The sequence below is a fragment of the Cheilinus undulatus genome, linkage group 9 (assembly GCF_018320785.1).
Source record: "Cheilinus undulatus linkage group 9, ASM1832078v1, whole genome shotgun sequence".
NCBI classification, from domain to species: domain Eukaryota; kingdom Metazoa; phylum Chordata; class Actinopteri; order Labriformes; family Labridae; genus Cheilinus; species Cheilinus undulatus.
In genome coordinates this window covers 35834875-35979053 of record NC_054873.1, presented here as the reverse complement: position 1 = coordinate 35979053, position 144179 = coordinate 35834875, and the positions used below count along the sequence as shown (strand labels likewise).

The following is a 144179-nucleotide window of genomic DNA, read 5'->3' as shown; positions in this document are numbered from 1 at the left end:
TATAATCTAACATCTTTAAAGAAGTCCCACAATTCACCTGCTTACCCAGTATCATTTTAGGCAATTTGTCCCTCATTTCCCAGAATGCCTCAGAAAAATAAGCCCCTAAATCAGTGGCTCTCAAATGGTGGATTGGGACCTAAAGGTGGGTGATGGAGCTGGTATAAGCTGGTATATGCTTTGAGTGCTCAGACAACTAGAAAAGCTCTACATAAGCTCAAGTCCTTATGCTAGATTAATCAAACTGTATCATTTTTAATAAATAAATCAAAGTGGTTGTAAATGTGTGAGGCTAGACCAGTAAAGAACCGCTGTCCAGAAACATAATCCCCGCAATACCACTAAAATGCTTGTTTTAGCTACTGACAAGCTTTAAATTATTCATCTTAGGTGTCCTACAACCTTAGAGAAAGAACTGACATCATTTGTTAATGACATACAACTACAGTACTCTTTAGACACTTGATGACACTGACAAACAGAGTAATTGTCATTTACAAGACACTAGAAATCTAGTCTACCTCAGCCTACTTTAGCTTGCTTATATTATTGTGTTACCTTGATGTTTTTTGGTGTTAGCTCCAATCAAAACAACACAATAACTCCATAAGTGATAGAGACAGTGGTTAATGATCAATTCCTCTATTCTGCAAGTTTTTATCAGTGGTATATTTCACAAAAGTTTTTTTTTTTTTTTTTTTTTTTTTAGTGGTCATACTTGCTGTACTGTTTTCAGACTCTTTTGAAGAAAAAAACCCTAATCTGTCAGCGACAAAAACAAGGACTTTTTTTTTTTTGAAAGATAAATCTTTGATAAGTCACTTTTTAAAATACATGCCTTTGTTTGAACAGAACAGTGGAAACCTGTAAGAGAGAGCAGGATTACATGCAGGAATGAAGCTACAGGCATGACTCAAGCCCAAGTTGCCAGCTTAGACTAGCTATACACTAGATCAGAGGTCACATTTTTTTCTCACATACATAAATAAATAAGGATGCTGGGCCACTTTCACAAACCTCACCTTGAGGATATTTAAGTTAGTAAAAACCAATCTTTTGTAGGTTAGGATATCCTTAATGATTGAGCATGCTAAGATGGCTATGTAATGGCTAACAAGGCAAATAGCCAATTATTTTAAGGATTTTGAGGAGATCAATCAGATTTAGGGGTCCTGGGTACCAATGGCTCCACCCCTGGAATGCTGTTGTTACTGCTATTAACTTAATCAATCATAGCATTATAAATCAAAATATCATTATTATTTTGGTTGCGAGTGTGTTAACCATTGGCAATGTTGCCTCAATTGTCACAAAAAAATCAATAAATTCTTCTTGTCAAAATATTTGTTTACAGAATTAGCACAATTGCATAGCCTTGTGTTAAAACTAAGAAGTCCAATACAGTCAAGCATAAGCTTCATGTTCTAATGTTGGTTAAATTTTGTTTTACTTTCAGAATTTGCTGAGGGCCAATCAAAATTGGACTGCAGGCCATGTTTGGGCACTTGGCCACAGTTTGGACACCCCTGCACTAGATTATTTTAAACCAGATTTTGGGCCTGATTTGCTCCCTTCTATGGTCTGAGGGGGATGGCCAGATTCAAGGTACATGGATTGTGACCTAACAACTAGGCCACCTGCATCCTGGTAGTCACATAAAAACTTAAGATGCCAACACTAGAGTGTCACAGCTGTCAACACTAGAGTGTCACAGCTGTCAACACTAGAGTGTCACAGCTGTCAACACTAGAGTGTCACAGCTGTCAATGCTAGAGTGTCACAGCTGTCAACACTAGAGTGTCACAGCTGTCAACACGATTGTCACAGCTGTCAGCACTAGAGTGTCACAGCTGTGAACGCTAGAGTGTCACAGCTGTCAACACTAGAGTGTCACAGCTGTCACAACTAGAGTGTCACAGCTGTCAACACTATTGTCACAGCTGTCAACACTAGAGTGTCACAGCTGTGAACGCTAGAGTGTCACAGCTGTCAACACTAGAGTGTCACAGCTGTCAACACTAGAGTGTCACAGCTGTCAACACTAGAGTGTCACAGTTGTCACAACTAGAGTGTCACAGCTGTCAACACTATTGTCACAGATGTCAACACTAGAGTGTCACAGCTGTGAACGCTAGAGTGTCACAGCTGTCAACAATGGAGTGTCACAGCTGTCACAACTAGAATGTCACAGCTGTCAACACTATTGTCACAGCTGTCAACACTTGAGTGTCACAGCTGTCAACACCAGAGTGTCACAGCTGTCAACACTAGAGTGTCACAGCTGTCACAACTAGAGTGTCACAGCTGTCAACACTATTGTCACAGCTGTCAACACCAGAGTGTCACAGCTGTCACAACTAGAGTGTCACAGCTGTACAAGTTACTTGTATAAAATTACTAGAAAGCCATGAGGATTTTTGGTGAATCATGTCATGATAGTAAACTCCATCCAAAGCAGATCCTTGTATAATAAATAGTGCTGTGTCATCATAAGATCTGATGTTCTCATTTCTCCTCTTCACAGGCAGGTACCAACATAGACAGGTATGGTTCTTCTTAGCTGTTATGAGTAGAACTTGCTGTTGTTTATTTTCTTCTCTTTTGTCCTGGGGCACATAGAAAAGACAACAGTGATAAATGAGGACTTGTACATTTAACTGTTACACTATCATGTCCCCTCTACGCTATGCTGAATTGAGGCTCACCTGTGTCTCTCGCTGGTGCTGCACTCCCTGCTGAGGTTTTGTCGGGGAAGGGTTGAGCGCTGAATGTTGGAGTGAGTATCGTACAGAAAAGGTTCACTACCGAAATCAGCTTGCTTTTTCTTCAGCTGGCTGGAAGACGAGTACAACTCCTCCTCTGATTTCTGAAGGACAAAAAAGCCCTCTGGTTAACCTACTGTACTTAGAGTGTTAGGAAATCAACTTTGATGTGTGTTGCATGCAGGGTTTAACCCCTTAACGCCTGTTGTCGCATATTTGATACATACTTTTATGATACCTCTATCTAATCAATATGCTCAATAAATTACTCAAAAAAACTTCTGAATACAATCAGATAAATAATAAAAATGCCCTCAAGTGGATAATCAGTTACCAGAAACACCTAAGAAATGAAATGAGATACTAAAAATATTTTGTTAAATTTTATGGAAATTTTGATTTTTTTTTTTTATTTTAGTAGAAAGATGAATGAACATTTCAGTTCCAAAAAAATAGAATTTTCTGGCTATTATTTTTGATTTCAGGCTTTAAGGGGTTATCATTATTTTTTTGCTCACAGCCACTGGGCCACTCAGCACCAGTTACCAGTTGCCAAGCATCGGATGGAGTGGTGTAAAGCCCACCAACACTGGACTGTGGAGCAGTGGAAATGTGTTCTGTGCATGCCTGACTGCATTGTGCTTACTGTGAAGTTTGGTGGAGAAGGAATAATGGTATGTGGCTGTTTTTCATGGTTTGGGCTAGGTCCCTTACCTCCAGTGAAGGGCAACCTTGATGCTTCAGTCCACCCAGACATTTTGGACAATGCTATGCTTCCAACTTTATGGAAAGAGTTTTAGTAAGACCTTTATCTATTCCAACATGACTGTACCCCAGTACACAAAGCAAGGACTATAAAGAGATGGCTTGATGAGTCCTGTGTTGAAGAACTTGACTGGCCCACACAAAGCCCTGACCTCAAACCCTCAAAAATGCTCCACAGAATGAATGGGCACAAATTCCCTCAGAGACTCTCCAGAATCTAGTGAAAAGCCTTCCAAGTAGAGTTGAGACTGTCCCTGCTGGGACTGTAATGACATTGTATTCAATGGTCAAGGGGTAAATATTTTTGTCCATATAATGCATGTTGGGTGAAGTAATTATGACCTCAGCACGCAGAGCTTGAAACTCAGTACCTTTTTGAACATGAATGGTTGCTTTGTGTCTCCAGAGTTCAAAACTGAATTGTTCAATTCACAGAGAAATATGAGCATGTTCAATCAACATGTTCATTAAGCATGTTCATACTCAACACTAGTGCTTATAGGAGTTATGTTGTTTTACTGTCAAACTGCAAGAAGCTCAGGTTCAGTGTATTTATTTGTACCTATGAGTAGCTTTTGCAACCACCGAGATAATGAGATCAAAAATAACAAAATAAAGGGACACATATGACAACAGGAAAATTATTAAAAAACATACTAAACCTCGATGAAAATTTTACTAAATGATAAAGGTAAGAAAAAAATGCTAAAAATGATAGAAACTGTAAAAACAACCCAAGAGTTCAATCAGGACATAAAGAGAAATGTCAACCTACAAAAATGACATGAAATCACTTAAATAAATAACTTTGAAGTGAAAATAGATTTCTTACTTAAGTAAACGAAATATAAAGCTTGGTATTGAGGTCGCCTCCTGCGATGTCTTCAGTTGAAAATCATAAATTTAATTCAACCTGCCAAAGTGGCAGGTGAGAGTCTTTGTGTTACATACAACAGCTGAAATCCAGCCGTACTTGGCAGGGTAAGTGTTATAATGTCAACCCCTGATTGTGTGCATTCTCTTACCCCGGCTTGCTGTACACTGATGTAGACAAGGAGAGATGCTAGCTCTAAGTCTTCACTGTAGCCATTTCTTAAAGGCACGGAGCGGTAACCTGAGGAAACAAAGAATATCATCATATGGTCTTTCAGTAAACTTTAAATCTGTTTATAATGGTACCATATTCAATTAGTAAATCAAACTTTACAACTAATAGAACAGAAAAGACTTTTTTCAGCTCTCAGATGGTGAGAAAGAAATTTTTAAACGGAGGGTGTTTGTAACCAAAAATGGCAGCACACATAAAATATATAATAAATGCATGGCAGTATATATAAATACATAAATGCCACTAAAAAATGATCCGCATGAAGATCACAAACATCAAACATTTATTAATTTTGGGGAAATTAACCTTTAAATGCCAGTTTAAGTGCAAAACCTTGATGTTTGTCACATAAAAACACAAAAATGAAATATTTTGTATGCTACTTGCAAATTGGATTTCTTTAAAGGTGAGTGTCACCTTGAATATGTTAATAATGAGCAACAAATTTAATTTTTACCTACTGTCATATTATAAATTTTAAGATTTTAATAAATTGTTACACTCTGGGTGTTTGTGGCCACAAATGGATGCCATACATCAATAGCAATAGAGATATTTTACATTTTTATAATGAACAGTTATTTCTCTACCACTATCAGACCTAATCATAAATACCAATATTGATTATTCTTTAGGAATTTAACACTTTAATGCAATTTAAAAACCCCTGAATTTATAATATTACAAACACAAAAAATGAATTATTTAATGTACAAATTTGCTTTCCTTGAAAAGGATTATCACAGCCTTAAATATGTTAATGAGCAACAACTTTGATTTTTCAGCATTTTTTTTGAAATTTAAGATAAAATAAAACCAGGAAAAAACATGAAACTTCTCCTCATGCCAGATATAGGAAAATGGCTGACATTTAATGATGAACAGGAAAAACTACAAATTTGATGTTGTGATTTAAGAATCATAAAATGCATCTTTTAACTGCGTTGGCTGGGGGTCAAAAATTGTGGTTTTAATAAGTTTCAATGGGGCATTTTTGGTTGCAAACACCCTAAGTGTATACAAGAAGTGTACAGAGCTTATTATTGACCCATAACAGGTTCTAATATCAAAATTTCAAAATTCTATTGAAAAAACTTACCTTCGAAAAGGAATGTTGTTATAATTAACTAATAATCAAAGAAAGAAAACCAATAAAATGACTAAAAACTTCACAAAATGATCTGGACACCCTCTAATTGTTGTGGAAGTTATATTTGTATTATTCATTTTGTTTTTAATTTTTTGAAATACTGAAGAGAGATTTTGAAGACTTTTTCCACAACACTGAAAAAGGTTTTATGTCCATTGTGATTGGTTAGATCCTGTGTAATGCAGGTTGTTTTTAATACTGTATTAAAACCAGGAACATGATTTACTAGATTTATTTCTCTACAGAGGTTTCTCAGTGCTGTCTGTGTGTGTGTGCTAGTTTCCACCTGAACGAAGGCCTTTAACAGGAAATGTGGCCTGAGCCAGGAAGTTAGGTTCTGAGAACATATCCTCCTCGTTCACCACGAAGCGTAGGAAGGTAAGTTCAGGCTCATACACAGAGAAGACAACTGGCTCTGCTGGGGCTTTCCACACTGGGTTCAGACCGTTATCATCTGCAGCCAATCAAACAACAGCACTCTTTAATGATCACAAACACTGTCTCCGTCTCCTCTGTCCCATAAATTCAGTTTTCACCACCTGCATTTCCTTCTCAGTTTACTTACGATAGACAACCGTCTTGAACTTAACCTCTGAGTGTCCACACAGCTCAATCTCCACGAATGGACTGGCGATGCTGCGGCCAGGTTTAGGGAGATGTCTGGCAGCAATCACCTACAGAAGACAAGTACATCATGAGGCGTCTACATGCTGCTCCTCATCCTACACCTATTGTTTTTACGGATAAGCTCAGCCAGTCAGCATTGTGCACACAGACATAATGATAAAGTCTGTTACCATATGACATTTGGCTCTGAACCTAAAAATACCCCACAGAAATCTCCTTTTCTACTGTTACATTCATCATAAATTCTCCCACTTTTTGGGGTTAAAGACAAATTACCAATTAAAGCAAGCTATAACAGCTATAGTTGGTCACAAAAGATTTAATGTCAATATGTAATCAGAAATTAAGAACAATACTTGAGGTTTTCTGTCGTGAAAACCTTTAACCAACTACAATTTAAATTGGTCATCTCTGGTCAAAGCAGCCAACTGGACCAGTTCCAAAACTGGTACATGTTGGTTAGTAGGACTTCTACATATTTAAAATGAGAGCTTATGTTTAAAAAAGACAGCATCCCCTCATGTAAAGTGTGCGTGTAAGAGCAAACTTACCCTAACCACAATGTTGTATTTGACCTTCTTGTTCTCCTGCTGAGGATCGTAGCTGTCGTTGCGCATCAGCTCAGGCTGCAGCACATAACCAGTCTGTCCATTCAGGCTGAAGAGGGCGCTGTTCAGCTGGGTGTATTTGTCTAGGAAGACATATTAACACTACATTCTTCTCAGCTCTACATGTCATAATATTCAGCTGAAAACACTTTTTTTTCCTCCAATGTAGACCAAAAGCTTGAACTGGCCTCCAAAAAAGAAACAAAAGATAAGGGAAATCTGATTTTGCAGACTGGCATTGTTGTTCTGCTGCTGATCTCACTGATGATGCATTGACATTAGAGTTAGCATGTGAGCAACATACAAACACATTGTGCACACTATCAAACCACGACTGCTCACTCAGACAGTTTCCTTATGAACCATGTTTACTTTTGAAGTTGCACATCAGCATGGACTTAGTTTAGTGCAGTAAAGTGTAAAGCATCTGCTGACTCAATCAAAGTGTAGTCTTACACGCATGATTTAGTGTGCAGGGAAATAGAGAACACTGATTTGGGTTTGTGGTTGTGTTTCTAAGAAGATGACCACTGCTTGTGGTAATTTCGCACATAAGTCTGGATTCTGCCACATGCAAAGAACTTCTCAAACTTTGTCAAACAGTCAACACCTAAAAAGAAAAAGAAAAAACACTACCATCAACCTTGAAAAGCTAAATCTTGCAATCTAGTCCTTCATTGCTGCATTTTCAAATAAAATCAACAAAATTGTCCATCTACAGAACAGAATGTCATCATAATAATATCATCAAAATATTCAGAGAATCTGGAGAAATCTCTGTATGTGAAGGACAAGGTCAAAGGTCGATATTGGATGCTTGTGAGTCTTAGGCCCTCAAGCAGCACTGCATTTAAAACAGGAATAATTCTCTGCATGGGCTCAGGAGCACTTCCAGAAATCAATGTCTGTCAACACAGATGCAAATTAAAGCTGTATCATACAAAGAAGAAGCCATATGTGAACACTATCCAGAAATGCTGCTGTCTTCTCTGGCCACATTCATTTAAAATGAAGTGACAAAATGGAAAACTGTTCTGTGGTTAGATGAACCAAAGTTTGAAATTATTTTTGGAAACCATGGACACCATGTCCTCTGGAGTAAAGTGGAGTGGGACCATTCAACTTGTTAACAGCAGATCGCTCAAAAGCCTGCATTTCTGGTGGCATGGGGTTGCATTAGTGTCTATGGCATGGGAAGCTTACACATCTAGAAAAGTACTATCAATGCTAAAACATACATAGAGGTTTAAAGCAGCATACATTCCCATCCAGACAACGTCTCTTTCAGAGAAGGCCTTGCATATTTCAGAAAAACAATGCTAAACCACATACCACATCCATCACAACAGCATAGCTTCACAGTGGAAGCCAGCTGATCCTCAGCTCACCTTATAGTACCAGGCCTCAGGACAGCCCAACCAATCAGATTACAGAGAGAGAAAAAGAAAATTGCATTAACTATTGGACATGCACAATAAGAACTCAAAGTAAACTCCAGTGATATTTGGCTCTAAACAGACAGTAAACTGTCGCAGATTATTTAAGCACAGTGACTGATAAGAAACTGAGGAAGACATTGACCATTGACATGTACGGACTCAGGGATCACCATCTGAAAATACAGACAAGTACACACACACACACACACACACACACACACACCTGGATACCTAGAGAGGACAGACTGTGTCAGCTTTGTACAAAGAACCAGGTAGAAACTGAAACACACTTCCTGCTGCACTGCAGTAAAAATGAACACATCAGAAAAGAGTTCAGTAAACAAATCAAACGAAGCGTTCCTCACTTTGATTCACAACAAATGACATACATATTGGGAGAACAAAGACTCATCTGCATAGATGCTGCTAAATACTTCAGATCCTGTCATAGCCTGAGGGAAAACCATTCAGTCTCCTTCCAACCAACACACTGAATTATTTGAATCTTTGACATTTTGAATTGCTTTGGCGATGAAAGTGATCGATTTCCACGCCAATAAAACCAATTGAATTGAATTGGAAGAGTCCAGGTGCTAAACTGGCCTGTCTGTTTAGACCTTTCATCAATAGAAAACATTTGGCGCATCGCAAAACACGAAATCCAGCAAGACAACCCAAGACTGCTAAGCAGAAAAAAATCCTACATCAGACAAGAATGAACATCCCTTTCCACAAACTCCAGCAACTGGTCTCCTGATTCCAGACGTTTACAGACTGTTGTTTAAAGAAGAGGGTGTGCTACACAATGGTAAACATGGGCCTGCCCCTACTTTTTTGAGATGTGATGCTGCCATCAAATTCAAAATGAGCTAATATGGGGCGCAGGTGGCATGTACGTGGTCGGCCCGGGTTGGAACCCGGGCACTTTCTCGCATGTCTCTCCTAGGATTGCCACCTTTTCAGCATAAAAATTAAAGGACGCCCCACAATCCTCAGGGCCACAGCCATCATTGGCTGGAGGAATGGGGTGCCTGTACCATGACTACTATTACCACTCTTTGAGTTTTGTTGTGGAGGCCATTGTTTCCTTTTTGGACTATTTTTAATAGGGCTGAATGATTTGAGAAAATAATCTAATTGCAATTTTTTTCATCCAATATTGTGATTCCGGTTTAACATGCGATTATTCTCTATATTAAAACACACAAAGCTATTTCCCCCAGAAATTTATATCCACAACCCAAAATCTACAAATAAATGTTCCAAATTTCTAAGAAAATAACTAAGATTTATAAAAGTACCCCCTTCCCAAAAAACTCAAATCAACATCCCAAAAATGTACAAGTAAATTTCTGAAATTTTAATAAGAATTCTAATAAAAATCAAAGGAACTTCTTAAAAATTTACAAGACATTTCCCAATTTTTCATAAAATTACCTAAAGTTTCAAACCTAATTCTCCCCAAAATTTAGAAATAAATGTAAAACATTTCCCTAAAATACCTACAATTTTCTAAAAAAAAAAATTTCAAAGAAATTCAAATTCAAATTCCTAAAAATTTCAAAATACATTTCTCAAATTTCCGCAAAAATATCAACAAATTTCTTCGCTAATTTTAATCAATAATTTCAAATGGATCTAACAAAAATGTCTCCTTGCAAATATTTTGTCCTATATTGCAAATTTGATATGAGTTGTAATGAAGGGAGTGATGATTTTATGGATTTATTTTGAAGACAAAAATATACAAAAATAAAGAAAGTAGGAACTTTTGTCAATTATTCTATAAAATATTGGCACTTGAATGTTTGCAATATGTGTAGAGCAAAACACCTCTGCCTCAAAAAATCTATAAATGCAACAAGTATCAACAAATCAGTGGCAAAGAAGTACGTGAGGAACGAAAAATACAGAACAAATGGCATCCTGTATTGACTCAAAACAGGATGCTGCATTTAACTGTCAAATACAGGACAATAATGTATTTTAAAGGACGGGTGGCAACCCTAGTCTCTCCCAAGCTCTCTCATCCCTGTTTCTATTCACTGTGCTCCACTATCAATAAAGGCGTAACAAAATATTTTCATGAAATGATCAAATGTTTCAGCTTCAACATCTGATATGTTTGTTTATGTTTATGTCATTTTCTGAATAAAATATGGGCTAATGAGATTTGCCAATCATTACATTCTGTTTTTATTTACATTTTACATAGTGCCCCAATTATTTGCAGCTAGGGTTGTAGTTTCAATAAGTATCACACAAATCTCGCGAGATCAAAATGTTACAAGATGTCTCGTCAAGGTGAAAATCATCTTGCAGGATCAATATTGCCCAGACACCAGAAGTAGCAGTTGTCCTGACAGAAAACAATACCTAACTGGAAGTTACAAAAGATCACAAAGATGCCCTGGAGACTTTAATTTTTTTGGTTTGCCAGCTAATGAAGTAATGGAGCTGATCCGTTCCCATTCAGAGCACTGCTCCATCCCCCACCCCCTCCTCTGCGTGCACTACTCAGGGCCGTACATGATCCGCAAATGCATAATAAGTTCATCATAACGGTGTGAAATGATTAAATGCTGCTGCTGGAAACCTGTGCAGTCTCCGTGAGTTCGTTCATGCGTGCAGACTCAATCTTAGTGCCAGATTCGTGACTTTATAATTTTGATTCAGTCGCTGCTTTGTCATGTCTACTTCTCCTCTGACCGTCTGTCAGTCACACATCCATCAGCTGTTGGCTGTGCGTATCATCAGTTAGAAGCTTAACATGTGTAGCAAAACGGGAATACTGCAGCGGTAAACATAGCAACGGAAACTCTGTTTGGGCGCCATGGAGTCCACTATTAGCTCCAAAAAGCGAAGTTCTCGCTCCAGTTAAACGCCGCCTGTTTGTTATTGTACAGCAGAGCAGAGACACACACTCGCTCACCAACGCACACACATTAACACACACCCTTATCTGTGCATTGTGTCCAACACTGTCAAAGCTCATATGAGAAAAAAAGACAACAAAACAATAAAATAATCTATTTCTCTAAATTAGTGTAAAAAACAAACAAACAAATGTGTTATTGAAAGAAATATTTCTTTTGAGTGTTTTAAATATGGATGTACTTAAAGAGGATGAGAAATAGTTTGATTTTACTGATGCAGCTCTTTATATTTCAGACTGTTGTAAATAGTTTTTAAATTACTTTCAAAATAATCTGCTTTTATTATTATTTTATTTGCAGCAATGAGTGCATAGTGTAGGAAAATAAAGATGTGGTAGACTATTAAAATGAAAGGTTTGATTTAAAAAGCATTAAAATGTACAGCCTGAGTCAGAGTTAGACAAGATAAACTGTGTGTAAGCATTGATATTCTATTCAGTACAAGAGGAGATTAAACATTTCTGAATAGACCTTAATGCTTGGCATTTATGACTTTCAGCCATATAAAGGACATATTTTCCACTCATATTTTTTTCTAAAATTAAAAAAAAGTGTAAAATCTCATCTCGTCTCATCTCATGAGATAAGGGTCTCGTCACACCCCTACATACAAATATCTATGTATAATTGCATATAATAAATGTGCCCTAAAGATAAAAAGGGATAAAAAGATCAAATTTGATAATAATCACATGAATTCAAGGTAGCACAAGAGTACAAGCAAGCAATATCATATTATCAGCATTTTTACTCCAGTTGACCTTGATGTAAGGTCAGCCCAGCAGATAACCTCCAATACCTGCAGTCTGATAGTTCAGAGCCACCATGTGACAGCCCACAGCCCACAGTGGATAAGGGTCATAGTTGGAGGACTCCACACGCTGGCCTTTTGGATAAATTCGACTGAGAGCCTTGCGGTTGTACTGCAGGAAGTCCTTGGTGCGGCTCTTTCCTGGAATCTTATTCTCCACAAAGGAACGGATCTCTTTGTAGGTGTAGCTGTCTGCAAACAGAGAAGAGACAAGTATTTGAAGAGTGGAGGATTGGCTGATAACAGACAACCTTCGACACAAAAAGATCAACACCAGACCAAAACTGTGTTTAGCTTGTGTTAAAAATATATTATTTTTTAGTTTAGAATGTTGTAGATGGTTGTTACTTTCTAACACTGTAACTCTGACTGGTTGTTTTGTTTGTGACTTCTTGTAGGTAATTGTTAGTTACATTAAGACTAGTTCTTATTTATTTTGGATATCTGATTACTGTTTATTAAAGTTGCTGTAGTTTGGGGTGTTTCTTGTTCCTCTTTGATATCATGTTAACTGGTTGAGTCATGTTGAAAGATATCTATTGTTGAAGACAGTAATTGCCAATTATCTTAACCCTTTGATAGCTGGATTTTAATATTGTTTCCTAGTGGTTCTCTGTCTGTTGATGTTGTAGACGTCACTGCAGAGACTGTTTGGGTCGTGTTTGTTAGTAAACTAGGCTGCAAATAAGTACAGTATCCTAGCCAGGTCGCTTCATAATGTTAGCAGGTTGTTGTAAATAAAATTGTACTACAAAGTAAAAAAAATATTTTGCCTGTCTTGTACTGCAGTATAAATGCGATAGTTACGCAATTTGGCTCCCTAGCTACTGTGGATCAAACTAAACAAACTAGGTTAAGGTATTAGGTAAGGTTTGGGAAATTCCCTATCTTGCCAGATACAGTGCTGCAACTCCTGACAGGTTTTCTTCAGTTCCCTAGAAGCTTTAAATTAAGGATCTGACTCATGTACATAGCCCCAGCGTAAAACAGCTACCTGATTTAAAAAGTGGTGTGGATGTGGGGTTATGTGTAATTCAGTGCATTTCCAAATTTAGATCTGTTTTACACAGGAAACCTTCTACTCTAGATCATTTTTCTCTTTCCACTTCCTGTTTGTTGAAGAACTGAGTTGTGGTGAGAGAACAGTGAAGGTAGATCCTCACTGACTGAGGTGTCTCATGTAAAAACATTCACTGTTTCCCCCACAAACAGAGGCTAAAGCTGTGCAATGCATGATGAAAGCAATGAGTTTACCATACTGCATATACACTAAGCTTCCACTTCCTCTGAACACAATTTTCCAGTACAGTGAAAAATAAAGTTTATTCAAACATTCAAAATTCGTTTTAGAGATCAAACACGATGCTAAACTCAAATTACAAGCATTAAAAGGGATAACCTAACTCCAAGCTATGACACTCATATTTGTTTGAATCTATTAGGACAGACATAGATTCATGGACGTTGTAGGAAAGTGTAGTATAAAGACTGGAAGCAGGGGAAACAGGTAAACTGGTAAGCTTAGCTGTGCTCGAAATCACTCACTCATTTGTCTACGCCTCAGTTCCTATATGGTTCGCCATGGTCTTACCAGCATAATGAAAAATGTTTTCATGATAAAGGAAAACAAAAGAATTATTCAGCTTTTGGTAAAATAATGACAATAATTTATTTGTGAGACAATGGGTCTTCACCATCATAAGGAAAGTATTTGCCTGCCTGACCATTACACCAACAGGGACTGTTATGACAATGTATTTAAATACATTTACTTTAATATGGAGTTGACCCCCTTCTGCAGCTATAACAGCCTCCACTCTTCTTGGAAAGCTTTCCACAAGATTTTGGAGTGTCTCTGTGGGAATTTGTGCCCATTCATTCTAAAGAGCATTTATGAGGTCAGGCAGTGATGTTAGATGAGAAGGCCTGGCTCACAATCTCAGTTCCAGTTCATACCAAAGGTGCAGGTGGGGTTGCGCTAAGGGCTCTGTGCTGGCCAAGTTCCTCTACAAGGAATACATCAAACCATGTCTTTATAGTCCTTGCCTTGTGCACTGAGTCACAGTCATGTTGGAAAACAAAGGGCTTTCCCCAAACTGTTGCCACAAAGTTGGAAGCATAGCATCGTCCAAAATGTCTTGTTATGCTGAAGCATTAAGATCACTCTTCACTGGAGATAAGGGGTCTAGCCCAAACCCTGAAAAATAGACACTCCTCCACCAAACTTCACAGTCGGCACAATACGGTCAGACAGGTAACATTGTCCCAGCATCCACCAAACCCAGGCTCGCCCATCTGACTGCCAAACAGAGAACCGGGATTCAACCCTCCACAGAACACGTTTCCACTGCTCCACAGTCCAGCGTTGGTGTGCTTTACACTACTCCAACCAACACTTGGCATTGGGGTTGATGCTGTGAGGCTTGCATGCAGTTTCCATGGAAATCAATTTTATGAAGCTCCCACCAAACAGTTTTTGTGCTTACATTAATACCAGTGGAAGTTCTGAACTCTTCAGCTATGGAATCAGCAGAGCGTTGGAGACTTTTACGCACCATGAGCTTTAGCAGTCTTGGTCTTCTGCTTTGTGGAATTTCACAAACCGTCTTGTTGCAAAGGTGGCATCCATCACAGTACCACGCTTGAAGTGATCATTCTTTAGAATGGCCCATTTTGTGTAACAAATGTTTGCAAATAGAGAACGCACAGCAAGGTGCTTGCTTTTGTGCACCTGTGGCAACGGGTCTGATTGAAACCCTTGAAGTCATATATTAACAGGTGTGGCCAAATAATTTTGCTTATCATCCACAAGTAAAGTCAAAAATTGTTTTCTTGTTGTGCAGATGAGTCTACTATATAGTCGACCACTAAAGACAGCTCACTATAAAGGAAATAGGAGTAAGAAACGAGTGAGGGATTTCTGACACAACGAATAACATCTTATCCAGAGTTTGGACACCACTGCAAAATGGTATATTCACTGTGCCAGTTTTCAAGATGAGAAAGCTTTTTGACAGCTTTCAAGGAAACTGTGAAGTTATGTCACATTTACATTTTTGTATTAATCCTTCTTCCACCACCAGCTCTACTTAAGGTAAAGAACGTGTTTTTTGTTTTTTATCCTGAGCTACATCAAATGAAACATGAAGTGCTTAATGTAAGTAGTCTCTTCTGCTGTAGAACAAAAAGGTACACAACTGTAGTACTTTTCCGCTCAGTGCCTCGATAATATAAATAAGTGTTTAAGTGTTACCATGAGGATATTTCACCTTTTTAAGTAAAATATTTAACCAGATTATCAGAAGATGCTATTTTTGTTGACTACATCTTATCAAGTTAATGTGTTTATGCATTAATCCATGCACGTTTAATAATTGCAAACCTTGTGAGTGGATGAGCTGACTATCTCAAATTTTTCAAATTAATTACTCTATAATAAAGAAAATGTCATAAACTTTTAAATTCATACTGAAACAAGCCAACTTTATCAGCTTTTAAAATTATTAGTACAGACTGTCTTTGTTGGAGCATGTTTCCGTTCTGCAGCTGTGGTAAAGTGGTGAGGCTGTTATCAAACCATCATGCTGCTTTTGTTCACGCATCTTTGTGGTCAGTGTAAGCATGTGCAGTCTTTACCAAAGCGATCTTTCTCCTTGCTGCGTGGCTGACAATAGACCACCAAGTCCGACATCTCCATGGCAACCTCTGCCTTCTTCTCCACTTCCTCCTGTTGTTTGATCTGAATACGGACAGAAAAACAGCTACTTCCTGTTTGCAATGTAAAGTTGACAGACTACCAGTAACTAACCCCACTGTTTGATTTCACAGTTACCCGTCTGGTTCAGTGACACTCAGTACTCTGCATCTGTGTGTATATTTATGTTGCAACTTATTTTAGATGGTCCCTCCAGGTTTGAACCTTAAATTTCTTCTTTCTCCTGCTTCTTACACTAGATATTTACAACCCCAGTTCCAAAACAGAATTCAATGATTTTTACATCTCAAAAACACATATTTTATTCATATAAGAACAAAAACACAAATCAGATGTTTAAACTGAGACTTTTTTTTATTTTATGGAAAATTTTAGCTCATTTTGAATTTAATGGTAGCAACACATTTAAAAAAGCAAGCTATGTTTACTCATGTGTAGCACCCCTTCTTCTTCTAACAACAGTCTGTAAATAAATGGGGTGTGAGGAGACGAGCTGCTGGAGTTTTGGGAGAGAAATGTTGTCTCATTCTTGTCTGATGTAGCATTCTAGCTGCTCAACAGTCCTGGGTCTTCTTTGTCAGATTGTTTCCTTTATGATGTGCCAAAGTGTTGTGTTTGTGAAATGTCTGGACTGCAGGTAGGTCAGTTTAGCACCTGGACTTTTCCACTGTGAAGCCTTGCTGTTGTGATGGATGCAGTAAGTGGTTTAGCATCTTACTGCAATATGCAAGACCCTCCCTGAAAGAGATGCAGTCTGGATGGGAGCATATGTTGCTCTAAAACCTCTAATTTTCTGAAATTGTTCTTTTTTTTCTTTTTTCTTTTTTTTTTTGCAGATTGGTGAACCTCTACCAGCCTTTACTTCTGAGACACTCTGTCTCTCCAAATGCTCACTTTAAACTCATTCATGTTACTGACCTGTTGTCAATTAACCTTGTAAGTTGCAAAATGCTCCTTCAGCTGTTTTTCACAAGTTTCACGTATTTTTCCAGCCTTTTGTTGCCCCGTCTCAAATTTTTTGAGATAAGTTGCTGCCATCAAGTTAAATATGAGTTAGTTTCATGAAATAGTAAAATGTTTCACTTTCAACAACTGATGGGTTGTTTATTTTTTATTGTGAATTAAAAATGGGTTTATGAGATTTGCAACTCATTGCACTCTATTTTTATTTACATATTGTGCAGCGCCCCAACTGTTTTGGAACTGGGGTTGTTCGTACAGAGTGGATTTTCTTACCTCTTGTTCCCTGTTGTACTTCTTACTCATCTCTCTCTGCGTAATGTCCCAGGCCACCTGGTACCATGCATACAGCTCCTCTACAGAGCTAGCTGCCAGGTCAAACTGCATACTGCCCTGCTCTTCGTCCAGCAGGTTCAACACATATGGCTTCCCGTTTTTACCGTTCTTCACTAGAAACAAGGAGGCATAAAAAAGCATAGTGAGGAAACAAGAGACAAGTTAAGCTTTCATATCACTGGTGGATATTTGTGACACTGGATTTAAACTAAGCTTGTTCTTTTCATTTGTTCGGCAGCAGCAGGCACAAGCTGATATGTATTTTTAATGTTTCTAGGATTATGAATTAAAACATTTTGAGTGCCTGGACCTGGATTATTTATACCATTTTTGTCTCAAGTTTTCCCCTATTCTGAAGCAGTCCTTTCCACGAACTTTGGGAGTTTGAGTGACACCAGAAATGTGCCTACTGCCTCTTTATTTACATTTTAATGATGTAAATGTTATGAAGACATTGACATAACTCACAGTTTTGGATGTTGCACTTGGAGATGTCCACAACACCCTTACATAGTTCCCCCAGTGGGTTGTCTTCCTTGTCCTGCACAACATAAACACAATGACATTAGTGTTGGTTAGTCTCCATGTGTTAACATTCATGAAAACGTGAACCAGATGTTTACCTGGTCCTTTGTCTCAGGTTTGGCATTGTTGGACACCTCCTCCACATAATTAGATGGGAAGAACAGCTGCACTTTTCCACCATGGTCACCTTTCCACCTGAGGTGAAGAGAGAAAACGACAATATATACAAAATGATCAGCTCTGTGCATGTCTTTTCATTTGGCCATGCTAGTTAGGGGGTTTATTGTTGTAAACTCACCATCCATCATTTTCCTTTGATACATTGTGGATCAGAGCTCCTATGCTGAAGCTCAGCTCATCCGGCCGTTTAGCCTGATAACTGTAGATTGCCCTGACTGTATTTTGAGGCTTAAAGGAAGACAAACAGACACAATCATTAAAGATAACTTTAAGTTCACAGACTGCCTATGTAGGTTGATTATATAGAGTATCATGTACAAACCAGTGCTGGCTCAATCTCATTGGGCTCCACATATGTCTTCACCTCATACAGAGAGGCACAGTCTTTCTCCTGTTGGCACAGAGGGCATGTTTAGTTTATAAGTAGAACAAGCTAATGTTGACCTCACTAAGGGTCCATTTACAGTATTTCTGATCCTGGGCCTCATGTTTTTGACATTGTTGGGAGTTTGGATACAGGTTTAACATGGAAGCATTTGAACAGAGAACATTTTTGCCTTCTTTGAATAATTATCTCTTTGAATGGCTATTTGTATGAATGTTGCTCTAAAACTAAAGTTATCTTGCCTTGCCTCCTTATACAGTAATTTGCACTGGTTGAAAATACCAGAAGGGTGGGGTCACAATGTCTCATTAAGGAGAAGGTGGTGGGACCTGAGGCTATATCACTTGAGAACCACTGATCTAGAGTAACTCACTGTGCTGAAGCGGTCCACCAGCTCAGGGGTGACTGGGTAACGTAGCTTGATCTTGCGATATAGTGGCTTCTTCCTGAAGTAATTAACCAGCTCCACCAGGCTCTCAAACTCTGTCGTGGTGCCCAGCAGGTACATGTTCCCCTCCTTCTGGATACGGCAGTGTTTCACTTTACCATCACCTCTAAAAGCAAGACAACTTATTTATTCATATTTATTTATTTCATTATTAATTTAAACTTTTATTTAAACAGGAAAGCTTTGTTGAGATTAAGAATCTCTTTTCAAGGGTGTCCTAGCAAATTAAAGCATGCTAGGCATGCAGAGAAAAATAAAGTGTAGCATCACCTGAATGTGATGGCATAGGAGTCTGATTCTCCCTCTCTGGAGCGGATGAGGAAAGCTCCATCCCTGGGAATCCTCAGCAGGTAATCCTCGGCCTGACCTCTGCTCAGGTTAGAGTAGAACCACCTGTACAACACACATACAAAAGGACTGTTACATTATGAGGTAGATCCACTAAAAGTGCAGACTTAAGGATGAGAATTGCATCCGCAAATAGCTCCTTTTCTTGCAACTGATCCACAAAAGAATATTTGTGATGATGTGCAGACAGAAAACTGCCAACAATTTTGCCAGTCCAGTGCATTTAGCGCTTGTTTTAACACAGGAAAAGGAAGGAAAAAGGAAAAATCACACACCTGTCAGCGCATTAGATGATTATCAGATATGTGTGATTTAGAGACACCCACCCACACACATATCAACACATAAAAACATGTAAAACTACGACTGTCAGTCACAGTATTTGCAAACAAATTTCAATGTTTTCAGAATTTACTACCACATTAAACCTCCTTAACATTTTGTAGCGACAACAATCGCTATGACAATGACAACAATCATGCCCTTAAACAGAGTTTTAAAGATCTGACTTCCTGAAGACGGACAACATCTTCAAGATTTATACCCCCAATCCTAAACAATTCATGTGACTATCATGGGCTTATTAGGCGCTACAGATATCTTGAGTCTCAGTTAAATTTTCAGTGCCTAGCTTTGATATTTTTTGGTCTTGACTGAAGCAACAGCAGAAAAACAAGAAAACCAAAATCTCACACAGGTAGGATGTCGCTAAAGGTAATACTGTTGTCAGGGTTCTGCTGCCTAGCAGCGGGTACTCCTTTTCCCCTCCAACCCAAAATGTAGACAACACCTTGGACTTAAACTGCTACTGTGTTGTGCATTGCCAATTTTCAAGTATTGTTGCTTAGCCTTGCCATGCCCCAACTGACATTACGCAGCAATTTTACAAATTGCAGCAGAGCATGCAATGACACATTTTAATGCCTAAACAATACACACTGCATATATAGGAAAAAATTATCTTAATTCAAGCTAGAATTGTCTTTGTACTTTTGTATGCTCTAGCAATTTCTTCCTTAACATAACTGCTCTTCTCTGAAGAGTCATGGGATTGTAGGTAGTGTCACACAAAACAAACAGACACATGATGGGGAAAGCATCTGGAAAATGTCCCTTAATTTAAGCTGAGACTTTTAAACAATGGCAGAAAACTAAATTCCCCATTCTGAGGAATTGCGTCCTCTATAACAGGACAGAATATTGGCCTTTGAACCCTTGAACCAGGAATAATTAATCAGTTTTCCCTTTAGAGCAAGACAGTATTTGGGAAAAATTCAAAGATATTTCCTCCTAACATTCCTGAGATAATAGATTAGAAATAAAGTTAAAATCATGTCATTCTTTCTTCTTCCTTATACAGTGAAAAAAAGTAATGTTCATAAGAAATTGTGACTGCTGATAGTATGAGGCTGTTGTCACAGTATTACTTTCCTCAGGCAGTTTATTTATTAAGGGTGTAATAAATTATAGTTTCATTTATGTGAACTGACTGGTGTTTTATGCTGATGTTTTGGCATGTGTATCATTCCTATCAGATACTAATGACTCATTATTGATAACCTAAGACACACCGTTCATGAAGATGTGGGTCGGGTCGTGGCACAGAGTCAGTGAGGCGCAGTTCAAAGTCATGGCAGCGCAGCGGGTTGTCTCTGTAGTGCTGGATCAAGGAGTACACGGTGGAAAAGTGCAGGTTTGGAGTCAGGTAAAAGAAGGTGAAGCCCCCTTCTGTACCAGAGCGAATACGACAGTGCTGAACTCTCCCACCCCGCCTAGAACAAATGAAAAAAAATTCATTCATATATATATATATATATATATATATATATAAAAATATCATGTGATTTGTCTACAATGAAAAGAATTAAAAGAAATACTACATTTTGACATTTAAACTTTCTACATCTCAGCTTTTGAACCACAGCCTTTGTTTCTCTTTACTGGCTTGGTGAGATGTTACTATGTTGAGTATGGTAAAATATTGCTGAATATTTGCTGTTAAATGTTTGTTTTTGAAGGGGCAGATTAGTAGACGTGACTGAAAATGATGCAACTTTCTGTGATCAAAAACAGCTGCAGCCCAAAAGCTGGTAAACCTAAACTTAAACATTCAGATAAATATAAAAAGGTCTATTCACAATGAAGGTCAACAAAAATCCAAAATGTCACTTCAACATGGCTGTCACATTTAAAAGTTATCCCAAAATATTGCAGACAGTGACCTAGATGGCCTAGTGATTAGATATTTCCTATGCTATCCACCATTTTTTTTTTCAAATGTTGTACCAGAAAGAGAGGGTGAGAGGGTGGTCTGTGGCAAAGTTGTCACTTTCTCGGACCAAGAAGGTGCCATCTTTTCCTCCGGTCTCTGCACAATAATCACTGATCAGCCGCTCCGCCTTCTGCCGGCCCTCGCTCATGCGGCCGTGGAACCAAGGCTCTGAACTGTGCAGGTCATGGTACTGAGGATGACAAAAAGACTCCTGTTATCTCACACTAGCACTGGTTTGATTAAGAAAATCTTACTGCATATTTCTGAACCTTTCATGTACATGAGTAATTTGAGCATTTATTTGTAGAAATACATGATGCAGCATAAGCCATGTGTAGCAAAATGACTAATATATCAGTAATGAAGTTATTTTTACCACATATAACTGCATGAACATCTATCATGAAAATAAATGGGTCATATCCTCATTTTAAAGGCATGGATAAAAATATGAAAAAACAAGAACAAATTCTAATTAAAAAATGCAGTGAAACCTTAACACCTAAACTTCACTTTTCCTCTCTATTTTTACCTTTCTGGGATCTTCCTCCTCCTCCTCGTATTCCTCGGCATAGTACAGTTTGTCATCAGAGATCACACAGTAGTGAGTGTTCCACCGCTGAGAAAAGAACAAGAACATTTTCTTAAAGAATACGCTGACTTTTCAAAACCAACTAATCATATTTAGTCTGATGTTACCAGTTTTTGAAAAATCCTTGGAAGGTGATTGGACGAATGTTCTGTTTGTCACATCATGGCGGGCCAATCAGAGTAAGCAAGAAAAAAAAGGAGCACCCTCCAAACAGTAAAATCTTCAAGGTGCATGACAAAGAGACTCACTAGAAAAGGAGGTGTCAGCACTCAAAAAATGTCCTTTTAGGTAGTTTTATTTAGGCAAGGCATGCGTTTCGACTCGTGGTCTTCTACAGCGCTGAGGAAGACCACAAGCCAAAATGCGTCTGTTGTGCCTTGCCTAAATAAAACTACCTAAAAGGACATTTTTTGAGTGCTGACGCCTCCTTTTCTAGTGGGCCGATCAGAGTGACAAGACAAAATGAGGCAGTACTTGTGCACAGCTCCTGTGCTAACCTGAGCTTTACAGGCTATACAGGTACTGCTGCAGTACTTGAACAATGGCGCTTGTCGTGGGCTAATGTTTACACCGAAGTTTATTGGGAGATGTGCAAAAATATCTTCTCTGCTAAGATAAGCTTTCAGTGTGGGTCTATGCTTTTGTTTTATTGAAGAAATGTTGTCCGGGTCTGATCAAACAGCTGCTTTTCTTCAGTTACATCCGTGCTAATTGCACCACTAGCAGCCATTGCAGACACTGACTTTTAGCACAACCTAACTCCACTCATAATGATTGGAGAAGAGCAGGAACATCTTTTTCACTATGAAAAGCTTAAATTGCGGCCCTTTGCTCTTGTTTAAGTAGAGAAATGTGGGGCATTTCCTGTGATGTGCACAAACCTTTGCAAGGTTAGTGCACATCACAGGATTTGTTGCTCTGCTTGGCCAAATATAAATGTGATGGACAGAGTTTTGGTCCAACACTCTGAATTTGAGTTTTGAACGATTCTACCCTTGCCAAAAACTGTCCAGAGGTGCTGCCCAACGGATGGGAAATATCCCATAGCAGGGATATGTGAAACAGCCTACCAGGCGCATCAGGTTAGACGTAAAACATATCTGACCAGTCAGCCTCATGATCTGAGTCTTAAAGGAATGTTAGTTACATTAACATGACCCTTTAGCATCTCTCACTTTACCTGATCAACAGGGTCCCAGATCTCCAGGTCCCCCTGTTTCTGCCCCTTCCTGAAGTCTTTCGCGACTCCTCCTCCCTCCATGCTGAGCTTCTTGTGCTGCACATTGAAGAGGAGAAAAAAAACGACTGTAAATGATGAAAACACACAAGGAAACAACACTGTCTCTCTTTGATGAAAAACAAAATACCATTGATTCATATACTGTTCACAGCACCTTAAGTATGATCTTTCCCTTCAGCTGACTCGGTGAAGGGAGCTGCTCTGCCATCTGCTCCACAGGTTCAGTCAGCAGTTTGTCTCCAAACACATCTTTGAAGATACGAGCCATCTGACGCTGCTGCTCTATGGGACAGTGCTCCTCGATGGACAGGATCAATGGGAAGCTGAGGGGGGGGGGTGACATGTGCTGTTAAATGTGACAGGTAATATTAATTTTGATGCAATTTCTTTAGAATATCCTCTTAAGCACACTTTCATTGTCAGGCATTTTCTAATCAGTTTATGTCATTTTGCTAACCTTGGTTGTTTTAAATGTGCAACGTAAATAAATAAAAGGATACGTGATAAATGTGCAAAAAATTATTTCAGTTAATCTTACTAAATTTCAATTATTGTAATTCATTTGAGTTTTAAGTCTCGAGCCCTTGCCTTTGCCCATGATTTGGACTTTTCTCCTGTGTTCTGTCTTTAATACAGTGGTCCTGTGGGGCAACCACATTATTACCCAATAACTTACATGAACACCTGTCAAAAGTCAAAACTCAATGGATTTACTATTAAAAGACAAAGAACTAAATCATAACAAAGGCCAGCAAAAAGGACTACATTAGCAAATCATGATGAGACACAAATCCCTGCCGGAGAGTCACCATGCAGCAGTCCCTTGGGTTTTTAAAGACCCAGTAAAGTGAAATCCAAAATGTGCTTCTTAACACACTAGATATGTTAAAAACAGTTGGATTTAGATCCTTAGAAAGTTTTTCACCTCTTTCCTGGATGGGTTTAATTTGGGCGGGGCAAATATGTGGGCTGATGACGTTACCACTTACCAGCCCACAGTGGGGATTGGCCCTGTCCCTTTAACACTGCAATATAAAACCACAGAGCAGTTCATCTCACCACAGTCTGTTGTTAGCTGATGTCGCTGCCTTTATTGAACGTTAACAGTCAGTTACATGCTGGTTTTAGTTCATTGTGAGGTTAATAGGCTAAATCTATCAGCCACAGTGGCCTTTGGATCATTTAAACATCATAACAGAGATCTGAGTCAGAAAACAGACTTCATCTCTTCTCTAGCACATAGCCAGGCAGCTTCTCTGATCAATGTCAAGGTCAAGGGGCAGGCTAAATGTCATGAGTACTCTTCTCTATTCAGATTGTAGCATTTTTTACGAGAGGATCGTATTTCTCCTGAGTGGGCCTGGCTTACATCTCTTAATTTCAACTTTCTCAACAAGTAAACCTACAATTCAATGAATCATTTTTTTCATAATATTTTTTGTGTATTTAAATGTGTTTGACAATGACATTTGACACTGAAATTCCTGTAATTACAGTTTGCTCACTTTTGTTATAAATATCCCAAAACAGTGACTCAAAAGCAGTTTCAGTTGTTCAGAGTTGGGTATGAAAAAAAAAGAATAAAACTTATTCATGCTCACCTCCTCTCCTTTCATGTTAATTCAAATGAATTAATGCTTGTATGAAAAGTTTTCCTTTAATTCAGTGAAAATGACATTATAACAGTAACATTGGTTTCTTGTTTGATCTAAGGTTGAACAATTGAGAAGGGCTTCACTTTAAATGAATTTGACACAAAGAATTGTGGGTCATCTTTTCTCCTATCGTAAAGGATGGTCCAGTGTAGCCTGTACTTTATAATAAAGGAAGCAGTGAAGCTCCTCTCTTTATCATTTAGAGAATTCTAACAGCCCTTACCATGGCTGACCTAATGCTTCTGGGTCCTTCAGTTTGAAACCCTCCAAACCAAAAAAGACTATTTAAAAGGACCCCTGCTTTTATAGGTAGCTTGAAGATTTTTAACATGGACATAACCACAGAAAAAGGAACTTGTAATGGATAGATAAGGGAGTAAAGGATCAGTACAAAGGTAAATGTTAAAAAACACAGGGTGCAGATAACTTTTGACTCATCCACTGAGCTGTCTGTGAGATTTTTAAGTGAAATGAGACATTAAGGAGCAGTGGTTGACTTATTTTATATCACTTTGGATGTAGAGAGAGACACAGCAGTGGCTTAACTAAAGTGTGCTGATAGGGACAATAAAGCATGCAATTAATTGTGATTCTAAAAAAATAATGTGCTAATCATGGATCTAAATTAAGTGTGATCAATGTGATTAATCTTGACCATGACCTCTAACAGCTTGATTTCTGGCAGTTATTAATGAGGTCAGTGTAAATTCTGGCCATTAACTGAATGTTTATTGCAACTCTGCACACAAGAGATCATATTTTTCAACTGTGTTCACATAAAGATCATAACAGCAGGTTTCTAATTAAACATGTGCAACACATTTTGCTTTAAATTACAAGTTACAGAAATCTCATTAAATGTTTTGGAATAAACGTTTATCTCAATCAGTGTTGCTTTATCGATTTTTGCTTTTAAAGTGAGTTGTGTGTGCTTTAGTGTTAGAGAAGTGTAAAACCACAGACAAATTGTGGATTTTTTGTGTGTGAGTCTTACTCTGATGCGACAAAAGCGTGGTTGTTGATGGCCTTGACCACATCCTCAAACTTGATCTTGGTGGTCCTGGTCCAACCATGGTAGATGATTGGCTCCCCGGGACCCTCCCAGCAGTCCACTAGAAAAATTTAGCACACACGAAAGAAAAATTTACAAAAACAGCAACTCGTTTTGATTGATGCTGTTAATGTAGATAAGGTAGGTGAAATCAAAAAGATGTATCACCTGTGTGAAGCACGTTGAACTGATATAAACTTACATTCAACACAGCGACATCCCAGACGCAGACAGCGAACGTAAGCCTCTGTGGAGGATTCACTACGAAGCTGATCACCTGTCAGGTAGCTGATAAAACAAATAAAACATGGAACATGTTAACTTAAAGGCCCTACACAAAATAAACAATGTTTCTATGAGATAAATAAGGACCAAGATAGAGATGGAGATTCATTCTAGTTTATTTGTGCACAGTTCCGTTAATATAACACACATTTCATTATAAACTCATTGCACTTATTAGACAATTTTTATCTTGGGTAATAATGACATTTCTTGTGGTGCACTGGGGTCATTTTTTCACTCACTTGTGGTGTGTTTTAACTGAGACTTTATTATTGACTAATTGTGTACTGACGTGTTGTGTGAGGAGCTGATCCAGTAATGGGACAAAGGATTGTTCATGTCCAGGTTGTTGACTTCTGAGAACTTGGTGTCCCACACAGAGTTCTCCTTTGAAAACAGGAAGCTGAGGAACTAGAAGAGCAAACACAGAAAGTTAGCATAGGTCTCTTTATGACTTGTGTGCACCATTCAAAGCCACTTCTTGCTTTACTACCTGACAGTCTGTTCAGTGTCACATTGAGGCTAAACATGGAGATGAAACACTTTCTACATACAGCGGCTTTTATCACGGTCTGTCTTTTTAGATTCTTTCTCTGTCAACCACATGAAGGTAGAGCAGAATACCTCGCTGACAGTGAACTCGGGGTCGTTTGTTTTCCTCATGGTATCATCAATAAACATGGTCATCAGTTCTCTGACCTGGTTAAGATCATTGGCCCAGGGTTCCTGATGGGTTATGGGACAAAGAAAAGGGAAAATACATTAAACATCAATTCAATGTGAACATTAAGACATATTTCTAGTATCTATTCTTGTCAGCTTGAATTTTTAGCTTAAAATTTAGCATTACACTTCATAGTTTTATATATTTAGTTTAGTGTTTTTTTCAATTCAAATTGGTGAAACAAATGTTAAACATATGTCATGCACACTTTTTTCTGGTGTAAAGCCCACTGTCTAAAGCATGTGGCAAAATTGAGTTGGGGTGTATCCTTTCAACATATTGCTATCTAAACATTTTACATTAATGGTGAAAAGAGCAAAAAGAGGCTGGCTTATGTTGCCTGATTAAAAATGGATATGTTTAGTTGGAACAACATGAATCATATTAATCAGAGTACTCTCATTGTCTTTAAGAGCAGGGTGCACCTGCAGGCTGGCAAGTTGGTATTTACACAGTAGATTTTTGTTTTTATTCTAAAATAGACCAAACTCTGGCCGGCTTCTTAAACTTCCTTTCAGTGTGTCTGAAAAGACAAACAACACTCACCAGAAACTGTATCAAATATGCTTTTGGAGGGTTTAAGCTGTATATCATAGAGGCTTTCAAAATGTTAGTGCTGGGCACAAAAGTGACGGTTACACTGGGAGGAAAATGGGAAAGACACCTGTGCTGCTGCCAAGATGTTTTGCCAAGTGAATGATAGGGCCCTTTATTTTAGCACAATATTTAAACAATGTAGTTTCATCCTAGCAAGTATTTAGTTCTATAGTTCCAGTAATTCATACTGTTGTGCCCTGAGGCAAGTCTCAACTACATTATATGTTATTACTACAACTATCCAGCAACTAAAGATACCCTATCATGTTAAAGTGGCTATTTTGCATGGGTATGAATAAGGTGTGCCTTGAGATTTGGCTTGATCTTAGGTTTGAAAAAAAGTTTGAAACCACTGTCTTAGTATAAAGGTTTTGTCTGAAGTACATTACTTAATGGAAAACCAAATAAAACATGTTAAAACACATTTTAATACAAAAAAAGTTAAAGAATGAATAATAAAAAGCATGATAACAATGACTTATTTCAAATAAAACAAGGCAAACTAATGATTTTTTTAAAACTTTATGAGTAATAAAGAGACTGATGTACTTATCGTTAACTGGAGCTTCTTTTACCTGTTGCTGGTAGATGAGGAATCTCTGGAAGTCATGAAGTAAGACTGCAGAAGCATCTGGTTTATCTGTGTTACTGTGTAACAACAGGACAAAGAAGACCAAATTAACATTAAACTATCTAGAGAAGCTTTCTTTTTTATTTTATCAGGGTAATGTTGTGTTTAGCAAAAAGGAAGAGGAAAAACAGGAGCTTACCCCATTATAAAAGCACATGATTCCTTTTTGAACTCCTCTAGGATCTGCGTTTCAAAATATCATAAATTTGAATGACAGAAAACGATGAAGTGTAACAACACATGAAAGATCTGTGTATTTTATTATGATAACTTAAGACTTACTTCATTCTGTTCGAACATTATGTGGTTGTATAATTTATGAAACTGCTCAAAGTCCAGCTTGTCTTTCTTTGCTCCAATTTCCTGTGAAGAGTAACAAAAATACTGATTCAACAACACACAGCATTCATCTAAACAAAAAGTTTGACGCTAAAAATGTTTAGATGTTTTGCTTATTTCGATGAATTTCTTGAAGTTTCACTTTTCATATCAGAAGAGTCTGCACAAATAAGGCTTATAAGTTTGTCAGTCAGTAAGCTAGAGGACTTCCTCGAAATATTTATACTTTTTATTAATAATATTATACCATATTTACCATTTATATTAATTAATATTGTTCCACAAAATCTGCATTGCATCTTTTAGCAAAATCTGCCAGATAACACAAAGCATATGGATGCAAAAAAATGTATATAGAGACATGCTTTTTTTACAATCCAGAAGTTAACCAATATCTATATCTTTTAAGTTTCTAGATTTTTATGGGTGAAATGCTCAGTCTTTTATGATGGTTCCAACTTCAATAAAAATAAAGGGCCTAAATTGGTTTTTTTGCCTAAAAATGGATGCCCTTTTCTTTAAATACCTAAATCTGCAGGATTAGCCCTAGTACACTGGTTCCCGACCTTGGGTAGAAGTATAATGTATGACAGCATATAAAGGCCACACAAAAGAAAAATCAACAGGGGATGTTAATTTTTGAGAAAAAAAGTTAACATTTTTGAGGGGGAAAAAATTGACATTTTTTGAGAGTATAAAGTCAGATATTTACAACAAACCAAACACAGAATTTCTGAGTTTAAGAAACTGTATTTTTAAGAGGAAAAACTGAAACTTCCAAGTTTAAAAATGCTTGAATCTAGACATTAGAAGAACTCTAACATTTAAAGTTTTTAAAATAATAAATTAATTACCTTGTTAAGTAAAAAGATGTGAGAAATAAACTAAAAAAAGTGGTTTGATAGCCCCAGTTTAAAGAAACGTGTCTTCTTAGTCCAGATTACACTGATAATGTGATGGTTTTTTAGCCTCAACTGTTAATTTGTGCAAGGAAAAACAGTTCAGTCTGGTATGATTTTCTTTTGCAAAAAATGTATATTTTATAACTTTATAATCCAAAAAATTCTAAGTTCACATAGATTCATGACTTTTAAAGGAAAATCTTTTAGTTTTTTTCTCATGAATTTATAACTTTTCAAATTTAAAAAATCAATTTATTTTTAGAAAATTAACAGATTCCCTTTTCTTCCTATCTTTTTAGTGGCTCTAATATGTTGTAACAACAATTAATAGTCCATATATAGATCTTTTGGAAAGAACAAGAGTATGTAGGCCTATTATGTTGGGATTTTGTCAATGAAAAAGTTAAAATTGTAGGTCTTAGGGGGGCTTAGCCTTTTATAAATACAAGTAGGGGGTGCTTAGAATAAAAGGTTGGGAACAACCATTGAGTTACATCAATTTTATTTTAGTCAAATTCTTACTTCAGCCAAAATGTTTGAAATACTGTTAGCATATTTTTACCTCACTCTGCATAAACTATGTCTTTTTTTCACCATTTTAAAGAGTATAACAATGCCATAAAATGATACACAGCATGATGAAATAGTAGAAATGTGAGGCTCCTTCAGTAGAAGTTTTTTATGATGAACAAATTTAACCAGAATAGTGCAAATGACAACGCTCTCAGGTGTTGATAGAAAGAGGTATCCCAATACAAAAATAAATTTCTTTTAAGTAATATGCATTGATTTATTCCACATTAATGATGACAGTGGACAATGAGAGGAAGACTACCTGAAATTTGTCTTTGAGGGCTCGAGTGCTTGGTACTTTGTAGTTGAGCAGAGGAAGAAGAGACTTTAACTCTTTCATGGAGATGCTGGTGGTGAAAATCACAAGATAAAATAAATTATCTATAGAAAACTTTTGTTATTTGAAATAAAATTAATCTTTCATGCCACTATGAACTATATAATTTTCAAAAGAATCCAGTTTTGCTACTTTTGACAACAGTTTGAATTTTAGCTATTATCATTAATGCAGGACAACAGACGGGCTAAAGAACACCCTTTACATTAATCATTTACTGTATGTCTAGAGCTAGTGTAACTGGATGAGCAGTTGTTACCTGTTTGTTTTTGAATGATTGACAGAATACATCTGCTTCCTCAGCCAGCTGGAGAAGAAACAGACATTTAACTGACAAAGTCTCGACCAATAAGAACCGGGCAAATGTGCTGACATGAGTGTTTTTATGTACATGTATGTACCTTTCTATAAGAACTGGAGTGGGAGCCTCCAGTGTCTCTTCCCTCAGCAGCTCTAGTCCTATCAGCCATTTTTGAGCCTCCTCCACAGAATCAGCTGGAAAATAAACACTGAGCTTTGAGGGATGGTAAGCAGCTTTAAAACATTTAGGATCAGATATTTTGTTCTGGAAAAACTAAAAGCCTTGACATATCTTTTGAGTGAAATGTCAGTGTATTTTCAGGAGCAAAGGTTGTACCTAGGGAAATGTTATTAGTATATTTATTCTCTTATTTCAATCTATATGTTCTGCAAAGTTGAAAATAACTATTTGAGAGTCTGGTTGTTTTGAGCATTAAAAAAAGGCCGTTTTAAACAATATTCATTTTCCTTTACAAAATTTCTTATTTGACATAATCCTATCTGTGATCATCAGATCAGAAGAAAAAGAAGATTGTATGTGAGAACATGAAGACATTTATAAAAATCTCACCTCCCAGACTGAGCGTGCTGAGGACAAACTGGGAGCCGTAGAAGATTGTGAAGCAGGTGTTTTCATCGTGTTTGTCCTTCCCATCCTTTAAACGCTCAAAGTCCTTGGAGTTCCTCCCTGGACGGATCTCTCTGATTTCAAACAGATCCACTGAAACACAGAACAAATATTTTCACTGGTTTGTTTTGAAGACAGTGATTGAATGGTTATATGTCTTTATATTTAATACAGGTTATCATACTTCAACAAGACAGTGCCCCAGGTGGGCCACTCTAGTCCAAAACATCTGGATCTGCTCCAGATAGGAGCAGATGGGAAGCTTACCATTACCTCCTTTGATAAAAGAAGTATCATTACAATTATTAAATGTCATACTGTTAAACATTTAGATGAAATAGTTTTATGATTATGAATGTTTTACAAAATCAGAGGTATGGAATTATTATTCTAGGGTGCATTTTAAAGTTTTGAGAGCATGACTTATTGATTGAGCAGAAATATGTTTGAAGAGCATGCATAGAGAAAATATGAAAGCGTTTGGTTCAGAAGTGAGAAGTGTTTGAGAAAGCAAACTCCACCAAATTGTTTGTGTGGACATCAATAAAGATTCTGATTCTGATTCTGAATGAGGGCAGACAATTTTTAACAAGCATTGTAAGATTTGAGAGAAAGCAGATATTTTCAGTACAAACAGAGAAAATCTGAGCACCAGCAGACAGGTTTGAAAGCAAACGCAGATTTAAAGGAAAAGTGAAAAAACCTGAAACCTATATTTATGGACTTTGAAAAACAAAAAGTGAGGTATTTTGAAGGGGCCAGTCATCCTTATGTTTTTCTGTATGTGGCCCTCAGTGAAAAAAATTGAAAACCTTTCATTTTGGCAGTTGCCATCTAAATTTCTTGTAAGCCAGCAGTGGCCATATTTGGACAGCGGGATAAAGCTGCTAATGAAAGGTACTAAATTATCTAAGGGTATGATAATGATGACGGTAATGCTTTTATATCAGCAGGAATTTACTCACAGACACCATCGGTCTTGTCTGCAGTGCGGGTCCATGCCACCTGTCGAGTCTCCATGATAACCTGCACCGTTAGCCGCTCTGCCTTCTGCCGGAACACCGTCATGACCACGCCCATCTCCAAGTCCCGTTTGATCAGAATCTTCTTGTACTCTGTCATCTCGCCCTGCTGCCCCCAAGAAGCCATATCTGCAGCTAAGACAGGACAAAGAGGCACAAACTTGTTCATTCAGAGACATTTTTGGAATGTTAAAGGCTGTAAGTGTTCTTGAAACACCTTGTGGAGAAAAATACGAAAACATATCCACAATATGTAATAACTTTCTACAGCTTTGAAGGTATACTCCTGGTTAGTGTAAACACATGTCCTGTTGTACTAGCAGGGTCTGATAAATAGGTTAGAGCCGCTCCCATAGTCAGTTGAATCCCATTTGAACTATGAGATCAGCCTATTAGTCTTTCCTTTGAGCTACTGTATGTTTCATGTTACTTAATAGTTGTTAATAACTGAAAGGGTTTAGAAACAGACTTAAGGGAACCAGAGTAAGCAACCTACAAGATTTGGCTCCAGGTAAAAAACCATAGGTTAAGACTCAGGTCTTAAGGTCTGTCTGCCATGCTGATTCTTCTGCATTTCTCTGTGCACAATGACATAGCAAAGAATGACAGAAAAACTTCCTTCCACTGTGATGTAACAAATGAAATTGCATTCTTACATTTATTGGTGCTTCCACAGAATACCACTGTAATGCTAGCCAAAAGGGATAAACACTCAATTTATTAGATACACCTGTTCAATTGCTTATTAACAAAAACAGCTAACCAGCTAATCACACGGCAGCAACTCAGTTCATTTAGACATGTAGACGTGGTCAAGATGACTTGCTGAAGTTCAAAATCAGAATGGGGATTTAAGTGATTTTGAACATGCCATGGTTAATGGTGCCAGATGGGCTGGTCTCAGTATTTCAGAAACTGCTCATCTATTGGGATTTTCACCCACCATTTCTAGGGTTTACAGAGAATGGTCAGAAAAAGGGAACATATCCAGTGAGCAGCAGTTGTGTGGAGGAATATTTCTTGTTGATGTCAGAGATCAGAGGAGAATGGGCAGCCTGGTCTGACATGATAGAAAGGCAACAGTAATACAAATAACTACTTGTTACAACCAAGGTACACAGAATACATCTCTGAACACGCATAACGTCAAACCTTGAAGCAGATAGGCTACGGCAGCAGAAGCCCACACCTAAGGAAACAGAGGCTACAATTCACACTGGCTCACCAAAATCAGACAACAGAAGATTGGAAAACGTTGCCCAGTCAGATGAGTTAGATTTCAGTGGCGACATTTAGATGTTAGGGTCAGAATTTGGCATAAACAACATGGGAGCATGGATCCATCCTGCCTTGTATTGATGGCTCAAACTGGTGGTGGTGGTGTCATGGTGTGGGGGATATTTTTTGTGGCTTACTTAGTACCAATTGAGCATCGTTTAAACACCACAGCCTACCTAAGTACTGTTGCTAACCATCGCTATCCCTTTACAACACAGCGTACCTATCTTCTGATGGTTACTTCCTGCAGGATAATGTACCATGTCACAAAGCTCAAATAATCTCAAACTGGTTTCTTGAACATGACGATGAGTTTGCTGTACTTCAATGGCCCCCACATTCACCAGATCTCAATCTAATAGAGCACCTTTAGGATGTGGTGGAACGTTAGATTTACATCATGTCGCATCTGCTATCATGTCAATATGGACCAAAATTTCTGAGGAATGTTTCCAACACCTTGTTGAAACAATGCCACGAGGAATTAAGGCCATTCTGAAGTCAAAAGGGGGTCCAACCTGGTACTAGCTCAGTGTACCTATTAAAGTGGCCAGTGAGTGTATGTCTATTATTAGCTTCTTAAAGATCTGTCTTAAATAAAAAGAACAGCACAAATATGCAACGTTCAAACTGACAAGGTTACACAACAAAGATGTAAAAGAGGTACATAATACTTTCCCTTGATCGTTATGTTTAAGCCTGAGATTGTTTTTAGTTCCTCCCTGGATAAAACATAGAATTTGTGCATAAAGGCAGATTATTCACTAACTGTTACATTGAGGAAAGGAGAAAAAGCATAGTTAGTGGCATCAGGCTGCATTGCACTCATGGTATTGTACACTGAAAAAGACAATAGTTGGATGAACTTCAAAAATTACTTCAAGTGGTAACATAAATGAATTAGGTTTCCCCAACTCAAATTGACAAGTTGTATTAACAAAGTTCCTATGAGTCAGATGCACTTACTTTTTAGTTTCATCAACTAAATTTTACTTGTAACTTTTTTAAGTCAAACTACACCATGGAAACTTTCCTACACTTGAAAATGTTGTTTAAATGCATTTCAAACAACATGTTTGAGTACTTTTCATAACACTACATGTTCTTCACCCACTGCAATTTTCTCTTATTTCTATCACATGCTTTAATCTTGAACATTTATGCCATTCAAGCTACCTTGGCCAACTTAAGTGACTTCAAGTCAAAATATCTTAAAGATGCACATTGCACCAGTAAGTAATTTTCCATCACACTTTATATTTGTTGTGTTGATAAATGTTGTGTGTTGACAAGCGCTCATTTTTGGGAAATCAAAAAGGTAAGGCCATACAGGTCAGAACCTGATATTATTACCCACTTTTTCATGCATTTTTTTGCAGTTATCTACTTCAAGGATATTGAAAAACTATACTATTGTTCCTTATTAGGACACAATTTAATGACAAACTCCTCCTTTTATTTCAGTTTTAGGTTTTTTGCATTAAATTTTTTTGTGGAAACAAGCTGCTGCACACACAACCCTCCTCTCTAGAACACTTTCTTTTTGTTGTATTGATAAATGCTGCGTGTTGCTGAGTGCTTATTTTTGGGAAACTATACAAGTGTTCTTTACATATAAACGTACAAAACCATGTGACTGTTGTCCTTCAAAGCCATATGGTGCTCATGTGTTGTGACTCTGAATGTTTTAAACTTTTTTCTGTCATTTGCATTTACTTAAGACTTTATCTTGGTGGCCAAGTATTAATTCCAGGTGAACTTTTCTGTGAAAATATCTTGTACATTTCATAATACTTTCTTGTGATGTTCATGTCTGGTCTGTGGTCTTCTTTTATGGTCTATTTTTTGGTGATCCATGTTAGTGATATTTGATCAATTTTATTGTGAAAAACTTTCATGTTTATTAAGCAAGGCCCTTTGGTTCTTTCAAAGTCTACAATGCCGAAGATGATTGTGAGAGTCAAAATGTGTTTGTTGTGGTCTCTATGCTGCCATCGCTCCAAACAAAGACCCTAAAAGGACATCTTATAGTGATGACTGTTCAGTTGTCTTTATTTTTGACCAATTGTTGCATAAAAATAAATCAGCAGGATGCAATAAAATCCCCTCCTGATGTCTCTTAGATAGCAACTCTAAAAAGATAAGGTGGAAACTGGGCTCTTGAGTTGATGTTTCTGATCATAGACTGTTAGATAGGAAGTCCAAGAATAGACGGTGTTTTCACTGCTGATGTCGTTATCAAGAGTTTTTGGAAAGTGATTCATAGTGATGACTAAAATTCAGGATGTATCAGTTACTTTATTGTTCTTTCTCTTTTTATGATGTCACTTTTAAGTCTACAAATTTTAAAAAAGAATTCCATTTAAATCAACTGTTTGATGGGTAGATGTGGTCCGGTGGTATACTCAGTTGTGATCGGTGATCCAGATCACTCCTAAAATCTAATCAGTTCTTCCTTATGCCATTTTTGACATTTCCTGAAAATTTCATCAAAATCCATCCATAACTTTTTGAGTTATGTTGCTAACAAACTAACTAACAAACCCTGCTGGTCACATAACCTCCTTGGCGGAGATAATAAGATTGTTGAATACCCTAACATAGCAGCCTCCGCCATCAGTGTGTGACTGCAGCGTGAATGGGTAAGTGTGACCTGCAGTGTAGAAAGTGCTTAGACAGACTGGGGAGGTGTTAAACAGGTTCAAGTCAGCATCTTTGGCCTCTGTATGTGTCCACTCTGCCTGGGTGGGTAGGTGTTATATCATACTTAGATGATGTAGGCTTTTTTATTTCATCATCAGTTTAACATATTTTCTGTATAGTACTGTTGCAGGGTTGCTGCATATCAACACACGCACAGAGAAACTTGCATATTGTTAAGCCGAGGCAATGTTATTGTTGCATAACACTGATCAGCTCATCAGCTCTATGACAAACTTATTCTTAACATTAAATGATGGTTTAAATAAAAAGTTGGGATAACTGCAAAAAAATTCAGGTGGGGCAGGAGGCTTTGTCTGCTCTGAGGTTGTAAAAACTAGGTTTGAATATATTTACTTAAATCAATTTAACACACCTTCTGGATGGTTCATTCGAGTTACCCAGTCTTTTTATGCCCCTTATAAAGGAAAACACACACATAAGTGTAATAATGCATAACCAGCAGGAACAATAATCTAATATTTAAACACTCTGATTTACTGAAGTCTCAAAGATCTCTGAGGAATATCAATATATTTCCAGCAAATGATAAGTATTCCTTTTGGTCCACACCCACATAATATTTTGGCTACTATCAAGTGACCAAGGACAGTGGTAAATAACTAAATATATTAATTATCTCATCATACATTTTTCCTTTAATCAATCCATAATTTGATTCTTTATAACACATTTTGGTTTAGGCATGTGAGAAACTTAAACACAGCCCAATCTCTGCAATCAAAATCTTCTTCACAGTTTCCAATCAAATTTGATCTTAAATCCTCCAACCTCCTCATACCGCCACACTGATGGGCTCTTTAACGCTCTCAGAGGAAGCAGACATCCCCCACAAGTGTTCCACTAAGTGAGGGGGAATCTTTGCACCAAATCCACAGAATATTTCTGTTTTTCCATCACAGCCATTCATGAATAACGATAACTGATTAAAACTAAGCTTAACAAATGTCAACAAAGGGAAACTCTTGCAGTTTTGAAGATAATACCCATCTGACATTTCTTGTTACTGGCATGTGCAGAGCACTTGACCACATGTCTGCACTACAATGAAAGACTCTGAGTGATAGAGGGATTTCTTAGACTGATTCTTTCACTGATATGGAGTAATTTGTAGACTACAGACATGGCAGGTGATAGGAACTGAATTGAACTGGATCTTTTCTATAGATCAGGGTCTTAAATTCACTAACCACAGTTGTTCGTAAATGATATACCTATGGTACTTGATGTGCACTGATTGTAAAAATCTGTTTTGATACTGAAACTGATGTTTGAAATTACAATTAAGCCAATTGCTGATACAGATGTTTCAACTTACTGACTGTACGCCTGTGTATGTCATGGTTATCTGAAACTTAGTCCAAAAGCGGCAACTGGACTTGATTGAGATTCTTGAAGTTGTTTCGCCTCAACTCCAAAAGGCTTCTTTAGTTCTAGAAATGTCTGAGTTCCAAGGCCAGAAATATAGCCTCTGCTTATTATTCTTATGTTAATGATCTGGGTGGTCACCTGATCGTTGCAGAGTCCTTGGCATAGTTTACCTGAGGGTGTGTCTTTGTGGGCTTTTTCAGGTTTGCCAGAGCTGCATGATGTCATGTGATCCAGTGTGAAAGCATTCTTTGGATTGCTGCTGAAAGGAATCCAAGGCTGCATTGTACGTAGGGAGAAGCAGTGTCTATATCCACCATCTCCATTTAAAGATGGTTCTTGCAGCTTGACACCTCTCTCAAACCAACGATCTTCTCTGGTCAGTATCCGAGCATTGCAGCTTTTAAAGTAATGTTCTGTAGAGCACCGAAATATTGTGTTTTCAAACCCACCCACACACTAAAGGTCTTTACATATTAAGTCTGTCTGTGAGTACAGACTTTGGCACTCTATCGATTATGTTCCACTGTTGATATCCATATAATACATGGGCAAATCAAGGTGTTGAAGGGGAGTTTTCAGTCAGAGGGAGAGAGAGAGGAAGGAGGGGGCAAATGAGAGGCAAGAAGGGAGCAGAAGACGCTGTTTTAAACCGTCGATCATCCTTTCATACGGCTAGGAGTGATGCAAAAAAACATGAAAAACTGAACCTGTTCTGAGAAAAACATTAAGTTTCAGCATCAGTTTGTAAACATGTTCGGAACAACATGAGATCATCCTTCTTTTTCTTTTTTCAAAATATATTTTTGGGCTTTTTATGCCTTTATTCAGAGAGGAGGACAGTGGATAGTCAGAAACAGGGGCCAGAAAGTGGAGATGAAACATGCGGGCAAAGAGCCACATGCCAGACTTGGCTACCTGTGTACAAGGTGTGTGACCTAACCGCTAGGACTTCTGCGCCTCCATCATTTATCTTTTTTAACATTCTACCCTGGCATGCCAGATGAATGTGTTTACACATCCATCTGGAAAACCTTCCATACACACTGTTTGGGAAAGGGCAGAGCCTCAGATACTGACCAGGGAACATCGCTGGTTTGAGAGAGATGTCGAGGAGGCCATCTAGTCAGTGGAAACACCTTTGAGAACCTCATTCAGGTCCAGTTGCCCCCTTTGGAACAAATGTTGTTGATTATAGGCAGTTTTTCACCAGCATCAGCTGACTGGGAGTGAAGTCAGAATATTTAGAGCTCCCCCTGCTGACTGACTGCAGAATAGGCCTTGACGTCTGCCTCCTCCTTGATTTTCAATGGGACATTGGCCAAACTAAAGTTAAAAAGATACTCCAATAACATTTTTTGGGGATGTATCAGTTTAGCATCAGTATCAGCAGATGTAAGTTCTGTTTGCAAACATCAATCATCAGCAAATGATGTGGCATGAGCAGATATCAGCCAGTGTCTATCTTTCGTGTCCAACCAATCTAATGCCACCATCTTGTTCACCTAACTTCTGCATTCAATAGGAGTTTTTTGCTAAACAGAAGAAGTCAACTTGGGACAAACTCTGATCTGTTTTAATGGGCAAACCTGACAGAATATGTTACAAAAGAAGGAGTCTTACACCCAAAGAAGTGATGGAAGAAACTCACTATTTTTTATCAGCAATCAACCAAATTATCTCAAACATCGGCATTGATGCAACTTTCAGACCTCAATTAGGTCACGATGGTTAGTTATCAATGTTTCCCACACATGGAGGCAGACATATCGGCTAGGAGAGGAAGAAAGTGTGAGAGTCATCAGCTCAAACTTCCCTCCTATTAATGCATTGATTAAGGCATAACTTTCATGAGAAATAGAAACTTTCTCATGATGCTGTTTCAATGATTTTGTGCAGTTCCTGGCTGCAAATGCTATTCTGCTCTCGCTGTTTTGGATCATTATCATGCACTACAGAATTTAAAAGCCTTGTATTCATGTGCATCATCTGGTGTGATACTAGGATACTGACAGAAAATATTATAAACACTAGTTGTTATCAGGGACACTGCACTTAGCTGGTTTTATTCCTAACTTTTAGAGTGAACGTTTGTGGCCACCGTAGGTAACCACTCCTCCTCTACCTCTACATTTACCTGTGGTGTACCGCAAGGTTCGGTTTTAGGTCCAATTTTGTTCTCTATTCATATGCTGCCCTTTGGCCAAATCATTCAGAATCATAAGGTCTACTTTCACTGCTACGCAGACAACACACAGGGGCAGGTATATCTTTTATTGTGTCCCCCTCTTTTTTGCAGCTATATTGGTTTTACCAGACTATTATCATTATTTGTGATTATGATTAATATCTTTAACTGTCTCAAATTTTAATTTTCGTATGCTGACTTATTAAACACTACACATTTTAATCGTTTTTATTCTCCCTCTTAACATTTAGATTTTTATTCCTTTCTGTCTCTTCCTAATATTCTTACTGCTTTTTCTGGTCCTTAGGTCTCTTTTATGTAGCTGGGTTCCTGTGTTGCCTGGATTGGTCTAGGTTATTCTGGGTGTTTATCCTTGGTCTTCTTTTTTATTACAGAATCTTACATATCTGGGTTTTTTATGATGTCTTTCTAATTTGACATCATTTTCGTGTTTAGAATGTCCTGCTAGTTTTTATGATGTTGGAGTTTCTTTGCTGGCTGAGTTTTTCATGGGTTCTTCTGTTGTTGGGGTTTTGACGAGCTTGTGATGTTTTGCTGTTTGCGTTTGATGCTTTGTAACTGTGATTCTGTTTACTGTAAAAGCACTTGATAAACCTCTGTTTTTAAAGATGCTATACAAATAAAGTTTATTATTATTATGTTATTAAGGTGCTGATAAAAGTCCTACTGATATTTAATGTCAAAAGATCAGACACGTGAAAGACTCAGAGAACTAGTTTGAGGTTGGGCGGACTGTGTGTGTTTGTTTAACACAATTTAACTGTAGAGTTAGGGAACAAATTAATCTATGAACAGACTTAATCTAAGATAATCTTACATAATATATTTGGTAGTGCAGGCCTGTTTCAATTGTTTAAATAGCCAATGAGCCAGGTTAAATGAACCAGTTTAGTTCTTTTCAAAAGTTTATGGCTTCCTCAGATTTGTTTTAGCTGGTTCATGACTATGACTGTGCATGTCACTGAGACTGGGAATATGTCTTGCATTAGCAGTGAGAGATTAAAAGCTGAGCTGAAATAGTTTATAGTTCTGCATGCATACAGGGATGTGAGCAGTGTTATACTGGCACATCAGGTTACCCAATATTTAACTTGCAAATGACCACAGAGATATCAAAACAAAACAGTCCCACAGGAAGAGTTCTGTTGAAGTAATGTGTAATTAAAGACACGACTAAAGACATAGGAAGGCCAAAGGTCCATGCAAAACAGAACTCAGCCCTCAGGGACCAAATTCTTCCCGAATACACGTCATGATTGTCAAAGTGTATTTGTTTATGAGGTCAAGAAAGAACTGAGAAAATGCTGTCCTATCACACTTGCTTATTAAATATCCTGTAATCTACATGTATGTCAAAACTTAATAGCATTCTTTTTAAATTAAAGATTAGCAGATTATATCGTACTTTTCCCCTGTTTTGCCTGCTGAAACACAGCTCATGTTGTGTGAAGGGACCGTCCCTCCATCCTTATTTTGATGAACAAATTCTTTCACACTGCTGCAGTGAACTGTAACACAAATACTGTGATAATACAGCCAAATGCACGAACAAACACACCCACTACAGGGTAAAACAAAGTTAAACATTCAACACTCACCAGAGACTGTAACTGTGACACAAAGTTCACAAACTGTCCGGTTAAGCTACATAAGATTCAACAGGAATTGCATTTTAAAATTACTCAATCGCCAGGTTACTGCCGCAAAAATGGCAAAATCAACAAAGGCAGAAGAGTCCTGACATACATGAAACCAGAGAGTTAAGATCACTCAAATTTAAGGTTTACTATTTAAAATGGTTGAAGAGTGGTTGAGCAATGACATCTTAAATGTTTGTGAGGGTTAAATCAGAGCTAGCTTTAACTAATTTAATATATTTATGTCATTTAAGAGTTAGCTGCATGTTTGTATTGTGTTTGAGCTACTATGTTAGCAGTATGAACACATTAAAACTGCTTTCTTCACCAGCAATAATGTATGTCTTGTAAGGCTAACATCTAACAAGCTAAATTTTGTGAAGCAAAATTATGATCTAATTTTAACCTGCTTGTGTTTACAGCAAAGTTCAAGGTCTGAGGCAGTTTTGTTAGCTTTCCACATTAATGTTAGCTATAAAACTAGCAAGCAAACCTGTGACTGCTCCACTACAATTTTCTGAAGTTAAATTTTAACAATGAAGACTACAAAGAAAAATCTTGTTCTCCATTTTACTTAACAAGAGAGTTAGTATTTGGGTTTTTATGTTATAATGGAGTTTAATGGTTTGAGTTAGCTTTGATGCTTCTTGAGGATGATCAGTGTTCAGTTAGATAATCTGTTAGCTCAGACCATCACCTGTTTGCTTGAATTTGGACACAGAATCTAAAATTGGGGATGCATAATATTGTTTTTTTCCCGACATGCGATACGCCAAATTTTCAAATTCCTTTTAGCTAATACCAATATCAATACCAATACCAATACATAAATGTATAAATGTTGTTCATACCTAAAACTTCATTCTTAAAAACACACTTTGAAGTTTTAGGCTGCATTTCCAAAATGTCAGCGGCCCAGTTTAAGAGCTGAAAATCTTCCCGGGCTCATCAAAAAACCCTTGTAAGATAAGATATTCCTTTTATTCATCCCACAAGGGGAAATTCCAACCATAATATGAGACTTTACCTTTTTATCGTAATTTTTTTCATAAAATTTCAATGCAAAGGCTTTGCTTTTAGAGACATTTGCATTACTCAGCAAGTATTTGTAGAGTCAATTAATGAGTCATTACTATTTATTTTGTTGATCAGGCATCTGCAAAGACACTTACATTTTTTTAAATTCATCACTGTGAATGTACTTCATTGGCCACTAAGCTCTTCCCAGGTAGCATTCATGTCTTCAAAGACACTGATAAACTCTTAGAATCGGGAAGCAAACCAAATAGTAGAATGTTTAAGAGTGTGTCACTAGTTAATCCAACACCACTTAAACCATGACACTGATAAAAAAAAAAATGATGAGAAAGGGATGTGAGTTAAAATTTAGGGCAGTGTTTTGTTTCTTCTGAAACTTAAACTAATAACATGTAATAAGTATTTTATGATCATTTAAAGTATGATTTTATGTCTTAAAATGTTAACTTTTTTTGATTATTGTAAAATGATCTCTCACAGCCCACCTGCAGCCCACACTTTGGGAAGCACTGGTTTAAGGAATGAGGATGAAAAATGTGAGAAAAAAAATCAGCTAACAAAGATCTGGTGTTATTGCCTAAACTTTCTGAAACGTATTGATGTGTAAAGATATTTACAGCCTCTATATCAGTTGTAAATATCAGCAGAAATTGACATCTTCCTATATCTATACTTAATTTTTAAAACCAATACATGCTGTTACTGGTATAATGCCAATAATATTGTACATCCTTACCTACAATTACAGATGGACTATACATTGTTTTACTGGCTTTAATTGATTTAAGTCCACAAACATGAAACATTAAATGGTTTGTAATACAGGGACTTCAAGAACAACTAAATGCTGAAAGTCTTTTGTGACAGATTGCTGCTTTTATTTGTTGCTAAAACTAAACCTTTTGTCCCTCTGGTGGTAAATAACTTCATATTTGGTCTGAACACACTCAGAAAAAGAGACAAAACAATAAGACATCATTCTAGATAAACATTGCTCCATTTGGTCCCTTACATGGTTTCACTATCTCGAAAGCTTCATCAAACATGCCATAGCTCAGGAGATTCAACTTATACGTTGTGCACACCATTAGAGGAGGCTTTTATATTGTCTCTTGACTTGAAAACGGCAAGCACCACCCCATAGGACAGTGTCACTGATTAGTGGCAATGTTTCCCCATCAAGTGCAGGTCCACAGTGCGTGGTGTGCCTGTGGCTCCATCCGTTTACATAGGCTACAAGAGCCAGCTCTTAATATTCATACTTAACCTTGCAAAGCAGATGGATATGCCCATTTCCTTGTTTTTCACTTGCAAATCCATCTTGCAAAGCTCCCATCTGAACCATTTGGGCCCGGTTAGAAAGTGACAGGCCCAATCGGTGAGGAGGGGCAGTACTTTCAGGCACGGCAGAGTCGTGACGTAAACAAGCAGGAGCAAGAGGGGGTACAATTATGGCGGAAGAGCTTAGCATGGATGCTGCTAAAGCGTAAGTTTTATCAGAACTTAAAAACAATTCTTCGTTAAAAGAAGAACAAAGAACAGTAGTGAGTTGTTTTCTTTTCAAAAACGACAAAAGTCGAGTACTTACATGTCTATAGTCGCCATGTTTCATGTTATTCCCCGTAGCTGTGCACGCGCAGCTTGATAGCTGCTATGTCGTGTTTTGTTGCTCTTTTTGGCCCAGAGAGATGTGACAGACATGTGACAGTTCATCCAATCACACTCTGAGTTTTTTCAAATCCTCTGCCTTTTCACAAACGTTTCCTATTGAAGCTTTGATGTGTGAAACAAATCCATCTGGTGTGTCGGGTTAATTCATACTAGCTTCTGTTGGAATTTAAAAGGGATGTTGATCCCCTTCATTTTGCTGTTGCATTGGATACTACTCCATTGAGTTGCTTTCTGTCTAAGGCTAAAGAAATGTTGTCAGGGAAGCAAGCCTGTCTCCTTTAAGAACGGTTTTAACTGATCTAATCCATGGCCTTATTTACTTATATCATAGTCTGAATATAAAGGCAGTTGCCTACATATTACATAGCTTACAGAACTGTGAACTTTTTAAGAAGTTTTAAATAGTTGGCTGAAACTGTCACCAACAAAGACACTTTTATACCAGACTGCAGTTTCGGCATATTGCTGAAAGTGCACACTTGTATGATTAAATGATTAAACTTTTGAATTTCTGAAGTTAATCATGATTGAACAATTGTTGTTACACTGTGAAATTCCGCTTTTTGCTTTTAAAACTTTTTTGATACACATTAGACTTTGGTACTGTCTTAAACTAAGGATAAATGACTTTCTGTTTGATACAGACCTGCTTTTATTATGAAGATTACAGCATTAACTTAACTAGAGAAAAAGGAGCTTGTTATGGATTGAAAAGTAAATATGCGTAACAGTGAAAAGGTATATTTTTGATAACACAAGGAAGAGATGGCTTCTGACTTGTCCACTGAGTTGTCTGTGAGTTTTTTCTTAAGTGAAATAAAACATTAAGGAGCAGTGGTGGACTTATTTTACTTTGCTGCAGCTACAGGTAGACGCTGCGATTAATTATGGTTCAAACATTGTTAATGCTCTAATGATGGACCTTAGTAATCACCATTAATGCTTTAATAATGAGAGCCCTAATTTAAACACAAGAAATAATGTAATATTAGCAAATAAATCACAGAAAACTGAAGATCAACTGATCTTTGGCTGTTCATGCTGCTGTTGCATTGAAACAGTGTTTCAGTACTGATATTATTTGAACGCTTCAGCCATTCCTCTATTTAACTTCATAACTTTAACAATTCTGTTTAAAGTCTGCACGTTTCATCAGACCAGCAAGGCGTTTTAGGGAGATTGGATATTTTGGAGAATATTTATATATGGAGTTTATATATTAAATTAATAAAGCACAATTTAAGTCAAATACATGCACATATAACACCACTACAGTTGGATAATTTGATGAAAGCCACAATGGTACAAAAGGAGTGGCTGTTTAGGGGCCAAAAGAGTCGTCTGTTATTACTGAGAAAAACCAAATGATCCAGATCACTTCAGAGCCTCAATCTTCAGACCCGGTTGAATCTACTTTATAACAAGACCCCTTGCTAACGCTGGACTCATGTAAATTGTATTCCTACTTCTATAGCCTACTGCATGTTGACCCAGAGATGCACTTGCCCATCTTTGTGGCACCATGTTGAACTTCTACAGACTATGTTTTGACCAGAGATCCACCATAAGAGCCTTTGCTGTCATAACCAGAACAGATAAGTGTAACTGGTGTCAGTAGGCCTGCATTATTAATAGCGGTATCAGCCGGTATGACAGGGAGGACTGGCTGCACGTTATGAGCTGCACTGAGCCGCCTAGTTACAAAGTTCATCTGCAGCCCAGCAGATATGCCGCCTCTGAAAAAGCGGATTTCCCCTCTTTTTATTCAGCTCAGTCAAAAAAGACACAGTTTAACACGTAGAAATTAAGATTTTTTTAAGAAGGTTTAAAACTTACCTTACAAGTGAAACCGATCTGTTCAGCTCTGCAGACTTGTTCTTTATCTGTTCATGGTTTGAAAATAATAAAATAAACTGGAGAGGATGTGGAGTGTTGACAAAAAGGCCAGCCGCAAAACGGTCAGTTCCTCTATCTCTGTGTACAAGGAAGTAAAAGTTAACTTGCATTATATGCATGGTCTACAAGCTATAAAAAAAGTCCGGAAGCAGGGACGGTATCTATGCAAACTAGCCTGAGCAACAGTAGGCGTGTGACAGACGAGGGGACGTTTGAACCGACACCAGGCTGGATGGATGCTTGAAATGAAGCGACTTTTGCCAACACAAACCGAGAGCAGCCTGAGGATGCGTCAGTAGGCTTCGACACTATGGGGTTTCCTTCTTTTATATTAAGATGCACCAGAATATCCTTCTGCATTTTCTATTTATGGGAAGATCCCCCAGTTTAAAGTTAAGAAATGGGAAGGAAAGACATTTTTAATTAATTACCTTATCTTAAAAAAAAAAATATTCAAATAGCCTTAGAATAATACATCATCTGTTACCCCAGTAACACTAAAACACCTGCCTTCAAACCCTTATTCTACTAAATTGCACATGGTTGTACATTATTAGAATAATTATTACGCCGTAGAATAGTCATTATTACTTATGTTGTTGCCTCACTCAGTGTTTTTCAAACTGGGGCCCTGTCCTCCTGGGGATGGCCAGGGGAGGGAAGAAGGTTAAGACAGAACAAAAAATAAATTCAAGGAGTAATATTTTTTCAATGAAATTTAAAATAGAAGTTGTAAAAAGGTCATTGCATAATGGAATCTCTCCGCCCTTTCAATGTGACATTATTTTAATTTTAAAAAATAACACATAGAATTTTAGTCAATAGGAAATGTGCAGCCAGTGACACAGATACACCAGAAAGTTGTGACTCTGAAAATCACATTTTGTTAGACTGTTGTTTAAGACTGCTCACAAAAAAACAACCAGTTAAATCAACATCATTTTTAATATCAAGAAGTTATATATTTAGTTGCCATGGGGGCATTTAAGAAATGCTGTTGCAAGAGGGGGGGTCCCCACTATAGACTAATCAGGGTCCTTTCTTTGGTAAAGTTTGGAAACCTATAGGCCACAGCCTATATAGGTTATTAGACTCTGGTGGCGACCCCCATCTTACAACTTCATTTCTAATCACTTAAATATTTTTTCTTTAAAATTGGTTCCATCCAAATATTATAATCAGTATACTTTTGATGCTATAAACTATCGTTGTTAGAGTCCCTTAAACTAAAACTACTGGGGGGACTTCAAGTATCACAACATTTCCACAGGAGTTGCGACTCATCTTAACTGTTTTTTCAATTGTATATATAAACCTATCACAAAAAGTAAGGAAATTTGTGTTTGGTAGATTATTTCTTTGCTGTAACAATGTTTCTTGCCAATAAATATTATACTGTTTTTCTGTTTGTAAGGAACATGCCTTTATGGGATGAGCAGCAGAGCTGAGTATGTGGGCTGCACCCATGAAAAAGTTGCTAAATCTTCTCTGCCAATGGCAAACAGCTTATTCTGCGATTGACTCTTTCAAGACATTTTGCAGTCTGTTCTGTATTGTCTAGGCAGAGAGCCGTCGGCCATATCGTCCTGTAAACCTTAAATGCAAATCTCTAGAAGACAACCTACTGTTCCTAGGTGCTGACGGGGTAGGAAATGGCCTTGTTGGGGTGGCGTCTTCTTAGGATGCCCACCTCTTTGCGGCCTAACTCTGACATCCCCCATTAAATGGAACTTCAGAGATGATACTAAATAATGCCACAACTGGGTTTTGTAGAACACCAGCTTAAATTTACCCTCGGGCCCTATCCAGAGCAGTCAAATGTGGCATACCGATTCATGGAGCAGACACCTAACAATCAAGTGCCAATCGGGTACCTGATTGTTAGCACCTGGGGGTACCAGAGGCATACACAGAATAAGCTGTTTGTCATGGGTGCAACCCACATACTCAGCTCTGCTGCTCATCACACAAATGCATGTTCCTTACAAATGTGGCACCATTTATAATTAACAGGATTCCCAACAGTATAAGAATTAGAAGCATTGTTACATCAAAGAACTATGCTACCACACACACGTCTTTACTTTTCGTGCTTAGTTTTTCTTCTCATCAAAATTCTACTTACCGTGTTTCTTTTGAGCTTACTTATTCTGAGCCAAAAGAAAGTCTTAAAAACAGCTGGAACTTTTTTGCAGATCCTGTAGACAAAGTTGACCCTATTTTTCTTACCTTATCCTTGATTTTTACTTGGTTAAAATTATGTTTCAGATGATAAATGTTTCTGTCTTTCTCAATTTCTCACTCCGGGTCTTTGCTGAAACGTAAAAAAGGCTACTTTCTCTAACTTTTCTCTTCTAACACTGACCCAGTGGCACAGTAACAAGCAGAATCAGGAAAAATGGTTGGCAACGCCTGATATTTCATCTTATAATACATATGACAAACTGACATATGAAAATGTGATGATATAAATAGGTAACATTACTAAAAGTACAGCAAACTATATCAAAGTTGTAATGACATGATATCATTGGAATTATTGGACCCAAAAAAAAAAAATCTGTCTTTAGAATTACTTGACCATGTGAATAAATGGCAACATGTTTGCAGATCTGACCTATAATGAAACTTTAAATTAATGCACAAAGAAAAACTGTGAAAATACAGTATACCTGAATATCACATTAAATTTCATGACATAATGATATAAAAATAAAATATATTCAGAATTCAAACATTATGTACATTTAATACAGTAAAAATATCAAAAATATCTAATAATGTTAAATGAGCGTCTTAATCAATTTGTCAGAAGAGATGACTTCTTAAAAAATGAATGAAAAACACATTGATTGATTTGCAATAAAAGTTAAGCATCACTGCATTTTATATACACTGCTGTTATACAGAAGGTTTGTTGATCTGGTTTTACAAATGTCATGAGTGTTCTTAAGTAAGTCAAATATATTTTTGTATTTGATCATTTGATAATGATAATATATAGACAAGTTCAAGTACGCTATGAAGCGGTGTCCTTCACACTGCTGTGTCTAACATCATGACACATTTGCATGTGTAACTTGGCTCAGATATTTGCATGATAGCAGAACAGGAGGTGAATACAGCCTTTCAGTCTGTGAGCAGTTTTTTTACTATTAAAACAGTTCCAGAGCTCAAAGTGCAGACCTTGATGTTATATTTATGACATTTATCAGCTGCAAATAACCAGATGAAGGCATGGTGACTAAACTAATGAGCAATGGTCACTCAAAGAAATAAAGTAGGACAGAAATTCTCACAATACTTCATTATTTATTCATTACACCCACATGTACACTCAAAGTCCTCAGTCAACGTCAAACACTGTGTTGAAGACAAGCGAAATTCAAACAGGTAGTTCACATATTTAAAAAAAACAACCACACAAACTGATCACATACTGTGTCAGTCTAAACATGAATGTAAAGACCCAGAATCATTACCCAGAAGGTCCTGGGTTCACATTTGTGATTGCATTTCATTCTGGGGTGGAAACATTTAATATCAGTAAGAGTTTTAATGTTTTAATATGTTTTAATATCTTCCTGGCTGTTACGAATAAGGAGCTTGAAAGTAAGGAGAGGAAATGTGTTTTAAAACTGTATTTGTTTTTTAAAAGCTCTTAACATCCTAAATATAATCAATGCTCTGCCAGAAAGGTAAAAAATAAATAAATAAAATGTTGGGATGGCTTTCCTGCCAGTCTGGATAACTTGCTACTCAATGCTTAAGACTAACCGCCTATTAATTAAAGATGACTTATCATACCCCTTAATCACCTTTTGACACAGTCCCCTGAGGTCAAAATGAGCTTCAAAGTGAGAATCCTAGGTTTGAGTTCAACCTGCAGCTCCTTTCCTGCACTTCATTCCCCACTGTCTCTGTCCCTGATTTCAGGCTCTATCAACTGTCCTGTCCAAAAAGGGCATGGAAGTACAATAATAAATCTAAATCAAAGTTGCAAACTCTGGATGATGCAAAGCTAGCATACACTGGGCTTTCTTAGTGCCACGGTTCTTACAAAAACAGCAAGTAATTAACATTTGTGACAGTAGAACAAAATAAAATAAACACCTGAGACATCAATAAACTCATTAAACTTAACTGTAATCCTGGTATGTCAGGTCTTTAAATAGACCTGAGCCACAGGTCTTTCTCTTTAGTATTAGTGAGTTGTGTCTCTTGTATCAACAAAGCTCCTCAAACTTTCCAGTTTGAATTAGGGTGAAATCTCTACTGTGGAGGAATGCTGTAAAACTTACACTTCTCAGTCAACCCACACATGAGGATATCTCAGTAAATACTCATAAATTAGTATCAATGGCTCAGATAAGAACTAGAAACATAATTTTTCAGTGGTGTAGCAAAAAAAAAACTAACAGTACTTTTGATTCTAAAATAACCAGTCACATAGAGCTTTTTAAATATTATCTTTCTAAAATGAGTCAAAGAGAAGTCTTTTCTCCTTTGTATATTTATACCTCTGTTTTTATCAGTAATGTAGTTGTACTGAATCTTTGAGATGAGGAGGAAGCTAGCTGAAAGTAAAACTCCCACTGTACCAGGTGACTTATGTACAAACCCTCACCTGTAGTCAAGGGCTGTAACTAGTGACCACGACAATAACAGATGATATCCAAGTATTGCATTCAGGTCAGCTGAAGCTGCTGCTGGAGGACTAGTGGGTCTGCTTCTTCTTGGAGATATATTTCTGTGATATTTCCAAAATATTACTTCAAAACCGTTTTCTTCAATCAAACACAAACAGCTTAGCTAAAGTGTGTATACACTTATAAAACAATTTCTGTTCCAGCCGTACATGACAAATTAAGAAATGTTTTAACAGAGAGTTTGCTACTGAATTATGATGATGCCTTCTATAGCTAGCTGTCTCACTGATAGGGGGAAAATTTAAGAGTCCACACAGAACAAGAAGGAATCTGATATCACTGTGTGTATTGATGACTACTTTAGTCTTATAGACAAATATAAAGGTTAAAAACGACCCTACTCATGTCCGTACCAGTCTCAGAATATCAGGATTGTATCCCTCCATGTCTGTGTTTCAGTCACTGGTCCTGGTCTTCCTCTGGCTCCCTCAGTCCTTGACTGTGCAGAGTCTTCCCTGTCATTTCCATCATGGCCTGGACCTCTGGATCCACATCTAGGATGCTCCTCTTTCCCCCCTCCTCCTCACCCTGAAACAGAGAACATAAAGAGATGCAATAGGGGTTGATTTTTAATAAGCACCAAGGAACACCTGTATACCGCTTATTAATACTACTACTTTGTGGTTGTAAGCCCTTATAAACTATTTAGGGTGTAGCATAAACTGGAGCTGTGCAACTAACTGTAGAGATTTTACCTCCAAGCAAACATTTGATATCTTCTTAAAAAGTGAAAGTTTCCGGGACATGATGATGCGGCTGGGCAGTTTACTTCAAATGTACTTCATATCTTTGTTTTAGTTGATAAAAGGTAGATAAGAGATAGATAAAATAAGTGAAAACTTCATACGACTCCTTTGTGATACAAAGCAAATTTCTTTAAGATATTTCATTCACAAGCACAGGTGAGCCACAAAAGACTTTTGCAAATGGAAAGTCTTCAAAAAGCCTTGAATCTATGAGATTCACACTTGTAAGAAGTAAATACGTGTCTAATATGTCTTTTTTTTCATTAAACGGGTGGATGGTTTTGTTTTACTTCAGGTGAATTTTGACTTCAGAGAGAGATCATTGTATGAACTGACACGCTAAATAAAGAACTGGTTGAAATACTAATTTCAGAAATGTGCTTAAACAGTATTAGCTCTGATTTGACCATGACCATTTGAATGTACATTTCATACCCCACCCAGCCTTTGTACCCATTTTTCTTGTCTTTCCTGCCTCCTCTGAGTCTGCCTTAGAACAAAAAGCTATAAACTTGATAACTTTAAAAACAACCAAGTGTTCATCTGACCTCCTCTGGTTCTGGAGGTTTTCCCACAGCCCACACTTCCATCGAGTCCACTTTGAAGTCTTCCTCGCCAGAGAGCTGAGGGCTACCGTAGGTGGTGCACTTAGGCCGCGCTCTGCTGTGACCTCGACCAAAATCACTGTCCAACCACAGGCCAAAGTAGTCATGCTGGCCACCCATGCCCTGTAAAACACAGGAGAACCAGAACAAAAACGAAAATGAATGTAATAAAAATAATTTGTAATCCTTTATATTTCTGTCTTAAGTGACAGAATTACTGCTACAATTCAGACGCCAGATAAATCTTGATTAAAGGTCACATATTATGCAAAATACACTTTTTCAGGCTTTTCTAACAAAAACATTTGCCCCTTGCCTGTCCACAATCCCCCCAAGAATCAGAAAAATCCATTCCCTCCTCTTTCTTTTTACACTTTTCATAGTTTGTGTGCTGAAACAAGCTGTTCTCAGATTTTCCCCTCATGATATCTTGTGGGGAGTTAGCCCTGACCCCAGGTTCAGTTGGCCCTCCCTGCATGGATGAAAGTTCCGCCCTCCTTTCCTGATCCTCCTCTCAGCTGCCATATCATAAAGTTATCAATGAATAGCTCCAGAGATGTTTTCCTAATGTGTGCTACTCTGATCCTGGGTTTGTTCTTCACCCCTTTTTAACATATTTTTTAGGGCTTTTTGTCTTTATTAGACAGGACAGCTGAAGAGAGAGTCAAACCTGCAACCGGTGCAACGAAGACTGCTCCCTGTATAAATGGAGACCTGCTCTGCCAACTGAGCTAAACAAGTGCCCTTCTACACAGCAGCCCCAAGTAAATCTAAGCTACTATCTGACTGTGGCTTTATCCACACCTAAAAGGAGGGCATTTGATAACTAAGCCGACCTCATTGTTTCCAGTTTTGCTATTACATACTGTACATTCAGGCCTAGTGAAGGCTGTTAAAAAATTTGACACATATCCTTGCCCAATTTTAAATTTGATCTCATCAGTCGCAAGGCATCCTTCCTTGATTGTTCCTGTTCTTATCATCTTTTCTAGAACAAAGCATTTAAAGCAACATGTCTTTATCAGTCCTACAGGGAGAGCTAATGATTTGTGTTAAGAGAAATAATGCATGATGTTTGTTCCTGTTATTATAAATGCATACTATTATTCTAAATGTCCGGTTTATGTTAAAGATCATGTGAAATGCATATTTAGTTTTGTTAATATTACAGAAATTAGTTCTGATATTGTCTAAAATCCTTGTTGGACGAATAACTTTATTTTGAATGGCTTTTAAAATGAAAACCAAAACGAGATGAGTAACCATGTGTTCCCCCTGCTTTTTGGTGCAGTCCCCCCCCCCCCCCCACCCCCACCCCCCCACACACACTGAGTGTTCTTGCCAAAAAAGGAGAATGACATTTTTCCCTTCATATGATACTGAAGTCCTCCTTTGTTAAAGCAGCGAAGCCTCACCAGTCCGTTGGGCATGGTCTGCTGGTTCTGGTTGAGGTACATGAAGTGTTGATTGTATCCTGTAGCTGTATAAACTCTCAGTGTGGGGAACACGGTGAACAGGAAGCATCTGGAGTCACCTACACACAAAAAAGTATACAAATCATAAAGCTCTGAGAGAAAAATCAAGTGACTGTCTTCATTATTCAAACTAGTAGTACTGCTTCCTCAATGTGTCCTTTCATCACAGCTCTCTTCATCTGGGGTCTGACAGATGTTAAAAAGAAAGTACTGTTGTTACCACAGGATAAAATTAATACTACACTAACTGTGTGTTAAAGTTGAACAGATGAACTCGCCTGAGAGTAAGTTATTTATAAGCACACTCAAAAAACAGCAGTATTATCAAATTATTTGTAATAATTAATGTAAAATATGATTGTAAACATGCTTCTTTGCAATGGCCTGACCTTATCAAATCTTTTAAATATATAAACTTGTACTAGATTTATAGACAGTGTTGTAGAATCCATACTATAAATATATTTCAGTTCAATCTTCAGTTTAGTATGAAATTCAGGGGACTAAAATACAGTTAGCAAACAAACCAAAGTTCAAGCTTACAACCTCATGCTGATTGGTTATTGTTCTGTCATAATTTATGTTAATAACGGTTTACCTGTGTCTTTTATTGGCTATTAGTCAAATGCTGATAACAGTAAAATAAACTTAAACATTGGTATCTTTTACCTGATAGTAAGTAGGGATGTAATGCTACTGGGCCTGGGCAATATGGCTTAAACATCATATTACTTTTTTGCCCTTTGTGGTAACCGTTTTATATTACAGTATTACAAAGGTAAAAGAGATAATGCATTTAAATGCATACTCAGGGGTTACAACCCCCTTCTCCTCCTAAAACAACCTTTCATGTCTTTTTGCATAAGATCACAGGAAAAAGTTTTTGTGAGTCTCTCTGTGTTCACTTCTTGAGAACTGAATCTGTAGTTGTTCATTCCTTTTCCCTTTTGCTGAGGTGTGAAAACACCACATTTCCTGATGTGGAGGTTCACAATGAAAGCATTCAAGAAAACAACAACATACTTTTACTGTTAAGGATTAGTTAACAGTACCATGTTTAGCAAGTTTATGCTACTGCAGAGCCTGTAGCTGCTTCTCTGACTTTGTTTATTGCTACAGCCCCCTTCTTTGGGTCATCACTGACTTAAAACAAGCAAATTATCAGTTTAAATTCACCTTTAAAAATTAAAGCCACTGTGATACATGTCACTGCAGCTTGTTTAAAGCCACAGACAGGCTGATGGAGAAACTATGTAATGTAAGCATGCTTCATGTTACTGTTATTACAAACATCATAATGTCTAAAGTGACACAGAGACAGTTTAGACTCTGAGGCCTGCTTAAGATTTTATTGTATTTATTAAAAAAAAAACAATCAAATTAGGTAAAAATGGAAAAAAAAACTAAATGATGCTACAGCCTACGACCAAGAAGGTCTTCAAGACATCAATTATTTTGAAATAAATTACTCAAAATATTAGAGTTTGGCATTATATTTTTGTTTCGTTTTTGTGATATTTTATATTTATCAATATTAGCAACCTGAGTTCTAATCAGTACCAGTGCTGTATTTAGTTTAGTACTGATACTTTCCTCTTATTTGGAACGAAGAAAATTTTGATCAGAAGCTCAGAAAAGCTTGAGTTAAAAAGGTAGAAAGTTAGAATTCACTGAATTGTTTTTAGTGAAGCTACTTTTCCACCTGAAGACAGTCAAAGGTAGTTCAGTTAAATTTGATTCAGTACTGATATTCTTGCAGCTTTTGTACCCCAAGATCTGTTGTATGTATCCTTTCTGGTCCATGTGAAAACTCAGATTTGAAGTATATTTTTTCCACATGCATTTGAACCGGTAAACACATGTACCATTAACCTGACACGCCAGATGGATGTGCTTCACACATCCATCTGGAAAACTTTCCATAGACGGCGTTTGGGAAGGGGCAGAGCCTTTGAAAAAAAAAACTTGGAAGGTGACTGGATGAACGTTCTGTCTGTCACATCTTTACGCGCCAATCAGATCAACAAAACACATGACGTTGTAGCCCCCAACAGAGGTGCGCTGCTACCGACGAATAAACTCCATAGATAGCTGCAATATGCGAACCACGGTGACTGTAGACATGTTAGTACACCACCTTTGTCGTTACTGAAAAGAAAACAACTCAATGCTGTTCTTTGTTCTTCTTTTAACAAAGAAATGTCGTCAAGTTCTGATAAAACTGGCGCTTTAGCAGCATCCATGCTAATGTCTTCCGCCATAATAGCACCGGCCTCTTGTTCCTGCTTGCTTATGTCACGACTCTGCGGCACCCAAAAGTACTGCCCCTCGACGCTGATTGGTCCTGTCACTTTCTAACTGGGCCCAAACGGTTCAGACGAGAGCTTTGTATGATGGATCAGCCAGTAAGAAACATGGAAACGTGTGTATCCATCTGCTTTGCAAGGTTAGTGTACCAAAACATCCTGTAACAAAATGCTTTGGTACATCTACATGTTCCTTTATACCAGTGGTTTACAACCTTTTTTCCTTTGGACCCCCTACTTGTATTGAAGAGAACTTAGAAAAAAAATAGTGACACTTCGTGGCCAAAATTAACATAAATTTTAATTATATTTTGTGTAAATCCAAACAAGGCAGCCCTTAACACAAATTCTTTTACCCAAAAACCTTGTACGAATTATTTAGAAATGTTATACCATGATTTTTGTTAACATGTGCAAATCTAATTTTAACAACCTCGGAGCAGACAGAGCCTTGCACCACCCCGAGATCTCTGGCGCCCCCCTAAGGGGGTCCCGGACCCCGGGTAGGGAACCAAGGCTTTACACCCCTAGTTGTAAATTGCATTTGTGTAATATTTCAAACCAAGCGTATAATTATTATGTGAAGAGGGCTTAAGTTTCTTCACTTACCCTGAAACTGAGGTTTGACCTCCCAGGCGTGAGAGGCAAAGCCCCCAAACATGTGTCCCTTTGTGTCTTTGAGAAGAAGTAGTGTGGGCCCTCGCTTCATCAGGCCTGCCACCATCCTGGTGAAGCTTTCTCCATGCAGGCGTGTGGAAAACACAAGCCTCCAGGGGGCGTTGTAGCTGTCTGGCAACTGGAGATATTAAAATAGTGAAAGTACTAGTATGTTTGAATTTCAGTAAAAAATATATACATACCAAGCAAAAGACTAAGGCAAAGTGAGCATGTGCAGGCATGTTAGAGGATGAGAATTATGCTAAATTTTAAGTTTGTCTCACAATGTAGTCATGTCACCAAACTCCAAAGAAATCCCTACATTTCAAAAGCTTAAAGTTACCCTTAAATTTAAGCTGTTGTATCTGGTAGATCTTAGAGAACTTAAATGGATAAGGAGGGATAAATGCTTGTTAAGAATACTACTTGTGGCATAAATAAACTTAACCAGAAAAAAAGAAAAAGAAAAAAGATATATCCAGTGTAGATGAATGGATAAACCTGGTGTATAACATATTTGTGATGGAAGGAATATCTTTAGGCATGAGAACCCAAAAAGATGAATTTAAAATAAAAGTGAAGACCCACATTACTGCCTTAAAACAGCTTAGTAAGTGGTTTTGTTGAGGCAGGGTTGCATCAGGGAACTTTGAAAAAATTTTAAACGCACTCCAGGGTGTTTCTTAGTTGTAAAGTCTGGGCCACGTTTAGCAAAAGAAAAAGTAATCAAACTGTGGTACTATTTTACAAACATGATGTGTATCCATTTTTATACTGACCTGCGGTGCCAGAAACATGACGGTTGGGAGATCCAGGAGACAGCTCAGCTCTTTCCAGGGTGTCTCCTGACAGGGGGGCAGCAGTGTAGGGGCTGGCCTGCCACTCAGGGACACATTCAGGCCCTCAGCGACCAGCATCTCCAGGTACAATGACACCTGAGAGACCCTAAAGACCCAGTCTTCAAGACAAGAAACATCACAAGCTCCCTGATCTGTAGGACAGGAGAAGAGAGGAGCATTAACATATTTTCTCACTACTGATACACAGTACTCTGAAACCTTAAGCCCAGCTGTTTGTTACCTGAGGGTTTGAGTTCAGAACACAACTGCTCTGCCAAGAGTTTGACACCCAGCGAACAATCACCCATTCTCTCTGGCTGCCAGCCCTGCAGGCGCCCCCTCTGGGTCTGAATCTGAACTGCAGCAGAAATCAGGTCCTGTAGGAACTATAAACAAAGGGCATGGGACAGAGAAAAGAATACACAGGGAAAGATAGAGAAAACTGAAGACTTAAGAGGTTTATCTTAAAAGAAGGGGAGCAAACTTTAAGTTTCCAAAGCAACTGAAACATTATTTCATGTTGCTATCTCTTTACCTCTGTGACTTGCTCACATGTGACCGTTGATGCCACCACGCCCCCGCGCTGAGACATGGCCATGACAAGAGGAGCCCGTTCTTCTGCAGTACCTCGCAAGGTATCTGCCAGAAAAATGACCAACTGTTCTCTACCAACTCCGGATGCAGCAGGGGCGCTGTTGGTCTTCCCAGAAGCTCCTGGTGCTGCCAGTTCAGGGTTGATGCTGCACATGCACTGGTAAACCCTCCTCACCATGGAGTCTGGAGCCAGGCTGCCCATTGAAGACTGTAAGAGGCAAAACAGTGCAGAAAATTTGACATAGGGGCCCACATGCCCTTGTAACAGAAAAGCAGGGTGTAATTTAAAAGAAGATTAGAGAGATTTCCCCACTCTGGTACAAATCTTCATGTCTGCTTACTGGAATCAGTAGGATAAATGAACTCATACTCATCTTGGCAAATGGTACTTAATTAAAAGTGACTTCAAGCATGTTGGTTCAAGAAGAATTTAATTTGGCATGCATTAAACATTTTGTCTTCATTGTGATGTGATACTGTACATGCCCCACTGTTTCCACATGGAGAAAAGACTAGGAACAAGATTGAAAACCTCATACTACTTCATTGATTCAACTTAAAGAAACCAGTTGAAAAGGCTTGGAAATTGGTGGGGCTTTTTTTTCAAGTTTGATTTTCCTGATTAATGTATTAGTATGCTCGGAAAATTTACTTGATAAAAGTTAGAATAAAAGGAAATGAGGCAAACCTTTACAAATGCACCTGAAAGACTGAGTAAAATATTCTTCAAGACTATAAATAACTTCTAAGAACAACATATGAGAATCTAATTTAACTTTCAATTTTCAGACGTAAACACTGGAAACTTTATCCCACAATCTAACTGATTAATCATAAGGATACTTTCTGAAACAATGGGTAAAGATGTTTGTTTCATAAAGACATAATTCAATTCTGCTTAAGTTCAGAATTTTAGTTTTAAACCTACGTATGATCCGTTCACTATTTTAACAGTCTCACCTGCAGCATTTCAAGCGTGAGATTCTTTCTAGCAGATGTCTTCCCAGAGGATCCAGCAGGCCCCCCAGCACTGCCCAGGAGCTTGTCAAAAACCCCCTCCACCACAGGCCGCTCCTCTGGACGGAAGCGGGCCAGCCGCTTCTGCACCACCACACTCTCCGTGTTCCCCATGGCGCCCTACACTCATAGCAGGACAAAACAAATATGAATCAGTTTTGTGGTGTGTACAGTCAAAATGTAATACACAGAATGAAAAATTATGGCTATATCATAAACAGATCAAGGTCATTTAGTTCAAAAATTGTTTTGATGCTGAAATATGCTGGGAAAAATCTATGTCATATCTGCTGTTAACTGTGCTTTTAAAATATGTATACACTAAATATAAGCTACACAATTTCATTAGGTACACACGTTCTATTGCTCATTAAAGCCATTATCTGATCAGTCAACCACCAATGCATCTAGGCATACGCACATGAGCAAGACAATTGAATTGAGCATCAGAATGAAGAAGAAAGGTCATTTTAGAGACATTAAACATGCCACGGTTGTTGGCGGCAGGCAGGATGGTCTGAGTATTTCACAAACTGCTGAGGGTTTTCACGCACAACCATCTCTAGGGTCAACAGGGAATGGAAAGGAGAAAATATCCAGTAAGCAGCAGTTTTCTGGGCCAAAATGCCTTGTTGATGGCAGAAGTCAGAGGAGAACGACCGGACTGGTGTTAGCTGATCAAAAGGAAACAATAACTTTAATAATTATTCATTAAAACCAGGTTATGCAGAGCAGAAGAGTTCCTCTGAGTACCATATGCAAACCTGGAAGTAGATATGCTCCAGCATCAGGAGACCACACTGGTGGCCTTCTTGTTAGTTATAAACAGGAAACTGAGGCTACCATTCAAATGGGATCACTAAAATTGTACAACAGAAGATTGGAAAAATGTTACCTGGTCTGATTAGTTTTAGTTTCTCATGTGACATTTAAAAAGCAGGGTGAAAATTTGGCATGAACGACATCACAAACTGCTAAAACACCAACAGCATTCTGAAGTTTAGTCTGGACTTCAGCAGCAGGTTTTGACCATGTCTGCATGCCTAAATGCATTGACCTCTGCCATGGGATTAGGTGATTTGGTGATTCATGGGCATATTGAAAGGTGTACCAAATGAAGTGGCAAATGAATGTAAATACTATGGACATGTATTATATATATGTATGCACCTGTTGGGTCTCTCACCAAAAATGATCTAAAAGTCATTTAATGCATTTGTTTAACATTCATAATATCATTCATTAAAATGTAATGTAGCGTTCATGTAATCTTGGTATTTCCTTTACTTTAGCAGTCATGAGGGCTGAGGTGTAACAAATAGCTGTACGAATAATTTTCAATTACAGAAACAAAAACTGTAATTGCATCATTTAATTTCAGTCGATCAATTGAATTGTAAAAAAAAAAACGAAAAAAAAAGGCTTTAAAAGGCTTTAAGTCAGGTTTAGCCAGTGTTTACTCAAAGTTTAACAGCTTAAAGTATAATCTAACCATCCAGAAAGTCTCAAAGAACCGCATTTACGACGGACCAGATACCGTTATGGTTGGACCTAGGATGATTAGCCCATGCTAGCCAATGAAGCATACAACTTATGTTCTGTAAAATACGCACTTATCAAAATACTTTATGCGTAACTTTCAATGATATACGGTACGCGTCAGGATTTTTATTTTGCTAGGCATTTTTGAATGATCTCACAGTTCATTTGTACAGCTTACCTTTTAAAGAGCTGCAGCTTGTGTTTCCATCCTACCCCTACTGACAGCAACATATAAACTTCCGGGTGATGATAGATACCAGTAACCAATCAAATAGGCCGATGATCACATGCTGCATTGTGATTGGTCCATGGTATTAAGCGAGGTAAGAGTTGATAACGGTATGTTCACTAACAATAATCGATCGTTTGAACGCAACTAGTAAAAGTATTATTTCCGAGTAGCCTAAACCAGATGTTTTTAACTGGTGGGTGAGGCAAGGCAAGGCAAGTTTATTTGTATAGCACATTTCAGCAACAAGGCAATTCAAAGTGCTTCACACAGGTCATTAAAATACATTGACAAAGGGAAAAAGAAACACAATGAAAACATTTTAAACAAAGCATGTAAAAGGTGATTAAAAACAGTAAATAAGACCCACACAAGATAGACCCATCCCTGGTGTCATTTGTCTGAACTTTATATGTATAAAATCCAGAAAAGATAAAAACACACATAAAAAGTTTTTAAAACAGCAAAAAAAAAAAAAAAAAAAAAACGCTACAGTGCAGAGTTGGAGCAAAAATGGAAAATTTGAAAGGTAAAAAGTTTTTTAGTTAAAGGCAGCAGTGAACAGGTGTGTCTTCAACCTTGATTTAAAAGAACTCAAACACTCAGCAGACCTGATGTTTTATGGGAGTTTGTTCCAGATATACGGAGCATAGTAACTGAACGCTGATTTTCCATGTCTGGTTCTGACTTTAGGGACACAGAGCAGACCTGCACCAGACGACCTGAACGGTCTGGATGGTTCATACTGGACTAGAAGGTCTCTGATGTATTTTGGGCCTAAACCAGAGACCTCAGAGCAGGAGTGATATGTTCCACTCTCTTGGTCTTAGTGAGGACTCGAGCAGCAGCGTTCTGGATCAGCTGCAGCTGTCTGATAGACTTTTTAGGCAGACCAGTAAAGATACTGTTACAGTAGTACTGTTACTTTTGGGTAGGGACCCAAAAGTAGGTCACGAAGCTCCTTCCAGTGCGTCACAAATGTATGTCAGGGAAACAGATGTGGCAAAAACTCTACACAGAACCCCTAACTTGGCATATGATAATTTTATCTTCTAGGTCTTCCTACGATGATGTGTAAATTTCAGTATTTGTCTCGATATTTCTACTCTTTAATCTTATTTTCTTTGGAAAATGTAGCTGTTTTTCCCAAAATAACAAGAAAGTTTGTTCATTAAACACATTTTAGTGGTTTAACATTTTCAGAAATTTGTATTCGCATTTTCTCTTAAGGAGTTAGTGTTGGGTCCAAATGTGTGAAGAACTGGGAACCACTGGCTTAAACCTTAAACAAGTACAAAATAAAAATTTGAAAAAAAAAAAGGACAGAAATAAGTCAGTAAAGCAGTTAGGGACCATAAATCCCTTTAGCAGTTTTTTTGTTTTGTTTTAGTTTTATAATTTTTTTCAAAGACAGCAAATTATGTCTGGACATATTCTGGGTAATTCATGTCAGATTTTTTTTGCATTTAGTATCGGTTATAAAACAATGGAAGCTGATGCAGTTAATCATTTACAAAGTCATATCCTATTTCAGCAACTAAAAATAATATCCAAAACACAAAAAATGTAACATATTTCTGATTATTTCTACATTACAATATGAGGAGGTACTGTGATCCCATGTTATACCAGTAGAGTGTGCACAGGAGTCACAGAAGAAGTGACAGTCCTCTGCATAAGCGACAGGCAGATAATAGCGCCTTTTAAGGGCATGAGACTTTCTTTGTGAGTGCACTGAGCTGGGTGTGTTGCATTGTAATGAAGCCTTGTAGTACAGTGGAGGCACCCACATGGGCACAGCTGAATGTGTAGGTGACACGCAGCCATCTGTCCACAGTGAGTAAACAGACTGGGGTAAACAGGATACCAGAGATGAATCAGTGTGTGCAACAGAGGATGAGCCACAGAGCTACAAAGTCACTTCATAACCCACGTCTTCAAGACTGAATTTACTGTAAAGTCACTCTCTGAGAGTTGATGACTTTGCTTTGAATGGATTCAAAACGGAATACTTGAAATGTGTTTTAACACTGTGCCATACTTTACATTGATTACAGAATGTAAGGTGAAATATGTAAGTTTTATGACCAACTTTAAAAAGTTTTGTCTGTTCTGTTCAACTATTTCAAAACTAAATCCCAATTCCTGATCAAACTGCAGCATAGTTGAAGACTACTTGTTCTCTCAATCTCCAACTCTAACAGAGACATCCTGGGGGTAAATCAAATTCCTACCATGTCCTTCTGTAAACGCCTGATAACTTAGTGAATGTAAAAAATAAAACACTGCTGAGTTTTAGCATGATGTGCAATTTGTGCTCTGTATAACAAAAGTTAGTCTTGTAAAGAGCATAAAAGCACCTTATAGTGCATGGACATATTTGCAGTACTTGATAGGTCTTACATTTGCATAACTAAGTCCTTGCAGTATCTTAGATAAAGCACACAATGTTCTAACTCCTCTAAAGCTCAGTAAATGAGGTCATAGACAAGGAAGGGAATTTGGAGGAGTGGAATTCAAATTTTTCTGGGAAGATATTTTCAGAAGTACCTTACTTTTAAAGTATTTTTTCAAAGTTGGCAAACACAGCTTTGGAGGTGGGAAGTGTGGTCTTGGAAGTCTGATGTTAGTTGTTAAAAAGGCAGGTGTAAGATTTAAGTTACAACTTACGCCTACGTTGAAACTGTGACAGCTGGTGCTACACCTTTAATATTAGGAGAGTGTAAACTCCGTCATAAGTAAGAACTAACCTTCCAACAAGGCTACGTTTGAACTTACACACAGCTGGTGCAACCAATAGCTGGGTCTTTTGCAGTTAGCCTATTGTGGCCACTTAAGGAACTGTATTCTTTGTTTGTTGCATTTCCAAATTAGCTTCATTTTCAACAAAAGAGGTTGCTTCTCATATGTTATTTACTGAAATTGAAATCTACTACCCCATTACTAATCATAATGGTGTGCCCAACCTTAAATAGAGCATAAATTTCACCCATGAATTTGTCAAGCAAACACTTTCGGTACTTTAGTTGTGAGTATTTTTCCCACTCCCTTTAGCAAGACTGTAGTGCAGCTCAATCTGGAGTGATTATAGGAAGTGGAGCAAGGGATGAAACTCACATTAGCTTTATTATAGTACAGCAAACTGTCACTAAAGCTGTTGCAAAGCAAACATTAAAGGTATTCACCCCCTTGGATGTTTATCCTTTTATTGATTTTACAAATCAATCATGTTTAAAGAAATCTCTTTTTTGACCAACAAAAAAAACCCTCACTCTTTAATGTCAATTACAAAACCAATTTCTATAAAGAAATGTCAATTAAACAACAGTGTGTAATGTAAAATAAGTGACTGCATAGATATTCACCACCTTCTAGTCAGTATTTAGTAGAAGCACCTTTGGCTGTTATCACAGCATTGAGTCTGTGTGGATAGGTCTCAGTCAGGCTTCCACAACTGAACACTGCAATTTTACACCATTCTTCTTTGCAAAACTGTTCAAGCTCTGTCAGGTTGCATAAGCAGGTGTGAACAGTTACAAATTCTCTAATGGATGGAGGTCTGGGCTTTGATTCAGCCACTCCAGAACATTCATCTTGTTTTCTTTAAACCATTTTTGTGTAGCTTTCGCTGCATGCTTTGGGTCATTATCTTGCTGGAATATAAATCTTCTCCCAAGCCTTAGGTCTCTTGCAGACTGAATAAGCTTGTCCTCTGGGATTTTCCTACATTTTGCCACTTTCATTTTACCATCTATCTTTAAAAGCCTTCCAGGGCTGGCTGCTGAGAAGAATCCCCACAGTATGATGCTGCCACCACTGTGCTTCGCGGTGACAATGTTGTGTGTGGTGATGTGCAGTGTTTGGTGTCTGCCAAAAACAGTGTCTTGTCTAATAGTCGAAAAGCACCATTTCGGTCTCATCAGACCAAACGACTTTCTTCCACTTGACCATGGAGTCTCCCACATGCCTTCTGGTGAACTCTAGTCAAGATTTAATACGAGTTGTCCTCAACAGTGGCTTTCTCTTTGCCACTCTCTCATAAAGCTTTGACTGATCCCATCTCAGCTACTGAAGCTTGTAACTCCTTCAGAGTAGTCATAGGTGTCTTGGTGGTCTCTTTCACTAGTCTCGCTCCTGCACAGTCATTCAGTTTGTGAGAACGGCTTGATCTAGGCAGATTTGCATATTCCTTCCATTACTTGATGTGGGATTTGAGTGAACTCAGGTGATGTTCAGCAAGGTTATTATAGTTAACTAAAACTAACTAAACAACTAAAACTAAAATTCAAAAATCATTTTGGTTAACTGAAACTAAATCAAAACTAAGCTTTACCAAAAAAATGAAAACTAATTAAAACTGTATAGTGTGCTTACAAAACTAACCAAAATAAAATAAAAATTGAGACAAATATCCTTAGTTTTAGTCTTTGACACAACTACATTGACTGGCACCTACACCAGTCTGGGGAGTGTAAAATTGCCTGAATTGATTGGTCAAGACTTCATGCAGTGGTAGTTTTATGTCTGGAGTTGTATTCAAACATCATCTTTAAATGAATAAAATTAAAAGCGAAGAGTAGCCTGCTTGAATATGTTTTTTAAAAAGGTATGACGTTCCCTCAGCCCTGGCATCTATCTGAAAAACTAAAACTAACACTAAAACTAATAAAAACGAAACTGAAATGAAGCATTTTTGCAAAATAAAAACTAAACTAAACTAACAAGCCAGCAGGGTTGAATACTTTTAATAGACACTGTAAAAGCTTGCATATCACAGAAAACACCCATCGATATAATCACTTATAGATAACTATGGCAAACACCACTTAAAAAGCTTTATAGTTTACCGCGATTTATGATTAACAGAAGAAAAACCTACAGGTGAAATCAGACAGTTTCCTCTTTAAAATAGCCTTCATCTGTCTCCCCTATGATTTTCACCTGCTATTGCCTCATCTGTGTTTGAAGCAGGTACAGACAGACCCAGGACACATAATTCACTGTTACTAGAGCGTATATATACGCAGTGAAACTTGACTTGATTACTAGGAACTGCTCTCTCTCCTCTGTACGGATTCAGCTGTCAGCAAGTCGAGGCATGAGAACTGAGTAGTGCTACTTCTTCTTTTCTCTTCTCTTTGCCCACTAACACTCCTCTCTGTTGCATCCCTATAAGGTAATAGACTCACTCTGACTGACTGCACAGGAAATCCACCTTCTGATTACTGAGCTCAAAAAAAGAGAGAGAGAGGAAAAAAAAAAGCCACACGTGTCCTTTGATGGACTGAAATTGTCACCAAAGTCTTCTTCATTACAAGAAAAGCTGCTATGCCTGAAGTAAAAATGATCTCATAACCAAAAGCAAAGCAAATTAGGCCTGTAAGAAGAGAGCTGTGTGTTTTAAAGGTCCCACAGTAAAACCTTTAACAAATGAGCTCCTGTGCACATTGAGCTTAGGTTGATGCTTTGCATGTATATACTTACAGATTTCCCTAAGGCAGACACTGCTTAGTGAGATTTGTATATTTCTTGTTTTTTACAGAAAACTTGACTTCGCTTCAGGCTGGAGCTCATCTTAACCTTTAAGAAGCTGCTAATTTAATTGATTTCCATACTTAAATTGTGTTATCAACCATTCATGACAGAAGTTTATCACCAGTGAGACCAGCTATGGTTAAAGGATATGTCTCTTTGCTTTGCTGGATGGATGGATTGGTTCATGACTTTCATAAAAAACTGTTATAACAAATTCAAATTGGGATGCAAAAAGAGTCTCAATCTTTTTCACACATTCACACTCGAAATTTCCCTAAAATCATAAACTGTCTTCCTTGAAATATGGATTGTTCACACATATCCCTTACAGCAGAAGATTTTCCTTGTCCAACAGGAGGTTTTGGGGGCAAGACAGGAGGCAAGGCGTGACATAGGACTGAGATCCTGGATCTGGTCATTGGATAACGTAGGACCGGAGGTATGGAAATCTGGACATAAGGAGAGACAAAGTAAATGGACAATCTGGCAAAAAATTTAAGGCTGTCAGAAATTACTCACTACCACTACTACAAACTACAGAAGGACTGTAAGCATTAGTCATGATATCACATGCTTCACTGACCCTTTCAGCACAGCCTGGTTAAACTTCCACATCTACCTGCAGCCACAGTGATGTAAAATAAGGACTCCACTGCTCTTTATGTCTCATCACATGACAAGTCAGAGGTCATCTTGTGTTATCAAACATTTTAGTTTTTACTCTTTCCCTTTTTCCCCATTTTAATCTATAACAAGTTCCCTTTTTCATAGTGAAATTTATATCATCTCTGACCTAAATTCAAAGTTCTTTATTTGAGTCAAGTTCTTCGAGTGAGTCATTTCCATATTATGTGACTTTATTGCTTAAATATTGGAGAGTTATTAACCAACCCTTAAACTGTATAACAGTATGGTTATTTTTTTATAACTATTATGCTTGTTGCAGGCCAGCCCTCTCCCCTGTTGGACACAATACATTGTGGGATGGGTTAATATGACCAGTGTGCTCTGGTGTCATATTTGAGAATTCTTGCCAATCTATACAGATGCACACATAAAATAGTATACTATGAATTCTGAAAGTACATACTCAGTGTGATTCCACATTTATTTTAAATAGTCAAAGCATGTGGTTTCAGACAGACTCACTGAGCCAGGCCTTTTTTCTGTAGAGTTTGTAAAGGCTTGTTGCAGATGGATATGGATATGGAGCTGGATATGTACCCTTCAAAGGATGCAGCCCCTGGATTGGGACACAGCTTCCATGTGTTCTGGTCTCTTTTGATGGGAATATCATTAGTTACTGTATACCACATGTGGTTGAATCTCTTGCAAAAGTAACCATTCACAGGTCAGCCTAAGACAAGTAAATGAAGAAACATGTACACTGCAAGCTTACAGTTAGGTCATGAAAAGCCATATCTCTACCTGCCGGCTGTAATGAGAGACAGCTTCAGCACTGTGGTGTCTGCAACAGCAGCTGATTCCTTTTCTGTAATAAAACCAGGATGTCATTACATCTTTCATGTCGAGTTGGGCTTTAGACTGAAAGGCACAACCTTGAACAAACATACCTGTTACAGATGGCAGATAGAGCAATTACTCAATTTATATAGAGGGGCTGAGATCTGTCATATTTTCATTTTCTTATTTGTGAAGCTTATTTTGAATTTTCAACAATTAACAAATAAAATATGTAGGCAAACAACACAATAAGCAATGTCACTACTTAAGGAAAACAGAAAATTTAACTCCAAAAAACACTTTTTCATGTCATCTATATGATAATGATATCTATATGAAGATAATTATGTCATTAACTCATAAATAGACACGATGTCCGGAAAGGGGCAACTGTGGCTCAGTAGAGTCATGCAACCAGATGGTATCATGGGTTTGATCCTGGCTCCTCCAGTCATACATCCATGTGTCCTTGGAAAACACTTAACCCCAAAAATAAAACACAATGTATGGGCTCCCAACCATAAATCATCATTATATCAACATTACGTCTCATCATTTGGCACAAGCAAAAGGTCACCAGGAGGTCAGTGGGTGACAGAGCAGAGAAAAGGTAAACTTTTTAGGTAAAAGCCACAGAGGTTTTTTTTTAACAACTGCAGATTCTTTTCACCCATGGTGGAAGCAATAAAATCATGGAACCATCTTTAAATGAAAAGCAAAATAATATGCTGTTGACATACTATTCCTGCATGAATTCACAGTCCCCATTATCTCTTCCCTCTTGTCTGAAGCTGATCAGGGCTGCACTGCACTATAGACCACTTCCAGTGTGAAAGCTTGCTCGCCTTCAGTTACAGTGTCAAACCGTGGTGCTGCAGAGCATGGCGCAGCTGGTATATGTCAAAATTACTGGTAAGGATCAAGGTAAGGGTTAAGATAACAAAAATTAAACGTCAAAAACCTGACTTGCAACACTTTATTACATAACATTTAATAAAGCCAGATAGACAGGAAAAAAAGCTCATCCTCTGCAGAAACACTCAAATACAGCTCAGAGACTGGGCTAACAAAGCTATTTTAGCTACGTAAGCCACTTAACATAGCTACATGACTAATGTTGCCACAGCTAATATTGCTAAAGCAAACATCTCAAAAACACACATTTTCTAATCATAGCAAAATTTTTCATGTGGCCATATCTGCCAGGTCATTCTTGGGGTAAACCTCTCACCAGTCAATGACAACTGACAAACCTTTAGTCACTACATCACCATGCAGCAGCCCCTCAACCACTTTGAATAAGCTGCTCACACATTAATGTGTTATTTCTCTTACATGAATATCATACTTTTACAACACTGACAGGGCAGTTTGCTGCATTAAGAGTATCAACTGTGAGTGCATTTTGTTCGTTCCCTACTGAAGTCAAATAATGAAAGCAGGCCTTTCACTTGCCCTGGATTATTTGGAAAACTAGGTTATAGCCTCCTTAGCTTAAAGATGTATATCACCTACCTCAGAAGTGTCAGATCAGATCCTTCGTCAGTGCTGAATGTGGAGTATTTTTTGCTCAACCCAAAATATCTGCTGGGAGAGAGGCTCACTGCCTGTCTACTTTGATATTTCTCATGCTGAGTTGTTTCTATTTGAAGATGAAGTAGCTGTAACTCACAGGGTATGAAAGTCAGAATATGCTGAAAGAAATCAGATTAAATGCCTTTTTGATTACATTTTACAGATTAAGTCAAATATTCATATAAGCTAGAGATCCCTTTACAGGAGACACCAGGAACCAAACGGACACAGTATCAGATTACAATTCTCCATACTGATTCTCTAGTTCACTATGCCTCGATTTACAGACGTATTATACAACACTGTCATTCAGAAGTCCATTAAACCCCGTCATTCTCAGTTTAATTGTAAAGGTTTGCAAACAGAGATGGTTGACCTTTCACTGCTACAGAGACAGAGCAATGTGCCAACAGAGCTGGTTCAATAAATAAATAAATAACTATTTTACTGGTCGTCAGTGATCCGTGCAGAGCAGAGTTATAGTTTAATTACAACAGGAGCATGAGGAAATAGATGAGCATGCTTTATTAATAGATGGAGTAAAACTGTAGAGGTGGGGTTGAGTAGAAAGATATAAAGGTACAAAAAAGGACAGTGATGATTAAAGACAGCAAAAACAGGGCCAGCACACAGAATTATGTAAGATTTTAGTGAGTCCTGACACAGGCATAAAGAAAAGTGTTAAAAGGAGGAGGAGAGGAGATATGAGCTGCCTTAAGGTATAACTTTGAGACGAGAGGGGTGGAGCTGTGCATGTGGTATTCAAACTATTTCCCTGAATGAAAAGGAAGTGTGAAAATGTATCTGATGTGATCAGTGACATGGTTTTGGTTTTCAGACCCTTGGGACATCTACAGCACGACCTGGAGCTTATGGCAACCCTACTACCCACCCAGACAGTACCCCAGGCCATGCTTACTCACCACATCCACTCCTTACTATGCCCTAAATGTGTGGACATTGTTATTATTTCAACAGATTATTTTCTCATGCCCCTGGTAGTATGTAAGGACATCTAGAGCCCAGTTGGGGTCAATCCTTCCTGCCCAATGAGGCAGTCAGGCAGCTTACTCAATTTTTGGCCCAAACATGCCTTAAAGTTCTGCTCAGTAGTGTATGGTGTGTCTAAAACAGCCCAACAACACTACAGCAGTGGTTTTCAAAGTGGGGTCCTGACCAGAGATTGTATATAAGTATGGACATAGAGTCAGTGGCATCACCCACTGGCTTCTGGAACAGGTTTTTGATGCCCATCAGGGTCAGGTACCATCTTATGCCTCCTGGCAAACAGCTGTCCACCTGTAAGTCTGACCAGTCTCACCCCTTATTATGAATAACTCTTATTCTCCCTGTGACAAAGTTGGATGACCCATTGGTAAAAATAAACAAACAAAAAACAAGAAATAATTTTCCTGCTTGAACTTTCACTGAGCTCCATGTGACTTCCTTAGTTTGTGCAGCCAGTCTCAAGGAACTGCAATTCCTTGCACTTATGCACTAGTTTAATACTTTAACATTGTGTGGGCTGGGGGTCACCAGGAGGTGTTATGGGGGTTGCAAAAGCTTGGGAGCATGAGGGGTGAAATGGAAAAAAGAAATTCAATAAGCAAATAATTTGGGACAATAATATTTTCATAAATGCCTCTTTGAGATATCATTCATCCCTTTGCTCAGTCAGCCATCTTTGAAATAAACTTTGGACCAGAAAATGAGCAGCACATCTTTACTTGCTAACATACAGACAAAGATAAGGGCTTTGCTTAGTTTCACTTTAACTGCTCAACCATTAAGTTCACCACAAAGAGGACTGTTGATAAAGAGTTAAGAAACAAAATGCAGACTAATATTTATTTATTTGTGCATTTACGGTGTGTTTCACAGTATTACAAAAGTGATAAAGATGTTATACCTAAAACACACATACTCCTATTTGTTACTTGCTGATACCCTGCAATGAATCCTCATTATTTCTGATTACAACTTCTATTTTTATTTTATTAATTTATTTATTTATCTTTTTTTTTGGGGGGGGGGGGGGGGGTATCCACTCTTCACACATCAAACTTGATGTCATATGAAATTCATGTTGAAAGTGTAGCATGGCAGAAACTTATAAGGTTGCACAGTCTGTAGGAGGCGTAGGAGTTCAGTCATCAGGAGGAAGCTATGAGTAGAGTTGCTGCTCTTTTGCATCAAAAGAAGATGAGGTGGTTCAGGCATCTGATCAGGGTGACTCCTGGGTGCCTCCCTACGCAGAATAGGGATGGATGGATGGATGGATGGATGATGGATGGATGGATGGATGGATGGATGGATGGATGGATAGATGATGGATGGATGGATGATGGATGGATGGATGGATGGATGGATGGATAGATGAATGATGGATGGATGGATGGATGGATGGATGAATGGATGGATGGATGGATAGATGAATGATGGATGGATGGATGGATGGATGGATGAATGATGGATGGATGGATGGATGGATGGATGAATGATGGATGGATGGATGGATGGATGGATCAATGGAGGATGGATGGATGGATGGATGGATAGATGAATGATGTATGGATGGATGGATGGATGGATGGATGGATGAATGATGGATGGATGGATGGATGGATGGATAGACGGATGGATGGATAACTCAAGCTCGTAGTGTCACAGAATTCATTGACATTATGCAAACTGGCATAATGTTAGAAAGTTGGCTATTGAGTACCATTAGCAAAACATCTCATAGTCAGTATTAAAATTATTTTCTCTTACCTTGGAGTATGTGGAAATATTTTTGTTGTTTTTGATAGGTCAAAGCACCAATGTGGTCATCCACAGAGTCAAATAAAAAAAGGAATTATCTTCTGATTGAGAAACAGAACTGAGTAATACACCTTGATAATGATGTGGATATCTGACCTTACTTCAGGTACACCTGTGGCCAAGCTGAAAGTTTGTCTGACTGGGACTAGCCCAGTGAGAGGGTACTCACTGGCGAATCAGTGGACCAATCAGAGACCAAACAAAGGGATCAATTATGAAGAGAAATTTTGACCTGGAAAAACAAGGGTTTGGTCCTCACAGAAAAGTGAGAAAAGCTTTTGAAAACGCACACTAGCAGGGTTTCAGTGTTCAAGCATTTTAAAAGAAATGTTCACATGAATTATATGAAGTTTTTACACTGGTACTGCATTCTTGTCATTTGTGCATAACAGAAATAATCAGCTTTATCCTCCAGTTTAAAACAATTACTTCCACTGTAGTGCACATGAAAACTAATGGAAGACCTACAACCAGGAGAAAACTTTAATATGAGAGACTGTTAAAACACCAACAATGACGTCACAGCTAACAGACGCCCCTCTGTCAGCCTGCATTGAGAGCGTTAACACACTCAGTAAACTCAGTAAACAGATGCTCATTTGGGCCGCTAGAATGAAGTGTCCCTCAGCTCGTTAGTCTCTGACAATGGTATCTCTGTGCCAACACTGTGCAGCGCTGGCACACAGGAGCTCTGAGAACCGACCCATTCACACTCACATTCCCCTCCCTGTCGCCCCGTCTTAACTATTCACATGGCCTGGAAGAATCTGAATAGTGACCAACCCCACCGCCCACCCCCGTATGCTTTGCCCTGTTGCGCAAATTTCAAATCTCCAACCCCCCTTCATTCTACCGCCAACCATTATCTCTCCCTCTCTGTGTCTCCCTCTTCTTCCAGTAAGTTCCCCAAAAACATTACTCACAAGAATAACTTAATCTAGCTGAATAAAGAAGCTAATGGGTCTTAATAAAATACACAAATCAGCGGTTGTTGAGAAAACATGTCAAATAAATTACAAATTACAAACTTAAAGTAGAGATTCCCTTTTAAAGTTTACAGTTGAATTAAAAGTTAACTTCTGATGCTTTTCATATGTCTGGCACTGTGGGTTCAACTCTCTTTTAAACAGGGATGGACACGATGCAACAGAGGTCGGTGTTATAAAAGCTTACTCAGTTTGAACCCACTAACACACGAACTACTTTCAGATTCTCCCAGAAGCTGCAGCATGGACTGAAGCTCAAAACTTTTTTTCTAATGACTCAAAAACACATGGAACAGGTGACAAGACCGAGATGGCAGCGGTGGCAGGCCGACTTTAGACTTTTGCCGATATTACAGGAGACAAAAACACAGCAACAAATCACTCTCTGAAACCTTCAACTTTAAACCCAGTGAAAATAACCAGTCATTTTCAGGACTGACAACACAAATAGATGGGGTGTGATCATGCAGAAAGGTAAATTATCATTGTGGAGGAGCTGGTCTCTTGTGTCCCAAAGTTAAGAAAGGAAATGATAATGCGTAAACTGTTAACCTCATCATTAAGTTTATATTTTTAATGGTTGGTAAGGCCGACAGCAAGATGGGACACCCCTGATGAGGTATACATGCTGGTGGTAGCAGAAGAATGATGCAAGATGTGATGAGTGGACTGGACAGCTGTAGAGTCGGTCGCCTCTCTAATTGAAGGTTGAGGGTTAAATCCTCAAATTGCTCCCACTGCTAGTCACTTAAATGTGATTGTGCATGGATGTATGTGAATGGGAGTAGTTTATACTGATGGCCACCTTACATGGCAGCCTGAGTGATCAAGTGTGTGAATGTGGAGTGAATGTTTGAATGGGTGAATGTGACCTGTGGTGTAACAATAGTACTTTGAGTTGTCAGACATGTAGAAAAGTGCGATTCAAGCTCGAATCTATTTAACATTTAGTCCACTTACCTTTGCATCTGGACACATGAATTTGATTGAAAGTGACCAGGGTGGAGGATGGTTGTCATCATCCATAGTGAAACTGACAGCAGCAGAAGAACAGATTTAAAGTTTAAAAGTATCAGGATGATTAGTTGATAAAGTTTGTGGTAAAACCTGAGCTATTTAATACAAAGACTGTATGAACATGCACATAGTTTAATGGTTTCCTGGAACTGGTATGTTTGAAGCCAAGCAATAGTTGGAGCTAACTTAGAAGCATCCTTTATAACACATTACTGTTACACTTGTCATCTGAATGGAGATGTGAGGCTTGCATGCAGCAGCTCGGCCATCGTAACCCACTCCATGAAGCTCCGGCCAAACAGTTTTAGTGCTTACAATAATGCCAGTGGAAATTCAAAACTCTTTAGCTATGGGATCAGCAGAGGGTTGGCAACTTTTACACACCGTCTTATTGAATAGGTGTGGCCAAAAACATACTTACTGACCTGTAAAATTATATATTAAACGTGATTATATCTTTAATCTTCAGTTTATGGTGACAGAAGTACTGTGGTGAATGTTTAATCTGACACCAGATGAGCTAAAGCAATCACTACTTCATGTAAAAACTCTTTATAACAACGTTACATGGACTGTAGCAGTGTATACAGACGATATCTCTTTAAAGCAGATGAATTCATCAAGTAGAGAGGGATCTCCCCTACTCACACTCTTGGGGCCCCTGCCTGTTTCTTTCTAGGAGACATTATGAGCTCATTCACAGAGTGAGGGGCTGTTTCAACATTATTCACCCCGCACACATTCATGGACGACTCTGAGCTGTGGTCCGTTAGGATTTTAGACCCCGCTGAGCTGTGACTAACCAAATGTTGAATCAGTCAAACTGTGGCGAGAGAGTCACGGACTGGACGTGAAAGGAGACTAAAGGGAAAGTTTGAAGGACCTTTATTTCAACTTTACTCTGGAAGAAAAGCCATTATGTATTCATGACTAAGAATATAGACATGTTGTTTAGTCTTCAAGAATCAGACAGAGAGATAGAGATGTGTTAACCAGAGCGCCCATGCAGGTGTCCTTAGCCCTGCAATTCCTTTTCATACAAATAGTAAAATATCATCATCACGTTATAATTTGAAGACTTTAAGTGAATAATAAAAACAAATCACTCTCTCACTCTCTTGCACTCACATCAATGCATGCTAGGGCAGAACACATGACTGGCTGTGGGCTGTAAAATATGCCGCTGTGTTGAGGAGGTTTGAGGAATGCAGGAAGGATCTCAGTGGTATCGTTCTGCAGGAACTGATCTGACAGTCCTTGTTTGGACACTCCTACAGGTCCTGTTTGTTAATATCTGCGAGTGTCTCCCTCTCTCTCTCTCTCTTTCTCTGTGGTACACACCATAACAGACAAACACATGGTGCAAAGGAAACTTTATAACACTGATAACACTGCCCCTTTGGCCATGCATAGTGGAGCTGTCAGGACATGCAGAGTAGACTGAGGACTGTACAGTAAAAGGAACAAGGGGACGAGCTGAGGGAGTTACAAAATCAACCAGTGTACCTCCAACAATTTTGTCCAGTGAGGGGTAAGGGGCGTGCATTGCCACATATTCTGTGTGATCATAGAAAAACAGCACTAAGATGAAATGGCTTTCACTTTTGAAATGATGCTAAGAAGTTATTGTGTTGTGATGAGAAACTTCAATAAATACAGTTGTCATTGAAGAATGTGTTTAAATTTGCAGGATATAAAATAGATGTGAAACACTGAATCTTTTTAACTCAGGCTCTACTCAGCTAAGACCAACAGTGGTTTAAATAATTGCCCTCATTTTGTCTTTCCATCAAACTATAGAAAGAATCGATAGTAGTATCGATAAGGACTCAGATCAATAAGGAGTACTGATGAGGGTATCAATGCCAATTAAAAATCAACGATCTCAATTCCTAATCCCAAATAGCTGTAATCTGACACGCCAGATGGATTTGTTTCACACATCCATCTGGCTGGCTGTAGTAAAGGCGGTAGGGGCTGTTTTCATTGTTATTGCCCAAAATTTGGAGGAAATACAAATACTAATGCAATTATATGTTAAATCAACCAAAATAAGTATTTGATGTAGTTTATTTAAGGTGTAGGTAAACCCCCAGCTCAGAGCTAACTCTGCCTACTTCAGACTTCTGAAAAATGAAATCTGCAGCCTTATGAATGAAATAGCACTCAGCCGAACCAACAAATAAATCCACATGAAATTTAGAGTTGCCAAAGGCTTTGTTTTGACGGTATGGGAACTGGAGCAACCAGAGAAAACCCAAGCATGCTAACTCCTCACAGGAAAAGATCCCTGTTGAACCAGGAATCGAACCAGGAACCTTCTTGCTGTAAGAAATCAGCCTGAAAAGAAGGATGTGAGAGTTTCTTTGAACCGCATTACTCTCTTGGACCAGCTGGCGTTCTCATCTGTCCTTCCAGGCTCTGTCTTCTCTTCTCTCTGCACCTTTTTCCCTGGTTGGCTTCTTTGAACCCCATGCTCTTCAGGCGGTACCTTGTCAATGTCCTCTTGCATTTGGATGCAGACATGAGCACAGTCATCCTTAGGGAGTCTCTCAGAAGGACTCTGAAAAACCTTGAAGGATGTAGTGTGCCGGCCTGCACCCAAATGATGTTTTTTAGTATCCTTCCCCTTCATCCACAGGAAGCAGGGTGAGAGGGTCTCTATAATCACTGGTATCTGTCTTTGCAACCAGCCCATCAATGATCTGTTCCCAGGCTGCATCTCCTCTCTTCGATTCGTCTGTTCTTTGGATTCTCCAGTTAAGATGAAGTCTTCAGCAGTGTCGGCCATATTTATACAGACATCCTGCTGCTATGAGTGACACTGTAGACACATAGGATTCATTTCATGTGTCTTGAAAGCTTCCACTGTATGTTTGACTTTCCTTTGGGATCAACAAAGAATCTATCTAACAGCACCAGTTGTGATGATGCTAACACTAACAGTGTCACCTTAACCAAATTTAGCATGTTTTAGCAGGTGACCCTGTTTACTAGTGTTGATTTTCGATGAGATGTTAAAAACAGACAGAGCACCCATGAATTCTTCTTTGAGTTGTTTTCCGTCAAATAAATGTCTGATGAGCATATTTTGACACCTTAATGAAAACCTACACAAAGAAGTTCTTCAAGAACACCGACATGAGCTTCAAGGCTTTGTATGCTTTAAGATCACTGCCTTTGTATGGAGGAACACCTCTTTCAGTCCAGTCTTTGTGAGTTTCTTTGTGTGAGCACCCTCGAGGCGATTTCATTCTTTTGACAGAGTCACTAGGTTTTGTGTTATGTAGGTTAACTCTGTGGCATTATTTTCTTTTACTTTAATGATCAACAAAATGTATAGTAGCCTTATGTTAGTACTAGTAGGCCTGCTTCTCCTGTCCACTGAGTGAGTGAAGTCAAAGTAGTCACGTGTCTGCCGAAGGCCAATAGATGAATGAGTGAAAAAAACAGGAAACAGACAAGGTGCCATCCACTACTGTGCTGACAATTACCCACAACTTCTGTGGTTTGAATGCAAGCTATCCTAAGAAGAGAACTATTTACAGTTTTTAGTATTACTTTCTATATAATTTTAAGACCTGGAACGGTCATTTCAGACTGGAGCTTTGCAAGATGAATCTTCCTGACGACAGACATGGAATCTGACCAGTCCATCAGTTTTGCAAGGTTACATACAGAATATGTGGTTATCCAGAGTATCTGTCAAAATTCAGAATCTAAAATAAGTCAACTGTCCTTTTTCCATGGTCTGCCATGGTCTGAAAACCAGAACTCTTGTGGTCTGTTGTACCCATTGTGACTTCACATTCAGTCAGTATCATCCTTCCTGTTCCTCATTTGGTATCTTTGCTTGTAGATTTCCACCCAGAGTCTTGGTTGTTGTTTGAGTAAATTCCATAAAATAGTGGGAAAGAAGTATCTTATTAGCATTTAAAGAGACATGCATCAAAGCAGATTGATGGGCCGACAGTAACAGTTAAAAATAATGGCATAAAAAAATGAAATTTGAACCTTTGCAAAGGCATCAGCCTTATTAATACACCCTCTTTAAACATAAGACCTCTGTCTCAATGTGTCCACCCCCCACTCACACATCAAACCACATCCTTCAATGCACTAAAGCAAGCTGGCATAGCTCTGTCATTATGCAGCCTGCTATTAGTCTTCAGAGATCACAGCTACCAGCCCGCCTGTAACACATATGCACACAGAGCAGGAGTCACGTTTGATCACTAGCCTAGTCTGACTAACCATGCATTCATCTGAAGTGTAAAGGCCATGTTAAAGGAGACACAAGACCGTGTAAATTAGTCCTTTCTATTGGAAATCAATTTCTGCATTTGATTAACATCCCCTACTCTGCTGAAATGTTGGTGTAGCGCCTGTCCCAGCATGAATAAGAAGCATGGCTTACTGACTGAGTATGAGGAAGCATTTTATGATAACACCTATCAGTTATGTATTATCTGTCCCGGTAAGTAGTGAGCCATTAGAGAATGTTTAGAAGAAAAAGACAGTAGGTCAAATATGCACTCATATCTTTCAGTTTTTACAATAAATACAAAAAAATGACCCAGTAATAATTTGTTTTACATTTGAGAGTAAATCAGGAATCCATCTGTTGTAGTCTGAAGCCCTTTCTTCGTCTTCTTCCTCTTTTTCTGAATATTTCTCATGTAATTTTGCCCCCTCCTCTCTCTTTTTGTACCATTCCCTTTGGTAGAGGTGAGTTCCTATTGTTTGACTGTTTCTATCCTTAGGTTTTTTACATGAAGTAAATTAAAAGAAGCCTATTGTCTAAATCTATAATAATTAACTGCATGGCCGTTCTCTTGAAATGGACGACATTTAATATGTGACATTAATTTATTGAGGTTTATCAAAATGACAGCTCTGACCTGGTTACACACTGAATGACTGAACTCATTGGTGCATTTCTACCTCCTTCACAACTCAGTCTACTAAGGATTTGAATGGTGACCATGGAAACCCCCAGGAGCCCCTTAAGCTCTCAGAAACGGTCACTGTGTGGACCTTGAGTCTACAAGTGTTAAATTACTTATTTACGTCATCTGTAACTGGTGAGGAGGAAGGCACAAAAAGGTGGTGAGAAGTGAAATGCTGACTATAACAGCTAATTAGACTTTGTGGAAGTGACCACCCTAACTTAAAGAAGAACTGATTAGTTTTGGTTCTTGCTTATAACTACTTGGAATCACACTACCACAAAGAACACCTCAGCCCTTCTTCTGGACATGCTTCTGAACTTCCCTGCCTGGAAATACAGTACATTCAGAAAGTATTAAGTTTTTTTTTAGTTGCAGCCTGATTCTACAGTAAAAAAAATCATGTTTATTCTCATGAATCCACACCCTGTACCCCATCATGACAAAGGGAAAACAGAATTTTAGATTTCTTTTTACAAATGTATTAAAAATGAACTAAAATTTCACATTGACATAAGTATTCAGACCCTTTGCAAAAACACTGAAATTTAGCTCAGGTTCCTCCCATTTCTCTTGATCTTTGCTGAGATGTTCCTACACCTTGGTTGAAGTCCACCTGTGCTAAATTAAATTGATGACATGATTTGTAAATGCACATGCCTCCCTATAGAAGGCCTCAAACAGCCAAACAATGCATATCACAGCAAAAACCAAGCCATGAGGTCTGCAGAGCCCAGAAACAGGATTGTTGCAAAACACAGACCTGAAGAAGGCTACTGGAGAGCACAGTGGCCTTCATAAGTCTCAAATGGCACCACCAGAACTCTTCCAGGCGCTGGTCATCTCACTAATCTGAGGATTCCAGGAGAGAGGAGTCTTGGTAAGAGAGGTGACCAAGAATCCATTGGTCACTATGACTGAGCTCAGAGATCCTGTCTGGAGATGGGACAAACACCACAGCACCTTTCCACTTATCTTGGTTTATTGCAGAGTGGCTAGACAGAGCATGTTAGCCCCCTAAAATTTGCAGAGAACTCAATGTGAAAGCTAAGTGAGCTTTCATGTGTTTTGCTCTGAGGAGAGACTTCAGTCTAGCCACTCTGCTAAAAGCCTGAGCTTTTGAAGCTGAGCTGAATTTCAGTGTTTTTGCAATGGGTCTGAATATTTTTGTCAATAGGATATTTCAGGGTTTTTGAAAATTTCTGTTATAAATTTGCAAACATTTCTAAAGATCTGTTTTCACTTCACTGATATTGAGAGTAGATTCATGAGAATAGAAATTCTCTGAAGTATTCTCTGAATACTTTCTGAATGTACTGTATGAGGCAGTGGTTCTCTGGTGGATCTGGACCCAAACGTGGGCTGCAAAGCTCTTCCCAGTGGGTCATGATTAAGTGACAGGAGAAAAAAATTGCAAAAAGTCTATGTACATAGCCCAAAGTGGATATACAGTTAATTGATACAGCTATTTCTTTCATATGACACATGAATTTCAGTGTTTGTCTCTAAATTTCTTCTGATGTTTCTCCTTTGTTCGGGTACCAAAGTTGGTTTTCCAAAGTTAAGAGAAAAGTTCAAAGTTTAACTAGATGTCTGGAGAAAATGTAGATAAAGAGATATAGAAAATGTATTCATCTCCTTCTTTAATGATTTGCTTTTTAAACCTGTTTCGCCTTTTCTCTTTGTTCAGTTTTTTTTTTTCATTTGGGGTTCAAGCCAAAGTTATAAGTTTTGAATTTAGTATTAGTTTTTATTTTTATTTAGTTTTTACTTTTTGTTTTAAAATTCAGTTTAATTTTTTGTTAGTTTTTACTGCTTGTTAGTTAGTTTAGCTTAGAAATGCTTTGTTTCAGTTGAGTTTTATAAGTTTTATTGTTCGTTTTTTCAACTATAAGGGACACTCGTCAGGGCAAGACCCAAAACTTTCAGAAAAGTAGACATCATGCAATTTTTTAAAAATACATTCAAACAGGCAACTCTGCTTTTCATTATATTTATTCACATTTGACATCAGAATACAACTAAAGACCTAAAATTTACCACTGTGTGAAGTCTTGACCAATCAAATCAAGTCATTTTAAACTCTCCAGAAATGGTTGACATGTCAGTAAGTATGCTAGCATCAAAGATTAAAACTAAGCAGACTTTAATCCTAATTTTATTTTGTTTTTGTTTTTTTTAAGCACACAATACAGTTACTTAGTTAGTGAGTTTCAGTTAACTATTAAGTTCGCTATGATAGCCTTGGTCCAAACTGCAACATTTTTCATTAAATACACCAGTGGTTGGATATATATATATTTTTTTTCAAATTAGGGATGGTGGTGATGTCTGACCAGTTGAGAACCACTGATATAAAGCATGTAACCAGCAGGTGGTAGTTTTAGTTTGAATCCTGAGACTCTGGACAAATCTTGCCTTCAGATGTCCAGGACTTCAGAGCAACACAGAAGACACTCAGAGACACAGAATTTGGAAAAAAACATCAATTTTTATTTGAAATGACTGATCTTGTGCCCACTTTGTTTTTCTTTCTTTTTTCATTTTTCATCATTTTTTTGAAAATCTCTTCTGCCAATGTCCAAGATAACAATGCTCATACAAATAAACTTAAAAGGTAAAACTCTCCAGGGGGAAATAAAATTCATCTCAAAAACAAAAAAAAAAGGGAAAAGGGAAAAAAATCCTATGTTTTTGCAGGGGGGATGGGAGGGTTGAAACCAAATAAAGAAAGATGCTACAACCGAGAAATGGCACCTCCTAGGTTCAAACTCAGGCTCATGAAGTGATGAGCCATGCACTGCCCCGTCTAAGAAGGATAGCCAATCACAGTGTAGTGTCCACAAGATCCCATGATGCCCCACTCTCCCTTGGGACACTAAGGCAGTCAAACACAGTAGGTTACAGTATGCATGGACACCTTTTAGTGGTTGATCATGAGATGAGACACAAGAAGGAAAGATCTCCATTCTTAAAACATTCAATGCTTGACAGGAAACAGGAACATTGATTATTTCTCCATATTTGTAAAGCAGAAAGTCACATTTCACCAGTGATAAAAAGGATTCACAGCACAGAACATAAACATAAAGACAGGAGGATGAAGTAAAGTCAGTCTGAGGGGAAGATGTAATGTTTTATTTTGAGGCTGTAATCCAAACACAGCTGTCTGGCTGGAGATGAAGAGGTGGTTAAACGTGTACTTAACTCGATGACTCAAGCTTACCCAAAGGCAAACCATATCAAGAAGTATACAGTTAGAAAAAGGAGATCTTTCCCTCCTGGAGCAACAGTGTATCATGACTTAGAGCATGCTCTGGTGTCAAGCACGACTGCATGGAGAGTTTCACTTCGAAATGAGGTGTTTGTTCAAGTCAATGAGCTGATTCTTACAACATGATTGCAAAACAGGATTTTGAAGTGAAACTCCATTTTCTTACATCCTCATTACTTTAATTTTATTCCTCCAGTGCTGAAGCTGTGAATCTGTTTCTAACAGCTCAGCTGAGATGAGGATGAGTATGAGATGATGATGCACAGAACAGTAGATAACGAACCATGAGCTGACCGGGGAGAGGACTGAGGTAGGAGAGGAGAGAAGGCAGTTCGTGAGATTGAAGAGCACTTATACACATGATTCTAGTAATGCATATGTGGGGGGAACAATTCACCGGTTTCCAATCAAGATGACTTCTGGCAGAACTGTTTCTGTGATGCTCTGCTGCATGGGCTGCACACAAGGCTGAGAGATCTTAAGTCTTTGGAGAATCATGAGCTTCCACATATGCATCGTTAAAATCAGGTGTATAAAAGCCTTGATGCAGGTTTTATCACTTCATGGTGCACCTACAGTATGAGCACTGCCAGTATCTATGTCAAAACAATCTACAACTGATCTGTTTATCTGTAAACAAACTCTAAAGTTTTTAAAGAGCACATTAATAAATTGTCCAACTAATGCTCTCTTTTGTAGAAGTTACTATATTTAAAGCAGCATGTACAGTGTTGGCTAAGTATTTAAAATACTCATTCTGCTTTACGAATTGTGTGTGGTACATCTCTGTGTATGAGTGAGTTCCCATTTTTGCAAAAGAACAAATAGTTCACGCAGGGCTCTGGTTTCTGGAGCTTACTTTGAAAGTAAAATGAGTGTGCTCAGTTTGTGTCCTTCTTTTCATCAAACACCTTCTTCATCCTACCTCGTCCTCTCCCCTAGAGGTAGCAGCCCTACCCCAACGCTCCCCACCCCAAATCATCCCAACCCATCCCACCCCACCCTGCCGCAACCAGAACCCAACCCTTCCAGTGGACCACAGCACTCCTCTACTCCGTCTGAGCGTCATAGTTGGCTCCTCCCGCCTTCTTCAGCTCCTCCCGGATGCACTCTTCATCCAGATCCCTCTTATCGCTTAACATGAACTCCTTAGCAAAGTTCTGCAGGAACAAAAGACAAGGTGAAGTGAAGAGCACATTTAACCAAAAGCACTGTTGTATTGCTCATCCTCATTTTCTTAGTGTCTAATGTCACTTTATTTTTATCTGCCTTTGGATGCAAACTATCTGGCCTCTAGTTTTTGTCACTTTTGAAAATATACATAAGTATGTACAAAACTCAGTCAAATGTCCCAAATTTTCCAGGACTGGGCTGCATGTGTAACACAAACCACACAAGTTTTCACTCTGACTCAACCCTAAGAAACCTAAGACTAAGAATGCTCCAGAGCACTGTTATTATTTCAGTGCTGATATAAGATGATTCATTTTGCATTTTGCATTTACCAGCACTCAAATATGCAAAATTAAGAATGACCCAATATCATAATATCAAATGATATTTTACTGCATCTTTGTTGATTAAGCACTTATAATATTAAATAATATGCACAACTACATAAATACAATCAACATTATATCTAAGCTACTTTGACCAATTTTTTTAAGCACTTATCATATTTGAAATCTGTCATCCTTTCTCCTGCAGTCAGCCTATCATTTCAGCGTGGATGCTCCAACCCTCCTCCACCCCAGCCACCTCCATTCAGTTCATCAGCATCTATTCCAGATCCTCACAGCTCTTCTGCTCATCACATCCTGCATAGTCTCCTCCTCCAAGCCACCTCATTGGTTTCCCGGTCCAGCTTCTCAGAAGTCTATTCCCCGTCTGATCCTGCATCCCTCATCAACCCCACCACCAGTGTCTGGACTCAGTAGAGGGTTAGCCTATTCCTGCTGTTGGCCTCACTACCCCGTCCAGTGCATGAAGTCATCATGATGGAGTTTAATCGCCAAAGACATTGCACATTGCCCCTGTAGTCCCATGCCCTTATATGGGCATGAAATGGGCATTTACTAAATAGGAAATAAGTGCACAATCTTCTGCTTACTTTCATCAATTTTTCATGTTGTTGAAGAACAAGTCATGAATCTGACATAGGTGTGTCTTCTGAACTTTCTTGAGAAGACATTTTAGAAAACTCTTAAGACGATATTGGTGAAGGAGGCCCATTGTTTATCCACTCCTCTGTTGATATAAACATGCTGAACTGCTCTGATGATACTGATATGAGGGCAAAAACTGGCATCATAGCACTGGATGCTTTGTTCACCATTTCTGTGTCATCCTTAGTTCTGCCTCCTGAGACCACTTCTCCTGTCTGGCAGGGAAAGTGTTCTGCTGTTTGGTACATGCATGAAAAAACAACCCAAGAGGATTTCAGTGGCAGCCAGACTGAATTTTCTAGAAACTTTAACAGGCACGTATGTGAAAGAGACTCTGGCAGCTCTCCAGTTCTTTAGAAATCATGTTTCCCTATGATGAATGATAGTCCAGTATTTTTTAAATCTCATTTTCACACTTGCCTTGCTTTCTGCTTAGGAAAAAAAATCCTTTTTTTATTGTTAACATAAAATATCAATCACTTGTTTGAATATGAAAGAAACATCCAGCTCAGGCTGTCAAAGATATAGCACACAGTGTCCGAGTTTTATGCTACTTCACCAGATATGACAAAACATAAGAGTTGTACATTAGGGTCTTTTTTACATTTGTTTCATTATGTACCTTTAAAATCTCTGACTCCACAGGAGGTCATATTTTACATTCCTGAGATCTAGAGTTGTTTTTAAACAGCTGAGTCTGTCTGTATCCAGCACTGTGTTGCCGTACTGCCAGTGTAACCAGCCAGTTTTCCCCAAGGGACCATTACAGCTTCACTTTCACACTAATGATGACACCCATTACATTAATTGCCTTTTTCTCCACTCATGTCTAACCTGCACGATCTCTTTCACTTGTGCCTTGTCGGTGCTGATCTTGGCCCGCTGCAAGCCGCCAATGTTCTCTCCAATCCAGGTGATGAGGGTGAACTTCGCTCGTTTGCTCATGGCGTCTCCTGTCGTGACCCGGATGAAGCCAAACAGACGTGAATCATCTGATGGAAGAGATAAACAGAGTGAGTAAACAGGGGGAAAGCACTGATATAGCTCATATTTTAACACTTCATCACACCCTGAGGGAAGTACAGAGCCAGACTGAGCTGGTCAAGATTTTTTTAACTAATGAGATATCACAAGATTTTAACGAGACTATTTCCATTATTCTAATAATCAACACTATCTAAATATTCATGATCATGATTTCACCAGAGGCTCTTGCCTGTGCAGATAGGTTGACGATACAACAGTGTGCAGGAGTTTGACTGCATTTTTTGTTGATTATAAGAAGGATAAAAGGCTGGGAATATGCACATCATGTATGTGCAGAGCAATTCAAGAAAAGCAGCATTGTAACAAAACCATTTGATTTTTTCTTTAAACTTCTCACTGAAGGTTGAAATTCTGGTACTGTGACAACCCTAAGCCAAGTAAATGTGTTTAAACAACAGATATTGACCTGGCACAGATATATCTGTACTGGCATTCTCCACTAAATGCAATAATAAGAAAACTCATTTTCAGGCCACATGTCCACAGCTTTGGCTGAGCCCCTGACAAACCCAGAGAATGGGACGTGCCCTGTTATGATGTCAGTGTTTGTGAGTTGGATCATTAGCATTGCTGCTAGCATCCTGGCTAACAGTTACCTCATTTTGGAGCTAAAAAGTGTATAAAGCATTTATTGGGTTTTAATGCTGGCCAAAATTCAATATTTGTAATGCCCATAGCTGCAACTTTTATCTGCCACCTTTTATCATTTTTTGTGCACTTTTTGCCAATTTTTACCACTTTTTATTCATTTCCATCACTTTTGTCCCCACTTACCTTTGCACTTTAAGCATAATTTTGCTATTTTTAACCCATTTTCACTTCTTTTGGACTGAAAAAGTGGAATTGAGGAATTGACAATTTCCTGCCTTATTTTTTTTACTTTGTTAACCCAACTTTGGAAGTTTTAACCAATTTTTGCCACTTCTTTTTTTTTTTTTAAGATTTATTTTTGGGCCTTTTCATGCCTTTATTATATAGAGGAAGGACAGTGGATAGACTCAGAAACAGGGAGGAGAGTGGGGAGAGACATGCGGTAAAGGGCCACAGGCCACCCACATAGCGCCTTAAACCACCCGACCACCTGCACACCCACATTTTGCAACTTGGGATGCATTTACTGCCTTTGTTTTCCATCAGTAAACCAATTTTCACCACTTTAAACCCATTTCATCTATCTTTATATATCCTGTTTTCCCACCTTTCTGCCCATTTATGTCATCTTAAAGCAATTTTTCCACATTATTAACCATTTTAATGACTTTTCCTGCCTGTTGTTGCCACTTTAACCCCATTTTGCTACTACTGTTGTCTCTGTTAACCAGTTTGTGCCAGTATTACCCCATTTCAACACTTTCTACAGCCATTTTTTTCTGTTAACCAGTTTTTGCCACTTTAAACATACTGTAGCCACTTTTAATCTCTTTTTGCCACATTTTATGCTGCTTTCAAGAAAATAAGTTTACATACTGAAAGAGACTATACACTGCAACATAAATAAATAATTTGCTGCTTTGATTAGAGTGGCTAAAATTCATGTATAACAACTAAAACATGGGTTATCATGGCTTATCTTTATAATGGGGCCAAACAGAGCAGCATGACATCATAGGTCTGATAAAAAAAAAAAAAAACTAAAATACACTTTTTAGCATGAAACTACTCTATTCAGATAATGTTTGTGAGATTAAATTATCATTACTTATATAAAAGTTAATATCCGCTTTATAATCTGCTAATGACAAACACCAGAGAAGTTGTGTGAACGTTGAAGGGCAGTTTTAGTCATTTCGAGTCCTCAGGGCAGAGACCAATAAAAAACCCTTCCCATTTTGCTGAAAGTGAGTGAACTAAATATGATGAAGTATGTCTTTTCTGGTAACAAAGTCAGATAAAAAAGGGCATACCCATATGTGAAACATAAATACCCAACAGGATTTACCTCTCAGAAGAGCAACATGGCTCAAATTATCTGATCTAAATATTTTAACACAACTGTAGGCCAGACATGCCAGCTAATTGGAGTCACCTGAAGTCCAATCAACAAAATGAGATTTGAGCCAGGTGTAGAGCTACTGTGACATAAAAACACTCAAACTTTTTAGTTTGCTCTTCTCAAGAAGTCTCTGCTGATGTGAATCATGTTTTGCAAAACAGAGCTCTCAGAAGACCATCAAGAATTGTCAAGACTGGAAGGGGTAGCAAAGTCATCTCAAAGACTTTAGGGATTCACCAGTCTACACTTAGACAAACTGTCCACAACTGGAGACAATACAGTACCGTGTCTACTCTCCCTAGAAATGGGTGCTCAGCCAGACTGATTCTAAGGGCACAATGCAGAATGATCAGAGGTAAAAAAAAAGGAACCCTAGAGTAATGAGGACAGTATGAGTCTACCATACGCTAAAGACTGACAGTCATGATGTCCAAGACAGGACACAGCGGAGTAAGCCGCTGCTTTCCAAAAAAACACCACTGCATGCCTGAAATTTACTAAGGAGCACCTTGACACCTTACAACAATACTGGGAAAATGTTTCGTGCATCTTTTGGAGTGGCCCAGTCAGATCCCAGACTTGGATCCAACAGAGATGCTATGGAATGATCTCAGGAGAGCCGTTCACACCTGATGTCCCAAGAATCTAGGTGAGCTGAAGCAGTTCTGTCAGGGAGAATGGTCTAAAATTCCTCCTGAATGTTGAGCAGGTCTGATCAGCAGCTACTGGAAACACTTGGCTGAGGTTTTTGCTGCCAAAGGAGGTTCAACCAGTTATTAACTCCATGGTTCATTTACTTTTATCCAGCAGCACTGTGAATGTTTAATAACTGTGTTTAACAAAGACTTTAAATATTTTAATTGCTTGTGTGGTATCAGGAGAAGCACATTGTGTTTTTCCACCTGTGACTTAGATGCAGATCAGATCACATTTGATGAACAATTAATCCAGAAAACTAGATTATTTCAAAGGGCTCTATGCGTTTTCTTGCAACTATATTTCATATTAATCTGGGAAAGCTCCCATACAAAGTGTTTGGGAAGGGCAGAAAGGAGAAGTGCAGAGACATCTTTTCTGTCATGAAAAGCTTTAAGTGTAGTTTTTTGCTATTCAATAAAGAAATGTGGTTGAGTTTTGATAAAACTGCTGCTATACTATAGCTTCACACTAAACACTAAACACTACACTGGCAGCAACCACTGCTATTTGCTTACATTACAACTAAACCCCGCCTGTAGCTACCCCCTATTTCTCCTTAAATGACACTGATTGGTCAGATCTGTTTTCACACCTGGCACAATTGTTTCAGACCGGAGCTTTGTGAAGTGTTTTTTTTCCTGATGGCAAACATGAAATCGGGCTAATCCATATGCTTTGCAAGGTTATAGGCTAGGAGAAACTTTTAAAATAAGAAAATATATAATCATGCATATTTGTTGATTGAACGCCATTTGCCAACACAGTTATCCATTCATTGATTGTTTTAATGTGTCCATAGGATCTGCCTAACTACAAACTGCTTGATATGAAGACATTTTGGGTTTTTTAAGGGGTTTGTACCTTCCTGTTGGGGCTAGAAGTCCTCTACAGAGACTTTTTGGATCATTTAGGTCTATTTCGATTGTATTTTTCCACTCTTGGCATCTTATTTACATTGACAATACATGTCTTCATCATTGAAAATGATTTTAGATATATAGCCTACCTTAATTTGATGCACACCTATAAAGAGTATATCTTTAGGCCCTTTGGAGCATGAGGCCCTTGGCATGATAAACCACCAATGTGAACATCTACAAAATAAACTGTCATCAGTTTTCAGTATCGTCAAACTACAGAGTCTGAAAAAAACAATATCACTGATGTTGTAGAAACAAATGTGACTGGTGTGTAACTGACTAGCATCATTGTGTTTAATTATGTCCTTTCAGACAACCCTTAAGAATAGAGCTGGGGAAGTTCAGATAAATACCAGGTTCCTCTTTTGTCCTTCAACTGTTTGGCAGTCTTGTGTCAGTTGCACAGAATTATTCAGGTCAACAGACTAAATGAGTCAAATGTTTTTTTGAGGCCTGCAGTTGTTTGTCACAAAGCTCACCAGTAAATCTCAGGAGGTCTTTATCAGAGCTGACAGTAAGTGAAGTCTGAAGGCAATCAGTCTGATGTTTTACTTTGTCCAGACTGTCCACTTTACTTTAAATTAATCCTGCATGTTGGGGCGTTTTCATTTATTAGATTAACATTACTGTATTGAATATGTGCAGAATGTTGTTTGAAGAAACACCCACCAGGTATGGATACATTTTTCAAAAATATATCCATGTGCTTACTGACACTGAATCCTGAGCGCAGTTTTAGTGAAAAGGGAAATAAGATAATAATAATAAAATAATAATAATAATAACTTTATTTAAATAGCACTTTTAAAAACAGTTGTTTGCAAAGTGCTTTACACACAGCAAGAGCAAAAACTCGGGGAAAAATAAACATCAACAATCAGAGCAGAATAGGAGCTGGATGCCAGGACGGTGTTACCTGCCTGACTGTATTGTACCAACTGTCAAGTTTGAGGGGGGTGGGTGTAATGACTGGCCTGCACAGACCTCAACCCCATCGAGCATCTTTGGGATGAACTGGAATGGAGACTGCCAGCCAGGCCTTCTCGTCCAACATCACTGCCTGACCTAACAAATGCTCTACAGAATGAATGGGCAAAAATTCTCACAGAAACACTCCAAAATCTTGTGGAAAGCTTTGTAAGAAGAGTGGAGGATATTATAGCTGCAAAAAGGGGGTGGTGCACTCCATATCAAAGTACATGTATTTGAATACAACGTGATCACAGTCCCTGTTGGTGTAATGGTCACGCGACCAAATACTTTTGTCCAGATAATGATTCTGTTTTTATTGCACTTTTTTGCCCAGAATAAAGTACTATGACTTAGGGTAGAAAATGTAAAATTATAACAAATTGTTATATCATGATAACTATCTTTTTTTATGACAACAAACCGTCTGATGCCACTGCCAGAGTGAGGAATATCCTTACAATGAAGAGGGACAAACCTGGAAGATCATAACTTTAATCATAGGAGACATTTGTTCAATAGTTGTCATCCTCATGTATGTGATCTCTGTTCACTGCTACTTCTTATGCTTTAGTTGTCAAGATTCAGAACCTGCCAGAGTCACATTTAAGTAACATATCGGTCTATCAAAGTTCTCAAATCTATCAACGTAAACAAAAGAAAAACTACAGTTCAAACAATCCTTTACTGCCTTTCTGCTCCTCACACTGTGGGAAGTTGTAATACTAACAGGAAATGAACGACAGGTAGGTATACTGACTGCTGGATTAGCTGGTTTAAGAGGCTAAAATTCATACACGGCGGTCTACTATGTAACACGTGATGATATAGATTTCCCTTATAATCCTTTCATTAAGCATTGCTATGAGTTATGGCTCTCCAAGCCCAACAATCCAGTTCCAACAGTTCCAAAAGTCCTGAATTGTTGTCACACTTTCAGTAAAAGATTATGTTAAACTGGGAGGACCATAGCCTCCATTAAAATTATACCTGGTTATTATACCTGTGTGAACTTACCTGACATAACGTTCAATCGCACTCATGATGCTTTCTCACTTACGGCTGGTTTCATGTTTATTTTGTTGCATGTCCATGTGCTACATTTTCCATCCTTTCAACTTATTACTATAAAATTTGTCTTCTTTTGGGCCCTTAAAAATATTTATGTATAATAACGTTTACTATAATATTACAAACTTATACACAAAATAAATAAATCAACCCATAAATGACTATCAGATTTGATATAAAGCTTCTGTGAGGAGTTTTTACCTGATTATCAAACAGACTTAAGTTCAAACTGGCGCCTCTAAATGACACTTAGAATCAAACGAAACAACCAGGATTGATAATGTAGTTATTGCCTGAACTGATTCGATTCTGATTCACAAGGTCTTGATTCAATTCCATAAACCATACTGAGTACCGATCCAAAACCGGTGTAAACTTTCGGGACCGGCTGTGCTGTTAGCAATTGTTAGCATTCAAGCTAGTGGCAATAAACGATCGAAAAATTATTAAAAATGGATAAAAAGGCATTCAATATTGGATTTATTGGTGTGGATTTAATCTTCGAGGTCACTGTAATGTTACCCGGGTACCAGGCTTGCTAGAAATGCTGCCATAGCGGTCACAAAGACATTGGTAGCATCAATGGGAGAGCACAACAGCTAACTTTAAGAGCAAAAACAAGCAACAGGTCTTCTTTTTCAAAATTCTTGGCTTGGGCCACAGTTGTGTTTATATTCGCCGCCATGTCTGAGAGCTGTAAAAGTAAACAACATCTGGCTGGTGGCACTCCCCAAGATCCTAAATCAGGGAGGACCTAGCTTGATTGGGAGCAGTAAAGTAATCAGATTGACACCACATACTCGAGGATTATTTGGACAAACTGAAGGGATGAGGCCTAAAAGCATCTGTGTAGCCATCTTTAAGGTAGGTATTTGTGGTGGAGACAGAAATTACACATGCTGACTGAATTTTTGCCACTCCTGTTAGTAAAATCTGGGCATGGCCCTGTCAGCAATGCAAAGTCAACTCTCAGACGCATACATCTCTAGGTTTGACATTACAGACCTATTTCCCCAACCATGTGTGTAAAAATACACTCCATCTGTCTATCTGCAGGCAGTATGTGTCATTATGTAACAATAAAATGAGCAGAATGCAGTTCATCTTAGTCCTACAGATGTTCCTGCCTCTGTGTGACTGACAGAAATGTTGTTTCCTCTGACGATGAGCTGCAGGCCAAATCTTAACAAGGAACGGTAAAACTAAGAAATCCTTGACACCTATTATGTTTCTGGGTTCACAGAGCAAAACCCATGTAAACGTGTGATGAATCCTCAAAGCACAGGACTCTACCATTATTCTGTCCAAAAGTCAGTTTTCCTGCATTAAAACCCCTGCAATGCACCACTGACTGACAGATATCCAGCCAAAAAACTGTTTCCACAGGCAAAGTGAGAGAGCAGAGGACACAATACCTTTACAAAGAAATTAAATTTGACGAGCTGTAGTCTCCTAGTCCTGCACAAGCTGATGGTCACAAGAAAATCAGCATTATAACCATAGCCACATACAACTATAGAGAATATTAGAGCCTGTTTTTGGTCGCATTTTCCCTGTTCAGCTTCAAAGGCACACTACAAAAAGAAATGGTCAAAACTGAAGCAGTTGAGGCTGTATAATCCTGATTTTTAGTTGTTCTGAAAAACTGGATCCTACGAGTAAACATCCACATCTTTCACATCCACACCCTGCTCTGAAACACAGGGTTTCCACTGAAAACTGTACTCCCAAAGCAAAACAAGAGATAAAATAACCAGAGATATTATTTCAGCCTTTTGAAAACTCCCATAAGAGACACACAAACATATGAAAGTACTACAAAGTACAAGTAACCTGATCTGCATGGGGAGAATGGGACCACATTGAACAAAAAAGCTAAATGATAGCATCAAAAAGTCCAGTTATACTTTTAAGTGAGGCCTGGATTTAGACTAATGAACATGCAATGCACACTGGGACATTTATATGAAAATTTCTCTACCGACATTTCCCTGAACTTAACTGTTCCTTAGAATCCACACCCAGTACATTTTCTTTCTAAAAGTAAAAAAAAAATAGTAGAAAATAACATTCTGCATCATAATAAGGCATGTATGAAAAGGTCAGGACACTCATATGTCATGTACTGCAGCACTGTACTGATCCACGATTACTTTTTCTGATTTTTATAAATACAACTGTGCCAGTGTTTCAGCATTACATTGTGTTTAACCTCCTGACCAACAGGTGGCAGTGTTGGGATCTATCACCTGCTAAACAACACCTTTTCTATATACCAACAACATGAACTAAAACAGAAAAAAATATGCTAAAACAGCTGGTGTAAACACCCAGAACAAATTCCTATGTGACATACACATCGGCCACTTTATTAGGTACACCTTGCTAGTATCAGGCTGGACCCCTGTTGCCTTCGGAAGTGCCTAAATTCTAACCTTGCAAAGCAGATGGATTTGCCTGTTTCTGTGTTTCTCACTGGAAAATCCATCTTGCAGATTAGACCCTGTAAGAAAGTGGAAGGACCAATCAGGAGTAAGAGGCAGTACTTTTGGTTGTGGCAGAGTTGTGATGTAAGCAAGCAGCGACAAGAGGCCGGTGCCATTATGGTGAAAGAGATTAGCGTGGATGCTGCTAAAGAGCCAGATTTATTAGAACTTGACGACATTTCTTTGCTAAAAGAAGAACAAAGAACGGCAGTGAGGTGTTTTCTTTTCAAAAACGACAAATGTCGTGTACTGACATGTCTACAGTTGCCATGGTTTGTGTTATGCAGTTCTCTATTGAGTTTACTCCTCAGTCGCGGTGCATACCTATGACGTCATGTGCTTTGTAGATCTGATTGGCCCGTAAAGATGTGACAGACACAACGTTCATCCAATCACCCTCTGAGATTTTTTTCAAAGGCTCTGCCCTTTCCCAAACACCATCTATGGGAGGTTTCCCAGATGGATGTGTGAAACAAATCCAACTAGCGTGTCGGGTTACCTTAATTCTTCGTGGCATAGTTTCAACATGGTGTTGGAAACACTATGCCTCAGAGGTTTTGATCTAAATTTACAAGATAGCGTCACACAGTTAATGCAGATGTGTCAGCTACATATCCACGATGCAAATCTCCCGTTCCACCACATCCCAAAGATGCTCTATTGGATTGAGATCTGGTGGCTGTGGAGTCTATTGGTATACAGTGAACTGCTGGAAGTGAAGGGATGGACATGGTCAGACACAATACTCAGGTAGGCTGTGGCATTTAAACGATGCTCAATTGGTACTAAGGGGCCCAAAGTGAGCCAAGAAAATATCACCGCACCATTACACCACCATCAGCCTGAACTGCTGATATAAGGCAGGATGGATCTGTGCTTTCATGTTGTTTGTGCCAAATTCTGACCCTACCAGCTGAAATCGAGACTCATCAGATCAGTCAACATTTTTCCACATTTTCTATTGTCCAAATTTGGTGAGTCCATCTGAATTTGTCTCCTCAATCTCCTGTTCTTAGCTGACAGGAGTGGCACTTGGTGTGGTCGTCTGCTGCTGTCGCCCATCTACTTTAAAGGTTCCATGTGTTGTGCGTTCAGAGATGGTATTCTGCATAGCTTGGTTGTAGCGAGTGGTTATTTGAGTTACTGTTGCCTTTTATCATCTCAAACCATTCTGCCTATGCTCCTCTGACCTCTGACATCAACATGGCATTTTCGTTCTCACAACTGCTGCTCACTGGATATTTTCCCTTTTTCTGACCTTTTTCTCTGTAAACCCTAGAGATGGTTGTGTGTGAAGATCCCAATAGATCAGCAGTTTCTGAAATACTCAGACCAGCCCATTTGGCACCAACAACCACATCCAAAGTCTCTTAAATCCCCTTTCTTCCCCATTCTGATGCTCGGTTTGAACTTCAGCAAGTTGTCTCGACCACCTCTACTTGTCTAAAAGCATGGCTGATTAGTCATTTATGTTAACAAGCAATTGAACAGGTGTACCTAATAAAGTGGACGTGAGTGTACAAAGTTGTAAGTGACTAACAAGGGGTGCTCAGATGGCCTAATGGTTAGGTCGTGCCCCATGGATGCAGGCAGCCTCCTTCCTGTAGTCCCTTACCCACATGTCTCTCCCCCACGCTCTCATCCCATTTTTCACAAATAAAGTGTCAGTGTTTCACTTTTGTGTTGTCTCACACTAGTCATGTAGCAGTGATGTAATCAATGTTCAGCTATTTGACACCCCCATACTGTAATAATCAAGCATCAATCTCTAGGTTTATAAAAACAAACCAATGTGAAAAACAAAAAAAATGTAGTTCCTCAATGTCCACTGATGACTGGTTACAAAGGCAAAGATATCCAACTTGGACCCACATTAAAATTCCTTTTATTTAAAGCCAAAACTAATGTGTTTACAGCCTAGTTAGAAAAAACTGATCAATTCTTATATTTAGTCAACATGTGGGTGGGTCTTTCTAGGAATGGAGGGCTTTCTGTGCATTTAGGGTTTTTGTAAACAATGGCATTTTAGGTCACTGATAATAAACACTGAACTTTCAACATGTGCATACATAAACTCAAAATCCCTTTAACACTGTCGCTTTATTGACAAACAAAGAAGCCTGAGTTGACTACGCAGGTCACTGCTGCTTCATAGACTTGTGGCTGTTTTGTCAAGACCAGTTTGGGTTGGTAGGAGAACTTTAACAATGAAAAAGTCATCGCAGAAGAATGGCAGCAAAACTTTTGCTTGTCAAAGACATTGTTTCTGGAATTGTTGCTGCCTCTGAGTGAGAAAGAGAGCTCTGCCTGCATGTTGAAGGACAGGCTACTGTTGGCATGGCGTGCTCTTTCAGCATTTAACAGTCTGTTTTTGCATTTTCATGTGGACAAGGATATTTGTGAAAATGTAGAATGTATGGAGGTATTGTTTTTGAAAAAAAAAGAGGAGGAAAACTTCAGTTTTCAAAACAGCCTGCCTATGTGTTGACTATGCCATAGTTTGAATTTCCAATATGGCCCATGCCATTGTTGGGCTTCTTCAGCTACTAGTGGATGACATCACTTAGCCTATGTCCATGTTTAATACAGTCTATGCTACTAATGTGTGAGATGTTTCTGTCCTTGATGAATAGACCAAAAGTAAATATTACAAAAGTATAGGCTAGAAATCATCAACATACTGCATAACATAAACATTTTGCATTAAATTAAACTGTCAGGAAATACCACTGAACATCTTATAAATGTACCCAATCACATTTACTCTCAATGGTCAACAGAACCTAAACATCCTGTAAGACAACAAATAAGTTTACAGTTTTACATTACTCTAGTTCTAAAGAGTAACAAACTCATTTAAAGGCAAATTAATTTTACAAAATTGCGTTGACCTTTACAGTGTTGTATTGCCTTTATGTACGTGTTAAAGCAGCTGATAAAGACATGGCTCTGAGATCAGAGCAGCCGCATGTCAACAGAAGCAGCCAGTGAGAGGAGTCTTATCAACAAAGCCATAAAGGATATCAATAGTTTCAACACCTCGTCTGTTAGTTACTTTCAGAGTCAAGGTGAATCACCTCTCTTTGTCTTAGCCATCATTGTCACTGAGAGATGCCTGAGAGGAACAAACACAACCCCTCACCCTGACCTGCAGCTCTCCCTCACCCCCACACTTCCTCCCTCTGCCAGATTCTTCCTGGTTTGTCTTCCCTTTAAAGTGGTGCTGACTCTGCAGGCGGCCACCCTGCAGAGAAAACTGCACTGAAACTGCAACAAATGATGAGACAGCAAAAAAGGACTCGCTGGGAGAGACGTTGTTCTGCATAAATTGACTTCAGTTCTGCACGCTAAAGGTTGGCGTGTGACACTTTATCTTCCTGTATTCAGAGAATACTCTGTCTCTCTGTGACACCAGCCCTGTCTCCTTCTGCAGACTCAAGTAGATCTGGCAAGGAGTTTTGTGACTGAGTCCAAACTTGTTTATTCACCAGCTAATGGTATGACCTGAGTTTATTCTCGTTAGCTGGCAAGTCTGTGGCTCTAAAAGGTCAAAGCCAAGGTTTTCACTCCCAATCCTTCATACTAATTTAATTAAAAATGTTCCGGCTGTTTTCATAGACCTAAAATATGAAGTATAAAGATGTTAAAGCATGCCAGAGCAGCAGGAAAACAACCTGTGTTTATCTTTACATGAAAATCAATACAAAATAACTAAATAAAGATCCCTATTTAACTCTTGACTCCCTGCCGACATCTGAAGCTTGTATGCTGATAAATCTCAAACCAACCTAAATTCACAGCATATTTTACCAAACAATGTGGGTGACATGGACCAAAAATTATACTTTGACTTTTACTGCCAAATTGCAATACATGTGATATATATCTTGTAGGGATGCACAATACTATTAGCATACTAGCGGTATCGACAGATATGAACATTTCTGGTGATATGTACAAGTAATATTTTGGCTGTAAAAGCAGCCTATAACAGCTGTAAATATTGGTCATATGAACAAATACTTCATTAGTGGAGTTTTAGGCTGGACTAACAGACCTACGTCAGCTGAAGTCTTTTCTTTATTCATCATCTTTCCTTTCACTTAAAGGTGTGTTTTAAGGACAGAAATGTGTTCACCTTGTCCACACGGAGATAAAAACGATGTATTCTCGTTTCGTTTTTAAAATGTTTTCCATAAAAACAGGATCGTTTCAGGAAATGTCCGCGTAAGCACAGAACCACTGAAAGCGCTGTAGTGTATATGCCAAAGCACGAACACAACCCTGTAATCAGCCATTGTTTTTTTGGCTAGACCCGTGCATGCGGCTGAAGTAGGCTATGCGATGTATGACATAATCGTTTCAAGAAAGATGCGGTTGGCTCTCAACGCTGAGACAAAGGGGTAGGCATTACAGATTTGTTCACTCTGGGATCCGGTTTCAAAAAGTAGCGTTTACGACCTCCCAAAGTGCCATTTCCGTTTGGATGAAACATCGATATGACAACAAACGTTTGCGTTTACGCCAGAATTCATCTCCGTTTGGACGGGTCGTAGGTTTGTACTACATTTAAATATCAGTATTAATATCAACTAAAAGTCTGGAAACATCAGCTTATCGGATAGCGGGAAAAAAAAACATCTTGCATCCCTGATATCTTTATGTTTTTTATAGGTAAATAGAATTTTTCCCCACAGTAGCAGAACTATAACTTTTGATACGATTCTAGTAAAAAACAAACCACACTGACACCTGTTTGACTATACTCACTGTAACAAATATCATGTGTTTCACGATGATGAAATTGTCATTTAAATGATCCAAGGAAAGTTTTCAGTTGTACTTTATTCTAGTAGTGCACTATGTTGGATTATTGTGTTTATCTGAAAGGCCAGTATTTTCAAACTCAATTTAGCTGATACCAATACTAGGAATTAATACCTTTTCTACCGTGAAGAACATTGTTTCCTGTGGTAAAATGTACATTTTCTTCTTACTGTGACGGTCTATTTGTCTGTATTTACAAAAGGACACCAGACAAGAGAAACGTTTGATTCAAACATAAATAATATATTCATTCTGTTCAAACCTAGAAATTTAACAATGAAAAATAATCTATTTGTATTACATGTACATCATATGCAAAATGTATTTTTAACAGAGTTATACCAAGCTTTATGTGTTTTCTTGAGAGCAAACTGCATTGTTTAGAGAGATCTGTCTTTTACATAAAATAACAAGGGGCTACTTTTTAAGTAATAGTGAGAATAATAAAAGGGGAAATAAAAAGAAGAAATGAGTCTAGTGTGAAAAAAACTTCAGCTGAGTTTGGTTTATTGATTGTGCTTAAAAACTCACAAACTCATTCATACATTCTACAGTTAGTACAGCTGACTATCAGCTGTAAATATCAGTGGCAATTTCATACCTGATGGTACCAATATCATGCCAATAATATACATGCCTACTTTTAACCAAGAAAGAGCAAGCACTGTCAAAAGTTGCTAACATATTTGTGCAACTACGACATTTTGCAGGTGTCTGCCTGCAGTTTAAAAAAAAACAAAACAAAACAAAAAAAAAAACAATAAACTACCCAAAAGTGAATGTTAAGGACCTTCACTTTTGTTGCCCTGGTATCAAACAGGTATCAGTATAATTTGATTTTAAATACTAATAAAAAAAATATGCTCAATTATTAAACAATATTAATCAAATGACATCTACCCCTATAGACTAAACATTTTATATCTTTTTTTAACAATTCATGCAGAATTTTGCCTAATTTTTGGGAAGTAAAAACAGAAAAAGTCCTTTAATTGGATGCCTCAGTACTGCATTTTTCTTGCTGTGGTATAAAACAGGAATCAATAGTTTGATTTTTTTTTTAATCACCATTTTAAAGTTAACAAGTAAAATGTGTCACAAAATTCCTATTAAAAGCAAGGACTGCCTGCTGATTTATCAAGAGCACGACACATTGGTAAATGCACCTTTGTTTACTTTTTGGAATTGTTTTGGTTGTAATTTTAACTGATCACTGTGACTTACTGAACATTATTCAGATTAAATTTTTCCAAATTATGTAAGAAGCATATCTTTTCCAAACTGGGAGATGTAGTATTTAAACAGCATGACATACTTTCTGCATCAAGTCCTTTTATTGACAAACACCTATCCAGAGTGAAGTAACTGATTTTTTTTGTGTCATATTTTCTCTGTATTGAAATTTGCAGACGGTCCAAGCCACAGCTAGCCACTTGTAGAGGACAATGTAAGCTGTCAAGCCCAGGAGACGGTTTGAGTTGAGAAAAACACAGTCCGTATGTCACAGTCTATTGTACAGTGATTGAAAAGAGGTGTGGGTTTTGTGAATTTTATGTTCTGCTGCTGAGTTATTGGTCCATGTAGGCTGAATCTGTCAATATCATTCTCACTTTACCCAAATCCTGCAGCCTGCATCACTCCCCATCCAGAGTTCCCTGCCTTATTAAATGCTGGTGTTTTACAGATGGTTTTCAACTTGCTGAAGATAAATTGGAGAAAAAGACTCTGACCAGAAGAGATGAATGGGAAATTGTCATTAAAGTAAATTTATGGCTGTCGCTTTATTCCTCTAATGGCTGATAAATTAGACCAGGTATGGTTGGCACGTTATGTTTACTTTCTGAAATCATTGTGTCAGCTGGGTAACTGAGCCGAACTAACTCATTTGAGCTTGATGTGGTGTTTTCTCTAATGAAGCCTGCAAAGCTGTTCAGATATGCTGAGGCAGAAGAGCATGTAGCCAATAGCCAAAGCTCACATTGCAAAACAGTGCCAGCTACTACTACTTTCTGGGTGAGAAATGGAGCACTTCTAAAATTTTTGATACAGTGTGAAAAAAAAATCTTGCCTCATTTTTACATTAAAATTGCTTAATTACGTTGAGTACTCACACCTGTCTGTGGCCCAGCTTCCTAACCTGGCACGCCAGATGGATGTGTTTCACACATCCATCTGGAAAACCTCCCATACCGAGCATTTCGGAATGGACAGAGGCTTTGAAAAAAACTCAGAGTGATTGGATGAATGTTCTGTCTGTCACATCTTTATGGGCGAATCAGAGCAACAGAACATGTGACGTCATAGGTGTGGGCTGCAACCAAGTAGTAAACTCCATAGAGAACTGCATAACGCAAACCATGGCTACTGTAGACATGTCAGTACACGACTTTTGTGTTTTTGGAAAGAAAACAACTCAATGCTGTCTTTGTTCTTATTCTAACGAAGAAATGTCGTCCAGTTCTGATAAAACTGATGCTTTAGCAGCATCCAAGCCAATGTCTTCCACCATAATTGCACCAGCCTCTTCTTGCCGCTTGCTTATGTCACGGCTCCGCCGCACCCAAAAGTACTGCCCCTTGTCACTGATTGGTCCTGTCACTTTCTAACCAGGCCCAAACGGTTCAGATGGGAGCTTTGCAAGATGGATTTGCCAGTGAGAAACATGGAAACTGCCGTAACCATCTGCTTTGCAAGGTTACCAGCTTCCTCAAGGGCATGCCGTTTGTAGGGGCAATGCTCACTGAAATGTCTTAAGGATAATGGCACTACTACTGCCAAGTACCTCATACAATCCAACTTCAAAAATACTGAAAAGTCCCTTTAAATTCAAAAATGGATATCCTATGGTGTCACCAAAGAAGAAATATTCATCCATCTTTCTATTTTCTTCCAATCATCCCGGGCTGGGTCGCTGTGGTAGCAGGCTAAGTAAGTCAACACAGGTAACCCTCTCCCCAGGGACATTTTCAAGCTCATCCTGGGAGATTCTGAGGTGTTCCCAGGCCAGGTGGGATACATAATCCCTGCAGAATTACTGGGTCTGCCACGAAGTTTCCTCGCCGTGAAATATGCCCAGGAGACCTCCACAGGGAGACAGCCAGGAGACCAGAACACCTCAACATTTTTCATCCTCTATGAATAAAACATGGACAGTGATACTCATTTTTTCCTTTTTTAGCCATTTTAGTAACCTTCTTAACCTGTAGATATGATAATTGTATCTATTGCTATTGATTTATGTTGTAATTTCCTGTCTGTTCTTTAGTGAAGCGCTTTACAATGCATGTATGAAAATGTACTATACTGAATAAATAAAATTGAGTTGAGCTGTGATGCTATTTTGTTTTGGGTTAAATGTATGAATGAATCCAAAGGATGCTCAAATGTATGAATTATACAGATTTGTAAATGTATATTCTTTGTCTGATTTACCCACCTTATGAGACAAACCAAACTCTCTTATAATGCAAATCTTTTGAGTGACATTTGGTTGGTCATTTCAGATGCTATATAAGGACCTCAGAAGCTTCTGAATGCTGATTGGCTTTAGAGAGAGCCTCATAGAAAAGGCTTGTGTGGGTGAAAAGTTCAACTAGAGACACAAGAGACGTGTCATTCAGCCTACATTTCAGCCTTGTGACACATTCAAATTGACTTGGTGCATTATTGCATCTCTTTGCAAATAATGCAGAAATGCAGCAAAAGACAATATAGAGATTTTTTTTCCAGGTTAAATTTTCAAAAACATGAAAACCAAATTACCAAAGATGAACTGAATTTGGCTTTAGCTATTATATCAGTAAATCAAATAGCTTATGAAACAGGCAAAAGTAAGTGATGGTTATTGCAGTTTTCCAATTTAGAAGTCCTGTTGAAAATGTGGATTACATGAAAAGATAACTGCCCTCAGGCTACAGAAGTATCTCCTTGCACTGATCCAGGCAGTGCACACGACTATTCATTTATTCTAACTTCCTGGTTAAGTTGGAGATCACCACTTAAAAGAAGCCCTCCTCCTCTTCAAGCCTGAGCAGAGGATCAGTCTGCATCAGCTCCTCCTACACTCACACTTACAACTTCACTGCTAAATAAGGAAAACAAGCCTGCAGACAGGATGATGTCTGATGTGTCATCTTTGAACAGGAACCAATGGAAAAACCTTTTCACAGTCGAGTTTTAAAGCACAGTGATAAATGTGTTATTTCAACATTTCACAGGAATGTGAGCTCTGTAATATCAGGAAGAGGAACGAGGAGTAAAGCCCTGAGGCAGCAAGGTTTAAAGAGAGGAGAAGACATCAGAAACAGCCACACCCAACATCTGAGCTGATGCTTTACTCCAGAGGACACAAATAAAGGGGAACTTCATCAGAAAGCACTATTTCTCATTTTACTCAATGAGAATCACAATTAAGGAGTTCCTTTTTTTAATTTTCTGCAATTTTTCCTGCTTTTTAAGAAAACTTTGTGCTCAGCCGCATGTAGATGTGTAACTAAAGAGAAGGACGTGTGAAAAACTTGCAACCAAGCCAACATACTGGAGAACAATAACCTCAGTTTATAATAGACTTAGGTGCCCTTCCATTATTATAAAAGGATAAGACCTGCTGGGATACACAAACGATTGACCTTTTATATGTTACCTTGTCCTAAAGAGGCACAGGACACAGAAGAAGACGTTACGCAATGCAAAGCATACAGTGTTAAGTGCTTCGAGAGTGTAGTTACAAGGCCCCAGGCCAACGGGTGACAGCACACAGAGTCTTAAAAGATTAGTGTCCTGCCAAGTCAAGCTGTGTGGTATATAGGCTGTTACAGGCCAAACACATGCCACATAATGTAGACCAGTCAGCAGCATGAGACAAGTTTCACCCATACATTAGACTTCTGTTTAAAAAAAACAGGCTTTATAAGCTGCTAGTTACCTGTGCACAGCTTCTTGAAGTCTTCATAGTCTTGCCCTTGTCCTGCAGGCACAATCCTACTGCCTTCATATTTGAAAGCAGCCCTGGAGGATGCAGAATAAAGCATGCAGTTATTATCACACCATGCATTCATTATTCAGTCTCGTGATCTGTTGCTTCACAACATTATGGTGCACATCAGGCCTGTTTTTGCAAACTGGGGCAAACTACATAAAATGCCAAAGACGCCCATGCAAGGTGGCAGCTGTGTGAATACCATGTGTAAGTGTCACTACTGTCACGTTATCTTCTATGAATACAGGACAAAGGAAATTACTTCTGCCCTGCTGGGCCTGATAACTGTGCCGTGTGTGACCGCTGTTCAGCCTGAATATAAATCAGCTTGAACTGAGCTACATAAGATGCATGTATTAAGGGAAAAATTGTTAAGCACAAGCAATGGGATCAGAGTTAAACAATTCGTGAAGGTCTAAGCGGCTGGTAAACCCCTGGTGAGCCGCTTCAGTGCGTTTTCACATTAACACTGTCGAACTCCCTTTGAATATACTGAAATTTAGACTCAGCTTGGCTAAATGTTACTGTTCACGTGGTATTTAATGAAGCTGGGTTATCTTGTTATTTATTTGGGACTTAATCTTCCATTCGGCTTGTGTTAAGTCAGTTTAACTTGGCTTGTTTAAATAAAATGCTAACTTTTATAAGAGCTCCGTCTCTCATGCTAGCAGGTTCTCCGTCGCAGACACGGCGCAGTGGGCGTTAACAGACTGTGAGAATTACAATTAAATCAGAGATTGTATCGAAACACCAGATACTTCAAGTCTTATTTCACAGCCGAAGTATATATTTCTCTTTTAGGGTGATGTCACATGTTAGCATGCTATGTACGACTCATTTTCTTTAGTTGAGTACAAATAAATATCAAATAGCCACATTTAATGAAAGGGGTATGGATAAGTAACCGTGCCCGCACACTTACCAATTGATGTCCGTGTTATCGTCTCTGACTTGGTCGTAAGCCTCTCTGCAAGCTTCTTTATCGATTGTGGTTGACATTTTTTGGTTGGACAGAGGACAAATTCGGTGAAGTGAACGTTGAATGAGTCCAAATCAGAGTGAGCTTGTTACCCAGTAATAAAGCAGCTAACTTGAACAGTTACACATCAGAGAACTGTAACTGATAACAAAAGGCTTCAATCCAAAATCACGACCACCGCGCAGGAGCAATTCAACCGGTCGGACTTAGCGGAAAAAGACGGTTCTTCTTCTAGCAGCTCCGTTCATTTCCTGTATTTCTCCACTTTATGGGCGTTGGTGATGTGGTGTTGGTCGATCAGGTTGCCAGCAGACAGACAGAGAAGTCCCTTAGACGCTGGATTCACCTTCTTCTCCCTGTGAATGGTCAATGTAGAGGAGCCAGTGTCAAGTCAGCAGTAATACACCACTCCTTATTCCGGCACTGCTTTAAAATAGTATTAAAAGAAGAGTAACTCAGGGGAATGATTCAATAAGCTTTGTCCAAATACAGTGATATTATTTTCTTCACCCAGAGCATTCATATCAGTACCGAGTTAATACATAGGTTAGATAAGGGATATTGAGATTTTTTATTCTGTCACAGCTTTCTTATGAATTGAAACAAAGAAATAACCCAAGGCACCCCTCTATAACACTGACGATCTCCCCTAACTGTTTCAGGATAAATACATCTTATTTCAATTCTAAATAAATATATATTATTATATATAATTCTAAATGAATAAATTTAATGTATTTATGATTTTAATTATTTATGCAGTGAAAAGCACTTCCCATACTTAAGAAAGATTGCTACCTCACATGGAACAACTGCTGTGTTATACCAACAAAGGAGCAAAGACACAAATACAGAGCTAGAATACACCCAGAGTTGAACACAGACAGAAAGTTACCGACCTAGTGGATAACTTCACTCATGGTGCAGAAGTGGTTAACATCAAAAACATCAATAATTCTCCAGAAATATAAGCAAAGGAATCCAAGCAGTGACCACTGTACAACAGTGGGAAAACATCACAGCCCAGATTTGTGATTGCAGGGGGCATGTCTTAAACCAACTGACTGTACAGAGATTAATTAACACTGAATGGATCAGCACTGTCAAAAAAACTCCAACACTGAAGGCCATTTAACTCAGAATGGGGTTAAAATGAGCTCTGAAATGTTTAAAAATGAAAATTCAACACTCCATTTTTTCTGTGTACCAACATCAACAAACAACATTTCTTCATAAGAGAGTGTTTTTGCAAAAGCTGTCCTTTTGACAGGGGTGGATAGACACTAATTATAGTCCATTTACTCGTTACTGTAACTGAGTTACTTCTACATGTGCTTATATTTTTTTCAAGTAGTTTTTAAATCATCAATTTTACTTAAGCATATACTGGGGAAAGTATTGTATTTTACTGTCTTTAAAAGCATCAGCTCCTGAATTAAAAGAATATCACTAGATGGCATGATGTGAAGTTGTTTGTTTTACAGCTACAGCATGACATTCAGAGGCCCATAGTGAGGGGCCTCTACCACACATACCTACATCTATGTTTGCATGTGCACACCCAAGGTGTCCTGATCCTTGTTGAAATGGATGGGTTTAGGGAGAGGTGGTAGAGCTACATGGCTTTCCAGACAGAACTTTTCCAGTGGTGCACTCTTTACCAGATGTTGCAAGACTTTTAGGACAACAACCTAATAACACAATTTTTTTTCAATGCATTTTCACATTTCTTATTTTGATCAGGCAGCTTCCTTAAGCTCATAGAAGAAATGTTGTATTGTTGTTGCATCAGTCCATGATGATGTAACTGGAACTTGAAAGGTCATGGGGGAATATGTCACTACTACCCCTTTTAACTCTTTGACTGATCTGAAGCAGCTGATATGCTGTCATGGTGTTACTGATTCTGTGAGAGGTTGTACTGCAATTTCTTTGAAATCTGTACCTTTCATAAAAAATAAGATTGAAGACTCGTGTTCTCTCTTATTGATATAGGACAAATCATGATTTATTTTTACCCCCTCAGATATAAAATACTTAGAACTCAGTACTTTGGGTTAACATGAAATAAATCTCATTTAACTTAGGCTTTACTTAAAGCAGTGCGTTTACTGAAATAAAATTCAATCAGAGTAACTGTACTTTTACTTGAGTGTTCTTTGGTCTTTCCACCCTTGCTGTTTGCGCAGGATTTGGTTTGCTAACCACTGAATGGAGAACACAGTGATTCATAAATTGATGTCTAGACAATAAAAAATAAATAAATAGACATAAGGAGTTATGTCTATCTGTATTTATGTCTGGAATATGGATTTATATAGTCTGCAAAAAGCGGGATACGATATGATTATTGAAAACAACTTTTATTATCAAAAGATAGTGTTTTATTTTGAAGCCAAATCAATTTCCGGTTTTGCCGGTGTCCAAATATCCAACTTGATATAGGGAGGTAATAAAAGCTAAGATTTTCTTACATGTATACATAATATCTTGTTCATATTATATGATATGCTTATAAATCACACACTCTGAAACACGCAAGGATAATGAAAGCACATTTCATCATTGTGGTGTAAACCTCAGACATTTTATAGAGGAGTGAAGACTGTCGTTTTCATCATATTATTGTTGACAGTGTATAGTATCAACACCAGATCTGTGTAGCTTAAATCAACGTGAATAGAGTCAAAAGTATGTAGTACGGGGGAGGGGTTGGATAAATGTGTGGACTACATGTGATGATGAAGAGCTGAGCAGCAGCTCAACATCCCTGTCTGAGCTCCGGCTTACTGCATTGTCTGTCACAGTATTATTGCGCACTCTGCTGGTTAACTATTAACATAACATCAACCTTCAGTTCAGAGCCAGTGTTGATAATTGCCCAGAATGGCTTAGGGAAGAGCTACTTGGCATTAGTAGCTACTGTATACAAAACATATCATCAGATGTGTCTGCATCTGGATTAACGGTCTTTGAAATAATACATTTAAGTGAGATACAAGGAGCTTTGTAAAGGCCAAGTTATTAAAAACAAGTGTTTACTATTTTTTTTAATGTGTGGGCAGATTTAAGCAGATTCATCAACAATTTCAATGTTTTACCGAGCTGTCACATGTTTCTGCAATACACACCAGTGCTTACATGTATAAGTGATAATTACCCAGAAGATCTTCTGCTTCTATGGAGGGAACCAACAAATCTCCCGCCCCTAACTCCTGCTTTGATGAAGTGATGGCACACACAAATTCTCTATTTTTATAGGGCTGATTTTTAAATTCTCTGCTTAGGGTTGTGAAGCTGTGAGTTTTCTGAGTCTTTGTTGAGCATCCACACTGTTTATAAGGACATTTATGCAATGTTGTAGTCAATTTGTAAAACCTTGCTACTACACGGCAACAGAGAGTAATAATTAAGCCACTCTATTATTTACTCTCTTTAATCTTCAAAAAGAAACATTGGGAAAAAACTAAGCCACATTTAAAAGCCTTGCTTTCGTTTGTTTGTTTGTTTCGTTGTTTGTTTGTAGTTCATTTCCAGTAAAACTCTTTTGTGAGTAAAAGAGGAAAAAATAAAAACTTGCAAGTATCGCTACTGAACTATAGTTTATGTAATTACCCCAAAAATTATCAAAACATTTCGGAACACAAGACGACGTTTTCAGTCTTGAATGCACCCGCATCGAACGCGCGGTGATTGGTCCATAAGCTTCATATGATTTCCGGATTTCGGAATCATAGGGAGCTTACAACTACAAAATAAAATCACCGGTGTATTTTAGTGTGTATCGGTGAGTACACCGGTGCTTGTAACTCTGAAATCGAATTTTATTGTTACAAACAGAAGGTTAATAGACCCCCCCAACCCAGTTTATCCATACGTACTCTAAAATATAAATTCTAAAATCTAAATGTCTAAGAGTAAGTCTATGATCAAGATTTGACTTTGAGTCTTGAATAAGTGCTCAAATTGCAAGAAAAAGAAAAATCTTTCTCTGTCAGTATATTTTAGTAGCCAATAGCAAATATACTTTGTTATGCTTATGTTCTTAAAAAATGTAAGAATTAGTGCTGCCTAAAGATTTTCTCGCTCTTGCAATTGTCTTGTTGTTGACCCAGCTAGTTTGCCATTGTTCTGTACTAAACGTTAATTAAAAAGTAATTGAACGTACCTTGATTTTGGCTTAAATATTATAATGTTGTTTCTTTTTCAAATTGTATTTTAAAGCCTTTATTTTTGACAAAATCAGAACATTTAATTTTGAAATCTTTGACCGGAAGTAATTGTGTTTACGTTGCGAGCTGAGCTGATGATGTGCTCCGTCTTGTCGCTCTCTCCTACTGAAGAAACCATGCTTTCAAGGGAAGCTGTCCTTTGAAATAGAGACCGTGGTTAAGACCTCAGTGTCAGGATACAGACCACCTCGTGTCGACTGTGAAAATTGTCTCATGTTGATGATTTGATCCCAGGAAGCAGCTGGTCCTCCTGGTTCAGCTAACCTGTGCTAAGAGGAGATGCTGTTAGCTGTATCAGCTGAGTGAGAGATGTCCTCTGATTAAACGGATGTAAGAACCAGACAGATTTTAAAATGAAGACAGTCTCTGCTTTGCATCGCCTTTTACTACTAATAATCTATGTATCTGCCTTATCTGGTTCTCATTTCTGGGGTTAATTTAGTCCAAAGAACTTGACATGTTCAGGGTTGCTGACTCCTCTATTGTATTATTGTACAGTACTGCATGTGTTATGTGTGTCTCTTCTAGATGATGCCAGCCTGAGGGGACATAATGGACAATGGTAAAGCGGGCCGTGTGTGCCGTCCCCACCGGATCAGTGAATCATCTAAGGTCAGTGTGTAAAGAGAGGTGAACATAACGTGTAGTTATTTCAATAGAAATTTGTGAGGGCTAGGATTACCAACAAAGTAACTGAGTAGTCCTCATCAGAATCTTATCTTATTATTATTTAGCATACTTTTAAGACAACTAATTTGCCAGCTTGTAATAGATAAAGACCTGAAATGGTCCTACCTGGTGATGTTTTTGTGTCATGTCAAACATGGCAAAGTTGTCATTTTCATGCAATATTTTACTGTGAAAGAACAATGATGGCACCTTTACTCACAATACAGCAACAACAGTAAAACCAATGTCCTTCTCAGCTTGGGACTGTAGAAATGCCACTAAAATGCCTGTACTTGTGAAATGCAGCCCTGTGTTTTTAATTTCAGTCAGAGTCTGTTAGCAATCATCAAATTATTGATGACTTTGTTAAATAACAAAAAATGTCCTTGCCCTTTTATGAAAGTCATGGTCAGTTTTTGTGTTTATTTTTTGTTGTGCTCACAGGTGTTCTGCTGCGTGGACCAGGCTGTAGAGGTGTTACAGGGCCTCAATGAGCAGCGGAGGAGCAGCCAGTTCTGTGATGTAGTCCTGGTGGCCGATGAGCAGCGGGTTCCTGCTCACAGAGCTCTGCTGGCTGTCTCCAGTCCATACTTCCATGCCATGTTCACTCTGGGTATGAGGGAGGAACGCCAGCAAGAGGTATATTTTCAGCCTTAAGCTGCTTAAATGTTTGATATGATATTGCACAGATAGATAATCATATGTCTGCCCCTGATACTCCTCCATTATCCTCATCCTGTCTGCAGGTGGAGCTTGTTGGAGTGGCGTACATTGGTTTGAAAGCTGTAGTGGATTTTCTATACAGTGGAGAGCTGCCGTTGGATGGCGGAAACATTGATTATGTGCTGGAAGCTGCTCACCTCCTGCAGGTAAGCTGCTACAATGCACCAAGTTTCAACCAAATTTAGCTAGTTAACACGGATATTCTGATATTCCAACACATAAACAAAAATTGTCCAAAATTTATGGAAACTACTTCATGTAGGCTTTCAAATAATGCTTAAAGGATATGCATATAGAGCACAAAGCTATTCATCTGGAGTATGAAGCATGTATTTGCTGTTTATAAGAAAACTTTTATTTGAAATCTTTTTGAAAATTAGTGGTACCAGAGTAATAATGTGAAATGTTTTTTGGAAAATGAAAAATTACACCATATTTCCTGTGATTAAGGTGAGGCGAGTGGTTGATTTCTGCTGCCAGTATCTGGAGCGCGAGGTGAGTGAGGACAACTACCTGTACCTGCAGGAGCTGGCTCTGCTCTACAGTCTGGAGCGACTTGACGCATTCATAGACCAATTTATCCTCACACGCTTCGCCACACTCTCTTTCACCCCTGATTTTCTGCGGGACATTCCTTTTCACAAGCTCAACTCCTATCTCTCCAGTGGCCAGGTAAACACTTTACGCTTACATAAACTCAGCCCAATACAGTAGGATCCACAGCTTGTGCATGTGACAACACAATAAAACTGAACTTTTCTCTTCATCTCCAGGTTCAGCATGACAGCGAGCAGGCTCTCCTCCAGGCCTCCCTACAGTGGCTAAGCCAGAGTCCAGAGCGGGCCCCTCACGCTCGACAGCTCCTCTCCCGCATCCGCTTCCCTCTGATGCCGGTAGGAGACCTGGTGGATCGGGTGCTGCCAGCTGTGCAGGCTCTGCTGCCAGAGGAGGCCGGCTGTGAGGCTCTGGTGGAGGAAGCTGTGGGGTATCATGCCAGGATGAGCGCCCAGCCGCTCCTTCAGACAGAACGGACCACGCTGCGAGGAGGAGTGGAGAGGCTGCTGCAGATTGGAGGAGAGGTACAGATGTGTTACTGATCACTTTGATTATGACTTTAAAATCAAGTAAAACCAGGTAATGTATGTTTTAGATATTTCCTCTAAGTTTACTTTTACTTCACACCCACGTCACATTTGGAAAAAAAATTCTCTTGAAGTTGCTGATATAAAAAGTTCTTTCTTGATTATTGAGAAAGACATAGTCACCATTTAAAAAATATTCAAAATATAAACATAACCATAGCAACATAAACATAGCCTGAATTAAAAGACTTCAGGCCTGAAAAATGTAGTATTGAGACTGAAAAGAAATTTCTACCGTTTTCCCTTTTTATTTAGTTTTAGGGTGTAAATACATACAGGCCCATGTCCTTTTTTGCAGTAATACACCTTTTTTTAAAACTTGGTCAGTTTCATATTTATTTATGTTTTAATTTATTTTAATACACTACAGTTGTTTCTTTTACTCAGTATTGGCCCGTTTTACATTACCCTGTTTATATTTTTAACTTCAGATGAAATTTGAGGCTTTTTGCACTACAGCCATTCTAGGCTGTCATTTTTTCTGTAATAATTCATTTTTGTTCATATATTTAAATGCTGGTAATGATATTATCTAAAACCTAGATTTAAAATCATCTGTTTATAGAGTTTGTTTTTATATAGACATGCATATACTGTATATATGGTTTAAAAATTTTTTTTTTTTTCACTGTATATTGTCTAATTTGCCATTCAGATTTAGTTTTTGTTAGACTTCTGCTCTTTGCTCTTTGAAATGTTGCAGAGCCTTGAATATTTTCCATAGGGATAAATACATTTTTGTAACTCATTTGAATTGAATTGAAAAAGTAATAAATATCCACAGCCCAATCAGAATAAAAGCTTAAAACAGTGGTTCTCAGCTTGGTCAGCGTTCAGGACCCACCAATACATCCTTAGGGACAAACCGGGACTCAAATTTCACAAATTCTTCAATTAAAACTTAATATTTTCATTGAAAATAGAGAAGTTTGGACCTGAGATGGAACAAAAATATGTATTGAGACTTGACATTTGATAAGAAGCACATCATACATTTTTTGCCTCATGTTTTTTCTAGGCACACAAAAAATGTCGTTTGGGTTCTGACCCACCAGGGTGTTAAAGATAAAAGACAAAGTTTGAGGAAGATGTACCTGATCAATAAAGGCACTCCAAATTGCTTTTTTTTGTTTGAGAGGCTTAGATTTCAAAGTCAGAAAGCATTGTGGAAAAAATCCCTACAAAGACAGGCCTTTTTTTTTTTTTTACATAATGATGTTTATTTAAAGGTGCAGTGTGTAATATTTAGTCTATTAGCATTTAGCAAAACAAGCTTGGTTAAAATGAAACATAACATTTATAAGTAGATTGATCTAAATTAGTGTTGACATCTGATGACACATTTTTTAAATTTATGTTTAAAATTAACTCAGAATAAGCCTTTTATTCATACATAGGGAGGGTCCCCTCCAAGGAAGCTGCCATCTTGGATTTTTGCATTTTGCCTGTTTCTATGGCACCATAGAAGGAACCAAATAACAGTTAAGCATGTATTGATTTTTAAACTTCACTGGTTCCCACAGTTATCACCAGAGAAATGAGCATCACAGTCCAGAATTGACTGTTAGATGTTGATAGTCCCATTTTTACACACTGTACCTTTAATGGCAAAAGACTTGACTGAAAAAACAGCAATAAAACTGTCAGTGTTGCTGGTCCATTACTGCCTCAGTTTGTTTGTTTTATTGTGTGGCTTTGGTGGTTTATTGGGTTTTTAGTCAGTATTTTCCAAGTCAGTATTTTCTGAAAAAGAGGCAAAGCGAGGCAACAGTAAACAATGGTGGGTCGGGTGCTATTAAAAGTAACTTATGCTGTAAAAAAAATTGTTGGACACTTAAACTAACATTAAGAGCTGTCAGGAACAAATGTAACCCTCCAATTTGATTTATTCTCATAGATCATGTTGCATCTATAACAGTTCTTTTTGACACTATTGACTCAACTTGTCTACACTCAGAAAACTGCAAAAACAAATGTTCTCAAACTCAACTAGAAGAGAAGCTCCATAGATTCTCACAGTCTTCTCTCTTTTTCTCAAGGTGTCAGAACGTGGAGAGGAGCTGAGTGCAAACGTTTGCCGGCTGAACAGCGAAACAGGAAACTGGGAGGTAGAGACGCAGCTGCCAGCCCAGCGGAGCCACCACTGCCTAGCTGTGCTCGGGGGTTTTATCTTTGCTGCTGGAGGCAGCTCATCCAGGGACAACGGTGGAGATGCTGCCTGTAACCTGCTGTACAGATACGACCCCCGACACAACCAGTGGACCAGGGTAATGTAACGAGACAGTTTCAGTCTCCAAACACAGCACAGTTCACAGATGAAGCTATTATATATACTAAAGAGAACAGGAGCTCCTTTCCTCTGAAGTACTCACTAAAGCGTGTACAACACTAATGAACAATATTATTGATCCTTCCAGTTTGTAGTATTTGTCTGTGACAGCATGTGGTTTTTCCAGGGTGCCTCAATGAATCAGCGGCGGGTGGATTTTTACTTGGGGGCAGTGGGAGAATGTCTGATTGCTGTTGGAGGGAGGAATGACACTGGAGCTTTGTCCTCTGTGGAGGTTTATTATCCCGCAGAGGACTGCTGGTCCTACGTGGCAGGACTGCCCAGGTAAGAAAACATGTACCTACCTTGTCTGCAGTTCCAGGATTAAAATGTTGTGATTTTATTGAGCAGACACTTTTGTCCATCCAGATATATCAATGGCTGCAGAAATCTTAAAACTTAGTCCTAGAAATTTGACTCAACAATTGGATATTTCAGAAGTGAAAGTGTTTTAGGATTAAAATCCAGGGGAAAGAAAGCAGCTACACTGAAGGCTTTACATCACTATGGATGGAGTCTCAACTAATAAGTATTTCAAAATGGGCTACATTTTGATAAATCAAAACCTCCAAATTGAGGACATATAGTATGCATGCAGTATTTTAGATTTATTTTTGTCACCATTTTATTGTAGAAGATTGCACATCCTCCCATCAAACAAACCTTTATTGACTTAAGAAATACCTGTAGGTTTTGAAACAAGACATACATTACAAGTCAAGTTTGAATCTTTATTTTTGATTCAAAAGAAACAAGAAGCTCCAGCAACACTTAGTAGTTTAGAGAACAACTTCCAGACCATTTCAGGTTTAGGCGTCCATCAGGGTCTTCCCAACGAAGGCCACAATCCAAAATGCATTTTTCTTGACGGATTCCTTTCTGCTTTTGGCGTCCATCAGGTCTTCCCAACTAAGGCCACAAGCCAAAATGCATTTTTCTGGACGGATTCCTTTCTGCTTTTGGCTCTCCATCAGGGTCTTCCCTACTAAGGCCACAAGCCAAAATGCATTTTTCTGGATGGATTCCTTTTTGCTTGTGACCTCCGTCAGGTTCATCCCACCTAAGGCCACAAGTTGTTCTCTAAACTTTGTGTTGCTGACGCTGGTTTCGTTAAGAACTGGAGCATGTGAATAGCCTTTTAAACCAGCTTCTCTTCTTTCTAGCCTTCTTTTCCTGCATTTCCTCTATCTTTATCTCCAGCTCATCCATCCTTTGGGTCATCGCTCTCTCTTTTGCGACCCACTCGTTCTTTTTCTCCTCGTGCCGTTTGTGGAGCATCTGCAGAGCGTCATGGAGGGAGCGTCTCTCCTCCTGCCACAGTCTCTGCTGTTCCTGAAGCTTCTCCTCCGCTTTCCTTTGTGCAGCTTTTACCATTGTGTTTTCTCTCTGTAGCTGATCGAGCTGGACAACAAAGGAGGCCCTTGCCTGTTCTAGCTCCTCCTTGGACTCCAGCTCATCAGTTTGCTGCTCTTGGTCCTGGTGGTTTCTGACCCGCTGATATACACTTGGGCCTTTCTCCTTGGGCTCCAGCTCATCAGTTTTCTGCTCTTGGTTCTTTCTGACCCACTGATATTCTTTTGGAGCTTTCACCTTTGCTGGAGACTTCAAAGTTAGGGCCTGATTAAGGAGATCCAGCTGGACGGTTTGCAGGTGAAGGTTGATCTTTTCTATCTCTTTAGCTTGACTGTGCTGGAACCCCTGGCTGGTGCTTTCTTCCTTCCCGGGGCAGCGTTCAGTCTTCAACGCCTTCTTCAATAAAACAGCCTGCTCCTGATGCAGCTTCACACTCAGGTTTTGGATGCCCGTTTTTACAGTGTGAATCTTTTGAGCCTGCTCTGGCTCAACTTCCAAAGTGTCTTTCTGGGACTGGAGCTTCACTGTCTGTCTTTCTAGATCCTCATGAGCCGTCTGCAGCTGCAGAATCAGCTCCTGGGTGTCCGTTCCTCCAGACTGAATTTTATGCTCCAAAACAGCAACTCTGTCTTTAGCTCGGGAAAGGTCTGAGCAAGCCGTCTTCAACTGAGACTTCAGCTCTGCGTTTTCCTTCTGCAGGGATGAGTTTACACAGCTATTGTGGTGATGTAAACGCTGACTCTCCTGAAGTTGTTCATGGAGGAAAGCATTTTCTTCCATCAGCTGTGAAAGTTGGTCCTGCAGGACTGACTCAGATGTCCAGCCTGCCTCCATGTTTCTTCTCTTAGGCTTTGTGGACCTTCTCTGAAATTTCTTCTCCATTTCGATGTTGAAAATTTCAAACAAGTTTTGAAAAGTTTTGAAAAGAAAAATAACTGGATGACTGATGTATTAATGAAGCCAGAGCATATCTCAGGCCTTTTATGCCTTTCTGTGACTGGATGGAATGGAACACTGGAACACAGTGAACAGTTCCTGCCCAATCAGGGCTCAGATACCCCTCCTTTATGATATCACAGGGCTCTGTTCATTCCAATTCCAATTCCATTCCAGAACAGACACTTTATAGACAGGGATTTTATTATATTCTTGAGACTGTTTTTGTGCAGTTTCGTGTCTCTCAAAGTTGCAATTGTGACAAACATTGTGAGCATCATGTTAAAATCACGTTGGCTGGAGCGCAGGTGGCCGAGTGGTTAAGGCGCGCGCCCCATGTACGCGGATGGCCCGGGTTCGAATCCGGCCTGAGGCCCTTTACTGCATGTCTTTCCCCTGTTCTCATCCCTGTTTCCAACTCTATCCACCATCCTCCTCTGTCAAAAAAAGGCACAAAAATGCCCAAAATAAATCTTGAAAAAAAAAAATCACGTTGGCCGTTGGCTCCCTCAGTAGGCCCTAAGACACGAATGAACTCTGTCTACACAAAAAAAGGTGTATAACATGCTCATTGTAATGAAGAAATTGTAGGTAAAGGTACACAAAATAAACATAGAAAATGTGAACTTGTGGAAGAGTGAAAAGACAGTCAATATTTTAGATGTGTGGTCATAGGCGGTTTTACCATTAGGCAAAGGTAGGCAGTTGCCTGGGGCCTCGTCCATAAGGGGGGCCTCAAGAAGTTGCCTGGGACATAAATCCACAAACAGTCATGTTGAATGTTTATTTATAGGCCTAATGAATGTTTCAGTCTTGTACATTCATTATCAGTGGTTCATTAAAACGTTAAAATCTGTAAAAATGGTCACGATAAAAAGGACAGCATATCTTTGCCTGACCTGTTCAGTTTTACTTGCAGGTAAATTCTCTTTCTAAAGTAGCTAATTAACCCTTTAGCGTACAAACATGCAGCACTCATTAAATGGTAGCTGCATCTAATATTGGGTCATTTCTTTTTAGAAACATTACAGCAGCCTTCATATCAGCTTTGGTATAGATACTGCTAAAAAATTGTCTGACCTGCAGGACGTCTGATTGGAGCAAATCTGACCCCTGACCCAAAATGAGCTTGACATCCCTGTTTTGCTGCAGTTCAGTATGATTCAGATGAAAAATTATACTGAAAATAGAGGCTTTTGTTTATTTCTTTTATTAACATAATATAAAACTCATGTAACGCAGCTGATTTGATGCAGAAATACAAATTAACTACATTAAGTTCTTGATGGGACCTTGGGCCAGATAAACTTACTATAATGTACCTGAAAACATAAAACCCTAGAACAGGAGAGTACATGAACTTCAGAAAATGATGAAGAAAAGACACAAGTTTTGGCATAATAATCATTTAAGTACAGAGAGTCTTTATTCTCATATCTTTTTGGACGAGACATCATTTTTACATTTGTTTTTTTTATTCTCTGTCTAAGGTGGATGCAGTTTGTCCAGCTTGATGTAAACAAGTATTCACTAATACTGAACCTAACACAGCGTTCATCAAGTACATCTGCACAAGGGCCAGATTTAGTCTCGACAGAAACTCTGGGGGCCAGACTTTCAAATACACAAAAATAAAATAAACATTTTGGTCTGGCTAACAAATTATTACAGTAGTATTTGTATTTTGACATTTTTAGGCATTACCAGCGAGATCTATCCCTGTTATCTATCATGCAGCAGGACACAAGGAGACAGGCCTGACAAAAGAACTGGCTGGGCCTCTGAAAACCCCAGAGAATGGGCCCTCCACTATTGTGACTTAATACCAAATCATTTTAACCCTTTTTTTTTGCCTAATTAACCCAGTTTTAGCCATTCTTTTAACCCTTTAAACCACTTTTCCTGCATGTTTTATCCACTTTACGCAACTCTTATCAATTTTTGCCACTCTTTAACCTCTTTTCATGACATAGCTACAATAGTAGCAACTTTTATACATTTTTGCCACTTCTCTTATATTTTTGCCACTTCTTAACCCATTTTCATTGCTTTTTTGAACTATTTTTGTAATTTGTAACCAATTTATGGCACTTTTTGCCCCCTTTTCCCTCTTTAACCCATTTTTGCCACATTTGAACCCCTTTTCACCACTTTATCTGGTCATTTTTCTAGCACTTCTGCCAAGCTTAACTCTAATTTTAAATATCTACTAATTATGACATTAAATTTCTGTAAAAACAGATCAAATGTTTAGTAATTCTCAGACTGTTTCACTATTCATTGTTTGTGGGATGGATTTAACAGCTGAAGACATTTAAAGCCAAAGGATTCTCTTAAAACCACAACATCTTTGAATTAAATGATCTTTCGGGGGTCTGACAGGAAGCTTTGGGGTGCCTGATTTGGCCCCTGGGCCACCAGATGATGATCAGGGACCTAACAGATGCTGGTTATAATGCAGATTATCTTACACTGAATGGAGTTAAATGTGTTATTAGTGGCCACTGCACACTGTGCTGCTTCTGTTAAATCACATTCATATGGCGGTTATCAAAGAAGTTGAGGTGAGTGATATTAGGGGGGGCCTCACATTGATCTTTGCCTGGGGCCTCCAAGTCACTAAAACCACCCCTGCCTATATCCTAAGTATAAAACACATCCAATATTTACAATTCCAGTAATGCCTCTGATGGACACACAAACAATGAGAGCGAGGATCACCAGCCAGTTGTTGTGTACTTTCACTGCTTCTAGCCAGGATTTCATCCTGATTCTTTTCCTTGTTTTATGCTTGTTGCTGCAACTTAAACACACACCAGGACATCCTGTTAGGAAGGGACAGCAAGCTGAGGATATCAAAGTCATCCATGTTTATTTTTATTCTTAAGTCACATTTGATCACACAGGATTCTGTTTAAGTCTGAGTGTGGGTAATCTTCCCTGTGAGGTCGTCTGCAGGACGGCAGGTGAGTGGTCTCCAGTGGTCTGACAGTCTGGTGAAGTAGTTTAGTGTTTGCATTCAGAGGATTATAAGATGAAAAGTAATTTGAAATTGTCCTCATATCTGTGCTCTCCCACGTTTTTAAAATTGTTTAAGATTTTATTTGGTCCATGCTAATTGTTTTTTGCCAAAATAATAAAAAGCTTTGATTATTTCAACCCAGTTGGCACTTATCCACTATTATAACAGCCTCATGTCATTTAGAATTTGGCCCCCATGTCTTTGTCTGTTTGTTTGTTGTATTCACACAGAATAAGAGAAGTCTGTTTACACAAAACAGTCTCTTCCTGATCATACTATAAATAGTCCAACAGTTACAGGTTTAGTTTCAATACATTATATAACAGGGGTTTTCTAGTGGCCTATCCTCAGGACCCACCACACCTCCAACCATTCAGATGTATTTAATGAGTTTGGACCTTACATGTGATTGGACAAAGAGACAGGACAAAAAAAACATATTTAAACAGTAATCATAGAAGACATGTATGCATGCATTTTATTTTGCACTGTTTTCCTGTGATATTTTGTAAAACTTTGCTAATTTTCTAAAGATCTTGAGGAATTTCCTCCTCATCATGCAAAAACAAACTGTGATATCTGAAAAAAAAAGTCAAAATCTTTACAAAACAACTAAATTTTACTCATTCAAACAGGAAACCTGAGTCAAATATAACATATAAATGTATGTCTGCTTAAGGATTTTGTATATCACAGACTTTTTGACACATTTTCTTTCAGACACACATTCGTGACCAGCTGAGAAAAGTTTTGTAACCCAATTTATGTCCCAATCCATCAGTTGAGAACCATTGGTGTGTAATATATTTCCTATCACACACAGTAATACTTGTCATATATCTAATGATTATGGGATTTTCCCTCTACTTTTTTCAGTTCATTTCAAACTTTTATTTATTCTTGAGAGGACATTTAAAAAATTTTTTTATTATATTTTGGGCTTTTTGGAGAAAAGAGAGGACAGCTGAAGAGAAACATGAAATATGGAGAGAGATAGAAGAGGAAGACATCCACCAAACAAGTATGGAGACTGGGAATTGATTCTGCTACCAGTGCGTTCAGGATAATGGCTGGATTATTTCTTTGGTGAATTTGAGCATCCTTTATCTGCCGTTGTCAACTTCTGTGCTCTTTATGAGAGATGACAATCAAAATTTTTAGACTGGAAATTGTTGATAACATTTTTCTCAGTGACTCAGAAAGAGGTCCAAAAAGCTCAGAGAATAGGAAAAAATAGTGCAAAATAAATACAAGGAACAAGAGATGTTTATTGGATAGGATCCAAAATTAATTTTCACTTTCAAATTTGGATTGGAATTCCAACTGTGAAATTTGCAGACGTAGCAGATCAAAACATGCACAACCTCAATATATCTTAGTAATAAAGGTCTACAAGTAAAACTAGCACCGAGTAGAAAAGGCTGTAGTTTTTTCCCTTTTTCAACATTTTTACATCTGTGTTTGGTTATAAATTTCATCCTTTTTAGATTTACATACGGCCATGCTGGGACGGTCCACCACGGTGTAGTCTACATCTCTGGAGGTCACGACTATCAGATTGGGCCGTACCGCAGAGAAGTCCTGAGTTATGATCCATCCCGGGACAGTGATGTGTGGGTGGAACGCCAGGCCATGTCTCTGGCCCGGGGCTGGCACTGCATGGCCTCCCTCAACCACCTTATTTATGCCATAGGAGGCAGCGATGACCACGAAGACACCACAGAGCGCTTTGACATTCTTCAGGTGGAGTCATACGACCCACGCAGCGACCAGTGGACTCAGGTGTCGCCGCTGCTTCTGCCCAACAGTGAGGCGGGACTCGCTGTCTGGGCGGGGAGGATTTATGTGCTGGGGGGCTACAGCTGGGAGAGTATGGCTTTCTCTAGAGCTTCTCAGGTGTATGACCCGGACAAGGGGTCATGGTCCCGAGGACCTGACCTGCCCAAACGCATTGCTGGGGCTTCAGCGTGTGTGTGTACTGTAAAGCCTTCATCATCATCACCATCTCCAGAGAGGAAAAAGATTGGACAAGGCATTAAAGTAAGATCATACCCCACGTAGTGATGATAAATGCCGTTATACTGATATGAAGTCTAAAAAATCGTCAGAAGGATTTTTACACCAGCCAAGAGTGCAACAGCTTAGTGTAGTGCATTTTAGGGTCAACTTATAATGCAGCTTAAAATCAGTGCATATAAATGTCAATTTGAACTAATTAGACATAAAGATGTATTGCAGTGCTCTTTGTTAACAAGCATCAGTAACTTAGGAAGACAGGCATGGAAATAAAACATTAAAGGATTTTGCTGTGTTACTGTGAGAGTTATGAAATAAAGGACTCATTTATTTAGATTTTTAAGTCAATCTCACTCTTTAATCCAAAATGTTGCAGAAAATTCTACTAAAATTGTACTGCAATCTCACTGTAGTGGTACATATTCTAGTGTGGGTTGACTGCATCGTTAAATTCCTACATCACTGTTCAATGTGATGTTTCATAATATTGAAGGAAAAGCTTCTTTTAATTGTTTTTCTTCAGCCATACTCAAGTTAAACTAATCTGACAGGGGTTGTTGGTCAGCAGATACAGTTAGGTGACAATCTTTAGCAGGACGTGTTTCTTTCTAGCTTCTTCTTGTGAAAGGAAAACTCAGTGAACTCAAGGCACTTGCAACAGACTTCTCTGTTCTATGCTGTGAACATATAAAGACGTATCCCCAAGTGCAAAACAAATAAATGATTACCTGAACAGTTTGAGGTCAGGTAAGAAGAAAGACTAAATATCACAGTAAAACCTTTATTTATGAAGTGCATTTTCCATCTGGCTTTAGGAAGTGTGCTTATTGTTGAAGTGAGTGAATGCTGATGTTGGTCATTTTTTACCTTAAACATGAAGAATGACTTACTTGGACATTTGAGTATGGCATCAGAATGGTTTTTTGTGTGTTTCTTTTATCTGTTTTTTTGTAAAGCACTTTGTGACTTCCTGTTCTTTAAAGGTGCTATATAAACTTAAAACTAACTAAGGTGAGTCTAAAAGGTAAGCCAAAGACAAATATGGAACTAAAATATCTAACTACTGGCCTATTCAGCCTGCAGCTGATAAAATCAGACAAACTGACTAAAATATACCAACAAAAGCAAAAACACAGCTGTACTTGTCAGAAATCAAGAGCCCAGTGTTTCAATGGTGCATGAACATTAGGGTATCAAAAATAAGCCAAGAACAACAGTTTGATAACATACTAAGTATAACCCTGACATTTTTAGACTTTATTTGCACCACGCAGAGAGTTTGCTTGGTAAGAGGAACGCCATGAAGGGGCTCATTCTGGAAATAACTCATCAGAGTAGCTGTGAACCAAGCTGCAGGCTCAGTCTGACCCGTCACTTTCATGTCACATTAAACAGTTCTCCAGTCATAAAAGCCTCACCTTTCCTTTGTTACTCACTAAAGCACAAATATACATAAAACATGCTTGTACAGGGTGCCTACCTCCATTTATTTGTAACTTTGTGTGAAGTGATAAATGAAGAATAAAACAAATGTGAATCTAACCTTGCAAACCTTGGATACGCCTGTTTCCTTGTTTCTCACTGGTGAATCAGATGTGTGAAACAAATCTATCTGGCATGTCAGGTTAGTGTGAATCTGGAATATCTGAGAATTAATGTTGGATGGTGCTGTCAACACTTTGAATAAAAACAAAACTATAACTATTAACAAAGTTAAATCAGTTATTTTGTTTATTGTTCAAAGGAATTAAGTGATAATCTTGTTCATCAGTAATGCTGGTATCTTTTTTTATTTTGCTTCAGGTGATTTTGAAAAAAATACATTACAGGAGTGGAAAGAGAACCAGGATATGGTCTCAGCTAAAAGCACTGTGGTTTTCATCAAAATAAGTTACAGTGCAATTACCGCTCTATAGATCAACTCAAGCAAAAATAAAAGATAAAATCATTTAAAGTTAACTCAAAGTACGGAGCATTTATTCCTGATGCCTGAGGGGTGGCTGTGAAGTAAAATAGGATCTTTCTTATGCGTGTAACCTATAAAAACAACAAGAGAATTTGATTCTCCAACTATGGTAAAAGGCCAGGGTTCATTCACCTTTTCCAAGATCATATTCAAGTATTTTCAAGGAGCATTTTCAGGCTCTTCCAAACCCTACAGCCGTGGTTAATTTTTTATAAATACAGTGCTGTGCAGAAGTTTTAGGCATGTAGAGCGCTAACAATTCTTCACAGGTCCTGATGTTCCACAACCCCGGGCTGAAGAGAGGAGGGAGTCGGTGTTGACACATCTGACATGTACGTGTGTCGCTCACCAGCCAAGGTCTAGCTTAACAGCATTTCTTTTGTCCGGGCCATTGCACCCCTGGTAAGACGCCCAGCAACCACCAACAGTTTTCAGGTGCTTAGAACATACACACGACTACCAGGGGGTTGTGGCAACCCTTCTACCTGCCCTAGCAGTACCCTAGGCTATGTTTAAGCGCCATATCTACCTATATCTCTGCCCTAAAGCTGTGGTTTTTGTTTTGTTTTCATCAAATTATTTTCCCATGCCCTTGGAAATGTACAAAGACATCCAGAGCATGACCTGGGTTGTGTCAATCCTCTCCTTTCCCCTGATGGGGCCCTCAGGTGAGAGTACTCGCCATTGCACGCCTTACTTCAGCCTCAGATTTTGGCCCAAACATGCCTAAAACCTCTGCACAGTACTGTACGTTTATACCAAAATATCACAATATTCACATTATCATTTAAACAAATGATGGTATAAAGTTGGCAAAACTATGTTTTGTTGTGGCAGATCATAGACGGAGGACAGATATAAGGAAAGCACTATTTTGGTGGACTGACAACATCTACTCAAACAAATGTGATGACAAATGAAAAATGAAGACTGATACTTCCAGTTTACTTGTTTACTGCCTGATATTCTTCTATGGGGAGACTCTACTTTTTCCTAACATTTTTTTTTGGCTGACTGCTGAGGTCACAGAAAGTTGATGCGAAGACTGTTTGATGAGAAACTAATTAGACCGATTTTAGCAATTCCCCTTAAAGCAAATAAAACTGATGTTGATTTTGACATAAATGTAACTGTTTTCATTGGTGTGGGTCCTGTGGAAGCTCAGTTCTTGAATATAAATAGGAGGACTGTAGAGGAAAAAAGGTTGGGAACCACTGCCCTAGAGGACAGTTTATCAGATGTGACCTATTCGAAGAGCACCTAATAGGGCACTTTGTCACTTAAACCTCAATGGTAGGGCACCCTGGAAGGGAATTTACAGCATTTTGTCCACTTGAAGGACACTCTTAGAGGGCGCTGTGTCACTTAATTTCCAGTAACAGGGCACACTAAGGACAGTCAACCAAGTTTTGTCCACTAGAAGTAGACCCAAAATGGCACTTTATCATATTTTGTCCACTGAGAGGGCACACTAGAGGGCACTTGACAAAGTTTTAAGTACCAAAATGATCCAAAGAGCACTTTTTTGTACATCAGGGCACCCCCTCTGAGCCCACCAGTACAGTGACAGATGCTTTGTGAAATAAAGTGAAGTTCTTTCCCAAATTTACTCTCATAATAGTAAAACTACTAATGTAAACACTGCTCAAAAAAGTATATGCACAAAAAATAAACTGAATTATGTTAGCATGAGTGAAGTTATTTGTAAAAATGTGATTAGTTACTTCCTACTCTTGCTATCTTAACTCATTGATAGTTTATTTTCATCATGTATCAGTCTCATGTTCATTAATAATTGTACAGAAAGTGTGGCATAATAAAATAGAACTGTTATTTAGACACGTTGATTTATCCATTGTAGGAAAAAGTGCACATTTTAAGAACTTCACATCTTTTTTCATTAGTCACATTTATTACGATCCCATTGGAAACTGGGACTGTTCCAATCACCCCTCCTTTACTGAAGGTAAACACATCACTGATCAAGTAGAATGTGGGATACTGTGGGCAGACCTCAGAAGCTGGCCTTAATACTGATGATTGTTATTGTTGATGAGATGATCAAGTCAAGGATGCTTCATTCAAAGGGATAGTATGGATGAGACTTGATTCTGAAATAAACAGAACATCACAGTGTAAATACCAGGACAGACAATTCTGAGAACAATAAAGGGCGTTCATCTGCTTACTCTTCCATTATGCCAGACCTCCACCCTCGGTCCAGTCCTCTCAGCGCTGCCATGTCCTCTTCAGTCAGATGGAAATCAAAAATCTGCAGAAACAACTTCAAGATTGACCTCCAGGCAGCTACAGTGTATAAAGGGCTCTAAAAAAACAATATATAAATGATGCACTGTAGAGGTTTTACCTTTGTGTTCTGAAGGATGTGATGAGGCCGATCACTCTTTGGGATGACTGAAATACCTTGCTGCACGTGGTACCTCAACAACACCTGAATGATGACCACAGTCAGACACACAAACAAACACATGCACAAACTCATAAAGAACAGTGAGCCTCCACGCTGACCTGAGCCGGGCTACGTCTGTGCTTTTTGCCTATTTCTGCTATGACAGGATCCTCCAAGAGCTTATGTGGATCAGCGTCTCCTATGATTCTAAAATGTCAGAGACAAAACAGACGAAAGAAAAGGATTATTTCAACTACACCACACAAACTGAACTAAACAGATCACTAAAGCATATTTCTAATTCACAAAACAATCCGTAATCCAGTGTCTGATTTTAATCTCAGATGAATTAGATTAGATACAGCATCATTAGATTAAGATCAGTTTATTGTATAACAGTGAGGCCAGACTACATGGGTCCTTCATAACTCCAGATGTTGTTTGTGGAAGTGAAATCCACAACAAGAAACTAAAGCTGCACTTTTAGTGGGAATAATTTAAAAAGTCTTATCCCTTTTTCTGTGTAGACTGGTCATTTTAGCTACATAATATATTTTGTTTCTATCAGCAGCACTTGCCCAATAGCGTCAACTGGAAAATGTCCAGTAACATTTAAATAAAATGTAACAAACAACTTACTCGTGTTACTGTAGTTCAGAGGTTTTTGAGTACTTTCACTTTCTTGACAAGTTTTGAAAATCAGTAATTTTAGTTTTACTCTGCAATTAAAGGACAGTTGACTAAGGACAGTCAACAAAGTTTTGTCCACTGGAAGTACACTCTAACCTTGTCTTATTACATTAACTCCTCAAGCCCTGCAGATATCAAAGTAACAACTCTGTACTCTGAGAAAACCTTCAGTTATTTTCCTTTTGCTTTTAAAAAAGTAGATTTTAATAGCAGTATTTTGGCTTCTCTCAAAGTGAATTTATGTCAAAATATTTTTCATTATTAGGGCTCTCAGCAATAATGCATTAATTACAATTAGTTAAAATCCATAATAAGTTCATTATTTTATTTTAAATTACAATTAATGGCATGTTTTATTGTCCCTTTCAGCAAACTTTACTGAAAGGGACTACGTTGTCTCCCTGCAGCCTCAGTTATGTAAAGTAAGTCCATCACTGCACCCGAATGTCTCATTTCACTTTTAAAAAGTCACAGAAAGCTAAGTGGACAATTCAAGCCTCATCTCAACCTTGTGTTACACTTTTGACATTTCTTTATTTCCTTTTCAATCCATAACAAATTCCCTTTTCTGTGGTTAAATTGATGCCATAATCTCTGTTCTACCTAAAGTTCCATGTTTGTTCTTAAAATAAAAGCAAGTTTGAATCCAAAAGGGGGTAAATTAGCTCAACATAGAACAGAAAGTCCAATATGCAACAAAAACTGTTTTAATGCAAAATAGTGGAATTTCATAATATAACAAAAAGGTGAGACTAATCATGATTAACAACCAAAATTCTGAGATGAAACCTGATCAACAATTTTAACCATTTGATGACCCTACTGGTTATACTTGAGTACAATACTAGAAAACCAATCAGTGAAGTCAACTAGACAAGAAAAGCACTCGGAGAGTGCAGACCTCTGCCAAGGCAGCTCAGCCCTATCTCCAAATAGTAAATAATCCTTTAAAAAAATTCCTGGATTCCTGGGATTACTCCCAAAATCTAATCAGTTCTTCATTATGTCATTTTATGCCATTTCTGATATTTCCTGAAAATTTCATCAAAATCCGTCCAGAACTTTTTGAGTTATGTTGCTAACTAACTAACAAACCCACCAGATCACATAACCTCTTTGGCGGAGGTAATAGATAAATCTTAAACAAAAAGTTCAGAACTTGAGAGCAAAAGATACTCATCTCCAGAAGATTACCTCAAACGGTTTAATAACATTTCTTTAAAATGTTTTTTTTTTTTTAAATATCTATTTATAGTGCAGTCAGACAAAAGTAAAACAGTGTCATTAAAGTTTAAATTCCCCCCTAACTGACCAAGGTTTATCTGAAATGTTGCTGTCATTTTAGAAGAAGATCAAAACCCCCACTTTGCTCCTGATTTATCTGCAAGCTCTAATTCTGTTCTAGCTGAGCACAGTGAACCAAAAACAAAGATCTTAATAAATGGTCGTCTTACTCTTCTGGGGGTCTCGCAGGTGAGCCAAAGGGGCTGAAGGCAGTCAAGGCAATGTTCCTGGATTTACAGAACTCTATCATTTCTGTCTGCACCAGGTAAGGGTGGAGCTCCACCTATGGATCACATGACAGTGCGTCAGACCAGAGTGAATGTGGATGCTTTTCCAGACACAGATTGGTACATTTCTGAACCTGGATTCATCTCCAGTCCATTTACTCAATAATTAGGACCTGGTTGACAGCAGGAGGCACCCTGCACAGGGCAAGAAGTCTCTCCAGCTGCAGGATGCTGAAGTTGGACACACCAATACTTTTCACTTTCCCAGAGGCCTGCAGGGCTTCCATCCCCTGAAGACGCAACAGCATAGACAACAGTCAAAGACATAACGAGCTTCACTAGACACTATCAGAGTGTAATTACGAAGAAAGTAGTATCCATACTGTTTTTATTCTGAGACTGACATAAAAAAATGGTTTGATTTAAAAAAAAAATGTTGAATCTTTATTCAACTGATGTTTTCACTGATTTTTAGCTGTTTGGATGCAAACACATATACAGAGTTCACATACCCTCCAGACATCTACATAGTCGACATCAGAGGTCAGAATTTGTCCGTCCTTCTTAGGGAAAAGCTCATCGCCCACTTTCTGAGAGGAGAGTTGAAGGTAACAGTCAAAACTATATTTTGGGCAAAGATACATTTTTTTTTAATTGTTAAATTCTTACAAAGATCAACAGGACATTTAATAAAAAGGCATAAATGGTGAATCAAAATTAACTGGTTGCTTTACTTTTTTTCTTTAATTTTACCATACTACTGTGGATACCACACTGTACCTTAAAGCCGACAGGGAAATGTATGAGGTAAAGGTCCAGGTAGTCCAGCTGGAGGTCTTTCAGAGACTTGTTTAAGCATAATGGGATGTCCTCTGGGGCAAAATGAGTATGCCACAGCTACCAAAAAGAAAAAATAAGTAAGTAAAATAGACGTAATTAATCACATACAGGGCTTTTTTCATTTTGCATATTTATGTAAACTAGAGGTGGTCATATAAACTCAGTTCACGAATGGGAGAGGTCAATTTATTAACCATCTGTGGTTTTACTCATCGTAAAATAATAATAATAATAATAATAATAATAATAATAATAATAATAATGCTTATAATAACGTAATATATAATAATAATTAAGAACAATAATAATAATAGCAACAATAATATATATACATTTTATTTATAAAACGCTTTTTATAAAAACTCAAAGACACTGTACAATGAAGAAAAAAGAAACAGACACTTATAAATGAACATTAAAAGTAGATAAAGCTGACAAAAACAAACAGTCAAACATAAATGACAGAACAAAATCAGTATCATAAATGAAAAGCCTGTCTAACAAGGTGAGTTTTGAGCTGTGATTTGAATGTGGGTATGTCTGTGCAGTTTTGAATATGTGTTGGGAAGGCTTTCAGTAAAAAAAATATGTTCAGAAACTAAATTTGCTGAAAGTCATAGGGTTCATCCATTTTTTCAGATAAAATGAACATATTTACAGCCTCATACAAAATCTTTTTCATCCTGAGCAGCTCATTTTGTTTTTCACACACACTATAGCTGATGATGTTTTTCTTATGTTTAAATAACATATCTGTTGTCATAAAGCTGAAAGTTTCACATTAATTTACATAATTACAGGTATGATTGAATTTAAATCCCTGGTGAGCAGACTAAACTCGCATGTATGTTTTCTGGCAGGCTTGCAGATCTTCTCAACTGTCAGACAGTTAAGTGGAAATAGTATTTCCATTATGGCAATCACTGTTTCAGATATGCTTTAACACAAACTATTGGATGATGTCACTGAGACTACGATTTTTTCTGAAATTATGGCCTTCAGTGTTTCCCTCTCTCTATTTCCTATACAGTGAGTCCTCTACAGTGGAATATAAAATGCACTCATCAACTAATACTATACTAAAAGGGCTTTCATAATGAAATTTAAATTATAAATTCTTTAGAAGTTCTATGTTTTGTGCCATATCTCTGTTATTTTTCTATACAGACAATGGTCTGATGTCTGTAATTATTAGAAAAACTTATCCTGTCTTAAATTTTTCACACTTTATTTAAACAGGTTATAGATTTCAGTTAAAAAATGCCTCTAATGGCATGTCCAAATGTTATGTTGAACTATGATGCATGGTAGAATTTATTTTGGCAAGCCATCAGGTCCTTGTATAACCAAAGGAATAGCTGTGTCAGCATTCTGTCGGCCAGTGTGTGTTGGCCTCCTCCAGGGCTGCAGTGATTCTGTTTGTGATTTTCATGGACAGGATCTCGAGGCACAGTTGGGGGAGGAGGGTTTCTGGTTTGGGAACTGCAGAATTCCATCTATGCTTCTTGCAGACGATGTGGTTTTGTTGGCTTCCTCAGCTGGGGACCTCCAGCAGGCACTGGGGGGTTTGCAGTAGGGGTGTAATGATCCATCGATGTGTATCGATTTATCAGTTGGTTGATTAATTATCCAGTAAGACTGATGGAAATTCAAAGCATCGATCTACATCATCACCTTCAAGCTATGCTTTTATTTTGAAATTCCTCCTGCATGCCTGTTGACAGCGTCTGCCTTGATAAGCTGTCAGTTGCTGCAGTTGCAAATAGTTGGGAGACAAGATAAAGAGGATATGCTACTACTGCAGGGTGGGCCTCTCTCCTTATTTTGCTGACTACATCTACATTCTCATATCCTTATACGAGCACCATATAGGCTCATTTACAGATAAAAAACATTTTCCTCTCGTTAGGCTTGAAATAACATGAGTGCTTTCTGCTACAGGTAGCAGAGAGGGCAAAGTCCGCTGCTGCATGCCCCCTTTGATGCACTGGTTGAAGCCCAATTCCTCATGTTAGATTCATGATAGAGATTCTTGAAAACTGACATTTTTAAATCAAGATTGCAATAAATCCAAATGATGTAAATTCATCACTGTAACATCATATGCCACAGATTTAATACTCATTTAAATCTCATAAAGTCTTATAAAGCCACAAATGGACTATCTACCACATTAAAATGCTCCTATGTTTATTATGAAGGATTGAAAAACAACTGTTGAAGTCAACATGTGTGTAAATGCATTCAAGACTAGAAAAGCACTCAGAGAGCGCAGACCTCCGCCATCAGCCCTATCTCCCAACAGTGAAGAATCCTTTGAAAACATTCCTGGATCCAGACAGTGATCCGGATCACTCCCAAAATCTAATTCGCCGCTGACTCCCTCCCCAGTGGGGTGGAGACACGGTGAGGCAAAGCATTGGCTTCGCTACATGTGGAAGTCATGGCAGAGGGTGAATATTCCTCTGTTCCTCCCAGTATTGTGAGTATTCTCACTACAATTCGCTATCTTTCTCTCTGTTACACTCCGACTCGTCTGTCTATAAATTCCAAAACTTTGAATAAGTTACTCATGTCCGTCATCTCCTGGTGTAAAGTAGTAACAGCGCAGACCTTTGCCATTAACCCTATCTCCCAATAGTACAGAATCCTTTAAAAAAATTCCTGGATCCAGACGGTGATCTGGATCACTCCCACAATCTAATCAGTTCTTCCTTATGCCATTTCTGACATTTCCTGAAAATTTCATCAAAATCCGTCCATGACTTTTTAAGTTATACTGCTAACAAACAAACAAACAAACAAACAAACCCACCCGATCACATAACCTCCTTGGCGGAGGTAAAACTGTCTAAAATAATTATAAAGCACACTCTGTAGTGAACAGGGACATTGCTCTCATCAGTGTTTTGGTCTATGCTTCTCCTCATGTTGTATACTGGTCTTGCTGAAATACCCGGTCTTATCTGCACCCACCTTACTTACGATGAACATGTCCTCTCGTTTGATGATGCCCTGCTGTATCTTGGCACACAGAGCCTTGCCAATTTCAATCTCGTTGCCATAGGCGTAAGCCGTGTCTATGTGGCGGTACCCGGCAGCAATGGCGGCTTCAACTGCACCTTGAACTGAAGAGCGGGGAAGATGGTGGGACTGGAAAAGGTAAGACATCTTTTACAAATTGTAGTTGGACATTTAGTCTGTTTGAAAAAATATTTCATAACATAAAAGGACAACAGCAGAGTCACTATAGGTGGCTTCGATAGTGCTAACAAGCTAACGTAACTTTAACTAGCTCCGGTATTGTTAGCTAGAAGTTAGCTACTGTGTCATGAACCAACCACTATCAAACAGTAATGTTACCTGATAAGAGGTGGAATTCTTCTATTAGCTCATGTCTGACAGTATTTTAAGAGTCATTAAGTTTGTTGCCACTTGAACTTGACAAATGAGTAATATCTTATATAGTAAAGCACACTTACACTTAAATGCATGTATTTGGCGGTTTAAGGAAATAAATTGCATAATAAGCAATATGCAGGAAATTAAACTGATAATACCTTGTAAAATAGAAATGCAATTCAAAATTAATGTTGCATCTACCTTCCATGTCCCCAAACCCAAAACTGGCATTCGAGTGCCATCATTCAGCTCAATGGTCCGGGCCACCTGAGAGTCGTCTGTGGAGTACATGAAAGCAGGAGAGACACAAATGAAGCATTCACTGACACACATGGAGTGTCAGAGCTTTCCTCTTCCTCTTTTTCTCTTCTTAGTGCTTCTGCTGAGTCAACGTCCTCTTTCTTTGCTGATTGTACTTCTCTCTACTATGTGTGTCGTTTTTGTTTCCTCCTTACTCCCTATATCTCTCCACATTTCCTGCCTTATCCGTCAGCTGGTTAATTATTGGACAACCACCAAATACTTCACCAGCATGACATGTTTACTCCGTAAGTGTCGAGGAACATGTTGCAAAGGTCAACTTCTCATAGGGGCAGCAGTGCAGACACAGAGGCGGTGACACAATTCTCTGGCATATTTCAGTTCAACATTAGATGGTGATGTTGTATCACTGATTTATACGGTGGCCCTGAGAGCTCACAGCACTGCAACTTAAGAAAACACATGCAAAAAGACAAAACACAAGCAAATTAAGAAAACATCTTCATCAATTTGACAACACATGCGCAGCATTTAGAAAACATGCTGCAAAGACCAACACAACACATTAGAAAAACGCGCTGCAAATAGACCACAACACATTAGAAAAACACGCTGCACATACACCACAACACATTACAAAAACGCGCTGCAAATAGACCACAACACATTAGAAAAACACGCTGCACATACACCACAACACATTAGAAAAACACGCTGCAAATAGACCACAACACATTAGAAAAACGCGCTGCAAATAGACCACAACACATTAGAAAAACGCGCTGCAAATAGACCGCAACACATTACAAAAACGCGCTGCAAATACACCGCAACACAACAGAAGTGTTTCCAGAGGACACTTAAAAGTGATGCACACAAACATCTTCATCAATTTGACAACACATGCACAGCATTTAGAAAACGCGCTGCAAAGGCCAACACAACACATTAGAAAAACGCGCTGCAAATACACCGCAACACAACGGAAGTGTTTCCAGAGGACACTTAAAAGTGATGCACACGTTCGGACACGCTTGTTGATGTTGTTGACGCGGATTTTGAGTCACAGTGGTGCTGGAAAATGAGATAAAAAGTAAGTGTTTTTGATTAATTTTAACATTGTGATCGTATGATTCAGATATTAGCCTATTGCAGTGGTCTGCTGTTAAACTATCGTTAGCCTTTTGCTTTAAATTAGCCTGCCAATTCTCATAACCTGATGAAATAATACACACGGTTAATTCGCTGTGAAACCATAGACTGTATATAGTGTGAAACACGCTGTTAGCTGGCTATAGTTACTATCAGAACCCTTAATAGGGGACAAGTAAGTTAAACTACCGGCGGGTTTTGCTGACATGGTTTCACACTATATACAGTCTATGGTTTTACAGTGAATTAATCGTGTGTATTGTTTCATCAGGTTATGAGAATTGGCAGGCTAATTACAAGCAAAAGGCTAATGATAGTTTAACAGCAGATCACTGCAATAGGCTAAAATCTGAATCATGCGACCACAATGTTAAAATTAATCAAAAACACTTTTTATCTAATTTTCCAACACCACTGTAACTCAAAATCCACGTCAACAACATAGATGTCAAGATGTAGATGACGCGTTCGCTATCTGATGGTACGTCTTTGGGGCCGCCATCTTGGCAAGGGCAAAAGAGTGAGAGTGCAACAGAGTTATATGGGCAGACAGCATTGAAAAAGCCAAATTCCTGTGCTGACGCCCACAGATACGATGGGTTTCTCCCTCTGATGGTGGTGGTCTGGCTTTAAATATGTACAGGACTTCCGACCGGGTTATTTATTAAAAGTTGTTACCTTATTTAAAATACAATGCACCCGCTGTTTTGGAAGGTAATGTGGAATCTTTCACTAGGTGTAGTACTGACCGTCATCTGAATGTTAAAAGCCAGATTGGTCATTTTAATGTTGCTGGCAGAAAGCACCTCCTGGCTTTAAGTATTTATTTTTTTACTCAGTGTTATTTTAATGTCATTAAATACAATACTTAAAATATACAACTAGGTGATATAAAATTTTTTGGCGTTAGTAAAGCACGCAGTTCTTATCGCCCACTCCAAAAATATATTTGCCTTAATTTTCTGCTGTCCCACAAACAAATAAATCAGTCATCAGAAGACTGGTATTTGACTTAAATGCAGGAAAATTCTCTCTTTTTGACGATAAGCATTATTATATGCACCGCAGAGAGAGAGAGAGTCAGTGTGCACCGCGCTGTACAGACAGTGTGAGTATCAGTTTGATTTAGGCTTTTTAGACAACATAAAGATGATCAAAGAAGCCAGGAACATTCCGCTTTAACTTTGCTCTTTCCTTCTTTGTTTTGCCACTTTTTGTTGTACCATAAAGAAGAAAATCATGAGAAATTAGAAATCACGTGACTCGTCGGGACTTTTACCTGTTGAGACTTTAGTTTTCCTCATGTAGCTCTCTCTCTCTCTCTGCCTCCCATCTGATGATCCGCTCAGAAAATTTTACTGGAATCTGCTAGCTCTGTGGGTGTTTAAGTCGGAAATCCATCCCCTGCATGAGTAATTAAGCCGAGATCGGCCGTTGTGTCCTCACATGGCTAATATGCACTGCAAACTCAAAAATCATCAGGTGAGAAAGGGCGTGACAACTCCCAGTGTATGCCTGCATGTAGCCTAGATTAAAGACCAGAGCCAAGATGAGAGGGAGAGAAATTATCTATATAAATCTATTTGGGGAAACAAAAACTATTTTAATATAGATTCTAAATATTCAATTACACATGTTCCCTGTACACCTCATAGACGTAATAGGATTTTTAATTTAAAGTTGATCAGACCCACAATAAGTACCTCGATTTAACTCCAGTAAGTAATCAGTATGATGTTCAAGCTTTCATCTTTATAACAAAACAAATTTCATATAGATTGGTTCAGGATTAAGCAAGGTAGGGCGGATTACAGGCGAAGTGGGCTTGTTTATAATGAGCGTTCACTAATCCCGCCAGTTCCAAGATGGCGGACCGGCAGATGCAGAGCGGCTACGTTTAATAGCTGTGGACGCGTCATCTACGTATCCATATCTATGGTCGACAACATCAATAAGCGTGTCCGAACGTGTGCATCACTTTTAAGTGTCCTCTGGAAACACTTCCGTTGTGTTGCGGTGTATTTGCAGCGTGTTTTTGTAATGTGTTGCGGTCTATTTGCAGCGCGTTTTTCTAATGTGTTGTGGTCTATGTGCAGCGCGTTTTTCTAATGTGTTGTGTTGGTCTTTGCAGCGTGTTTTCTAAATGCTGCGCATGTGTTGTCAAATTGATGAAGTGCTGTGAGCTCTCAGGGCCACCGTAGGGATTTATGCAGCTGTTATTAAAATTCTGGAGATTTGAAGAAAAAATGAGTTCAGTTTCTAATGTATTTTGCTGAAAGCTTACTGGGTATAAAACAGACTCAAATTTATACTGAAGCCTCCAAACAAGAATTAAAAGCAAACGAGATCATCATCAGCATTAAAAAACACTTTGGTGTCAAATGAAGTGTTTCACACATTGCTGACATTGAAACAGCCTTTTCTACATAGAAAGATTTCAGTAAGTTATACAACCCCAATTCCAAGAAAGTTGGGGCGCTGTGTAAAATGAAAATGAAAACAGAATGCAGTGATTTGCAAATCTCACAAATCCATATTTTTTCCATCGTAGAATATTGTTAGAATGTGTTCTTTTGTTGGAAGCTCTGAAGAAAGACAAGAGAGGGATTGGTCTCAAGTCAACAGCATTTATTCTGGTCACAGGTAAAGCATGTGCTCAGCTGACGTCTCAGAAAGAATGAGCGCTGATGTACAGAAAACATGAACACTTAACTTCTTGGGCCGCGTCCAGTACAATGGGTTCGACTTTAAGTTTCGCAATTTCTGACTCCAGTTCAAAGAGGTCTAGGGCCCTCTTCTATTGTGAGCTGTGCCAACCTGTCAGCCCACATTTTCATTCCTGTATGTATCAAAATAGTGTGTTGTTTCAAGGCGTGTAGCTAACGAGCAGTGTAGGAGGCATAGTTTCAGTGGATACAGATATCTCCTGTTATTCAGAACATTTTGTGCTCATTTTGTGTTTCTAAAGATTACACAGCAGAATAGTTTAACACAGGATCAGCAGCATTTCTACACTAACCTCACAGTAAACAGAGAAGATACAAACACAAAAATCCAATATCCTTCAGTATGAATGGAGAGATTTTACAATTTTAGGTCAAAATATTAGCTTATTTTGTCTTTGATTGCCAGAGCACATCTCAAATGGTAGCGACAGGGAAACAAAAGGCTAGAAAAGGAAGTGGTAATAATGAAAACAGCTGGTCAAACATTTTGCAAAACCTGGGGGCAGTGCTAACTCCGCACGTGACATCATGAGGGGAAAATCTGAGAGTGGCTTGTTTCAGCACACATTTTCTGAAAGGTGGAGAAGTATTATCTTTAACATTAACATTCCCGCCCACAGGCAGAAACTTTTCACCTGAGACGGTAACTTTATAACCTTGCAAAGCAGATGGATACGCCCGTCTCCATGTTTCTCACTGGTGAATCCATCTTGCAAAGCTCCCATCTGAACCGTTTAGGCCCGGTTAGAGAGTGACAGGACCAATCAGCACCAAGCCATGGTTGGCGTTATGCAGTTCTCTATGGATTTACTCCTCAGTATCAGCTACGTCACGTGTTTTGTTGCTCTTATTGGCTCTTAAAGATGTGACAGACAGCACGATTATCCAATCACCCTCCAAGGCCTCTGCCCTTTCCCAGATGCGGTCTATCAGAGGTTTGTGTCAGGTTAGTAACTTCACTCGTTATGCAAAAAGGTGTAGTCTCCAAAGGCAGTCTGGGAAAACTATGTAGATTTGCCATAACTCAAATAAGTTGAGGTATAACAAAAATATTTTGATTGTTTGATTACTGTTATTTTAAAAGTGAAAATGAGTTATATCAATGAAATAGCTGTTTTGGATTTTTAAATAAACACAACTCAGTTTTTTAACTACCCAATTTACCCAATTTGTTCAAAACAAGTAAACATAAGTAAGGCGAGCTCTTCAGCTCTTATAGCTGAAGATCACAAGTAAGTGGTATGTGTTTATAACAGGATCCAACGAACCTCAGTGTTTCTAAGTAAAACTGATGTTTGTGTTTACAGTGTGGTGCTTTTACAGGGGTTTGAACTTCAATAGCAGGCCTGTGGTACATTCCAGGAAATTTTTTAGACATAAAAAAGATTTTGATGCAATTTTATTGTCTCTGATGCCAAATAATCATCTTGATTTTAGAAATACATTATTCTCAATGTGTGGCCTTCCATACATTTAATGCACACATATTTTGCCTATGTCTTGAGGCTCCTTGGTGCACGGCCACCTATGTGTAAATATACTGGAGATATTTTGCTTTGGAATGGAAAGTTAAATATTGCCTGAAGTGTCCGTAATCAGGGATCTGCAACACTGATGTGATTCAACATTTCTTTTATCATACACATGATGACAAAATTACTGTCAGGGATTGTAGTCTCAAAGAAGACCATCACTAGAGCCCTGCACAAGGATGGACTGTGGGGTTACAGACCAAGAAAAACTCTCCTTTTGCAGAAGAGACACCTTCAAGTCAAGCTGAAGTCTGCTAAGGACAACCTGGAGAAGGACTATGAATACTGGATGCGTGTCCTTTTATCAGATGAAACTAAACTAAAGCTCTTTGGCCATACATAGAGATGTTGGGGATGTTTGGAGAAAGAAGGGAGAGGCATATCACCCAGAGAACACCGTCCCCACAGTGAAACATGGTGGTAGGAGTATTGTGCTGTGGGGATGCTTCAGTGTATCTGGAACTGGAAACCTTGTCAAGGTCCTTGTTTTTGCCCTCATGTGTACATGAAATACAAGAAAATGTACAAAAACAAGACTGCACATGAGTAAAGATAAACTTCAAATTGAGGAAGGGATGACTGTTTCATTTTTTCAGAACACAAGATGGCGCCTGTAGCACATGAGTTGTAGCTTGGCCCTCCAGACTCAGTGATACTGAGGATCAAATAAACAATCACAGCCAAAGTCCAGCTGACTTATCAGTTGATGATGATAATCTTGATTTGTTAGAATGGATTAAACTAGCACATTCAAAGGTTATTATTGTAGTTATGTCTTATATGCAGAGGCATTAACCGCATAATTTATGATCAGCTTATTCTTCTATTTATAAACTTTTCTCTGAGGACAGTCTGTGGGCAACTAGTCTAATACCAGTACAGTGTTTGAACAGTCAGAAAATAGAAATAAACAAACTCTTATACCTTCAAAAAATTAAACTTGGATTTGGTATGTAAGTCTGGGTTTGGCAGAAGCCAGGAGAACATTACCTGCCTGACTGTATAGTACCAACTGTGAAGTTTGGTGGAGGGGGGATAATGGTGTGGGGCTGTTTTTCAGGGTTTGGGCTAGGCCCCTTATCTCCAGTAAAGGGTGATCTTAATGCTACTGCATACCAGGGCATTTTTGACAATGCTATGCTTGATACTTTGTGACAACCCTTCCCTATTCCAATATGACTGTGCTCTAGACATGGTTTGATGAGTTCAGGTGGACGAACTTGACTGGCCTGCACAGAGCCTTGACCCCCAACACCATGAAGCACCTTTGGGAAGAACTGGAACAGAGATTGTGAGCCAGGCCTTCTTGTTCAACATCAGTGCCTGGCCTAATAAATGCTCTACAGAATTAATGGGCACAAATTTCCACAGAAACACTCCAAAATCTTGTGTATAGCCTTCCATTTTTGATTATGAGTAACTGGTGGTTGTTTTCTCAGGATTATAATTTATTTCGTTGTCATTTTGGAATGACAGTGCTGGTTTGGCTTTGATTAAAAGTTAATTCAGTCATGGAAATCTTGGGGTAAAATATGAAAGCCTGTCCACTCTGAGCCTCCACATCTTACAGGTGCATCTATCCATATAGTCTAGATGAATTCATTACAAAGTGAAATATTTAAAGACTTTTTAAATTATTATTTATGCACTCAAATCCTATGCGACATGGCATGGAGCCAATCAGTCGTTAAGAAGCCTAGGTTGCTCTGATAGTGGCCTTCAGCATGTCTGTATTGTTGAGTCTGGTGTCTCTCTTCTTCCTCTTGACATTTCCCCAGAACCCATGGGGTTGAGACCATTTGGCAGGCCAATCAAACACAGTAACACCATGGTCAGCAAACCAGTTTCTTATAGTTTTAGCTTTACTGTGGACAGGTGCCAAGTCCTGCTTAAAAAAAAAAAAAAAAAAAAAGGAAATCAGAATCTCCATAAAGCGAGTCAGCAGATGGAAACATGAAGTGCTCTAAAATCTTAGACAGCTGACAGCGTTGACTCTGGACTTGATAAAGCACAGTGGACCTACAGCAGCAGATGGCATGGCTCCTCAAACCATCACTGACTGTGGAAACTGATAACACTGGACTTTGAGCACCATGGGTTCTGGGCTTCTCAGATCTTTCCCCAGACTCTGAGACCCTTGATTTACAAATGAGATTCAAAATTTACTTTGCATCTCTGAGCAACGGTCCAGACCTTTGTAACTTAGCTTTTAAAGTCTTGATTTAAGTTAAGACACCTGAGATTTTATGAAATAAGCCAACATATTCAAATACAAATGTCCTGGCAAGGAAGTTAAAGGAGTAAAAGACAAAAATCTTCACCAGTTTGTTTATTTTACATATTCATAAATTTAAAAAAACATGAATTTTATTCCTGCAGCATCTCTATGTTGACTCCTGATGACACAGGTCCCTCAGCCCAGGTGAGAAGCTGATGTCTGTTCAGGTTCAGGAATGGCTCAGTAGAATGAACCTGGACCCATGTGTGTGTTGTGGCTCTTGATCCACTGACTCCAGCATCAGTCCACTCCTTGTGAAGCTCCCCTAAGCTCTTGAATCTGCTTTGTTTGACAATCCTTTGAAGGCTGAGCTCATCCCTGTTGCTCATGCGCCTTGTCTTACCACTTTTCTCTTCCAGTCAACCTCCATGAATACATTTGGATACAGTCTCTGAAAAAAGACCTGCCCTTTCAGCAGTGACCTAATGTGGCTTACTCTTCTTATCAAGGGTGTCAATGATTGTCTTCTGGACATTTGTCATGTCAGCAGTCTTCCCCATGATTGTGGTTGTGTGAACTGAACCAGAGTGAGAGACTAAAGGCTCAGGATTTTAGATTTTCATGAGCTGTAAGTCGTTATCAAGTTTAAAACAGAAAGAACTTGGAATGTTTCGATTTGTATGAGACGAATGTAGAATATATGGAACTTAAACTTTCCAACAATCAGAATTTTTCCTGGATTAAAGCTCATTTTATCTTCTTAAGTGGAGATGCAGGTCAGTTTGACAGTTCACAGGCTGCAGTGAGAGGATCCATCTGTGTACTGCACATTTATAAAGTCAAAACTGGAGTTACGTCAGATTTAAATGCCATGTGGAGAATAAAGCAGACTATGAGAGATTAAAAATGGATGACATTAGATGAAAAATAATTGAGTTTAAAATGATTTTGGTCATCTGAGTCAGATTTCAAGGTTGTTATAGACACTGACTATTTTCAATTTGAAGATATTGAATATTTTAGAGACTAATTCTAACCACAATGTGCATCCTAATGGGTTTTTTTGTTGTTGTTTTTTTTTTTTTTTACAAAAATATCAACAAGCAATTTCCACATGTTTTTATTAGGTTGCTATTAACAAAACTACTATACAAATTTTCCCTGTAAAAATATCTTTATACATAAGTGCTGTTCAGTACACTTAAACAATATACAGAGTATGGATGAGATACAGAGCATGCAAATGCAAACTTACAATGCATTAAGAGTTGATGTCTAGCAAAAGCAAATATGCAAAGATTACTGATATATAACGTTTATAAAGGCAAGTATGAACAGTCTATGGTCCTAGTTGTTGTCTGAGAGGTTATGCTGCATGGACAAAGAACACGCTACACAAATTATATAAATACGCACAAATAAGTAGAGGTTAACATAGGTCACTTGTATAAAATATAAATATTAAGTCTGCTCATTTCATATGGTTTACATCAAAAATTACACCATCAATGGACCATTAAACGCTGCTCCCAGGCTTCTTGTTCCCACAGTGGTGATGATATTAACACAGTTTTGACATCACTTTTCTACATCTCTATCTGCACTATAAAGTGGACATTCTTGGTCTCTTTAAGGTCCATTACTTCAGACTGGTCCTGCTGCATCACTGATCCAGATCATTACTGTCACGGCTGCGGGGTCGATAGTGGCGCTGGCAAAACTCAGCGATGCGACCACAAGCCTCCACCATCAGCTCCTCAGGCACCGTCACCACAACGCGAAAGAAGTTTGGATACTCAAACGCCTAGGAGAGGACAGAACCATTGCCGTTAGAGTGATTGCACACGTTTTCTTATAAGTTTAAGAGTATCAAATGCAGGGTCAGATGGATAAATGAGGAGTGATGTCTTACTGAAGCAGGCAGACAGAAGACAGACTGCTCAGTCACCAGCCTTTCAGTGAATTCCACATCATTCTTAAAATCTGGAAAGTGATCCATTTCAATTCCCACCTGGAGAAATGAGCAAAAGAAAGAGGGTGAATAACCTACAAACAGTGAATAACCTAGCCCAGCCTTTCCTGAACTTCAGTGCACTGTGGCCTAATTCGACACCTGGAAATCTTCTGAACTCCACCAAAACCTTCATTCAACCTTAACATGAGACTTAAAGTATTTACCTTTATATTTTCATTTCATAAACAGAAGGTTTCAAAGCAAGTGCCTAGTAATTAGACATGAACAAGAAAATGTTGGCAGTGATTAAGTACAATTAAAAAGCCAACAGTGTTTATTTAGTTTAAACAGGCCTCTACAAAGTCTCTTTTTCTTTTCTTTTCTTTCTTTTCTTATATCAGTCTCTTAAATATAGGCTGTGACAGCATAAATCCTTTCCTAGTAGCATTAATGCAGCATTGTAGAATGTTTAATCGAGCGTCATCAGTTAATTCAGCACCAGTTAAACCATGACACCCATTCTGTACATCAGACAAAATAAATGTTTTAGGATGATATGTAAGCGAAAAATTCCAGTTTTATTCTTTTACTTCTTGGACTTAAAAAACATTTTAACATGAAATGAAGCATTTTATGATCAATTAAACTTGATTTTAATTTTCAAAATGATGTTCATGGTTTTTATATAAGGTAAAAACCTCTCACGGCCCACCTGAAGTACCTGGGGGTACTTCAGGGCCCACAAGTGGTCCTCAGTATACACTTGGGGAAGCACTGACCTAGCCAAGACCAGCTAACAAAATACCAGTCTGTGACAAAGACTGTATCATAGTCACTCACTGCAAAGGTAAAAGAGGTCATGGCTAAATTTGGAATTGACTAAATTCAAGGGCAAAGCCCTCAAAACGCTTGCTTTTACATGTTCATGTAAACACCAGTGGTTCATAATTTTCATACAATCTCATGCACATTTGTAGTACTAACCATGAGGTACATGGCTCCTGAAGGCATCACAGGGTTCAGTCCAGGGACGGAGGACAGCTCATTGAAACAAAGCTCTGAGTTAGACTGAGGAAGACAACGATAAACCATCCTGTCAGTGTCATATACAACATAATACTGTGACTCAGTCTACATATAAGGGTGATACTGAGAAGTACAAAAAGGTCAAAACAGAACAAGATGAAAAAAATCTTCTTAATGTATTTGAACCTTTAACCCCTTTGTTAACATTTGCATATTCTTCATATATGAATTACTGTCCAGGGTATAAATGGTGTATTAGCAGTAAAACAGAAATAGTAGGAAGGTATATTGTGTAAAATAAGATATGATTTCCCCCTGATTACCTTGAGAAAGCTGATGGTCCCGTGGTAGAAAGTCTGAGGTGTGTTGTTGAGGATACTCTCCAGAGCTCCCTGGACGATGCTGCAGGCTCCTAGAATACGCTGGCTCAGTTTCACCAGACCCTGTCGAATCTACAGTGGAGATATATCGTACATTATGTATCAGTAAGTTAAATGTATCAGTACCCTGATCTAGTCTTGTTATTTTCTCTCTATTTATATCCCAGTCAGTACAGAATCAATATCCATTTTGGGCCCTTGGGCAAGGCACTTAACTCCTAGAACACCTGTCTACCTATATGTACATCACTTTAGATAAAAGCGTCTGCTGAATGACATTGTAACCCTGTATCTAAATAAAGATATGAAAAGTCTATCTACCTCAGGTCCAAATATATCATTCCTGTCATGGATGAGGATCCATCCCATCCTCCAGCCCGGTACCAGCCAGCGTTTAGCCAAACCACCACAGGAGAGGATGGGAACATCACTGCTGAGAGTTGCCATGGAGGGAGAATCACAACCTGGGAACACCTGCAGGTAAGAGTGAAAAAAGAGGAAAAACTTTAGAATAATCCAGAGTCATGTGTAAGCTTTAAGCTCCTGTGAAGCAGCTGGATTGTGAGGATTCTGTATAAAAAAGAGTGTAAAAGGTGCTATCTACCTGCTCCTTTTTGTTTTTTTACAGCGTGTTGAGATAAGATTTGTTATAAATTAGTGCTATGCAAAAAAAGATTGGCTGACTTAAAGCAGGACCTCTTATCTCTTTAGCTAGTTTGTCCTTTACATTAGCCACACTGTTAGAAACCACCAGGTTTTTAAATAAATTCTCACACTAAAATACTGTAGTAAGGCTTTTTTTAAGCATTATTGGTAATTATTTGTAATATCATAGTAAGTCTCTGTTAATGTGAATATCATCAGGCTTCTACAGTAAATTTTCACAGTAAACAAATGTAACAAGGCTTTCACAATGCATGACGGGTAATTACTTATAGTTATAGAATTCAAATTTATGCAGCACTCCGACTGTTAGATTTTAAACTACAGACCGGGACACAATGCTCCTAAACGCCTTGTCTGTAGTCACGGTGAAAAAAGAGGAGAGAAGTAATTTAAGGAGAAAAATAATTTCTTGTGAAATTATGGTCAAATTTTTAACAGTGCAGTATTGTGGTTAAGAAAAAAAAGCCATATCCCCCTG

The 144179-nt window shown here is 38.4% G+C and overlaps 6 protein-coding genes across 9 annotated transcripts in view; 1 reads left to right on the top strand and 5 right to left on the bottom strand.

The window, feature by feature from the left end:
• Positions 1-651: 651 nt before the first annotated feature.
• Positions 652-46173, bottom strand: LOC121514969 (1-phosphatidylinositol 4,5-bisphosphate phosphodiesterase gamma-2-like). 3 transcript variants are annotated; one of them, XM_041795458.1, is made up of 33 exons: positions 46010-46173; positions 32195-32386; positions 31173-31322; positions 30703-30796; positions 30561-30608; positions 30227-30311; positions 28433-28513; positions 28290-28333; positions 28095-28167; positions 26823-26924; positions 26491-26609; positions 26116-26201; positions 25857-25974; positions 23362-23530; positions 23148-23243; positions 21908-21994; positions 21390-21565; positions 20675-20875; positions 19026-19148; positions 18681-18861; positions 18245-18313; positions 18041-18150; positions 17841-17937; positions 17686-17758; positions 17158-17330; positions 15843-15945; positions 12195-12398; positions 6964-7103; positions 6351-6459; positions 6072-6239; positions 4553-4641; positions 2706-2866; positions 652-2606 (listed from the first exon to the last, which is right to left on the bottom strand). In XM_041795458.1, exons 2-33 carry the CDS (start codon positions 32376-32378, stop codon positions 2564-2566), a joined length of 3756 nt encoding a protein of 1251 aa, XP_041651392.1. In that variant the 5' UTR covers positions 32379-32386; positions 46010-46173; the 3' UTR covers positions 652-2563. The 3 variants fall into 3 exon arrangements, with proteins under 3 accessions (XP_041651392.1, XP_041651393.1, XP_041651395.1); XM_041795459.1 differs by having other exon boundaries at positions 46015-46173; XM_041795461.1 differs by lacking the exons at positions 652-2606; positions 2706-2866; positions 4553-4641; positions 6072-6239; positions 6351-6459 and adding an exon at positions 8409-8423 and having other exon boundaries at positions 6974-7103.
• Positions 46174-49362: 3189 nt separating this feature from the next.
• Positions 49363-60795, bottom strand: meak7 (MTOR associated protein, eak-7 homolog). The gene is made up of 9 exons (XM_041794710.1): positions 60738-60795; positions 58961-59137; positions 57942-58208; positions 57648-57792; positions 57347-57558; positions 56520-56706; positions 53545-53663; positions 52073-52252; positions 49363-51306 (listed from the first exon to the last, which is right to left on the bottom strand). The coding sequence occupies exons 2-9, from the start codon at positions 59129-59131 to the stop codon at positions 51178-51180; spliced, it is 1410 nt and encodes a 469-aa protein (XP_041650644.1). The 5' UTR covers positions 59132-59137; positions 60738-60795; the 3' UTR covers positions 49363-51177.
• Positions 60796-83418: 22623 nt separating this feature from the next.
• cotl1 (coactosin-like F-actin binding protein 1) lies at positions 83419-104921 on the bottom strand. Its single transcript, XM_041795089.1, has 4 exons — positions 104489-104921; positions 103513-103595; positions 85411-85568; positions 83419-83571 (listed from the first exon to the last, which is right to left on the bottom strand). The coding sequence occupies exons 1-4, from the start codon at positions 104563-104565 to the stop codon at positions 83461-83463; spliced, it is 429 nt and encodes a 142-aa protein (XP_041651023.1). The 5' UTR covers positions 104566-104921; the 3' UTR covers positions 83419-83460.
• Positions 104922-108854: 3933 nt separating this feature from the next.
• On the top strand, positions 108855-122539 carry klhl36 (kelch-like family member 36). The gene is made up of 9 exons (XM_041796208.1): positions 108855-109107; positions 109306-109389; positions 109891-110085; positions 110193-110315; positions 110620-110841; positions 110943-111248; positions 113351-113578; positions 113768-113925; positions 120439-122539. The coding sequence occupies exons 2-9, from the start codon at positions 109330-109332 to the stop codon at positions 121010-121012; spliced, it is 1866 nt and encodes a 621-aa protein (XP_041652142.1). The 5' UTR covers positions 108855-109107; positions 109306-109329; the 3' UTR covers positions 121013-122539.
• Positions 122540-123588: 1049 nt separating this feature from the next.
• zgc:56622 (uncharacterized protein LOC326033 homolog) lies at positions 123589-132316 on the bottom strand. The gene is made up of 10 exons (XM_041795814.1): positions 131988-132316; positions 131361-131537; positions 128325-128441; positions 128057-128134; positions 127718-127834; positions 127488-127600; positions 125463-125550; positions 125302-125385; positions 125123-125205; positions 123589-125044 (listed from the first exon to the last, which is right to left on the bottom strand). Exons 1-10 carry the CDS (start codon positions 132117-132119, stop codon positions 125011-125013), a joined length of 1023 nt encoding a protein of 340 aa, XP_041651748.1. The 5' UTR covers positions 132120-132316; the 3' UTR covers positions 123589-125010.
• Positions 132317-140779: 8463 nt separating this feature from the next.
• Positions 140780-144179, bottom strand: part of tat (tyrosine aminotransferase) — a 12149-nt gene continuing 8749 nt past the window's right edge. For both annotated transcript variants that reach the window (XM_041796525.1, XM_041796523.1), the window contains exons 8-12: positions 143357-143509; positions 142979-143107; positions 142614-142697; positions 141588-141686; positions 140780-141479 (exon numbers count right to left, since the gene is read on the bottom strand). In XM_041796525.1, coding sequence (XP_041652459.1) covers positions 141339-141479; positions 141588-141686; positions 142614-142697; positions 142979-143107; positions 143357-143509 — 606 coding nt within the window. In that variant the 3' untranslated portion in view covers positions 140780-141338. The remainder of the gene's footprint in view (positions 141480-141587; positions 141687-142613; positions 142698-142978; positions 143108-143356; positions 143510-144179) is intronic.

What these genes read in the sequence shown, in the direction of transcription:
- LOC121514969 (XM_041795458.1), bottom strand. Translation starts at nt 32,378, where the DNA reads ATGGCTTCTTGGGGGCAGCAGGGCGAGATGACAGAGTACAAGAAGATT. An exon ending in CCTCTCACCCTCTCTTTCTG is followed by an intron (nt 20,876 to 21,389) that starts GTACAACATTTG and finishes CATTTGTTCTAG; the next exon opens with GCGGGGTGGGAGAGTTCAGC. An exon ending in CAAGTGCAACATCCAAAACT is followed by an intron (nt 17,331 to 17,685) that starts GTGAGTTATGTC and finishes CCTTGTTTCTAG; the next exon opens with TGAAGAACGGTAAAAACGGG.
- zgc:56622 (XM_041795814.1), bottom strand. Translation starts at nt 132,119, where the DNA reads ATGTGTGTCAGTGAATGCTTCATTTGTGTCTCTCCTGCTTTCATGTAC. An exon ending in ATTTCCCTGTCGGCTTTAAG is followed by an intron (nt 128,135 to 128,324) that starts GTACAGTGTGGT and finishes CTCTCCTCTCAG; the next exon opens with AAAGTGGGCGATGAGCTTTT. An exon ending in AGGTCTGGCATAATGGAAGA is followed by an intron (nt 125,045 to 125,122) that starts GTAAGCAGATGA and finishes TGTTTATTTCAG; the next exon opens with AATCAAGTCTCATCCATACT.
- klhl36 (XM_041796208.1), top strand. Translation starts at nt 109,330, where the DNA reads ATGGACAATGGTAAAGCGGGCCGTGTGTGCCGTCCCCACCGGATCAGT. An exon ending in GGATCAGTGAATCATCTAAG is followed by an intron (nt 109,390 to 109,890) that starts GTCAGTGTGTAA and finishes TTGTGCTCACAG; the next exon opens with GTGTTCTGCTGCGTGGACCA. An exon ending in GACACAACCAGTGGACCAGG is followed by an intron (nt 113,579 to 113,767) that starts GTAATGTAACGA and finishes TGGTTTTTCCAG; the next exon opens with GGTGCCTCAATGAATCAGCG.
- cotl1 (XM_041795089.1), bottom strand. Translation starts at nt 104,565, where the DNA reads ATGTCAACCACAATCGATAAAGAAGCTTGCAGAGAGGCTTACGACCAA. An exon ending in GATAACACGGACATCAATTG is followed by an intron (nt 103,596 to 104,488) that starts GTAAGTGTGCGG and finishes TGCATCCTCCAG; the next exon opens with GGCTGCTTTCAAATATGAAG. An exon ending in CTTCAAGAAGCTGTGCACAG is followed by an intron (nt 85,569 to 103,512) that starts GTAACTAGCAGC and finishes CTCTTCCATCAG; the next exon opens with ATGATTCACGTCTGTTTGGC.
- meak7 (XM_041794710.1), bottom strand. Translation starts at nt 59,131, where the DNA reads ATGGGGAACACGGAGAGTGTGGTGGTGCAGAAGCGGCTGGCCCGCTTC. An exon ending in TCACGCTTGAAATGCTGCAG is followed by an intron (nt 58,209 to 58,960) that starts GTGAGACTGTTA and finishes TGCCTCTTACAG; the next exon opens with TCTTCAATGGGCAGCCTGGC. An exon ending in AACCTCCAGAACCAGAGGAG is followed by an intron (nt 51,307 to 52,072) that starts GTCAGATGAACA and finishes TCTCTGTTTCAG; the next exon opens with GGTGAGGAGGAGGGGGGAAA.